General features: G+C 43.0%; 6 protein-coding genes and 1 long non-coding RNA gene across 22 annotated transcripts; 3 read left to right on the forward strand and 4 right to left on the reverse strand.

Moving 5' to 3' along the window:
- The first annotated feature begins 4,482 nt into the window (after nt 1-4,482).
- Nucleotides 4,483-21,533, forward strand: ANKRD35 (ankyrin repeat domain 35). The gene is made up of 14 exons (XM_072769421.1): nt 4,483-4,883; nt 10,109-10,239; nt 10,994-11,082; nt 11,435-11,499; nt 12,314-12,371; nt 12,563-12,633; nt 12,940-13,046; nt 13,866-14,053; nt 14,887-14,924; nt 15,090-17,081; nt 18,159-18,248; nt 19,793-19,858; nt 20,464-20,564; nt 21,329-21,533. Exons 1-13 carry the CDS (start codon nt 4,845-4,847, stop codon nt 20,524-20,526), a joined length of 2,997 nt encoding a protein of 998 aa, XP_072625522.1. The 5' UTR covers nt 4,483-4,844; the 3' UTR covers nt 20,527-20,564; nt 21,329-21,533.
- Nucleotides 21,534-23,841: 2,308 nt separating this feature from the next.
- On the reverse strand, nt 23,842-26,638 carry LOC140601025 (uncharacterized). The gene is made up of 2 exons (XR_012004085.1): nt 26,299-26,638; nt 23,842-25,454 (listed from the first exon to the last, which is right to left on the reverse strand). It is a non-coding gene; the product is annotated as an uncharacterized lncRNA (long non-coding RNA).
- Nucleotides 26,002-36,675, forward strand: PIAS3 (protein inhibitor of activated STAT 3). Of its 5 annotated transcripts, none has more exons than XM_072769423.1 (14): nt 26,002-26,149; nt 28,732-29,149; nt 29,298-29,382; nt 29,622-29,672; nt 29,923-30,013; nt 30,529-30,663; nt 30,889-30,994; nt 31,580-31,653; nt 31,787-31,947; nt 34,018-34,151; nt 34,232-34,400; nt 34,566-34,699; nt 34,886-34,923; nt 35,497-36,675. In XM_072769423.1, exons 2-14 carry the CDS (start codon nt 28,735-28,737, stop codon nt 35,761-35,763), a joined length of 1,860 nt encoding a protein of 619 aa, XP_072625524.1. In that variant the 5' UTR covers nt 26,002-26,149; nt 28,732-28,734; the 3' UTR covers nt 35,764-36,675. The 5 variants fall into 5 exon arrangements, with proteins under 5 accessions (XP_072625524.1, XP_072625528.1, XP_072625523.1 ...); XM_072769427.1 differs by having other exon boundaries at nt 36,167-36,675; XM_072769422.1 differs by lacking the exon at nt 26,002-26,149 and adding an exon at nt 26,721-26,837.
- On the reverse strand, nt 33,676-39,225 carry NUDT17 (nudix hydrolase 17). Of its 7 annotated transcripts, XM_072769463.1 has the most exons (8): nt 38,995-39,218; nt 38,670-38,853; nt 38,402-38,427; nt 38,177-38,269; nt 37,812-37,910; nt 37,448-37,584; nt 36,909-37,061; nt 33,676-34,387 (listed from the first exon to the last, which is right to left on the reverse strand). In XM_072769463.1, exons 1-8 carry the CDS (start codon nt 39,184-39,186, stop codon nt 34,384-34,386), a joined length of 888 nt encoding a protein of 295 aa, XP_072625564.1. In that variant the 5' UTR covers nt 39,187-39,218; the 3' UTR covers nt 33,676-34,383. The 7 variants fall into 7 exon arrangements, 3 of the variants coding, with proteins under 3 accessions (XP_072625564.1, XP_072625561.1, XP_072625562.1); XR_012004075.1 differs by having other exon boundaries at nt 36,909-37,056; nt 37,558-37,584; nt 38,670-39,225; XR_012004074.1 differs by having other exon boundaries at nt 37,558-37,584; nt 38,670-39,224.
- Nucleotides 39,226-41,411: 2,186 nt separating this feature from the next.
- POLR3C (RNA polymerase III subunit C) lies at nt 41,412-53,298 on the reverse strand. Of its 4 annotated transcripts, none has more exons than XM_072769429.1 (15): nt 53,179-53,298; nt 51,081-51,247; nt 49,909-50,164; nt 49,613-49,798; nt 48,479-48,567; nt 47,363-47,467; nt 47,137-47,229; nt 45,476-45,556; nt 45,141-45,192; nt 44,825-44,885; nt 44,246-44,396; nt 42,928-43,029; nt 42,753-42,802; nt 42,215-42,364; nt 41,412-41,771 (listed from the first exon to the last, which is right to left on the reverse strand). In XM_072769429.1, exons 2-15 carry the CDS (start codon nt 51,225-51,227, stop codon nt 41,690-41,692), a joined length of 1,605 nt encoding a protein of 534 aa, XP_072625530.1. In that variant the 5' UTR covers nt 51,228-51,247; nt 53,179-53,298; the 3' UTR covers nt 41,412-41,689. The 4 variants fall into 4 exon arrangements, with proteins under 4 accessions (XP_072625530.1, XP_072625529.1, XP_072625531.1 ...); XM_072769428.1 differs by lacking the exon at nt 53,179-53,298 and adding an exon at nt 52,278-52,441; XM_072769430.1 differs by lacking the exons at nt 47,137-47,229; nt 53,179-53,298 and adding an exon at nt 52,278-52,441.
- On the forward strand, nt 42,240-116,862 carry RNF115 (ring finger protein 115). 3 transcript variants are annotated; one of them, XM_072769466.1, is made up of 10 exons: nt 42,240-42,388; nt 77,971-78,029; nt 78,875-78,926; nt 81,637-81,694; nt 96,477-96,688; nt 109,512-109,583; nt 110,760-110,832; nt 111,775-111,868; nt 114,784-114,899; nt 115,572-116,862. In XM_072769466.1, the coding sequence occupies exons 2-10, from the start codon at nt 78,020-78,022 to the stop codon at nt 115,701-115,703; spliced, it is 819 nt and encodes a 272-aa protein (XP_072625567.1). In that variant the 5' UTR covers nt 42,240-42,388; nt 77,971-78,019; the 3' UTR covers nt 115,704-116,862. The 3 variants fall into 3 exon arrangements, with proteins under 3 accessions (XP_072625567.1, XP_072625566.1, XP_072625565.1); XM_072769465.1 differs by lacking the exon at nt 42,240-42,388 and adding an exon at nt 52,507-52,851; XM_072769464.1 differs by lacking the exons at nt 42,240-42,388; nt 78,875-78,926 and adding an exon at nt 52,507-52,851.
- LOC140601012 (small ribosomal subunit protein uS8-like) lies at nt 63,064-71,426 on the reverse strand. Its single transcript, XM_072769420.1, has one exon. The coding sequence runs from the start codon at nt 67,290-67,292 to the stop codon at nt 66,876-66,878; it is 417 nt and encodes a 138-aa protein (XP_072625521.1). The 5' UTR covers nt 67,293-71,426; the 3' UTR covers nt 63,064-66,875.
- Nucleotides 116,863-121,896: the final 5,034 nt, after the last annotated feature.

The raw sequence follows: 121,896 nt of genomic DNA on the forward strand, positions 1-121,896 counted from the left end.
AACAAGGAGTCTCATTTTAAGACAGAATTACCTTCTTTTTCCCCTCAACAAAATGTATTTCCATTCCTTATATATTTCCTATTTTCCCACCTACAGAGTTACTTCATTCCATCAGTCCTAATTACATTTAGCAGAATTTTAACTTTTAGAAACCTTAGTCTCCAGTGAAAATTAAGTAGTAACCAACTGTGAACTATTACACCAAAACTCTTTAGATCGGAAATCTATGAGTATATTTCATAATTTCTAAAAACATGTTTTCCCATAGAACAATATTTCAATAAAGCATAAAGTACATTTACCAAGAGACTTCACTATCCTCAGTTTCTCTGTGATAAGAAGGCAAAGCAGGTAAATCTATGTTCAATAATCAATGCTTTAATATTTTATCTCATTTGGAAAAGATTTAGATATCCAATGAATTCAATACAATTTATCATTTAACTGAGCAAAACGTCAAGGTTTCAGGTGGAAAGATTTTGAAAGCTGTTTTAACAATTACCCATGAGAACTTTTTGAGACAGACAAAATTTACTGTCATTTTAACCCATTTTTGGGGACAAATTGAAAGAGAACATGAGCTTATTTGACCATTAGCAATCATTGGTAGAATAAAAGTTTTCTATTTAATGCTGATAACTAAAGACATGTCTACATAACTAACAAACTTACATTAGCTTAAGTACTGAGTATGTTGCACATAGGTCAACTTAAAAGTCAGTCAATTTGTTTAAAAAGTCACTGTGACTTTTCACTTTTTTTCAACTCAAAAGTCAGTGTCAATTTTTAGCTGGGGCACCTGTGGGGAAATCTAAGTGGGCCATTTAAGTCCAAGGAGGGGTGCTGTCCTCTCCTTGATTGCAAGGGTAGGAGGAGCAGAAGCCAATGGTGAGCACTGGAGACGCAGAGAACACTAGAGAAGTCAGTTATGCAAGCCCTGCTCAGGCGGTGCAGAAACAGAAGAGGGAGGTGGAGATAGTGGAGATGAGGTGTGGCCATCAAGGCTGAAGGCGGGTAAAAGCCCAAAAGGCAGAGAAAGGGGACTCCTGGTTCTAGAGTTCAACAGCTCAGACAGATGAACAGACACATGTTTTCTTTACACCAAAAAAAGTGAAAATAAACGGCCCATGTGGGGCCAGAGAAGACAGGGAACCTTCTGGATACAAAAGGAGTTTTGGCAGTTGCTTGAGAATATTCCTCAAGGTCCCTGTCACAAGATAGACTAACCACAGACAACTGGCTCCAGTTATCATAGCCATTAACCCAGAAGTGAACGAGGGGGACCACTCCCCGCCCCATGCAACAAGAGTCAGGCAACATTCAACATTCATCCAGCAGTCTCAAGATATATTTCTTGGGAAAAAAAAAAAAAAAGATTTTATTTATTTATTTATTCATGAGAGGCATAGAGAGAGAGAGAGAGACAGAGGCAGAGACACAAGCAGAGGGAGAAGCAGGCTCCATGCTGGAACCCGCTGTGGGACTAGATCCCTGGTCTCAGGATGACACCCTGGGCTGAAGGCAGCACTAAACCGCTGAGCCGCCCGGGCTGCCCTCAAGATATATTTCTGTTACACAAAAGAGAAAGCAAACAGATGGGAAACAAGTGACTCAGGAAAAAGAGGGAGGCATGTACATGATCTTGGCAGCAACCTGTGTTTACGAGAGAGTCAAAGGGGAACACATAGAGAACGTGATAGAACACAGGCAAGTGGTGGATTAACAGGAGTCGGAGGGCTCCAGGCAGCTGTGCTGATGGTGGATTGAGGGCGAGGAGAGGGGTGTCCTGGGGCCCTCTAATGGTGTATGGAATAGATCAGGATTTTGGTACAGGGCCATAAAGGCCTGACTATGTGGGATTTCAGTCCGCTTTCCTTGACACTCACAAAAAAGGTCTAACTAATAAATAGTATTGAAGTTTAAGGACCCATAAATGGGCCATTTTTCATCATTCTCCAGAGAATATTGAGGACATGCATTATCATAGAAGAAGATAAGGTGGTTCTTTAAACCCTGTTGTCCAAATTGACTACAGTGTGTTAGGAGACAGGGCATAGGGGAATCTTTCAGGATTGAGGAAATTGAACCCATAGTCAATTCCTACAAAACAAATGAGGAGAGCACATGAACTAACTAGAAGTCCATTACCAAAATCCCCCTTGGCTTCCAAATGGCATCCTGTCAGGAATATTGATGGAGGTTCCTGGGGTTCAGAGTGGGGGGAGATGTTTTTTTTTCTTGACTGTTCTGACACTTTTGTATTACCTGAGAAGGGATGTCGACCTCCCCTCAGTTCCCCATTGCAGACTACAGCAGGTGCTGGTGAATGGACTCAAATGATGCAGACACTGGCGCTGCCTCTTTCCATTTTGGGGGAGCCTATATATTTGACCAATAATAGTACCAATTGGAAACCTCTAGATCCAGTATTAATGGATGGGTTAGAGGTCCAGGCCTTTGTTAAGAAAGGGCAGCTATTTTATATCATATTAAGCATCATATATCTAAGCTAGAAGTACGTTCAATCCGAGAGCAGGATGGAGAACACCAAACAACCTATGAGTGAGGACAAAATGATAGATATGAAAAAACAAAAGTATGGAACTCCTATCTAATCTGGGCAACTTTCTCTTTTCTTTTCCTGTTTTCTTTCTTTTTTTCTTTCTTTAAGTAGGCTCCATGCCCAACATGGAGCTTGAACTCATGACCTTGAGATGGAGAGCCACATGCTCTATCAATTGAGCCATCCAGATGCCCCTAGGCAATTTTGTTTGAGCTTTATCTATAAGCCAGTTCCAAGGAAGCAGTCCCCTGTTGGGTGAGTGCCCCAACTAGGTAATAGCTCCAACCAGTCGCTTTTGGGAAGCACATAGTCAGATGTATCTTGGATTTTTATGTTCATCAAGAGATCATGCCTTATTATTTAGGGGGAAACCTTACACTGGAGTCTTGAGATTGGCAGCTGTCCTAAAGACATATGTGGCTGTCCCATGCCTAACAAGAATATATGTCTTAACAGAACAGGAAAAATAAAGAGAATCTGATTTCTGAGCCCAATGTCTTTAGGACCAGGAAATAGTGTTCAGCCAGATAGCAAGAGTCTCTATCCCTCACTGTAGTATAGCCATGCTCAAGAGGTCCTCTCCTGAGCACTTGGCCAAGACACATTCTGAAGGGTCATACTATTTAGGACATCTCTGAAAAAGAAAAAGAACAGGTAAGAAACACACTGGGGGAGGGGAGAAGATTTACTAAGTTGCATGGGCACTCTTGTATTCACTTCATTGTCCCTAGACAGGTCACCAAAAATGTTGTGGGATCGTTGAGTGATAGTCAAGAAAGAACTCTTGAGATGATGTACAGTGCAACTTGGTAAGTTTATTTAAGTAGCACAGGGATAGGACCTGTGGGCAGAAGAGCTGCACTTTTGCTTCGAGAAGCTGATGGTTATATGCTTAGTGCTCAAGGGGGAATAGACAAGCAGGAAGTACTAGATCTTAAATGTCTTCTTTGAATCTCTGCTTTCACAAGATTCCCCTGGTGATTATCATTCATTTCTATATTAACTATTAATGAGATTTACAGGCACTTGTAAGACCCTTTGAGAATGCAGCTACCATGGGATGCCTGGGTAGCTCAGTTGGTTAAGTGTCTGTCTTCAGTTCCAGTCCTGATTCCAGGGTGGTGGGGTCGATCCCTGAGTTGGGAAAGTGCTTACCTCTCCCTCTGCTGCTCCTCCTGCTTGTGCTCTCTCTCTCTCAAACAAATAAAAATAAAATCTTTAAAAAAAATGTAGCAACCGTCACCTATCTGATCATAATCAAAACGATGCAGGCTATAGGTAAGCCTTCTGGGCTAAAGGTGAATATTTTTCTACTTTTGTCCCTCATCAAAAGGACGAGACAGGCAGACTAGTTAGGTGCAACTGGCTGTTCAAGCAAGAATTGCTGAGAATCTGAATTTAAAGGGCAGTGCAAATAGGGAAGACAGTTCTGTGGGGCTTATTTCAGCTAGGGGCTGCCTAAAATAAAGAGTTCTCTCCTCCCCCTCTGCTATTTTCCAACTTAGGGGTTGCATTACAATAGGAGGCCCGATCCCCCTTCCCTCAGGTTTTATTTCCCAGGTTGCGAAGGGTCATGCATCATTCGTGCTCAGCCCCCCCGCTCTGCACCACAATCTCCTCTGGTTTCCAAGCTTCCTTCTTCAAAGCCTCTTTGGTGCTTGGGTTTTTGGTTAGGGAATGGAGGAAGGAAGCAGAGGTAACTAAGCGGGCCAGAGAGCTCTTGATATAATAAAAATGTCGTCACCAGCGGTTAAATGTGACAGTTGGTAAGACCACAGCACACCCAGCGAATCCCGGACCTGGCCGCCCCCCACCCGCCCAGCAGCGGCGCCTGGAGGGGCGGCTGGCGGGGGCGGGGGCGGGGGCGCCTCAGCCCGCGGGGCGGGGCGGGGCGGGGCGGGGCGGGGCTGCGGGAGGAGTTTTCGCTTGAGCCCGAGCGGTACCTTCTCCCCCCGAGCGGGTCGGAGCTGCCGGCGGGTTTGGTTTGGAGGGCGAGGCTTGACACCTCGTCCAAAATCTCAGCCAAAGACTGCAGGTTTTTGGCTTCTGCAACGTCAGACTAGGGCAGGGCCAGGGGAGGAGTTTGAAGCCCAGTTCTCGGGTTCTTGCATCTGATTGAGCCCAGCGGGTCCTGGGGCGGGTCCTGGGGCGGGTCCTGGGGCGGGTCCCACTTTGCTTTTGACAGCTCCCTCGCGCGGAGCCGCAGCCGAGTCCCGGGGTTCGGGAACTTGTAGCCCCGCTCTCTGCGCGTCCCCTTCCCCCCGTGGCCCCGGCCCCGGCCATGAAGCGCTTCTTCTCCTGCTCCAGCTCACAGGTGGCGGTAGGTGCCAAAATGTCTGGGAGGATGGGGCTGGGCAAGCCCTGGTGACAGAAGTCCTGAGTCCCATCTTCACGCACCGTCGCCTTTTCTCTTTATGGGTCTTTCCAGCGCTTCCTCTCCCGCAGTGCAGCCTGCCAGCCCTGCCTTCCTCAAGACCCTGTCTCCTCGCCTCTGACTTGCCTTCCTAACCTCTGCTCTCCCCAAATTCCTTCCCCTTGGCCCTTTCTTGTCCTCCTAGCATGTACACCCCCAACTTCTGAGATGTTTCCTGCAGGCTCTGCCCCTCCCGGAAGGTCCTGTCTACTTCTGCTGTCTTCCAGGACTGAACACCTCCAAACGTCTGCTCTATCCCCAGCCCCTGCTCAGTCCCAGGTCCTGCTCTATCTCCCAAGTCCTGCCTCAAGGCCTCATTTTCAGCCCTGACCTGTCCTCACAATCCTGCCAGCCCGTAGGGCTCTGTCCTTACTATTTCCTCTTGGCCCAACAAACACCCAGGCCGGTGCCTTCCCCTAGTCCTGTTTCATAGAGTTCTCTCTGTCCTTGCCCCCTCACCCCTTCTACTCCTGTTCTCTCATCAGCACCACTGGCTCTCTGACATCACTCCAACCCTCTTTCCAATTGGTGCTCCCACACAGGTGCAGCCTCCTCCTGTTCCCCCTTCAACTGCTGCCCCTCTCTTTCCAGTGGTTGTTCAACACCACGTTTCCCCCTTTTGCCCCAACCTCCTTTTGCCTGCTCTCTGTGGATTAGTCTTGCACTCCGCCATCCTCCCAGGCACTGGCAGAGGAGGCATAGTTGTCTGGCTGCTCCCCAAGAAACTGGGTAAGTTGCCTGCAGAATCCACCCTAGCCAGCTCACTGCAGTGTCTGGTTATCAGACTGGTTCTTGGGCAAGTCAAAGGCCTTCTGCCTTCTTCTCCCCAGAATCTTCCTTCATTCTAAACCCTCCCAGTTGCTTAGGGCTTGTATTCTCCGCTTCTCTGGACTGAGTTGGGGAAAGGTGACAGTAGAAGAGGATAGAGTAGATGCACTCTGTGAGCTCCCAGTAGAAGTCCCTCTTCTCGCCACATTCTCCCAGAACACAACACGAGATAGATTACAGAAGGTGGGGCACAGAGAGGGTGTAGCTGTCTCTTCCCTGAAGATCTCTTAGAGAGAGACCTCCTATGTGGGGATGGCATTTTCTGGGGAGGTTGGGATGATGGCTCATTTAGAAGTGAGGTAGCCAATGACCCGTGGGAATATGATGTAGCTGAACCTGACTTAGGAGTGTCATTCATAAGCAAACATGAGAAACGCTCAGCTCACTCTTCACGGGCAGGCCGCAGAAGCCTGGAAGTGAGTGAGCTATGAGGCAAGAGTAGGGACTCTGTTGAGGCCTGTTCTTGTCCCACTTGGATTTTTTCTTCACCTGGTCTCCACGCACAGATCAACCAATCAAAATGCATTTACTGGATGACTAGGACAGGTACCAGAAACTCCATCTTAACTGTTAATGATTTTCTTATTCACACGGATTCTTCCTTAGTGGCTGAGAGTCCTCCGCATTGCCCTTCCCTTTCACGTCTGTGGAGTCTGCCTGCCCTTAGGAATGGGAGATTATTTCATTTATCCTATTCCCCAATCCTTGGGCTCCAGTCTTTCCAAGGTGGTGGAGTGAGCACTGGGCTGAATGTTGGAATTTGGAAATATCTCTCCCTCTGTTCTTCACCCCAGCTCTACAGAGTTTTGGCCATGAAGAATCTCCACTCATTCTAAACTCTCTTTAGTGTAACAAGCTTATAGGAAGTAAATTGGGTGGATTTAGAACTATCTGGCTGGAAAGAGCTGTTTTCTCAGTCGGGATAGGATCGCAAAAAGGTTAAAAATAGGCCAGTGTCAGCTGCAAATTGTTTCCTCCTGAAACTTCCTCACCCTTATGATAAATTTCTCCACTCCCTGGGTGGCTAACTACTCTGAACCCTTTGTCAAAGAAATAGGGCAACAGCCTTCCTGGCCACTCCCAAAGCCTGGCTTCCCAGTCATACCAGAGGATTGCCCCTGCCTGTCCTCACTCCCGCCCCTGGGTCCAGGGCCAGAGCCCTGCATCCTTTGATTGAGACCAGTACTGACAGATCAGTGATCATTTTCAAATTAATCTAAGTTATCCAAAATTTAGGAAGTCACACGCACACACACACACACACACACCAGCTCTTACAATCTCATTTTATTTTAGTCAAATAGAGGATGCCTTTGAGGATGTCTTATATATTAGCTTACCTGCCTATGTAGGAAGTGGACCAGAAAATAGCTTTGAACAGTTGGCCAGTGCTTACTGGAATCAACTTAGAGGAATGTCCATTGCATTTAAAAATATATATATTGAGAGTCAGTTCCTGGATCCTCTAGGGCAGCCTTTCTATATCCATTCACCTGTCCTACAATGGTAGCTACTCTTTCTCTTCTGTTGGTGGGTTCCATCTCAATAGGATGCTTATAGGCACCCAGCCAGAGATAAGGAGAGGCTGCAATTACTCCTACAAAAGCCCCCTAATCTTGGCTACATATATACAGAGCTTATCCTTGTTTTTGAGTCTGCTGATTAATGTGGTGATTCTTCTCTTGAGGCTGTGATGGTGATCCAGTGCCTCTCTTCCGAGGACTGGATCTTGGAATTTGGAAGCATCCCTCTATTCTCCATCTTAGCTCTGCAGAGGTTTGACCATGATGAATTTCCACCTATTCTAAAATCTTCTTAGTGTAACAAGATTATAGGAAATAAATCGGATAGATTTAGAGCTGTCTAGTTGGAAAGAAAAGTCTCTACATTGCTAAGAAGCACTTTTACCATCTCTATAGTCTGGCTGTTATACATTGGCTGATACAAGCAAGATCCCTTCCTCTCACTTCCCTGGGGGAAGAACTCTGAATTCAGAATTGCTGGTACATCCAAAATGTGTCCAGCAAAGCTAGGAAGGTTGACGATTGGACCCAGCATTTATTGTGCACCGACTCTGTGGCAGACAGTGCTAGGTGCTTTGTGGTGTGTTATATCACTAGGAAGCTGAAGTTCGGAGAAGTTGTTACATACTTAAATTCACCAGCATAGAAAGTGTTAGAATCAGGATTTAAACAGAGAACCTCAGATTAGAGGTCAACCGATGGCAGCATCCTGTGGTGGAGGTATAATTATAGCTTTCTGCTTTTTCTGAGGGTAACTGGTCCCTAAGGGACATTGGATAACATGTTCCTACATTCTAGAATCTGTTTGGTATGTGGACCAGTCATTTGGCTTATTTTGTCTTTTGAGAATTATCCTGTTCAGAGACTCTTCTCTGTGTAGGGAATAGCTTCGAGGGTGGGTGGCTTTGGCCTGGAGGCAGTCTTAGACTGTTTGCATGGTAATAAGTAAACCTTCTTCCAGGGCTCTGTCATAGTATATGTGGTCTGCTGGTGAGAACCAGGTCGGGCCCGTCAGGTGGCCTGGGTTCTAATTTCAATTTTACCCCTATTTTGTGATGTGAACCTGGACAATTATCCAACCTCAGCACACTTCAGTTTCTTCTGCTTTCAAATAGATCAAATAATATCAGCCCTAACTCCTTTCTGGGGATGTGGAGAGGCTAATGGAAACAGCACTTGAAATGACTATGAACAATTACAAGTGCTGGACCGGAGTATTACCTTATCATCCATCTAGCCCAAGATCATTTTATGGCTTGGGCATTTCAAATCTTCCCTGATTTTGCTACATAATTTGCCCTGGCTAGGTAGACAGTATTTGAAAATTAATTATTTGGCTTCCATAGAACCTATTTTTTCCCACCTCCTCCCAAAGCCTCTTTCTTGTTGAGATTATACCTCATAAAATGTGATGTGCCACCACCAATCCTTCACTGCTTCCTGTTTGGTTATAAGGATACCATGCACTAGTATGGTTTTTTACAGTTTATGAAGAGAATTTATATACCTCATATGAGGTTAGCTCATTTAATGCTCACAACATGATGAGGTAGTTATTATTTCCCACATGTTATAGATGAGGAAACGGAGGTGTTCAATCGCTTACTCTGGGTCACATAGCTGAGAAAGTAGGACTGCTGACAAAATATTCATCCAGGACCCTTTCCACCGTCCCACAGATTTTTGCATCCTGTCTTCCTTCCCCTTCCCCTCTCTGGATCCAATCAGGCTATTCTGTGCCTTCAGCCCTGGGTGTTTTTACACAGCTCTCTCTCTCTTTCACACCCTGTGATACCTCAATTATTGTAATTACCCTACCACCCTCAAAAGGCAAGCTGGAATGATAGAACAATGCATGCCCAGGTGTGGCTGTGGCCTGGGACAGCTGCTCCCTGCCAGAGAAAAGAGAAGAGAGGGTTGGGGAGGGAGGAGCAGGAGAGCTGCCTCTTGCTGCTTCCTCAACCCTAGCTAGAGACCTATTTTTGCCTTTGGGTGGTTGTGCCATGGAAGGGGAAGAGCAATCAACTAAAGGACATAGAAACGAGATGGGAAGAGAGAAACTCTGCTTTCCCTCCCAGTTTTGGGGCCCACAGCCAAAAGGCTGGATGGTATGGCTGGATATTTGGACTCCTAGCTGTAATGTGAAGCTAGATGCCTTGATCTCTCATAAATCTGAGGACAAGAAGCAGAGCAGCATGGGGAGGTGAGAGGTAATGTGAGCCCAAAAGGGAGTGGTCAGCGTGGCTCAGCTTGCTCCAGCAAGACCTAGAGAGCAGAAGGGAAAGGAGTCATGGCTAGGATTGCTCTGAGCTGGTGCACCTAACAACAATAATCACATGATGATTAAAAACAAAAACAAAAACAAAAAGGACATCTGAAAAACTCTGCCCTCAGTGCTAGAACATGACTTTTTAAAAAAGATTTTATTTATTTATTCATTCATAAGACACACAGAGAGACGCAGAGACACAGGCAGAGGGAGAAGCAGGCTCCTCAAGGGAAGCCCCCATGTGGGACTCGATCCCAGGACACTGGGATCACAACCTGAGCCAAAGGCAGACACTCAATCACTGAGCCATCCAGGCACCTGTAGAACACGATTTTTAATCCACTAGTCCAAGTACCTTTTGGTCCAGGGCAGGCAATACCCAGCAGTAGTTTCTCGGTGGCCTGCAGAGGTCTCTTTTCCCTGGCCAGACATCCTAACCATCTCCTTTCCTTTTTCTACCTCACCCCCACCCCCACCCCCCTGTGTTCATACAATCTGTGGCCCTGGACCAGGTGGAGAGATGGAACCGCCGTGATCAGAAGCTGCTGGAGGCGGTGCAGCGGGGGGATGTGGGACGCGTGGCTGCCCTGGCCTCAAGGAAGTCTGCCCGACCCACCAAGCTGAACTCCAACGGCCAGTCTCCGTAAGTAAGCCCTCCCGGGCCCCCCTTGATATGTGGCTCCCTTCGAAAGCCTCCAACCCTGATATGAGGTAGGACCAGGGAATGCCTAAAGCCCCAGAGCCTTTTTTGTTTTAATCAGCAAACATATCCATCATTGTTTGCTACGGATCAAGTGCTGCAAACAGGGAGGGGAGAGATAGCGTCTCTGAGTCCCATCCGTCTCATGGCCCAGATTGACAAACCTTGGTGGGGAAGCCCCCAAAACAAAAGGACATCAAGCCCATGAAACAAACAGAAAACTGATACATTCCCTAAATACAGTGTTTACTTATTGCACAAGTAGGAGGGTGTGTAGCTTGGGAAATTAGGAACAAAGTGGTTGTAGCCGTGAGCATCAGCTGGCCAGGTGGGATGGTGAGGCCAGGAGGGAGATTATCCCTCGTCCCTTCCACCCAGCCTTCTGTCTGCTCCAGCTGCCTCCTCCTATGACAGTCCAGGCTATTAAGGGTCCTGTGGTCAGAGCAACAGGAGTTCCATGTTCGCTGGACACCCCACGATTGTCTAGGTGGCTTGAGACCTGTAGCTCTTATTTCTGTTTTGGCTTCCAGCCTCCTCTGGCCTTTTCCTCAGGAAGTCAGGCTAGGGGAACTTCCCCGTCTGTTTTTGGGATTGGCTTTGGGGTGAAGAAGCATAGCAGGCAGTGTTTATGAAGGTTCTTGTATCCCTCATCCGCTGGTCCTTTCATCCTTCTGCCCCTTGGCCTTGATTCCAGCAGGTTCCATCTGGCAGCCTCCAAAGGCCTGACAGAATGTCTAACTATACTGCTTGCAAACGGGGCTGACATCAACAGCAAGAATGAGGACGGTGAGTTAGGTCTTGCGCTGGGCCGCACTGCTGGTCTCTCCCTTCATTGGAGCAGCGGTGAGGGCTGACTGCTGGAGGTTCCAACTGTGGTCTCCCACTCCTCTCCCCATCAGTTCTGGCCAGCATCCTTCCGGGGGCTCCTCTCCCTGCAAGCTGGTTTACCTCACCTCCACTCCCACCTCCAGCACAGGTTCCAGGCACTGGGGGAACAGGAATTTCAGGCCTGTGTGGCTGAGAGCTTCTCTCTCTAATCTCCCCCTGATTATCTGTGCGTCTCTTGCCTTCCCTCCCTGTGAGTCATCGGCATGCGTGGGGCCACCCACCTTCCATCTCCCCCTCTTTCTCTTTCCAGGAAGCACTGCCCTGCACCTGGCCACCATCTCCTGCCAGCCACAATGTGTCAAGGTCCTGCTGCAGGTAAGAGCACCCTTTTGATACTACTTTTGTGAAGGGAAGAAATGGGCCCAGAATCTTCTAAATCTTCTGTGTCTTCTGGTCACAAGCAATGTTTGGTCAACAGGACCCCTCTCATCCCAAGTAAGAGAGCTGATCATCATGTATTCATTAATTCACAGATATTTATGTAACACCTACTATGGGCAGACACCACACTTAATGCTGCCCTTGAGGGCAGGTTATAAAGCAGAGCTCCCGGGGACTGCCTGCCAGTCATCCACATGCCATTGGCAGAGCCCCTGCAGAGACTAACCACCCAGCAGGTGGGCAAGTGAGAGGAGGACAGGAGTGTTCAAATTAATCCAGTGTTCCACTGTCTGCTTTTAAGGAGCTTGCAATCTGGGAGCACTAAGAGAAATATATATGTGAAATGACACGCGGACAATCTGTAAGCCGGTCTCCAAAAGTCCAAGAGGCATAGCTCAACAGGTCACTGGGCGAATGGCTGTTCTGCTTTTGTTCTTTCCAGACCTTTCCAAGTTCCCCAATTATGATCCTAAGATACCGGTCATGGACTCAGAAGTCATTTTCCCTAATGTGCCTATTTGTCTATAATCTGATTTTTCTTAGGCCCTAGGTTTAAGAACTGGGGCTGAAATTCAAGGCTGCCTATCCTCTGCAAGGAGTAGACTGGGCTTGCCTAGTAGTTGGCCAGAGCCAAGGTCCTCCTTTCCCTCCCCATAGTACTATGGAAGTTGATGACTCAACAGGGTGGGTATGTGATAAGGATGGTACTACCATGCCCCATGCTGCCTCCCTTGGTGGCTCTTTGCAGCATGGTGCCAATGAAGATGCTGTGGATGCAGAAAACCGAAGTCCATTGCACTGGGCAGGTGTGTGCCAAGGGGCTGGTGGGAAACAGGGCTGTAGGAACCAGGGGGCTGGAAGGGAGGGGAGGACAACATTTGGAGAGCAGGGTAGGCCAGGGCTGACTGCTAAAATGGTTGGAGGGAATGCGGGGCTGTAGTCTGAGTAGGTGTCCTTCCTGCTTCTCCTTAACCCAATCATCCCTCAACCCTCCCAGCCTCCTCTGGCTGTGCGTCAAGTGTGCTCCTGCTGTGTGACCATGAAGCCTTCCTGGACGTCCTGGATAATGTGAGTGTCAGCTGGGCAGTGCCCTGCACAGGGAGGCTGTTGTTCTCTCTGAGCTTGACTAGCTAAGCTCTGTTGACCAGGGGTTATGCACATCTCCTCTTCCTTCTCCCTCCACTCCTCCTCCTTTCTCTCATGGAGAGGTTAGTCCTTATCTTCTGGAGAGCTTCTAACCTTTCAGAAAGGAGAATTTTGCCCCTGGATCTGGGCTTTTTTCTGGAGACGTGTCGGGAGAGGGCAGTTGGTAGAATTGTCAAGCCCCTGGCTCCCCTGGGCTCCTCTTGAACTTCCTTCCCACAATCTGTGCAGGATGGACGGACACCCCTGATGATTGCATCGCTGGGTGGTCACGCAGCTATCTGCTCACAGCTACTGCAGAGAGGTGCCCGAGTTAATGTCACAGACAAGGATGACAAGTGAGCCTTCTCTATCTCCCCATCCCAAATCCAGACATTGGCCACTCTAGAAAGGAGCCCCGGGGCAAATGTGTCTGCATGTGCATGTGTACGTGTATGTCTGTGTGTGTATGTGTGTGTTTGGGGGAAGAAAGAAGATTGGTCTCTGTTTTCTCAGGAACCTCCTTCATTCTGAGCAGTTGTTTGGAAGAGCTCTGGCTGCTGTTTTGCAGTTGAGAAAGTTTTCCTTAGACTTTCCTATTCAGTTGCTACCACCACCATTTTCCTGGCATAGATGACTGTGGAAGTAGAATCCATTCTTCTGGATCCATTAGTTCAATTTACTGGTTTTCAAACTATCCTCTAAGCAATGGAATCCTTTTTCCAATGAAGAATTTATGCAGAGGGATGCCTGGGTGACTCAGTGGTTGAGCGTCTGCCTTTGGCTCAGGGCATGATCCTGGGGTACTGGGATCTAGTCCTGCATCGGGCTCCCTGCAGGGAGCCTGCTTCTCCCTCTGCCTGTGTCTCTACCTCTCTCTGTGTCTCTCTTGGATACATAAACACAAAATCTTAAAAAAAAAAAAGGAATTTATGCAGAACCTCCATATATACAGTAGTTGAAAATAGAGCCCTCCTAATTGGCCCTGGGCTTTCTGATGCTGCAGCTCCAAGAAACAGCATTTGGAAAGTTCTGGTCTGGTCTAATGCTTTTTGTTGTTGGTTTGTGGTTCTCCTCACCACACTGAGTGAGATCTGACTCCAGGAGTGCAATTCCTGGAACCAGGACTCCTGGATTTCCTGGGGAAAGCCTATGCCTAGATTTGTCCCAACCCACAGATCGGCTCTGATCCTGGCCTGTGAGAAAGGCAGCGCTGAGGTGGCCGAACTGCTCCTGAGCCATGGAGCAGATGCAGGGGCAATGGACAGCATGGGGCACGGCGCTCTGCATTACGCTCTCTGCACACAAGACAAAGTGCTGTGCCAGCTGCTGCAGCAGGCTCTGAACCGCCGGGGGCAGCGGGGAGGTAAAGCTGAGTCCCTTTTGTAACTTCAAAATTCTTCTTAGGATCAAAGAAGCTTCTTAGAATGCCATTTGTTCCCATAGAAATAATCCCTCTGAAAAATAATTGTCACTTTAGGTGAGGGTTTACTTATTTATTGCTGCTACTGTGAAATGACCCCAATATCCCAAAAGTATGGTCACAAAATTCCTGAATGCAGCCTTGTCTCTCTGAAGGCAACTCTGGCTTATACTACTGCTAGCATTTATGAGTTGTTATTGTGTATTTGTTTGTGTGATTTGTGAGTCAATCTCCATCTTCCCTACTAGACCGGAACCCCCCCCCCCCCCCCAGATGACAGGCCATGGCTGTTCTGCTTACCAGAGGTCCTGGTGCCTATATCAGTGCCTGGCACAGCGTCCAATTAAATAAGTGAGCAAACAAAATGAATGAGCTAGCCTATCTCTGGGCTAAGGGAACCAGGAATGTTAGATACTTGGGGACCCATTCAACAGCAGTGGCTCCTGGAACCACAAAGATGTGTGTGGGAAGAGTCATCACATTGGGGGCTGTTCCTCTCAGAAAAAAACTGGAGATAGGGACACCTGGGTGGCTCAGCGGTTGAGCATCTGCCTTTGACTCAGGGCATGATCCTAGGGTCCTGGGATCAAGTCCCACATCGGGCTTCTTGCAGGGAGTCTGCTCGTCCCTCTGCCTATGTCTCTGCCTCTCTCTGTCTCTCATGAATAAATAAAATCTTAGAAAAGAAAAGAAAAACGGAAAGAAGTCTGGAGATAAAGCGTGGGCTAGAAGAAGACCTGTCTCCACTTTCATTTTCCCCATGCTTTTTCATATAGGTCAGGGGCTTGTTCAACATCCAGATCTTGCATCCCAGGTAAGACCCTATGTGTCTCTTGCTTCTGACCCACCCCAGGCTATCCCACTGGGGCATCTCCCAAATAGTGATCTTTGGGGACAACAAGACAGTCTAAGAGAGGAAAGGCCCTCCCGGGGCTAGACTAGCTGCTGCCTTTAACTCACTATTCCTTTTTCTATGTAGGCCTCTCCATCTGAGCCTCACGTGGGTTCTCCACCTAAGAGCCCATGCAGAGCAGAGCCCGAGGAGGAGCAGGAGGAAGAGGAGGAGGAAGACCCATGCTCAGATGAGTGGAGGTGGAAGTATGAAGAGGAGCAGAGGAAGGTTTCCCAGTTGGAGCAGGAGCTGGTGCAAAAGACTGAAGAGGCTAAGGTTCAAGCTGCAGCCTACCTGGGCCTGGAGAACCATATTCGAGAGCAGGTGCATGAGCTGGGGCTCCTCCTATCCCAAGAGCCTGGAGCTCCAGGAGGGCAGAGCTCTAGTCTCCGGCCTGGAGGAGATGGTATGGAGCATGGCTGTCCCTTGGGCCTGCTGGCTCAGCGCATTCAAGAGCTAAGGAAGCGGCAGCAGGCAGCAGCTGTAGCCCCAGCCAACTTGGTGTTAGCTTCTAAGAAGGCTGAGGATTCAACCACAGGGGAGATTCAGTATGAAGCCCCCAGAAGGTTCCCACCAGAAGAACAAGAGCCACCCCAGAGCCCAACTTGTGAGACCATTGGGAAAGCCACAGGACAGCAGCTGACCACCAACGGTGGACAGGCCCTTGGCCCTGATCATACTGACAAGCCATGTGGCGGCCAGAAAGAGAGGCCCTGGGCCCCAGGGGCTGAACCGACAGGCACAGTGGCTGAACCCCTGGGCACAACAGCCATGAATCAGCTCCTACTACAACTGAGGGAAGAGCTGGCTGCGGTGTGGCGAGAAAAGGATGCTGCGCGGGGGGCTCTGTCAAGACGGGTCCTGGAGGGAGCTCTGGGGACACCCCAGGCTGAGGCTGCAGCAGCTGCCTGGGAGAAGATGGAGGCCAGGCTGGAGCAGGTGCTGGTGAGGCTGGATCGGGCAAAGGCAGGATTACAGGTGAAACCTCAGGCTGCTGCCCAGGAGCCCAGCGAGGGAGCCCCAAAGGCAGAGCCAGCGACCATCACCAAAGAGAATGAAGGCGGGCAGAAGAGGGCTCCTGGGGCCCCGGGGGAGCCTGGAGGGGAGCAGATGCGAGGAGGAGGTCTGGCCCAGGGACAGCTGGAGAAGGAGGTAGCAGCACTGAGACTGAGCAATACTAACTTGCTGGAGGAGCTGGGGGAGCTGGGGCAGGAGAGGCGGCGGTTGCAGGGGGAGCTGCAGTCCCTGAGCCAGCGGCTGCAGCGGGATTTCGTTCCCAAGCCCGAGGCGCACGTCCAGCTCATGCAGTTGCGGCGGAGTGTGGGGCTGCTGACAGACGAACTGGCCCTGGAGAAGGAGGCCACCGAGAAACTGCGGAAGCGCCTGGCTTCCCAGACCAGTGGCCTCCAGGGGCTGTGGGACTCCCTGCCGCCCGACCTGGTGGGTGAGGGCAGCACCGGGCGCGCGGCGGCGGAGCCCCTGGAGGAGCTGCGGGCCCGCCTCCGCGCCCTGGTGCAGCGGCACCGCGAAGGCCAGAAGGCGCTGGCCCGCCTGGAGCACGAAAACCGGCAGCTGCGGGGGCCCCCCGGCCCGGCCGCCTCCTCCAAGGCCCCGGCGCCCCCCGAGGTGGCCGCTCTGGAGCAAGACCTGGGGAAGCTGGAGGAGGAGCTGCGGGCCGTCCAGGCCACGATGAGCGGGAAGAGTCAGGAGATCGGGAAGCTGAAGCAGCTGCTCTACCAAGCCACCGAGGAAGTGGCCGAGCTGAGGGCCCGGGAGGCCGCCAGCCTGAGGCAGCACGAGAAGACCCGGGGGTCGCTGGTGGCCCAGGCCCAGGCCTGGGGCCAGGAGCTGAAGGCTCTGCTGGAAAAGTACAACGCGGCGTGCCGGGAGGCGGGGGCGCTGCGCGAGGCCGTGGCCGAGGAGCGGCGCCGCAGCGGGGAGCTGGCGGCGCGGGCGGCCGAGCAGGAGCGCAGGGCCAGCGAGATGCGCGGCCGCTCCCAGCAGTTTGAGGAAACGGCCGAGCGGTTCAAAGACAAAGTGGAGCATCTCATCGGCGCTTGCCGGGACAAGGAGGCCAAGGTGAGCCGGCCGGGCAACCATCGGACAAGGGGTGCTTCGGGGTCCGCTAACGTGCATCCAGCTTGGTTTAGCCGGATGAACACCTTGAGCGCAACAGCAAGGCCTTCGCAAGGACCACCGTGTTCCCCCGGGTCTCGGGGTTTGGGGGTCGGGATCCGAGCGAGGTGAGGCTAAGGTATAACTAGCAGAGACAACGGGGCTTCCGTGTTAGTTTGGGATTCAGCATTCAGAAGCCGAGCCGTCGGCGCTAGCGAGCCCCTGCCCTGGAGTACTGCGGCTTATTAACGTGTTCGCTTCAAAAGATTAGCCCAGGAAGAGGCCTGATCATATGGTGGGTTGTTGTGGTTTTGCTAGGGTTCTGGGGAGGTCACTTGGGGGCCCATGGGTTTGGAAAAGTAGACTAGCCCCAAGCTCCTCTTCTCCCCTCCCACTTCAGTCAGAGTGAGTTCTACAAAAGATTTCCACTGGCAAAGAGAAAACCAAGGCAAATAAATAAATAAATAAATAAATAAATAAATAAATAAATAAATAAATAAGACATACATACATACACACCGCTGTTAGAAACCAGAGTTTTCCAATGATTCCTCCCAAAGTCAGTGTAATGCTTCTAGGAGACATGTCTAATGAATTCTAAAAAATCAATTTCCAAACGAATTTAGTAATTTTAGAACTACCTGTGAAATGAATGAAATCGATGAAATCGGATGTCTTAGTAAAAGTTGTGTACATGCTCAAATGTAGAATGATATAAAAAACATATAGGGAGTATATACTTCAGAGCATGGACCATGCATTCAAGGAGATCTTGGTTCAAATCATTATTTCATTACTTATTAGCTGTATAGTTTTGACAAGTCACTTAACTCAGTCTCCTTATCTACAAAATGTGAATACTAATACTTCCCTCAGAGAAGCATTGTTCTCCTCAGAACAGAAGAAGAGCTTTCTTGAGTGTTAAAAGTATCTGGCATATAGTACATATCCACTAAAAGGAAGTTGACCTTGACCCTGGGTGGTATGGAGTGGGGAATGACTTGGGCCTCCTCAGTTCCCTTTCTTTCTTGGTGGCTTCAGATCAAGGAGTTGTTGAAGAAGCTGGAGCAGCTTTCAGAGGAGGTCTTAGCAGTTCGGGGAGAAAATGCTCACCTTGCTCTGCAGCTGCAGGTATGTTCTGCCCTCAGGGAAATAGACGCTGCTAGAGAAAAGGGTGGCCAATGGAAGTGATGCACGTGTGGGAAAGATTCTGGGAATTATAGAGGCCTGGCCACGCAGTGGGCCAGGCTGGGCAGTGGTGGGCTAAGGGAGACTGAGCTGATCACTTCATTCTTCTTTTTTTTTATTTTTGTTTAATTATTTTAAATATTTTATTTATGTATTCATGAGAGACACGGGGCGGTGGGGGGAGGGGAGGCAGAGACACAGGCAGAGGGAGGAGCAGGCTCCATGCAGGAAGCCTGACATGACACTCGATCCCGGGTCTCCAGGATCACGCCCTGGGCTGAAGGCGGCGCTAAACCGCTGAGCCACCTGGGCTGCCCCCTAATTTTTATTTAAATTCATTTTAATTAACATATAGGGTATTATGAGTTTTAGGAATAGAATTCAGTGATTCATCCGTTGTATATAACATCCGATACTCATTCCATAAGTGCTCTCCTAATGCTCATCGTCCTGTTGCCCCATCCCCCCTCCACCTCCCCTCCAGCAACCGTTTGTTTCCTAGAGTTGAGTCTCTTATATTTTGCCTCCCTCTCTGTTTTTATTTTTCCTTCCCTTCCCCTATGTTCATCTCTCTCTCTTTTTTAAGATCTTATTTATTAAAAAATTAAAAAAATTTTTATTTATTCATGAGAGACACAGAGAGAGGGGCACAGACACAGGCAGAGGGAGAAGAAGCAGGCTCCACACAGGGAGCCCAATGTGGGACTCGATCTCGGGGTCTTCAGGATCATGCCCTGGGGGCGCTAAACCACCGAGCCAGAGCCACCCAGGCTGCCCTGTTCATCTCTTTTGTTTCTTAAATTCCATATATGAGGGCAGCCTGGGTGGCTCGGCAGTTTAGCGTCGCCTTCAGCCCAGGGCCTGATCCTGGAGACCCTGGATCGAGTCCCATGTCAGGCTCCCTACATGGAGCCTGTTTCTTTCTCTGCCTGTGTCTCTACCTCTCTTTCTCTCTCTCTGTTTCTCATGAATAAATAAAATCTTTTAAAAAATCCACATATGAGTGAAATCATGTGGTATTTGTCTTTCTCTGACTTGTTTTGATTAGCTTAATACCCTCCAGTTCCATCCATGTCATTGCAAAAGGCAAGATTTAATTCTTTTTGAGTAGTATTCTGAGTAGTATTCTATATTGTATACATATCACATCTTCTTTATCCATTCTTCTGTCAGTGGACATCTGGGTTCCTCCCATAGTTTGGCTATTGTGGATATTGCTGCCACACACATTGGGGGCAAGTGCCCTTCAGATCACTATGTTTGTATCCTTTGAATAAATACTTATTAGTGCAATTGCTGGGCCATAGGGATAGTTCTATTTTTAACTTTTTGAGGAACCTCTGTACTGTTTTCCAGAGTGGCTACACCAGTTTGCATTCCTACCAACAGCTCACCAGTTCATTCTATTGTTCCTCATGAGGGACTGTGTGTGTCAGGGTGGGTGTGCTAGGGTGGGCACATAATCTCTCATTGACGCTCACTCCCAGGATTCCCAGAAGAACCACGAAGAGATCATCTCCACCTACAGGAACCATCTGCTGAATGCCGCTCAGGTGAGCAAGGGAGGAAGTAGAGACAGAGTGCTGGGCAGGGGGTGTTACATTTGAGATCCTTCCTCTTACCTGCACATACCTGTCATTTCTTGGAAAGCTGGACTTTAGATGTTCCAGTGCCAGGTGTCTAGATCTCATTAGGTAGATCAAGAGATCAAGAGAGGATGTGCATGAATGTGAGGGGGAGAGAGTGTTTGCCCCTCCTTGCCAATTCCCTGATCCTTTGTGAACTCCCTGAAAGGCCTTTTCCTGTCCCTTATACCCTTTCTCAGTTTCATCCTGAGCTAAATATGTCTCACCAAGGAAGAAGAGCTGGGTGGCTTGCTCCTTTATTAGGAAGAATGGTAACTACAAAGAACAGAACATTTATCCTGTATCAGGTGCTCTGCTTCATAGTCATTGGCTTTTTAGCCCTCACAGCAGTCCCAGAAAGTAGACATTATTATCTTCCTTGTAAAGACCAGGAGACAGCCATAGAGAAGTCACACACTGTAAACCAGGGTGCGTAGTAAATAGCATTCCACTAAACCACAGAATGTTCCCTTGCCTGTCTCTCCCCATTTTCTCTTCTTTGCCCCCTTTTCTTTCCTTCCTGCCACTTACAGGGCTACATGGAACAAGATGTGTACAATATCTTGCTGCGAATCCTCAGCATCCAGGAAGAGTAAGGCAGCTGGTGCCCTGAGGGATGTGCTATTTGTCTGTGGTGAGTTGTGGATCAGGGTGACGAAGGACGAACCTGGAGAAAGGACTTGGGGAGAGAGACTTACGGATGGGATTTGGAGTCTTCTTTGGCTCCTTGTGGTGGTGGCTGACACTGGGGAGCCCTGTGGGGCATAGAGCATTTGAAGTGAGTCAGTTGAGAAGACACAATCTGGGGAATCACTGGGTAGAAGCAGGAATTAGGGAACAGGTACACTGCAGGGGACTAAAAAGACTTGCTGAGGGATCCCTGGGTGGCGCAGCGGTTTAGCGCCTGCCTTTGGCCCAGGGCGCGATCCTGGAGACCCGGGATCGAATCCCACGTCGGGCTCCCGGTGCATGGAGCCTGCTTCTCCCTCTGCCTGTGTCTCTGCGCCTCTCTCTCTCTCTCTCTCTCTCTCTCTCTCTCTCTCTGTGACTATCATAAATAAATAAAAAAAAAAAATTTAAAAAAAAAAAAAAAAAAAAAAAAAGACTTGCTGAATGGCTCTCCTAAGGCCCAGGCTAGAGATGCCAGTGAAAAGTAGCCATGGTGGCAGAGTGGCAGGGAGTTGTTTGCCAGGGTGGGACCTCATGAACTCCAGAATCTCTCCTTCGCTCACACACTACTCATTCAGAGAGCAGTCACCCCTGACTCTTCTTGCCACCCCTGTTCAGCTGGCAGTTTTTTCCAGTCCAGGTAGATGACATGCCCTTTAGCATCTTGGCGTGGGTGGGAGGGGACTGAGGAGATGTGTGTGCATTTCACCCTTGAATATCTTCTTTCAGGGAGTAGGAGCATCCCTGGTTGCCAGAGGCTCCACCAGGATGTGGAGAAGGGCAGGGGGCAGGCGGTGAGGATGGGTAGGTGGGGTTTCACCTGACAGTATGGAGCCCAGACCTGAGAACCTGAAGCCTGGAATCATCACGGATGAGACCAGAGAAGGTGCACATGGAGGCCAGCTCTGTGAAAATAAAGCAGGAGGCAGTGTGGTGTTGGGTGTCATGGTTTTCTCTGTTGGAAGGGGAGTGGGGGAAGGAGTCTTTTTCATTCTTATTCCTTTTTTTTTTTTTTTTAATCACAAATGGCCCCAAAAGTCAGCAGCTTTCAAACTTTATGAGCCACAGTAAGAAATACACTCTATATGGTGGTGCATATATCTGAAATAGTATTTACCCTTACTGTTTTCATTTTATAATATTCTCTGCTATTATATTCCATGGAAAAAAATATTTCTCAAAATACCCCTACTAATGGGTCAAGACCCACGTTTGAAAAACAGCTCTCTGTAGAAATGGAGATTGATATTCTCTTTCTCAAATTTGTCTCTTTCTTTTTTCTATATCTTGTGATTCCTGCGTCCACTATCTTTTTTAAGGAGGAGAGATTGAGAGACTTGGGTTTTCTTCATGCTGTACAGTCTAAAATATTTGTGTGTCAAATTATGCATCTAGATATGAGGCACAGGGGCTCACATGGTCTGTGTTCTTTGCCCAGGTACAAAGTGGGATGCAAAGTCTGATTCCCGGGAAAGGGGGGAAGGGATACTCAGAGCTAGCTTTTTCGCTCCCGTTCTGTTCTCAGACTAAAAAAAATATACCTCTCTTGGCCACTTCCCATGGGTCTCCTCTCCTTCCTGTCCCTCCACCAGCCAGACTGCTAGGTGAGACACCAGGCAGTGAATTCCTCCCCAATCTGGAACTGCGGTTTGGATCCCTCCCTGTTCCTTCTCCCAGCCCACCCCCTGCTGGGTTTTGCTGGGTCGGAGGAGGCCACAGTATGGCAGTAAAGAGCCTGACCGGGTGGAAAGAAGACTGGGGAGGGGCTGCAACGGAAGATAGGGGGCCCGCTCCAGGGTTTGGCCCAGAAGAGAGCAGCTGTGTAGATCACATCCTAGAGAAGATGACAGTCAGCTTTGGGATTTATGTGGTTGGGTACAGGACTGCTTTGAGGCAGGAAGAATGGGGACCGGAGGGGTTGGTGGGGAAAGAGGGTACAGCTGCCCGAAAAGAGCATCAGAAAGATCCGAGTCATTGCCATTAAGGGGAACAGAACCTCTTTTCCTTCCTGCTCTTTGAGTTACCAAAGAATATAAAAGGACTGTTAGAATCCTTATTATTTATGGATTGTGGGGTGGGAAGAATGAAAAAACTGAGAGGGTCCAGATGGGGGGTGGTGGTGGTGGTGGGGTGGTGGAGCTTATTTGGCTAAGTTCAAGTATGAGGCAGGAAGCAGCTTTGGTAAAGCTGATCCTAGGATGGCTGAGCTATGGGAATGGTCAGTGATGTTAATGCTAACACAGGATGGAACCTTCCCCATCCCCTGGGCTTCCCAAACAATATTCCTTTATACAACCCCATAAACTCTTACCCCAACAACCCCAAACCCTGAAATTTATCCTTGATTTCATAAACAAATCTTTATTTCCCAAAGTAACTCTAGTCCTACTGTGTGCGCCTCCCCCCCCATTCCTCCCAGGCTGTTGGTCTAACGGGACTTAAGTAGGGACTTCCTACTCCTGTTTCTCTCCCCCCTTGTCCCTCAGGCTTCACATGTAGGAGTATATGGGTAGGAGTAGGTAAAGCTTGGTCACCACAATGGGGTCAGACTATGTCTTTGAATGCCTTCAATCTGGAACTTGGTCCTGATTTGCAGTTTCCCTCCTTTGATAACATTAAATCATTAAACTGATATTTCATGAGTCTACTATGGGCCAGGCACTGGGGATAGAGAGTGAGCACCACAGAAAAGATTAAAAGATTCTTGTCCTTGCTGAGCTGGAATACAGGATCAAATTCAGGCACCCTAGTTCCTACTTTTCAGCGATCCTGTAGGGATGCTGGAACTCACAACTTCAAATTAACTATTAAAGGAGAGCCCTGGGACAGCCCTGGTGGTTCAGCGGTTTAGCGCCGCCTTCAGTCCAGGGTGTGATCCTGGAGACCCATGATCAAGTCCCATGTCGGGCCCCCTGCATGGAGCCTGCTTCTCCCTCTGCCTGTCTCTCTGCCTCTGTGTGTGTGTGTGTGTCTCATGAGTAAATGAATAAAAATCTTAAAAAAAAAAATAAAGGAGATCCCTTCTTGGGGTGCCTGGGTGGCTCAGTGGTTGAGTATCTGCCTTTGGCTAAGGTGGTGATCCTGGGGTCCTGGGATCGAGTTCCGCATTGGGCTTCCTGAGAGGAGCCTGCTTCTCCCTCTGCCTATGTCTCTGCCTCTCTCTCTGTGTGTGTCTCATGAATAAATAAATAAAATCTTAAAAAAAAAAGAGCCCTCCTTTACAAAACCATTAGGATTCAAGCTGAGGTTGACATTCTTTTTTTACTTTTACATTTTTACAGCTTTAATGAGTTAGAATAATTGACATTCAATAAATGCATGTATTTAAAAGTGTACAGTTTGGTAAGTTCTGACATATGTATATACCCATAAAACCATCACACAGCAAACATATCTGGGGCCCCTGGGTGGCTCAGTCAGCTAAGCATCCTCCTTCAGCTCAAGCCAAGATCCTGGGGTCCTGAGATTGAGCCCCACATGGACTCCCTGCTTAGCCGGGAGCCTGCTTCTCCCTCTCTCTCTCTGCCTCTGCTCCCTTCTCGTGCTCTCTCTCTCTCAAATAAGTAAATGAAATCTTTTTTTAATAAAAAGATAATGAACTTATCTATCACTCCCAAAGAATCCCCCCTTCTCTTTTTTTATCCTCTCAATCGTCCTTCTCTCCAAATCACTGAAATTTCTATGAGATATACAAACTAATTCATAGTAACTTTTGACCTAGAGGACTGAACACAACAACAACAACAACAACAACAACAAACAAGCTCTGGGCCTGATGAAAACTCAAGTGTTGGAAGGGGCAGTTGGTATTTTTTTTTTTTTTTTTTTTTAGATTTTGTTTATTTGACAGAGAGAACAAGTAGGGGGAGCAGCAGAAGCACACGCCCTGCTGAGCAGTGAGCCTACTGCAGGGCTTGATCCCAGGACCCTGACCTGAACCAAAGGCAGAGACTTAACCAACTATGCCACCTAGACACTCTGGCAGCTAAGACTTAGAATCAAATACTTGAGCTTGAGTTTAGCTTGGTCTTACCTGGGAGTAGGGAGTATAGCAACAGGGAAAGAACCTGAGTGTCAGGAGAGGGTACACATCTTCCCTATGGACAAAATCCACAAAGTAGTTGGTCATGGTCCAATTCAACAGGTATCTGAGGAGGTTGCTAGGCTGGTACCTTCATTCTTGTGGCTTGGGTAGGGTCTCATGGGAAGGATTATACTGAAGGTTTAAGCTATATGAGAGGGTTATTCATGTTATTTATTATTACTTTAATGCCAATTATAGGTTTAACTGTCTTGCTGCCACTGCTAGACCAAGAGCTCCTGAAAAGCTTTTTATCTCCTCAGCACCTAACAATCTCTGAACAGCATTCAAATGTTTGTTGAACAAATGACATAATGGCTTAGGTCCCAGCCAACTAACCTAAAATGCTGAGTTTTTCCAGTATGTAGTTTGGGTAAACTGCCCTAATTTTGGTGCTTGAATTGGTACCTGCATGTGAGTGATCAGCCTGGTTGAGAATGGCCTCTCTGGGGATGCCTGGGTGGCTCAGTGGTTGAACATCTGTCTTCAGTTCAGGTCGTGATCCTGCGACCCCGGGAATCGAGTCTAGTCTCGCATAAGGCTCCCGGCAGGAAGCCTGCTTTTCCCTCTGTGTCTGTCTTTCATGAATAAGTAAATATATATATTTTATTATTATCTTTTATTTATGATAGAGAGAGAGAGAGAGAGAGAGAGAGGCAGAGAGAGAAGCAGGCTCCATGCACCGGGATCCCGACGTGGGATTCGATCCTCGGTCTCCAGGATTGCGCCCCGGGCCAAAGGCAGGCGCCAAGCCGCTGCGCCACCGAGGGATCCCTATTTTAAAGAGAATGGGGTCTCTGGAAGGGCAAAGGAAGAAAAGTAGGCAATTCATAGACGGGCAGAAAGACGACTGTTTTGGGAAGAAAACCTCCCCTCTGTTCACCTTCAGCCCCACCAAAGGCGTGGGGTCTCCGGCGACGGTCTGAGTATTTGGGGTAGGGGGTGAGGGACCACAGGGAGACTTGGGGCTTAGGTCCACTTTAGATTCTAGCAGCCCAGGCTTTCCCCCAGGGAGAGGAGTCTCGTTCCAAGTAGGAACCTCTCCAGGCGGCCAGATCCCAGTCGGCCCGGCCTTCCTCGCAGCATGATCGCGCCGGGCGGGCAGAGCAGCGCAAGGGGCCGGAGCAACAGTGAGCAGGTTGAGTCCCCAGAACGTCCTCCCTTCCCACCCGTTCGCTCACGCACCCTTTCAAGGAGTTAAGCTCCGGGCGCGGGTCTCGGAGCCCCTCCCCTCCCCGCTTCCGACCCCGCCCCCGCCCCCGCCCCCGCCTCCGCGGTCCTGGCGGGCTCACCCGGAGGGGGCGGCCCCAGCCCCAGCGCCGGGCCGGGCGGAGCTCGCGTCCGGGCGGAGCTGCCGCTGCAGCGTCCAGCTGCCGGACCGACCGACCTCCAGCCTTGCAGCCCCCCCACCTCCCCGGCCCACCCTCCGAGCCTCCCGAGCCCCCTCCCCGCTCCCCGCAGCTGTGCTGGTAAGTCCCGCTCGTCGCACCAAACTTTTTTGCTGCGGAGTTTGAGTCCTGCCGCGGGACCCCAGGCAGCACTGTAGTTGGTTGGCCGGGAGGGGGGTGGGGGTGGGGGTGGGGGTGGGGGGCGAGGAATCGAGAGCAGCCGTCCTGACCGTCACCACTGCACAGCTTCTCCGAAGCGGGTCAGATCTCACCCGTTCCCCGAGTTGGTAGAACTCTTGACTTGAGCTGGTTAAACTCGTCGAGGAGGAGATGACGGTGTCTGCTCCAACTTCGCCACCCCTCCCCCATTTCTCTAAGATTGAGCAGTTCTCGCTACTTTCCCCCCGTATTTCAAGTGTCTCTGGCTCTCTAAAAGCTCACCCCCTCCCAGTCCCGGCGTGGCAGAGCCCTCCCTCGGGCGCTGCGGGCCCGCCTCCCCTTCCTCACCCCCGGGGACCCTCCGCTCTGGCACCCCAGCCGGAGCCGCGCAGGGGCTGGGTCGGGCGGAGGGAGGGGCCGAGGCCGGGGCCTGTCCGGAGCCGGGCGGGCGGGGCCGGGAGGGGAGGCGCAGGGGCCGGGCGGGGCGGAGCAGGCGGCCTTTGCGGCGGGCGCCGGGGTGGGGAGTTGCGCGCCGGTCCCTGGGCCTGGGCTCGGGCTCGGGCTCGGGCGCCGGCGATGTCTCAAGATGGCGGAGCTGGGCGAGTTAAAGGTACCGGCCCCCTCCCCCAGCCCCGTGTGGACTGCGCCCGCGGAACGCCGAGTCTGGGAGGCGACCGAGCCCGGGTGCCGAGGGCTCGGCGGGGGCGGGGGGCGCGGAGACGTGGCGGAGACCGGCTGCCCGAGCGGGAGCCGAGCGGCGGCGGGAGCGGACCGGGCTGCCACGGGCTCGGGGGCGGGGCCGCGGGGCAGATGCAGGGGTGGGGCCGAGGGGAATTGCCGCTGTCGGGGGCCGAGGCGCAGGGGGCGGGGACGCGGGGGTACGGGTCGGACTCGGTGGTCGGGGCGGGTGCCCGAGGAAGGCCGAGGTCCCAGCTGCCGCGGGGGCGCGGGGGGCGAGTCACCGAGGCCGCGAGACGCGACAGTAGGGGGCAGATGCGGGGCTGGGACGCGGGCAGAGGTGCGGAGGCGCCCGCGCGGTGCCGCCGAGGGGATGGCAGCTCTGGGGCTGCCGCGGGCTTCCGAGCCTCGGGAGCACCGCGGGCGGCGGAGATCCCGGGGGCGGGGCCGCGCGGGCTGCGGGTTCGAGGGCGGCGAGGAAGCCGCTGCCCTGGTGGATCGGTCTTTGGGCTTAGGTACAGGAGTGTGAGGCTGTGGGATGGAAAGGGGACGTTCTTGACAAAGCTAACGGAGAACTGAAAACCGGACAGAGGAAATGAGGGTGGGAGAAAGGTAGATGGGCCAGTTTTTCACCGCATTCCTCAAAAGGGGCCCGAAGCCAGGGAGGCTCCTGGGAGGGGGCGACTCGTGGACGGCTGGCAGAGCCCGCCCGTGACAGGGCTCCCGGGGAGTCACGGAGGGTGTCCTTTTGCGAGAGAGCGAGCGTGTGGTGCCCGCCTACTGCCACACAGGCTTGAGGGTACCCCTATCGGAGGACATCTCACAGAACCTTAAAAAAACCACTGGGTTCATCCCCCTGCCTCCTGGCTTTGTTCTGCCTTTTGAAATGGAGCCGTAGTCTTTGGCGGGCTAGTCCCTGGGTCCAGCTGCCCCAGGAGAACTTGCAGGTCTGCCCCCAGGCTGGGAAGGCGCCCCAGCCTTCTCATCTCCCCAGGGCCCCTGCTTACAGCTTAGCCCTCTCCTCTCCCACGGCTATGGGGGGGGGGGGGATTACTTATTTTCTCTATGTAGGAGAGAAACAGGATATTAGTTCCTGGCAGATGGAGTAAACAGGTAAACAAGAAAGTAACCCTGGACTGGGTGATTTACTATGAACCCCTTTGCCCCAAGTTTTGGTCGCTTATCTCCTAGAAGAATAGGACTGAGGGAAGGGTGTTGATGCTTACAAAGGATTTGGGGGGAAGTTACAAGCATTGAACCCTGACCTGAAAACCCTGGCCACAGACGCTTCAGAGGCTTGGGGAAAATAGCTGAGGTGGCTTGAAGTGTTGGGAGGGGTGTGCCATGGTGCACAATCCTCTGGCCACCTGCCCCCTTTCTTCCCTGTGGGGCTGTCTGGCCTGATTCCTCTTCTCCCCCTCCTTCTCCCTGTCTCCTACCCTCTTTCCAGGAGGCTGGGTTGGGTCTGAGAGTCTGAGAAAGGGCAGGAGAGGAGATAAGCTGCTTAAAGGAGCGTCTAGGCTCAAGGCAGGGTTGGAAGTAGGAGGCCACAGTGGACTCGGAGGTGTGCCTGTGGATGGCTTGCTGCCTGCACCCTGCCCCACCTGGCCAGCTTACAGGCATGGGGAGATAGGGTTACTCAGGCTCTGGGGGGGGGGCAGTGGTAAGGTTGACCTGAGGGCTGCTGAATGGGACTGAGATGTCCCTTTGGCCAGATTGGCTGTCCGGCTGTAATCACTGGCTGCAAAGCATATTTCTCTTGGGGAGGGGGGCGGGGGAGGCACTGCCTCTTTGGCAGTATTCTCAAATGTCTCTGTTCTCCGCAGCACATGGTGATGAGCTTCCGGGTGTCTGAGCTTCAGGTTCTGCTGGGCTTTGCTGGCCGGAACAAGAGTGGACGAAAGCACGAACTCCTGGCCAAGGCCCTGCACCTGCTCAAGTCCAGCTGTGCCCCCAGCGTCCAGATGAAGATCAAGGAGCTTTATCGCCGACGCTTTCCCCGGAAGACCCTGGGCCCCTCTGATCTCTCCCTCCTCTCTCTGCCCCCTGGCCCCCCTCCTGTCGGCTCCCCTGGCCCTCTTACTCCCATTCCCCCTGCCCTCTTGGCCCCTGGCACGCTGCTGGGCCCCAAGCGTGAGGTGGACATGCACCCTCCTCTGCCCCAGCCTGTGCACCCTGATGTTACCATGAAACCATTGCCCTTCTATGAAGTCTATGGGGAGCTCATCCGGCCCACCACCCTCGGTATGGCTCTGCCTCCTCCATCTTCCTGAATCTTACCTCTTGCCCAAGCCTTAGGCTTTAGTCCTGTGGGATCAGTGGCCTGGGATGGGGGCAGCGTCTGTGGCTGCCTGTCATGGGCTCAGGAGTAACTGCTCCTTTGTATCCTCAGCGTCCACTTCTAGCCAGCGGTTTGAAGAGGCACACTTTACGTTTGCCCTCACACCCCAGCAAGTGCAGCAGATTCTCACATCCAGGTACCTCTCTCCCCACCCTCCTACCTCTGACCTGGGGTGGTTATCCCGGGACTCTGCTCTCTGCCTTTCTTCTCGTCTGTCCTCGTCTCCTGCCTGTCCATCCTTCTGCACCTGTGTCATCTCTCATTCTCTTGTGCATCTCTTCTCTATCTCTGGGACATGTAACTGTTTCTCTGTCTATTCAGCCTGGCCCTCTGGGGGCCACATCCTGACATGTTTCCCTCTCCTCCCTGTCATAGAGAGGTTCTTCCAGGAGCTAAATGTGACTATACTATCCAGGTGCAGCTCAGGTGAGTTGATCCTCCCGCCTCCTTCCCTGCTGGGCTTCCACTGGGGGTGGGAATGAAATAAGGGTATGTCGGACACTGCTAGGAGATAGCCCTGCTGTGCTACGTCCACCCTGACCCTGGGACTCTTGTGGGTGCTGAGGGCTACAGATACAGAGATCTGTGACTGGCTGACTGAGGTTCCCTGCCTTTCTGTCAGCTTCAACTCAAGAGACTACCTCCCTCACCCTTTCATCTTTTCTTCTCTTACCAGATTCTGTCTCTGTGAGACCAGCTGCCCCCAGGAGGATTATTTTCCCCCCAACCTCTTTGTCAAGGTCAATGGGAAACTGTGCCCCCTGCCGGTAAATGCTCTTCCCTTCTTCTGGCAGTAACCCCTTCCCTCTTTCAGTTCTTAAATGTTAAATACAAACGTATTAATGAAGAGATGTGTGTAGCACAGTGCCTGGTACATAGTAGGTACTCAGCGTATTGAGTGATGGATACAATCTAGAGGATACTAAGATAGGGTTGATGCACAAGGGTTCTGTCAGAACCCAGAGGAAGCACATCAGTTCAACCCAAAGGTTCAGGGAAGATTTCTCTGAAGTGATGACCTCAGAGCTGAAAGTTAGAAGTAGTGGGGCAACCCTATTCTTCCTCCTCAGGAGCTCAGTGAGTGGGTTTCTATTTCCCTGGTCAATAAATAAGCTCTCCTTTCTCCCCAGGAATGAACCCCACACACAACCCTAGATAGTGCTTCAGTTTTGTGAGTCACTGAATGGGTCCCCATGTCCCTGGTCAGTGAGTGAGCTGGTCTTCCTTCCAGGAAGTGAGTAACCTGAGACAAGATGTCTTGACCAGCCCCTCCCTTCCCTAGGGTTACCTTCCTCCTACCAAGAATGGGGCTGAGCCCAAAAGGCCTAGCCGCCCCATCAACATCACACCTCTGGCTCGACTCTCAGCCACTGTTCCCAACACCATCGTGGTCAACTGGTCATCTGAGTTTGGACGGGTGAGCAGGGCTGGGGCAGGGAGCCTGGAGAAGCCTGCAGGGGGTGAGGGGCATCGTCCAGTGTCCTGGGTTGGGAAAACATCTTCCTCTTTATGGGTCTTTCTGCCTTAACCCGTTGTCTCTGATCCTCATGGGACAAAGGATTGGGGTGGTGGTGGTGGTGGTGGTGGTGGTGGCTGCGAGGAGCAGAGCAGAGGCTAACTGTCTCCCCCTACCTCCAAGTAGAACTATTCCTTGTCTGTGTACCTGGTGAGGCAGTTGACTGCAGGGACCCTTCTACAAAAACTGAGAGCAAAGGGTATCCGGAACCCAGACCACTCTCGGGCACTGAGTAAGTAACATCCTGCCCCTCTTTCCCGCTCTGATTTGGATCCAAGTCTTCCTGGTCCTCCAGCTTTTAAAACCAAACCCATTCCCCTCTTGTGACAAGTATCCCTCACGTCTCACCTGAACCCCAATCCTCCCCCTATCCCCTTACTAATCTTCATGGTTGAGAAGTTAGCGGACTCCCAGGCACTGAGTGATATCCTTGCATTCTCAGTTATACATCTGCTTTGCACCTCACAGACCCTGTCTCCAGCCCTGCTGGGATATGGCTTCTTTAGACTGGAAGAGTCTTAAAGATCATGTAATGTAACTCTCTTATGCCTCAGTTCCCTCTAAGTCATCTCTGCCAAAGTGTCACCCAGCTTTATTTAAGCATCTTCAGGGATGGAGAAATCTCTCCTTCACACCCAGTCTTCATGTGATATCCTACTGGCCTCAAAGACCACCCCCATATGACATCCCATTGGCCCCCAAAGGCACTCTGCCCAGCTGCTTCTCAGCCAGAGCCATCTGCTGCTGGCCTCACCACCTCCTAGGCTTCATCTCCAGCTCTGCTGACCCCATGGCTCTGGTCTCATTCTTGTTTCAGTCAAGGAGAAATTGACCGCTGACCCAGACAGTGAGGTGGCCACTACAAGTCTCCGGGTGTCACTCATGTGCCCGGTAGGTACAAGGGAGATGAGAAGGGGGAGGGAGGTTGGGTTTAACTCTGGACCCAGTTGAGGGTTCCTAGGGCTACCAGAGTGAGACTTCCGGGAATATAGGGACTCTGAGCAGAGAATTTGTCTCTTCTCAGCTAGGGAAGATGCGCCTGACAGTCCCTTGTCGTGCCCTCACCTGCGCCCACCTGCAGAGCTTCGATGCTGCCCTTTATCTACAAATGAATGAAAAGAAGCCAACATGGACATGTCCTGTGTGTGACAAGAAAGCTCCTTATGAATCTCTTATCATTGATGGGTAGGGTCGCTCTGCATTCTGCTTCCTTTTACCTAGGACATCCACTAGGAATCCCCATCTATGTATCAGGAGACCTTCTTTCCCTCCCCTCCCATGAACCCCAACGTTTTTTTTTTTTTTAAGATTTTATTTATTTATTCATGAGAGACAGAGAGAAAGGCAGAGACACAGGCAGAGAGAGAAGCAGGCCCCACACAGGGAGCCCAACATGGGACCCGATCCTGGGTCTCCAGGATCAGGCCCTGGGTGGAATGCAGCGCTAAACCGCTGAGCCACCTGGGCTGCCCTGAACCCCAACTCTTAACCTATCAGTCCTTTTATAATATACAGTTGACCCTTGAACATGGGTCCACTTATATACAGAGTTTTTTTTCAGTGCAGTATAGCAAATATAAATATATCTTCTTTATGATTTTCTTAATATTTTCTTTTGTCTAGCTTACTGTATTATAAGAATACAGTATGTAATACACATGACATATATTAATTGACTTGATATTATCAGTAAGGCTTCTGGTTAAAAAAAAAGTTTTGGGGGGAGTTAAAAGTTATTCACGGATTTTTTTTTTTTTTAAAGATTTATTTATTTATTTATTAGAGACACACAGAGAGAGAGAGAGGCAAAGGGAGAAGCAGGCCCCATGCAGGGAGCCCGACGTGGGACTCGATCCCAGGTCTCCAGGATCACGCCCTGGGCTGAAGGCGGCGCTAAACCGCTAAGCCACCCGGGCTGCCCGGAATTTTTTTTTTTTTAAGATTTTATTTATTCATGAGAAACAGAGAGAGGCAGAGACATAGAAAGAGGGAGAAACAGGCTCCCCACCGGGAGCCAGATATGGGACTTGATCCCTGGACCTGGGACCACACCTGGAGCTGAAGGCAGACACTCAACTTCTGAGCCTCCCAGGCGTCCCATGGATTTTTTTTTTTTTTTTTTTTTTTTAAGATGTAAAGACTTTCCTTAAAAAAAAAAATTTTTTTTTTCTTTCTTTCCTTTAGAGAGAGAGTGTGAATGGGCATGTGTATTTGGGGGGGGAAGGGGGGATGGGGCAGAGGGAGAAAGAATCCTAAGCAAGCTCCACACCTAGAGCAGATCCTGACATAGGGGCTCTCTCCTACGACCCTGAGATCATGACCTGAGCCGAAATCAAGAGTTGGATGCTCAACTGACTGCACAAGCTAGGTGCCCCTATCCATGGATTTTTGATTGCGTGTGGGATCAGTGCTCATACCCCCATGTTGTTCACGGTCAACTGTATATATTTCTAACAGTATGGATTTACTGCGTTAGGCATCGTGCTGCGCACTCTGCATGCCTCATCTCATGGAATCCTCATAATTAACATTGTGAGAGGAGTATGGTTATTACAGGTGAGGAAGCTGAGACTTAGATTATCTTGCTTAAAGTTCTGATTGTTAGTAAGTGGCAGAGTCAATGTATTGAACTGATACAATGTATCTCATAGAACCTGACCTCCCCACTGAGCCCAGCAGGAAAGTTCTTTTGAGGGTCTGGATGTACTGGTCTAGCTGGTCCTAACCCCCATCTAGAGCCTAAATTATGGTCCTCTCCTCATTCTCAGTGCCCTCTTTGAGACGGTTTATGGAGTTCTGCATCTCTGTCCCTTTTGTCTTGTCACAAGTACTATATGAAACGTGCTTAGAATGTATTTTTTGTAAAACTTAGCATTTAAAGTTAAAAGCCCTTTTATAAACCTTAGTTTACTCTTTTCCTTTAAAAAAAAAAAGATTTTATTTATTTATTCATGAGAGAGAGAGGCAGAGACACAGGTAGAGGGAGAAGCAGGCTCCATGTTGGGAGCCTGACACGGGACTCGATCCTAGGACTCCAGGATCATGCCCTGGGCCAAAGGCAGGCGCTAAACCGTGGAGCCACCCAGGAATCCCGTTTATTTATTTCCAACAACTCAAGAGAGTTGAATAGGGTGAATAATGTCTCTATTTTACAGATGAGGAAACAGGTTCAGGAAGGTGAGTCCCAGAACTCCCTGGCTACTGTTCCCAGCCATCTCCTAGCCCCATGAATTCTCATCTCTTCCCTTCCCCCAGCTTATTCATGGAGATACTTAATTCCTGTTCGGATTGTGATGAAATCCAGTTCATGGAAGATGGATCCTGGTGCCCCATGAAACCCAAGAAGGAGGCATCTGAGGTTTGCCCCCCGCCAGGGTATGGGCTGGATGGTGAGTGACCCCCTGTCCCCCATCTGAATTACATCTCTGATGGCCTCTTCTCTGAGACACAGTCCTCTTACCACCCACAGGCCTCCAGTACAGCCCAGTCCAAGAGGGCAATCCATCAGAGAATAAGAAGAAGGTTGAAGTTATTGACTTGACAATAGAGAGTTCATCAGATGAGGAGGACCTGCCCCCGACCAAAAAGCACTGTCCTGTCACTTCGGCTGCCATCCCGGCTCTACCTGGAAGCAAAGGGTAGGAGGAGATAGGCTGAGTCCACAGCAGAAGGGGCAGAAGAAGAAGTCGAATGCTTTCTGAGCCCCAGACAGACCCTGGGGCAGAGAGGGAACTCAGGAGGCTGAGCTGGGTGAGGGCATCTGTGGTTCGCTGGCTGCCCCAGCTCCTCCTCTCTCCTCACAGAGTCCTGACATCTGGTCACCAGCCATCTTCGGTGCTCCGGAGCCCTGCTATGGGCACTCTGGGTGGGGATTTCCTGTCCAGTCTCCCGCTACATGAGTACCCACCTGCTTTCCCACTGGGGGCCGATATCCAAGGTAGGACACCGATCACAAGGTGGGCTGTACCCTCCACATCTGCCCCCAAACCAGATCAGAACCCCTGCTCCTTTTCAAAGCCTTCTGGCTCTCTTGCAAGGGGCTTCTTTGTTTTTTGTTTTGTTTTGCTTTTGGCTGTGAAGGGGTCAGACAGGAGATTGATTCTGGTTTTTCTTTTCCTATCAGGTTTAGATTTATTCTCTTTCCTTCAGACCGAGAGTCAGGTAAGTGGTCCCTGCCCCCATGAAGGTGTCAGATCTCTGAAACGTCCTTTTTAGGCACTAAGGGGCCCCTCCCCACCTGTCATTGTCCCCTGAGACCTAAACCTGCTCTGTGAGGGAAGGCAGGGGCTGGAGGAGGAGGATGTGGGGTGGGAGGGTAGTTTATTTCCCTCCTAGGCCCTACTGGCGCTTCTTCAGATTCTCACCCATGTCTCTTGGATCCCCTATTACTCTTCTGTCTCCAGACTTTTTAGAATTCTGCCCGACTGCTCCCCCGCCCCCACGCACCCCTGTGCACTTGAGTGCCATGCCTGCCCCAGCCGGACATTCCATGCATTTCAGACGCCCACAAGGCCAAGAACCTAGCAAGCTGGAGGGGCTGTCTCAAGGCAGGGAGTCTGGGTAGGGTAGGGGTGGGGCAGGGAAGTAGGGGAAAGAGAGAGTCTTCTCCTGTTTCTCAGAGGATACCTGGGGATCCAGAGGGTTTGATTTATCCTGGGATATTTCTGAGATGAGTGATTGGGAGGCAGGTGAAGTCAGGGGAAAATCTGAAACTGTGCCCTTGCCTCCCCCCAGCACTATGGTCCCTCCGTCATCACCTCGCTAGATGAACAGGATGCCCTTGGCCACTTTTTCCAGTACCGAGGGACGCCCTCCCACTTCCTGGGCCCACTCACCCCCACATTGGGGAGCTCTCACCGCAGCGGCACTCCAGCACCCCCTTCTGGCCGCGTCAGTAGCATCGTGGCCCCTGGGGGGCCCTTGAGGGAGGGGCCTGGAGGAGCCTTGTCCGCGGGTCCCTCTTTAACTGGCTGCCGGTCAGATATCATTTCCCTGGACTAAGTCCCCCGGATGATGGAAACTTCACTGCCACCCAACACTGAGCACGTTCGCTGTGGGTCCGGACTCCTGGCCACTCTGACCTCCCAGGGGGCTTTGGCCAAAGGTCAGAAAGACCTTCATGGATACCTGTTTTTGGCCTTCCCTCAGCCTGACAAGGCCAGCACCCAAAGGGTTAATATTTAACCTCTTTTTAAGGACATTTGGGTTCTATTTTTGGAAATGTTCTTTAGATGGCTGGCACATTCCTCTGGGTACCTTAACCTAGGCAGTGGGAGGCACACAGGATGGGGTGTGAGGTGGGGGAAGGGCCGAATCTGCTAGAGCCTCGTGGAGCAAGGGCGTCTCTCTTGTCCCCTAGATGCCTTCTTTTCCCCAAACCTATGGTTCTGTTCCTTCCCCACAGCCATTGTCTCTTCGTGTCCATTCCGTTCTCTTTGGCCAAACAGACAAGTGGAGAAGCTGAGGCAGGCAGACACACGGACAGAGAACTCTATTTTGGGTTGCAGATTTTTTTTTTTTGTACATAAACGAGAAAAACCAAAATACTCCAAAGATGATTTCCCCTGCTCCTTACTTCCCAGTATGACTGAGGAGGAGATAAGGCCTTAGCCCTGATCCCCAGGGGGTTTGGGAGCAGGGCCTGGCCAATTACCCAGGTCTTTCTCTATTTATATATTTAAGTTCACAATGTTTCATATGCTGACCAGCTTGGGGCATGAGCTTGGAGAGGCCCACAGCCTCGTGGTTCGGTCTGGCTCATTCTGCACCTTTCCTGGGAGGTGGGAGGACCCTCATGCCCTCCCTATTCTCCTTTTTCAGGTTCCTCCAGGGCCTAGGACTTATGTTGTAATTTTACTTTTTATTCTCAAAGTTGTAGCAAAGTTATTACCCATAATAAAGGTTGTGAATGTCTGGGAGTGTCTTGGAGGTGGGCTGAGGAGGGGATTATGTACTTCGTTTTCCAGAGCCCTGGGTTGGGGGCAGGGGCCCCATGTTCTGTTCTTCCTTGCAGGCCCTGGGTCCATTTGCACATGGTAGGGGTGTCCCACTGGGGGTTTCCAGGAGCATTTGTCCCCCCCCCCCCCCATCTCCCTCCCAGACCATTCAACCCAATGCTGCAGAACCCTCAAGTCTTTTGCCCTTACCTGCCCAGATGCTGCAGCCAGAGCCGGAGGGCAAACTTGGTCCCAGTGCTGACCCTCTCTTTGCCTTCAGCTGTGGTTGGGGTTGTCCGCAGCAGCGTAGACATAGGCAAGGCCAGAGGTCGAGTTCCTCCATCTTCCTCTAGTTCCACTGCACTGCATAGTAACAGCTCCTGTCTGGATTGTGCCTTGTGGCCTAGCCCTCTTCATGGAACCCTCCCAACCACAGCAGAAGGGTGGGTGGATGTTCACCTCATTTCGCAGAAAGGAACAGGTTCAAGGAAGGTTAAATGATTTGCCCCTCTGGGAGAGTGGGACTCAAGCCCAGTTAGAACTAGCCAGTTGGAGCAGGAACCCTTGGAGTTGGATGGACAGTGTCTTTGATCTCATGTGCCCCTTTCATCATCAGCTGGCCAACACACTCCCACAACACAAAATCCGCCACACACACCCCCACAGCCCCTACCCCAAGGAGGAGTTAGAAATTGAACTTCTCAATGAGTATGTGTTGGTGTGCTGGAGGGTCAGGCAAAAGCTCTTACAGGACAGAGGGTGGTAGCTCCTGCGGCAGATGCCTGGGTGTCTCTGTGCCATCCTCTGTGGCAGCCACTGCAGCTGCTACATCTGGTCCCAGCCACATAAAGGCACTCACCTCACTTGGGTTTGGTTGGATCCGGGCCTGGGGAGACATGTAGACCCCTTAGCCATGGCCTCCCTATGAGGCCTGTTCTTGATCACAGCCTACGCATAGGTGGAATGGACATAGACTTGGGGCAGGGGCAAGGGGAGAGGCTATTGGATTTCTTGGTTATCTCTGATGCTACCCCCCCCCCCCCCCCACCTTAGTCACAGAACCCTTCTGCTTGGGTCTCAGCCGGCATTTCCTTCCTACACTGCCAGCCCTACCTGCAGCTGCTGTTGTGACTCCTGGGAGACCACGAGTAGATAGAGAATGATGTGATGGTATTTGGGGAGACCCCAGCTGAGCCTAGGAGGGTAGGCAGACTAAGAGAGAATACAGCAAAAATGAGAACTTCCTCTCTCTTTTTGAGACTTTGTAAAGACAGCTAAAGAAGTGGAGGGTAGAGATGGTGTGGGAGGGACACAGGTGGGGATTGTGGGCTTGGGGACGCCAAACCACCCACCCACACTCAGTCGTTTCCCCAGTGGCCAAGGCGTGTCTGGCTGGTCTATAGGCTTTGGTGGATTCCAGGTTGTTGAGGGCTCTTGGTCAAATAAAGGAAGGGACCTTTTACAGGTTCCTGTCTCACCTCCCATAACCCCAAAGGGACCCAAGAGAATTGGCCCTGGGGCAGCTGTAGTCCACTCTCCTCCCAAAGCTCTCGGAGACCTCCGTCCAACAGCTGTGAGAGAGAGAGAGGGCAGGTGGGAGAGGCTGATGCCTGACCCCTCCAGGTCCTTTGTTGCTCCTCTCAGTCCATACAGAGGCCTCTGCTTTCAGGGCAGGGGGAAGGTGGGGTTAGCAGATGGGTTACCTCTTCATCAAGTTCCACGTGACCACCTGCAACAACAGTGGGAGCGATGGTTAACTGGCGGTGTTCCTGGCCAGGAACCCCCGGGCACTGTTGGCGCTGCCCCTCCTCCGGTGGGCATAGAGGTCATGGAGGTCACCGGCACTCCTTGTGAAGAGGGGACCTACTGCATTTCTGGGCTTGCCTCTCTGCCCTCCTGAGACTGGGAATAGCACTGCTGGGTGAGGAGCCTCTTCCTTGGACTTGGGGATCTCGTTCTCAGGGCACTCACCTGGGGGTACCCAGAGGTTGGGAGAAACGCTGAGGGTGCTCGTCCTTCGGGTTAACAGGACAGTCTGGTCGCTGGACTGCAGAATGACGGCCACACCCAGGTCCACACCTCGATTCGTGGGCAGCTCGGCCGCCCGAGCCCCGAACTGCTGCTCCAGCGCCGCGAAAGGGCAGAACGGGGACCGCTGGCGGGGGTGGCCGTCTGAGTTAATACGGGCAGCACCGCGCGACGCGGGAGGAGGAGGTCGAGTCTGGGCGGCCCTTGCCCGCCCCCCGGCCTCTCGCGCCAGCTCCCGCCGACCTGCCCCGGGGCCCCGCTTCCCGACCTGCAGCGGAAGCCTGGTGGAAGCGCCCGGGAGTGGCCCGTCCGAAAGGACGAGTCGTCCTCGCTTCAAGCCGCAGTGCGTGCTCCACGGCCCAAGCCCTGGCCCGGCGCCCAGAAGGCGACACACACTGTGCGCGAAGCCGGGCGACTCCGCGCGCCCGGACAGGAGCAGCAGCACTCGCGTGGCGGCCATTGCGCAGCTCCGCCGCCCGCCCGGCGCCCCCTGCTGGCCGAGCGGCGCCGCCCCCCGGAGCGCTGGGCGGGGTCGGGGAAGCCGGGCGTTCGGTGCGCCCCGGGAGCCCGCAGAGCCGCGCGGGTCAGCCGTGGGGCCGTGCTAGTAAATGACAAAAAAAGCCTCTGGGTCCTCATCAGCCCCTTTTCTTCCCCTCTCCTCGGTTTAGGAGAGGGAAGCAGACTGGATGATTCTCAACTCCTATGTCACCTCCCACCAGCCCGGGGCTGAACCACTCTGCACACCTACCTGCTGTAGGAGGCATCACCTCGAATTCATCACATCTCCTTGCCAGACACCCGGGAAACCTTTTTGACCCCTTCTTTCTCACACAAATGGCAACCCAGTGCCCTAGATTCTACCTCCTTGAACTTTCTCAAATCCATGTCTTGCTCTTTAGCCTCCATGGTTCCTAGCCTTCCTCATATTCCGCCTGAGACAATATTGCCAGTCTCAAATAGTCCTTCTCTTACCAGTTCATTCTCTAGGGTACTTCCAGAGTGATCTTTCTCAAACACAAGGCTCATCATCTTGCTTCCCACTGCTCCGGAGAGAATAGGCTACTAAGCACGGTATAGCAAGGACCCCTCCAGCCCTTGCTCGTGCTCTCTCCAGCTTCAATGCTGGCAGGACTTAGGCCCTGTTTTCTAGTCACATCCTATATGCAGTTCTTCCTGGAACCAGGCTCTGCTTCATTCTGGGATCCCTTTCTGCTTCCACCTGACAAATCCTCATCTTTTAAAAGACAGATTGTCACTTTCTCTCCCTTTCCTGCCTCTCTGTATATAATACTTTTCTACAGAGCCCCCCAGTACTTCCTTGTACTTATCTCCTCCCACTAGGTTATATGAGCAAGGCTTATTCATCTTTGTATCCCTAAAGCCTAGCCCAGTCCAGGGCACATAATAGGTGCTTAGTAAAGAATGGTGAGTGGCTTGAAGGCAGAGACGGTATCTTTTTTTATCTTGTATTATATCCAGTATAATGGCTAGTAATTAGTTGGCATTTAATTGGTGAATTGGATTGGTTCATTAATCTTGACGAATTACAGAGAATGGACATTGCTAAGAGGAAACTGAAGAGATTAATTTTATGTTTTTTTTAAAGATTTTATTTATTTCTTCATGAGAGACAGAGAGAGAGAGGCAGAGATATAGGCAGAGGAGGCTCCCTGTGGGGAGCCTGATGCAGCACTTGAACCCAGGGGCCCTAGGATCATGACCTGAGCCAAAGGCAGATAGTCAACCACTGAGCCACCCAGGTGTCCCAAAATTGAAGAGATTTTAACAGCACCTACCTGTTTTAAGTGAGTGGAAGCTGCTGGGACAAATTACATCAACTATATTAATCATCTATCCATGGTACGGAGAGAGAAAACTTAGAATTGCAGCTTTTAAGAAACCATGGAGAAGAGGAAGGCAATGACTTCTTGAGGGCTTTACCATATGCCAGGCATTGTGCTAAGTGTCTTACATGTACAGTTCCAGATGTGCTAGGAAGCCTGGAGTTGGCAAATGTGGCTTCTATCCATAGATTCTAGTGTGAATGCTGGGGCCAGTCCACCTGCTAGCCCTGAAAATTGCTTTTATTCCCCTCTGTGTGGTTGTCTTTCCCTACACATTCCCTACACTGTTTGTGTGTGGCAGATTACAATTTAACAAATTAAAGAAAAGGTGTAGCCTTTTGAGAATAGAATGAACTGCTTAGGAAGAAGTTTCTTCCACTGCCAGGGATGTTCAAACACAGGCTTGGCTGACTTTTTTTTTTAATTTTTATTATTATTATTATTTTTTATTTATGATAGTCACAGAGAGAGAGAGAGAGGCAGAGACATAGGCAGAGGGAGAAGCAGGCTCCATGCACCGGGAGCCCGATGTGGGACTCGATCCTGGGTCTCCAGGATCGTGCCCTGGGCCAAAGGCAGGCGCCAAACCGCTGTGCCACCCAGGGATCCCTCCTTGGCTGACTTCTTGATGGGAAATGATGCATTTGATCGATTATTAATCTATTTGATTTAAAGTTCTTTCCCCTGCCAAGATCAGATGAGGGGAAAATACAGTGATGGGCCTAAGACAGGATCAGCAAACTTTAAAAAAACATATTAAACTCTTTCTGGTGTATTCTGGGCAGTAGGGATAGAGGGGCATTTCAGTAGAACAATCTGCAATGTATCCAACTGCAAAGAATGCATCAGGTACCTCTTTTATTTTTATTTGAGGTGGGGGAGAGAAAGAGAGAGAGGGAGAGAGAGAGAGAAAGGGCGAGCGCAGGAGCAGGGGGGGAAGGGCAGAGGGAGATGCAGATGCCCCGCCAGGCAGGGAGCCCAATACAGGGCTCAACCTCAGGACCCCGGGATCATGACCTGAGCCAAAGGCAGACGCTAAACCAACTGAGCCACCTAGGCACCTCCTTTATTTTTCCTTCCAATCTCCTCAGATTTTCTGAGAAAGGCTCTTCTTCTGGGTCATTGTCTCTTCATGGTGCTCTCAATATAGGACTCCAGCAGGAAGATGGTTTCATCCACCTGGATCTCACTGGCATCCAACCTGAGTGAAAAAGTGAAAGCATTTGCTCAGATTGAGCATTCATTAGCATATATAAGGTTAGAGGCCATAGAGAATGGCATTGAGAGCATTACTTGGTTTGAAATGGAGAGATGGTTTGAAAGGGGAGGTGATGGCAAAGGTCTGGGAAAGAAGTGATGAGGGCCTGCATGAGGACCAAGATAAAAGGCCAGATTTGAGACACATTATTGAAGTTAAATCCATAAACTTGGTGAATAAGAGTGTGTGAGCAGGCAGTAGAAGCTGAAATGCTTTCAGAGTTTTTAAGCTTAAGAAAATAGATGGATTAAATTCTGCCAATTGAGCCGGGAAAGAAGAGAGTGAGTTTAGGTTTGCTTGGGTGAACTTGGAGGGGTGGCTGGGTATGGAGGTGGACTTGTCTGGAAGGTGTTTTGAAACATAGGTTTGAGATTCATGATGCTGACTTGTTGACGTTGCGCTTCAGGGTTTCTAGCTGCTGGCGTTCGGGGACTGTGATCATCTCCTCTATTTCTTGGAGCTGTGCATCCTCTGCACCTGTAGCCTGCATAGATGCAATGATGGCTTCTACCCTCTGAGACTTTTCTAGTAGACGCCTGTCAGACAAACACAACTCTGAGGTATGTCCCCTAGCTCTGGAGATTCTTGTACCCATCAGCCCTAAGGCATAACTCCCTCTTCTTCCACATTCCTGATCAAAGTGGATATTGCCACCATCCAAGAACAGTCTTTACAAGTTTAACTAGAAATACGACTTCACTCCAGAAACTTTTACTGCCTTTTTAAATAAATTTAACTGCAAAATTATTTCACTGGGGGTACATCAGAACAGTTTAGACTAATGTACAATTTAGGTCAACCTAAGCCAATAATTCAATGCAACTAGACTGGTTATTGTCTCTATTGTTTTCTATTTCCATATGAAATTTCCCTTAAGACTTTGACCTTGAAAAATGTAATTACTCAACTGAAAATGCTACTCACTTGTTCTCTTTGGTTTCAAATTGTCTCCTTTCTATCAAGTTGGCTATGCTCTGAGGGAAGAGAAGACAAGAAATGCACATGGTTCTATTTAAGTAGCTCTTGTACCGGCTAACTGCGTCATTAGAGTTAGACTCTTCTGTGTGGAGGAAATGGGGAGAAGGTCCAAAGAAATTACCTTGTAGCACCTGTGCAGCAACATTCGGGCAGCTGATAGGATGTTCACAGTATATAAATAGAAGGTCCTGGATGGGGCATGGTCTGGGGTTTTGGGAATTTCCTATTTGTCCACAGAAAGAAAAAGAGAAATCACACTGTTCTTCAAAAAATGGCAAGGTAAACACTTGTTCCATCCAGAGCAACTCAACCTTTCCTCTTCCCCAGTCATTCAGCATCTGTGTTTATAGCAAAATCAGCCACATGCAGAGCTTTTTCTACTTGACTGTCAGCATCCTCAGTGGGGAGGAAAGAGAAGGCAATTAACATTTACTGAGCAACCTTTTTTTTTTTTTTAAGATTTTATTTGTTTATTCATGAGAAACACACACACACACACATACACACACACACACAGAGAGAGAGAGATAGAGAGAGAGAGGCAGAGACACAGGCAGGGGGAGAAGCAGGCTCCATGCTTTGAAGCCCGACATGGGACTCAATCCTGGGTCTCCAGGATCATGCCCTGGGCCGAAGGAAGCGCTAAACCGCTGAGCCACCCAGGCTGCTCTTACTGAGCAACTCTTATGTGCCATGTAGATTGTATTTGATCTTTAGGACAAACTATTATTTTTATTACCACCACCCATCACCATTGTATTGATAAGAAAAAATGACGGTAGATAATTTGCTCAGTGTAACTGGGTCAGCAGCAGAACTGTGATTCTGTCTCCCAAATCCATTCTGTCTATTTCCTCATAGGGCATACTACCTGGCTTTGCGGACCCAATAGATGATGTTGGCAGATTTAATCTATATAATAGATTTAACACCTGGGGAAAGGACAAATCACAAGGAGTAGGAGCTAAGGAAAAAGGGAATTCTGGGGTGATTTCTTGAGGTGCCTCTATTTAACTAAGGCCACTTAAAGCTTCCCTATTCTAGGGGGATCCCTGGGTGGCACAGCGGTTTGGCGCCTGCCTTTGGCCCAGGGCGCGATCCTGGAGACCTGGGATCGAATCCCACATCGGGCTTCCGGTGCATGGAGCCTGCTTCTCCCTCTGCCTATGTCTCTGCCTCTCTCTCTCTCTCTCTCTCTCTGTGACTATCATAAATAAATAAAAATTAAAAAAAAAAAAAAAAGCTTCCCTATTCTAAAAAAAAAAAAAAAAAAAAAAAGCTTCCCTATTCTCTTCAAGTGCTTGCTAGGTCTCTGTTAATCTTTTTTTCTGTCTTAGAGCTGAAGTGAGAGTTTGTTTGAGGTTCAGGAGGTTTGCCTCAGAAGTTTCTTTCACCCTTGACCAGCTCCACTGGTTGGTGATTGTTATGCTACTGGTTACCTGGAGTGATATGAAATTTCCTGAGAGCATCTTATAAAGCATATCCTTTGCCTCCTTTGCTGGAATCATTGCAAAGTCTTCTACCTGCTTCTGCTCCAGGTGTTTCTTTTGCAAAACTAGACGGAATATTCTGGCACAACGAGACCCAAACCTGGAAAGGAATAAAGAAAGCAAATGGCATGACATAGATTAGTTTTAGCTCCTAGTCACAGATGGCAGTTGCTCTGTTTCCATGTATGGAGCCAGGACCAGAGAGAAGAACAGTGGTCAGAGATTTCTTTCACAACTCCACAGATTAATGATGGTACTGCTAATCATAAAAGAGTCACCAACTGCTGACTCATTTGAGTACCCGAGTTCCTGCATTTATAAGTAAAGGCTTTAGGAAGGCTGGTTAATTGGCACCATTGGGAGTTAAGTAGTAGAGCAGTAGTGGATGGGATCTGTAGCAGTCCAGTGGAAAAACGGGCAAGATGCACCAAGATGTATCTACATGGGGTGCTTACATAATGATTAAATTGCTTATCCAAATGAAGTGTGGAAAAATGGCCCCAACCCTGAGCAGGGTGACACTCTTACCTCTCCTGCACGACAGACTCCAGAGTGGCTGTGGCTAGGGATCCTAGAGCTTTATGCAGGTCTTCATGTAGAGGGTTAAGGTCAGTAATGTTTTGGTTTGGTCACTGTGATCTTAGTTTTATTCCTAAAACAGGGTTTTGCTTAACTAAAATTCGGTTAATTCAAAGTCCTTTTTACTTCTTTATCATCAATGTATGAGTTCAATTTTCTGACTTACTTAGTATACTAAATATTATCCAATCTTTTATTTCATAAGTCACCATTCTTCTTCTTAGTTCAGGCTGCCTGACTATAAGGAAATAACTGGTAAGGATACTGATGACATACATTCCTCCACCACTGTCGCCAGACTTTCCAACAAACTCTAGCTATTGGAAAAAACACAGAGAGAGAGAAAGAGAGAGAGTTAACTGGATGGCAAGTCCAGTGATTCTGTTTCCAAAGGAGCAAATATGGCCAAAAGTCTGTAGCAGATAGCCTTCCTATCAGCTGATGGTAGAGAAACTGTCTGAGCTGGGCTAGGTAGAAAATGAGGCTACAGAAGGATACCAGGTTTCAGTGGCAGAAATAAATTGTAAACACAGCAGGAAAAAAAGGAATACAAAACAAAACAAAAAAAACAAAACCCCAAAAAGGAAGCAAAACACTTACTGGATCATCTGCCAGTAGAGTGAGATACTGATCAAGAACTTGTTTAGAGATGTTATAGCCAACAGGCAGAGATCTGAAGATCTATGGAGCAAAAAGAGAAGGTAAAAATGGGCTTGGGAACTTAGAATTGCTGACTTTGTTGAAATATAGATGTTTAATACATAAATACATAGTAGCATTGTTTGTAAGAGTAAAAAAACTAGAAACAATCCAAATGTACAATAATAAGGAATTGATTAAAATAAAGTACAACATGGCTACTAAGTGGAACATGATGCTGTCATAAAAAATAAGATCTATATATGCTGACATGAAAAAGGTGGCTTAGATACACTGTTGTATGAAAAAGGCAATTTTAGGGGTGCCTGGGTGGCTCAGTGGTTGAGCATCTGCCTTCAGCTCAGGTCATGATCCCAGGGTTCTGAGAGCAAGTCCTGCACTGGGCTCCCAGTGGGAAGCATGCTTCTCCCTCTGCCTATGTCTCTGCCTCTCTCATGAATAAATAAATAAAATCTCTCTCTTAAAAAACAAAAAAAAACCACACACACACAAAAAAAACAACTTTAGAACAGTATGTAGAATATAATTCTTTTTTTTTTTTTTTTTTTTTGCTGAAAAAAATACATATATCTATTTAAATGTGAGACTATACATAAAAAAAAGGTCTGAATAAAGTTAGGTATCAAACTATTAACAAGAATCCCTGTGGCTGGGATCACATGAAACTATATACATATTTATTTATTAAACTTTTTTTTTAAGATTTTATTTATTTATTCATGAGAGACACAGAGAGATAGAGAGGCAGAGACACAGGCAGAGGGAGAAGCAGGCTCCATGTAGGGAGCCCGATGTGGGACTCGATCCCGGGACTCCAGGATCACGCCCTGAGCAGAAGGCAGATGCTTAACCGCTAAGCCACCCAGGTGTCCTAACTATATATATATATATTTAAACTGAGGTATGTTACATATAATAACAAGCCCAGATTTTAGAGGTTCAGTTTGATGAGTGTTGACAATTATGTATATCCCTGTAACTACCACCCACAATAAGATATAGAACTTGAACGCCATTTCTAAAAATATAGGGGGCTACAACTTGAAAAAATTATACATTTCTATTGTTTGAATAGAAGTCACATAATTACTGTATTGAAAGAAAAAAAACCTGAAATTTTTGTTATAAGTTTAAAATTTTAAAAATAATATGAACTGAAAATATAACTATAATATGGATAAATATAATTATGAAATAGAATATAAATAAAATGTATTTGGTACATTAAATATTTATATTTTAAGAAACAGATATACTAAAAACAAATTTAAGATACATAAAACTAGTATACTGAACAAAAGCAATACAAGAAGCCAAATGATGTTCTGAGTACCAACAAAGGTTCTCAGATTCCAGATAGTGGATTCTTAGAACAACTGGGAATAGCTGTACTTTGGCTAGGAGAATGGTTTAGGTTTTTTAAGGATGGATCCCCAGAGACCAATATTTCAGTACCTAACACTTGAAGAGAATCCCTGTCCCACCTCAAACAATAAAAACTCTTTCAAAGGCTCAGATCTCAACCTAATCCCAGGCTCTGTGTATAAGAATCATCACATCCGCAGTCTGCTAGAAAAGTAGTACAAGAACATGAAGATCACCTCATTGGAAGACAACGGCTGGGTGAAGGGGGCAGTAGAGGGAGTAGTAATCTCACTCATCCGAAGCATAGTCCGCACGATCTCACTGCTGGTCTGGGTTTGAAAAGTGAACTACAATTCAGAATTCACTCCACTGTGCTGACTCTGGCTATATGCCAATGGCTACATCTGGCAAATAAGTGAATGCTCCTGATTTGGGACACCGTCCCACCCACTTAGATACCACCTGGTCCATCCTGTTGGCAACTGCACTGACAATGGCTTGGTCACGGAAGTGCTGATGGAATCTGTCAAGGTTGGCCTGCCAATAAATCCCATCATCTGGAATGGGCTGAGGAGGAGAAAAGGATTAGAGAGAAACATTTAGATACCGTGAATATGGGGAAGAGTTTTCTGGCGAGGAGCTTGGATTTAACTGTTCACTATTTTTTTTCCTATTCAGTAGCAACCACGTGGGGTGGAAAAAAAAAATCATTCAATCATGTGGATCAGGGCCTTGATGAGACAAATTTACAATACCCAATTCAGATTCTCTAAACTCACCTCTATTTATTTATTTATTTATTTATTTATTCATTCATTCATTCATTCATGAGAGACACAGAGAGAGAGGCAGAGATGTAGACAGAGGGAGAAGCAGGCTCCATGCAGGGAGCCTGATGCAGGACTCAATCCCAGAACTCCAGAATCATGCCCTGAGCCAAAGGCAGCCGCTCAACCACTGAGCCACCCAGGCATCCCTTAAACTCACCTCTGAATTTACCTAATCTTTCTCTATCTGAACTCTTCTCCAGTATCCTTAAATTTTCTATTTACCCCTCTCTTCCCACTCTCAGCACATGACCTTGCCTCTTATTTCAGAGAGAAAACAGAAGGCCCTTTTTTGGCATAAGATCTGACCTCTGTTTAATGATGAAGCCTCAGAAAGGAGAAAGTAATGGAGTTTACACTTTGTTAGTTCATTCTTGGTCAATATTGAATGAAGTTCATAATCCTACTAATCCTACTACGTTTTTTTTTTTTATAAATCTTTTTTTTTAAATGTTTATTTATTTATTTATGATAGTCACACACACACAGAGAGAGAGAGAGAAAGAGAGAGAGAGGCAGAGACATAGGCAGAGGGAAAAGCAGGCTCCATGCACCCGGAGCCCGACGTGGGATTGGATCCTGGGTCTCCAGGATCACGCCGTGGGCCAAAGGCAGGCGCTAAACCGCTGCGCCACCCAGGGATCCCTAATCCTACTACTTCTCAATCAAGGACCTTGTAAATCTCTTGGGGCCTGTTACCTTTGTTATCTTTCTGCCTTGCCTTAGGGTGAGGACCCCTAAGCCCCATTACCTCTTTGTTATCTGTGTTGTGTTTTGGTCTCTTGGCCTTGGGCTCCCCAGCAGCATCTTCATCAGATGATCTTCTCCTTTTACCTTTCCCTGATAAATAAAACAGGCAAACAGTTATGCTACATCTCATATGAAGACAGGAAATCACTGAATCTGAGAGCAGGTTTCCCTCTATCCCAAGACATCTCCAGCTGCCTCTAGGTTAAAGTGGCTGGGGAGGCTGAGGAGCTCCAAGAAATTCGAAGTAATGATGAAGTCATTTGAAGCTCAACATATTCAAAAAAGAAAGTTCTAATCTTTCTACCTCAAACTGTTCCTGTTCCAAACGCTTCCTTTCAGTGAGTAGGACCATTCATCCTCCCCCCACATGCAAGTCAGACACACAAATGTCATTTAGTACCTCTGTCTCCTTTACCCTTTCTGTATCTAATTTTTCACTGGGTTTGTCTACATTTTACCTTTGCCCTATCCTATCTACAAGCAGGAAAATCTTTTAAAAATGCAAATTAGATCATGTCACTTCCTTTAAATCCTTTAGTAGTTTTCCTTTGCTCTTAGGATAAAGAACAGATGCTGTCTGTATAACGTCTTGCATGATCTAGCCCCTATCTTTCTATCCTCATCTCATGGCTCTCTTTGCTCACCATGCCTTAATTACACTGACCCATCTTTTACTTCCTCAAATATCCTATTTTTTTCTCATTGTACACTATTCCTTTTGTAAAAATATTTATCCTCTGTACTCCTTCATACATTACCTCACTGGTTAGTTCCTGCTTCTGTTTCAAATCTTAGCTCAACTGCTACTTTCTCAGAGAAGCATGTGCTCTAAACCCTGAAAAATTTGGTTCCCTGTTACATATTTTCATAACATCTCATACTTTTCATTCATAGTACTAATCAGTTTCTTAGTTATACATCTATCTGATTATTTGAGTAATGTAACTCAAGTCTTTTTTACATTAGTCTTAAGCCCCAAAAGGTCAGGGACTTGTTTTTTCATTTTACACCACAGTATCTGGCATAGAGTAAATATTTGGTAACTGCTTGATCGATTCATTCACTAATTTAACAATCTTTGAAGAAGAATCCACAACCAGGGCAAATCATAGTTTCAGGGGTCAAAATTCCTTACCGATCAAGCTCAGTTTTGGAACCAGGTACATGTCCTTTTCACTGATCACAAGAATGGGGGCAGGTTGCAGTGGCCCTGGGTCTGAATTCTCAGTGGCAGGCACCCAGGGGCAACGCTGTACAAAGTGTGTGTCTGCTAGTCGCACAAATGTGTTTGATACCTCAGCATAGTCCATGGTCTTGCCATCTGTACAACAGGATGAAAGTGGCAGATGAGATTGCCTAAGTTAGCTGAAGTTCCAGTCCTGCAGCCAGCCAATCTATGCTTTTGCTAACAGCTATGAGTACAGTACTAACCCTCCATAGTCTCTGTGAGCCGGTCTGCCACTTTCTTCACAACAGCTGACATTGTCATTTTGCCATTCAATAGCAGCTCCTCAACAATGAGTTCTCCGGTGTCACTGTACAGTGTTTTGGCAGTATAGATGTACCGGGGATACCTAAGCATTCGCAATACGCGGCTGCACTGGGCTTCATACTCCACTACACCACGTTTGTGCACTTGATATATCACCAGGTTATGTTGGATAAGCACACAGAGGGCTTTTTTTACCTAGATAGGACGCAAAAGAAAGAAAGAAAAGATCTGAAGTCATAGCTCATTTTTGTTGCCAATTTTTGTCTAATAATTTACTAAGAGCTGGCTAAGGATCTCTGTGCTTCTTCCCTCCCTCCATTTGGATAAGCTATTGAGAATCACATGTCAAGGGGCACCTGGTGGCTCAGAGATTGAGCGTCTGCCTTTGGCTGGGTTGTGATCCCTGGGTCTTGGTATTGAGTCCCTTATGGGGCCCCCTGCTCAGCGGGGAGCCTGCTTCTCCGTCTCCCACTCCCCCTGCTTGTGCTTTCTGTCAAATAAATAAAATCTTAAAAAAAAAAAAAAAGAATCACATGTGAATGGAAGAAAACAGTAAGATTCCTCCCTCTGACACTCATTTCCTCTGATCATTCAAAGTATAATGTGGGGCACCTGGGTGGTTCAGTTGGTTAAGCATCTGACTCTTGATTTCAGCTCAGGTCATGATCTCAGGGTTTTGACATAGAGCCCCTACATCAAGACAAAGGCTGAGGGTGGAGCCTGCTTCAGATTCTTTCTCACCCTAGCCGGAATATGTGTGTGTGTGCACAGCTTCTCTCTAAAAACAAAACAAAAAAACCTTTCGAAGTACAATGTACTTCCCCTCCGTTATTCTTATTCCTTAAAGGTAGCACTGAGATTAATAGACTTATTATGAATAAGCAAGGTGTAGCATATTAGGAGCAAAGATTTGCCTAAGAAGCCATGATGAACCAGGAATACCTTGAGAGCAGAACCTTGAGGCCTACATCTTATCCCCCCCTCATTCCCCAAATAACACTGTTCTGATCCTAGGGCAGACTTTCTCTCTTTTTTTGTTTTGTGGGGTGGGGAGGAATAATATTTAAAGGTAGATAAAGAATGAAAGCAAATTAATGCCGTCCACACATACCTGATCCAGTGATGTTCCTGTGTCATGGGCAATTACTCTTAGTGGCTGGCTGCCAGTCCTGATTAGGTGGACTCCAATTTTTTCTACAATCTCTCCAAAATGCTCTTGTAGCAACAAAGAGCAAAGTTTAATTTCTGCTTGAGTCATTGTACTGAGAAGTCTCAGAGCTAGAGGGAAAAAGGCCATATGATGGATAGTTTTCCTCTTTTGTTGGAAGTAGAGCTGCTGAGTGCAAATTCGTGTACTTTCTAGATGGCAATTTTAACAGTATATCTTTAAAAATTTTCATTTTAGATACTGTCTCAAGAAAATAAAAGTCACTGTAATTTCCCTTATTATACTGATATGCTGGAAACAACTGAATGTCTAACAATAGGAATTAACTCAATAAATGATGGCATACCCATACAATGGAATACTAGCCACCATTTAAAACAAAGTATAATACATATGAACATAGAAAATTGTTCCTTAAGTGAAAGAAGCAGGTCACAAAGCAAAACGTAGAGGACAATTAAATCATAATGAAAAACAAACAAACAAAACCGCAAGAAAAATGCATAGAAAAAAAGACTGGAGGACTATATGTCAAATTTACTTTAATGGGATTATGAGTGATTCTAATTTTCTTTAAAAGTTGGGTGTAGATGATTTTGCGATGTCACGGACTTTAGATTCAATACTCCATTGCTTGGAAGAATTAAGGCCACTGTTCACGGCCGTTGGGAATGAACAGGTAGTGTCACCTCAGTCCATAAAGGAAATGACAACTTAGAAGAAGAAAAGGAGGCAAAGGAAAGCTTCTCAACTGGGTGTTTCAAACAGGAGATGAAGTATGTTGTCTGAAAGGCAGTATTTAATTCTGAAATTTCTACTCCTTGAGAAAGTAAACATACACAGAAACAGACACAGCTGACCCTAAAGTATAATTACTTATTATCCCAAGGGCTACCAAGCATCGAGTTGTTCAGTTAGTCTCCCAAATCCCCAGAGGCCAAGTCTCCGCCTCTCAGCTCTATATTCCCATCCGCATGTGCTTGGGGAAGCATCCCGGACCCTGTCCCATCCTGCAACAGGACTTCCAGGGAGCCTACTTAGCTCCCGGCTCTTCACTCCCTTCACGCAGGTCCCCGTTCCAGACTCGGTCCCCTGGTCCACAGACAGGGCCGCTTCGTCAGGGGAGCATTTCCCACTAACCTCGGGGTCAACGCAATCTAACAATGCGGCTTCTTGCGGGTCCCACCGGCCGCCGGGGCAGAGGGGGAGCCCACGGCCCTCCCTCGCAGGCGGACGGGCAGCCAGGAGGAGGGAAAGGGGAACCACGCGTGCCGCTCTACCCCGGAGTTTCGGTGGTTTCCGGTGACGCTCTTTCTTTCCTCTCGCTGGAAAGCTGGAGGACCGGCGAGCCGCTGTCTGAGGAGCCGGCGGGCAGGCTGCGGCGGGCGGACTCTCCTTCCTGCGCCTCTTTGGTGCCGGGAGGCGGGCCGCGGGGTCGCCGTCCGCGCCGCCGGCTCGCTGGGCCCGGCCGACTCACGTGACCGACGCGGCCTCCGGCGGCCCGCCGCACTTAGGAAGCGGCGGCGGCCGAGGCGACGACCGCAGCCCGGAGGTAGCGGCCTGGCGGGGGACGGGCCGCTGCCCTCTCGGACGGCCGCGGCGGAAGAGAAAGATGGCGGAGGCCTCCGCGGCTGGCGCGGGCGCAGGCGCCGCTGTCGCCGCGCACCGGTTTTTCTGCCACTTTTGCAAGGGCGAGGTCAGCCCCAAACTACCGGTAAGAGCCCCGTGGCCCCTGCGCTTGGGCATCCGCGGGGATCCTTCGCCCCGCAGTCCCCGAAGGGGTCTTCAACGCCCCGCACAGCCCGGATTTTTCTGACACCAGCCTTCCAAATGCCCGCTGCCCGCTGTTTTCTGGTCTCCGGCCCCAAATCCTGGGCGTCCCGGCCCTGGCTCCAGAGCTCCCGCCCAGCCCTTTTCCCCTTCGGATGTTCCACCTGCCCCTCGCTCCCACCCGGCCCTTCACCTGCGTCGCTTCATCTTTTTTTCCTCTCGCAGCAAGTTCTGACAACTCTCCCCTTAGTTTTCTTTCACTCCTTCTTACCTTGTCTCTATCCCACAATGACCTCTCTTTCCCCCCTCTCGATATCTTCTGCACTTCTCACCTTCCTCTACGGCCTTTTTCACTTTTAATCGGACACCCCCGCCCCCCAATCCCCAGGGGAGCCAAATAGCGGATTGCTGAGGGTTGTCCCTGTTCGCTTGTCTCTAGGGAAGGAAGGAAGAAAGCGCGGAGAGAGAGAGGGTTGGAAGGTAACTGTGGGGAGGTGAGGATTTTGCTCCTCAGTGGTTTCCAGGGTTCTTGTGAAAGTGAAAACAAGTGTGCTAATGACTTGCAGACTGCCTTGTCCGTCCTATCACTATTGAAGGAAATGGCTTTAGGAAGAAGTCAGGACATGTTGTCCTGCTGCCCGTGTTTTAGCATCACCTCCCTTCCCCGCCCCGTTCCCCGATTCTGTCTCTTCACTTAATAAAAAGACCCATGATAGAATGCTGGGGACTGGCTCCTCTGACATAAGATTGGTTTTCACCAGTTTCTGCCAGATTGTCTGTTAGCCCCTGGAGAGTGGTGCAATCGTTGTGAAGAATGTGCTTCTACAGCAGGCTAGCCAGCTACAACCCTCCAAACCCAGCTCTTGTGTGTTGGGTTATAAGCTACTACAGGGAGACCCACAAGAGTGAATGTAGACTCTACCCTTGGCCAGCCATCTTTAGAATTAGTTATGGTTGTTCTTTTTCTTGGAACTATCCAGCCTCAGCCTTAAGACAGGGGGGCTATATAACAACCCACCTCTGTATTTACTGTGTCTCAGATACAGCCTGTGAGAAATCCTACTAAATGTGTCTGCATGCATGTCTTAGTTTTTTTTTTTTTTAATTTTTATTTATTTATGATAGTCACAGAGAGAGAGAGAGAGAGAGAGGCAGAGACATAGGCAGAGGGAGAAGCAGGCTCCATGCACCGGGAGCCCGACGTGGGACTCGATCCTGGGTCTCCAGGATCGCGCCCTGGGCCAAAGGCAGGCGCCAAACCGCTGCGCCACCCAGGGATCCCTGTCTTAGTTTCTAGAAACACAAATGGAGTCTAGTGAATACATGCCTCAATGGTATTTTAGCTTCTTCACCAAAAGTTGTGCTTTTTCATGCTTTTAGGGCATTTTCTTTCCATTTGCCCCACCCCATCCAGGGTAGTTTCATCTATGTGCTATGTTACTTTTGCCTGCTGGTTCAGCTCTGTGTGTGTGCAGGTTTTTTTGCCATGTTTCAGTGCTAAGAAGAGCAGGTGCCTTGGTGTCTTGTTTTTTGTTTTTTTGTTTGTTTGTTTTTGTTTTTTCTTTTGCTAGTGGACAGTAGAGCCTCCAGAACTCTCTTTAACCACAGAGAGGAGGGTCTTGAATTCAGCCAGTACTTGTGTAACTAGTGACATGCTGAATGTGATGCCCTGTTGAACATTGCAGTCTTCTGATCTTTAAGTGCTATTCACTTTGCCTTTAAAAATAAGTCTAACTTTTCACAACTTATTATATCTTCTTAACATCTCAAGTCCCCACTTCGTGCTCTTGAAAAGGGATAGTTTGAAAGATGTGGTAGGAGTTTTTTATAAGCCTTAGTTTAATGCCCAGAGAAGTTCTTTTTTTTTTTTAAAGATTTTATTTATTTATTCATGAGAGACACAGAGAGAGGCAGAGACATAGGCAGAGGGAGAAGCAGGCTCCATGCAGGGATCCCAATGTGGACTCCATCCCCTGCCTTGGGATCACACCCTGAGCCGAAGGCAGACGCTTAACCACTGAGCCACCCAGGCATCCCAAGAGAAGTTCTTGATCTTTTTAGTATTGTTTATTATCTGTCATACCTGATGTCTAAGTTGAATACTGCATACATACAAGGTTCTCATCTGAAGGTCCTGGAGACAATACCAAGGAATATATGGTTTCTGCCCTCAAGGACCTCATAATTATGTCGGAAAGACAAGACAAACATGGAAAAAGAAACAATATACATGAATAGGGTGGATATAGTATGTGGTTAAGAGTTTAGTGAGAGAGGGATACGGTAGCATTGGTGATGTGCAGGGAAGAAGTTACAGTTCAGATAGGATTTAAATTGAGTTTTGAAGGATAGGTAGAATTCAAATTGAGAATAGCACAGACTGCTGTAGAAAAGAGTAAATTGAGGGAGAAGGAGGAAATATTTAGTAAAATCATTGTTGTCATGCATTTTTAGGAAAAGGTGCAATGAGGTCAAGATTATAATTTTGATTCATATATGAGCCAGTGAGTTTCATGTTTCATGGCCATTTCTAGATCCTTAAGCCTAAGCTGTCACCTTGAACATGTTCGTTGTAAGAATGATCAGGTCAGTAAGTATCTGGTTCAGGACAAATCTGACTGCTATTGAAAAACCAACTCAAACCCTGGAAAGTCAGTAATATGATTTTCATACATATAGGAAAATGTTGAAAGTTTTATGAAAGTAATTTATGTGAACTTGAGATTCCTTCACTATAAGTTCTCAGTGTACAGTAGGCATTCATTGTTTCTTGAATTGGACAAATGTTATGGGAAACCAGATGTCTTTTTGAGGGTAGCCAACCCAGGTTATCTGGAATTAATTTTTCTTTGTTTTGATTTAATTTGCATCTCAAAAGGGTGCTTACTCTTGTGCTAGTTGGATCACAAGAACTCTGAACACCAGAGGTGGAGTATTGAGTTTTACTGTCAGCTTTTAATGAGCTTTTGCTAGGTGGGTTTCTTGACTCCGTCAGTGGAAAGGACTGCTTCCTTCAGAGCCATCTCATCTTTTACCAGTTTATTCCCCCATAGAATCATAGTGCTGTTCACTGGGATTAAGATGCAAGGTTTTGGAACTCTTATTTCTTCCTCAATTCTAGTGTATAGCCCTTCTTGATATGTTTGGAAGTGTGTGCAGGCAATAGCAATAGCTTACCCAGTGGTTCAGCCCTGAAACTCTCCTTAGGTTGCTGTTTATTGTTTTTCTTGTCAGTACTACTCTGAAAGATTTACAGGCCCAACTAACCTTAATGTCTGTATTAAAAAAAATAATTTTGGTTATAACTTCTGAGAGAGAGTACACCTAATGCTATGTAGATTAAGCCAAATTCAGTTGAATTAATTTGGTGAAGTAACACGTCTTACTGCTAAATCCTGATCCATCCATTTTAACTTTGTGTGTCTTTGGTTTGGATCCTCCTAGATAAGAGAACAAGAGAGTCATTAGAATAAAGATACAAAGAAATGAGAAATCAAGCAAGAAGAGAATTTTAGAATGAAAATATATTTAGTGGTACTGTTACCATTACTGTTATCATTAGACCTCAAAAAAGAATCTGTTGGGCACATGGGTGGCTTAGTTGGTTAATCATCTACCTTTGGCTCAGGCCATGATCCTAGGGGTCCTGGGATGGAGTCCTGTGTTGGGCTCCCTACTCAGCCAGGGAGTCTACCTCTCCCCTGCCTCCAATTAAAAAAAAAAGAAAAAGAAAAAAAAAAAAGACTCTCTATTCTAGAAGTAACTATTGATTAGGAATTTCTTTCTCTTATTGAAAAGTATTTTCCTATTTACAGTGAAAATAATTTTAGTAAAGAGAATTTGACTTATTACATGCTTTATTTTATTTTATTTTTTTTAAGATTTTATTTATTTATTCATGAGAGACACAGAGAGAGAGAGAGGCAGATACACAGGCAGAGGGAGAAGCAGGCTCCATGCAGGGAGCCTGATGTGGGACTTGATCCCGGGACTCCAGGATCACGCCCTGGACTGAAGGTGGCGCTTAAACCGCTGAGCCACCGGGGCTGCCCTATTACATGCTTTAAAACCCTTAGGATTTCAGTTTACATATGATTGGGTAAATGGCATTGTGTATTTTTGGGTAACTTAAAATTATTTTCAAAACACAGCAGAATCTTCTACCTCACTTGACTGTCCTATTGTGAGATAATGTGAAGCCCAAACTGATGGAGATACTATGCTATGTATTAAGGGATGACCATAGAAGGTTGTGTCATGGAATGTAAAGGTGTCATTCCATCCCCACACTACCCTGCCCCCCTTTTAAATCAAGGACAGAGAATATTACCTGAGATTGTATCTGGTAGAGTATTCATTAAATGGGTGAGAAAATCATGTGCAGAGTAAACTACTTTTGATATTGATGAGACTAGGGTGATTCCTAAGTATTTTATGGAGATCAGAGTATCCAGATCCAGACCAGAGACAAGTCTAATTAAGGACTGCCAGGGTGTTAACTCTGAGACTCTGCCCAAAGGAACTAATAAGCTTCTCTCACATCTCCTTATTCTATCACCTTTGATTTAATAAAATGTCATCCTTGTCAGTGAGTAACGTCATTGGCTTTGGTTCTTTACCAGGTGCGGTGCTGTACAAGTGATGATCATTGTGTTCTGCTTGTAATGACTAATACAGGAAGACTTCCTCTTTTTAAAAAGATATTTTATTTGTTTATTTATTTTAAAGAGAGAGAAAGTGTTTGTGTGCTTGCAAATGGGTGGAGGGGCAGAGGGAGAGACAGAGAATCTCAATGAGGAGCCTGAGGAGGAGCTGGATCTTAAGACCCTGAGATTATGACCTGAGCCAAACCCAAGAGTCAGATGCTTAACCAGCTGAGCCATGCAGGTACCCCAAATCTGGGAAAACTCTCTACCTCATAATAAGAGTAGCTAAAAATTACATTTTTTAAATTAAACTTTTTTTTTTTTGAAGTACTTAAAAAATATTTATTTATTCATGAGAGACAGAGAAAAAGGGGCAGAGACCTAGGCAGAGGGAGAAGCAGGCTCCTTACAGGGAGCCTGGCATGTGGGACTCAATCCTGGGACTCCAGGATCATACCCTGGGCCAAAGGCAGACGCTTAACTGCTGAGCCACCCAGACTTCCCTTGAAGTACATTTCTTAAAGACTTTGTGACTCTTAAAACTGTAAGCTCACTGACCTCACTTTTTAATTGCATGATTCATAGAAAGATCACAGAGCAGTGTCCAACTAATGTTAGTAGTGTTATTGAACTTGGGGGGAGGAATTTAGTGATTTGAGCTGGACGGGAGAAGTTTTAATTATTCGATATCTTATATTCTGCTATTTGTGACTCCCCAGCTAAAAAGTCTGCTTGATTATCTAGCATCTCTCTGGTACTGTGTAGCAGTTGCTTATTAAATATTGCTTGAATGATATGACAAGTTGGATATCCAGTAGTTATATTTAAAAGTAGTGGCTTTTTAGTGTTGTGAGATCTTTATCAAATTGGTTCCAGTGGCACAAAATATAGATACTACCATGTGAAGTTTGAGTATATAGTGTTGGGCAGCCCCGGTGGCGCCGTGGTTTAGCGCCACCTGCCGCCTGGGGTGTGATCGTGGAGACCTGGGATCGAGTCCCACGTAGGGCTTCCGGTATGGAGCCTGCTTCTCCCTCTGCCTGTGTCTCTGCCCGCCCCCCTCTCTGTCTCTATGAGTGAGTAACTTGACAAGATAAAAGCCATATTTAAAAAAAAAAAAAAAAGAATATGTAGTGTCGGTAAATATATTCCCTGCCAGGATCTAGAAATAAGAAGTATATATTCTTTTTTAAAAACTATTATTATTTTTTTAAGATTTTATTTATTTATTCATGAGAGACACAGAGAGAGAGAGGCAGAGACACAGGCAGAGGGAGAAGCAGGCTCCATGCAGGGAGCCTGATGTGGGACTCGATCTCGGGACTCCAGGATCACACCCTGGGCTGAAGGTGGCGCTAAACTGCCGAGCCACCCGGGCTGCCCAGAAGTATATATTCTTATAAGTAGAAGAGTGAAGTGATTCTGGCCTTGAAATTCTGAGCAGCCTGGGTGGCTCGGCGGTTTAGCGCCGCCTTCGGCCCAGGGCGTGGTCCTGGAGATCCAGAATCGAGTCCCACGTCGGGCTCCCTGCATGGAGCCTGCTTCTCCCTCTGCCTGTGTCTCTGCCTCTCTCTCTCTCTCTCTCTCTCTCTCTCTCTCTCTCTCTCTCTCTCTGTGTCTCTCATGAATAAATAAATAAAATCTTAAAAAATATTACTGATATATAAATATGTATATATTGGGGAAATCTGGGATTTTTTCAGTATGAGGAAGAACAAAAATTTTAAACTCACTACAGATAAAACCCCTTGTACTTTTTTTGGGAAGTACCAACTGGAATCTAACACTTTGTGTTTCTTTATGTTTACTTGGCTTTTTATGACCTTTACGTACATTCAGGGAGAAAATGCTAAGGTCTTTCAGACAGTCATCTTATTAGGAGAGGAAAGAAGATGCGGATTGCTTCTCATTCTCTATAGTCAAATTAGAAGAGGTCTAAGAATAAGCCTGTGGATGCTGACTTCTTTTTCATCTTTTCACAGCTTATTAATGAGCAATGAAGGAGATAGCATAAAGCAGTGGTTCTCAACTGGAATCAATTTTCTCCCCAGGAGAACTTTTGGTAATGTCTGTAGTCATTTTTGGTTGTCACAATTGCAAGGAAGGGGAGAGTTGTCCTGGCATTTAGTAGATAGGGGCCAGGGATGCTGCTCACATGCTACATTGCACAGGACACCCCCCTACAGCAAAGAATTATTGGGCCCCAAACAGTAATAGGGGTGAGGTTGAAGAACCCTGGTATAGCAGGATAAAGAGATTGTCCTCTTGTGTCCATGGTGTGTAAAGCTTTGTTCTAATGTAGCTTTGATTTCTAATTTTGGGATCCTAGGATAATTTTCAGTTAAGATAATTGAGACCATATAATTTTAGCCAAAGCCCTGATGGGAGGGATTATTTAGAACAGTAGTTAGTGGCTGCTGTTCCATTATAGCTGTATCTTTTAGGGTCACTTTCTCCCCTTGTGGTTACTGAGCCCAGAGGAATTGGATCACTCCTCTCAAGTTACACATTGTAGGGCAACTTCTAAAAGAAAAGTATCCAAATTTTTTGTCAGTTGAGAATTAATTGAGGTAATAACACCGCTTGTAACTTAGTAAGGCTTCTGGAAGTTCCAGTTTGAAAACAAAGCAAAAAGCAGACACATGCTAACTTTTAGTTTCTTTATAGTTCATCTTAGCATTAATCAGATTTTATTTCTCTTATAGCTCTTTTGGAAGTTTCATGAGCTCAGGAGATTTTGTGTTTAAACTTTTAGTTTCTTTAAACTCTTAGGCTGAGAGGGTGAATCGAATTATCAATTCTTTTTTTTAATTTTTAATTTTTATTGTTTTTTATTTATGATAGTCACACAGAGAGAGAGAGAGAGAGAGAGAGGGTGGGGGGCAAAGACATAGGCAGAGGGAGAAGCAGGCTCCATGCACCGGGAGCCCGACATGGGATTCAATCCCGGGTCTCTAGGATCGCGCCCTGGGCCAAAGGCAGGCGCCAAACCACTGTGCCACCCAGGGATCCCGAATTATCAATTCTTGTTCTGATATTTCAGGTGACTAGAGCTGAGTCACCCGACCCTCTGTTTACCTTAGTATGTACTACTGTAAAATAATATTGAGGTGCACCTCTTGGAAGCCTGAATGAGCATTCAGAGAAATGGAGCTGTGTAATCTTTTTTTTTTTTTTTATTTTTTAAAGATTTTATTTATTTATTCATAGAGACACACATTTTATCATTTATTCTTTCTTTCTCTCTCTCTTTTTTTTTTTAAATGTATTTATTTATTTTATGATAGTCACACACAGAGAGAGAGAGAGGCAGAGACATAGGCAGAGGGAGAAGCAGGCTCCATGCACTGGGAGCCCGACGTGGGATTCGATCCCGGGTCTCCAGGATCGCGCCCTGGGCCAAAGGCAGGCGCCAAACCGCTGCGCCACCCAGGGATCCCTCTTTCTCTTATTATTTCCTATGTTAGTACAATACTTTCCACATGTTGCAAGATTCAGAGTTTGTCCTTTAGATTTGGTCTACTTTTCTTTAGACAATTTCTCCTGTATACCTTTAAATTTCTCATTTCCTTACCACTCTTACTATTACTACTTCCTTTTTCATCAGGAGTTAGAAAAGTGCCTGGTGCATAGTACGCATTAAAGTATTTGTTGAATGAAGGAATTTTAAATGTAGGTTTTTCTTACCACTTTCTGCTTTTATACATGTTGAAAATCATGGAGGTACTAGTGTTCATAAAACATCCTAAAACAAAACACAAACCTGTAGACTACTGAATTAAAGTTTGGCTCAAAGCAGTGGTCTGATGGACCACTTACCATTAGTTAGGGGCTGGACAAAATGGAACCTCTTGTGTTTTTGGAATGTAGCTTTGTTTCTATATCTGACAGTTTATAAGTAGAGGAGCTTCCCATAGTTACTTGCTCTCCTTATGAGCAGCTGAGTGTCTTTATTTATTTATTTGAGAGAGAGAGAGCTAGCCTGATAGCCTGAGCAGGCGGAGGGACAGAGGGACAAACAGACTTCCTGCTGAGCGAGGAGTACCCTGAAATCACGACCTGAGACCTGAGCCAAAGTCAGGCCCTTAAGTGACTGAGTCACTGGGTGCCCCACACCTGATTGACTTTTTAAGCAAAGTAATCATTTGTAACTGAATTTGTTGGATGGAACTTATTAGCTGCTCCTGGGAAGCTTCTGTAATTTAAGTGGTTAGTGTGAGGTATTTTATTCTCAGACAAACTTAATTAATCTGTTAGGTTCTGATCTTGTAATTTGGTCACTATTGAATGTTTAGAGGCATTAGTTAGGTTGAGGAAAGGAAGTTTTATACCTTAAGCCTATTGGTTGGAAAAAATTGCTGTTAATTTCCATTGCTGATGTAGTGTGAAAAGTATTGATAATGATACAATTACTTTTTGTTAAATAACAACAAAAAAAAATCAGCAAATTATTTTTCACTGCTAGGCTTAATTTATATGTTTTAGATTAAAAAGTGGTTGGAATGGGAGATCCCTGGGTGGCTTAGTGGTTTAGTGCCTGCCTTTGGCCCAGGGCGTGATCCTGGAGTCCCGAGATCGAGTCCCACATCGGGTTCCCTGCGTGGAGCCTGCTTTTCCCTCTGCCTGTGTCTCTGTGTCTCTCTCTTTCTCTGTGTCTCTCATGAATAAATAAATAAAATCTTGAAAAAAAGATAAGTGGTTGGATGTAATATTGACAAGTGAGAATCATAAAAGTGTTTAATTCCCTAAAATTTTCAGCCTTATCAATCACTAAAATTACTGGTTTATTTTTCTGTGCCACGTGTAGGTGCTGATTCAGTAAGGGAGATTTGGTATTCTTTTTAACATACAGTCAGCTTTAGATGAGCAGATTGAGTTCTCAAGGTTTTTAATCAATTCATTAGGTAGATCTATCTCATCCTGCAACATTATTGCTATAAAATAAAAAGGTTCCAGAAGTATGTCTGTTTCTCTTCCTGAGTATAATTGAGTCTGGATATTTTCTTTGAAAATATACAGTTACACATGTATACTGTATTTGTGAAGTATAGCGCTTAGAAATCGGTTTGTGTTTGATAATAATATCAAAATATATAGGCACTAGATCGTGTAGTAGTAACAGTACTGTATTTGCATTTATTCAGGAACTGTTGGTGCCTACTATATGTTAGGGGCTGTACTAGGAAGACTATGTCGAGAAGTAAGGAGATTCATAAAATGTTGGGATAAATGAGTAGTGGATTGAGGTTTTAAATATTTCCTCCTCCTTTTGACTTTCTGTTTAAAAATTAAAATAATGATTATCTTGGGACGCCTGGGTGGCTCAGCAGCTGAGCAGACGGCTGCCTTTGGTTCAGGGCATTATCCTGGGTCCAGGGATGGAGTACCACATCGGGCTCCTCACAGGGAGCCTACTATATAGTATGTGTGTGTGTGTGTATAGCCTCTGCCTATGTCTCTGCTTTCTCTGTGTCTCTCATGAATAAATAAATAAAAATCTTAAGTGATTATCTTAATATTAGAGCGAATGCATTTTTGCCCATTTTAGGTCTGAGATCTGTTTAAAAGGATAGGACTTTCAGAATAAACAAACTGGCCTGCAAGCTATAGAACTAACCATTAGCCCTCCTTTTGCAACTGTTATCAGACCTTTCTATAAGTGGGTTTTATTTATTATATGTAAATAATATAGCATTGTGAGAAAAAAAGTTTCATTTTAACTTTTAAACAGATTATTCAGTCTTTCAAGTGCCTTAGTTTTCCTCTTCTGTAAAATGAGGCAGTTGTGTTTATTCCTCTCTGTTGGTTAGTGATTTGACCTGGTATTTTTGGATTTTGTGTGAAGGAATTTTTTTTTTAAAGGTTTTGTTTATTTTATTAGAGAGTGAAACAGAGCATAAATGGGTGGCTGGGAAAGGGAGAAGCAGGCTCTCTGCTGAGCAGGGAGCCCCACGTGGGCCTGATCCCAGGATCCTGGGATCATGACCTGAGCAGAAGGCAAACACTTCACTGACTGAACCACCTCTGTGTGAAGGAATTTTGTTCTATAGTTTTCCCACAAAGATCATGTGATACCCATTGAAGTATTATTTATTATTATTTTTTTCACTGAATTATTCTTACTGGGATATAGATTTTACTTCTGAAATGAATCTCTTTGTAAGTTATAAACTCTGTTCTTGTTTTATGATAATGAACAGTTTTGAAAATGTTAGGATTGGGGACATCATAATATAAGGCAATGCTGAAATTTGCCTTTGTTAAATGAAACAAAACAGTACACTCTTAATGCTGATAATTAATGTTGATTGAATAAAGTAAAACCTCATTTTTTAAGACTTGGGATTCTGTGACAGGTAAATTTGACTTGGGAGAATTTCTTTCTCAGTGCTATTTTTATAAAATCTTTTATTTTTTATGTATTTTTAATCTTTTATTATTTTATTTTATTTATTTATATTTTTAAAGATTTTATTTATTTATTCATGACAGGCACAGAGAGGCAGAGAGACACAGGCAGAGGGAGAAGCAGGCTCCATGCAGGGAGCCTGACGTGGGACTCCATTCCGGGTCTCCAGGATCACACCCTGGGCCGAAGGCGGCACTAAACCGCTGGGCCACCGGGGCTGCCCACTAATCTTTTATTTTTTAAAGTTCTTTAGTTAACTCATTATTTTCTTACTTTGTAAAGGTCCAATGATTGCTTTTATCAGCCTGTATGTGATCTCTACTGACCAAGTAAATACATCAAAAGTCCCTGATGTGAATTAGATCATATTTGTAAAGTTCTCTTATCTCTTATCTCATTGATGGACTGTTTGTACTATTGTATTTTGATGAAGAGGTATACATAAGAGGTTCAGGGATTGCTTGATGGGCACATGGTAGAATGGAAGACAGTGCTGAATTATTTTGTTTAGAAGTCTGTCATTTAACGTAATCTAAAAGTCTTCTTTATTCCTATCTTTGGTTTTAAAATGACACTTTTAAAATGAAGTGATGGTGATATTATCTGGTGATTTTTTTTGATTTTTTTTTTAATGTATTTACTTGGTAAAACAAAAGTTGACAATCTTGTGTACTTAATTTTTAAATTTTATTTTATTTTATTTTATTTATTTATTTATTTTTATTTATGATAGTCACACACACAGAGAGAGAGAGAGAGAGGCAGAGACACAGGCAGAGGGAGAAGCAGGCTCCATGCACTAGGAGCCCGATGTGGGATTCGATCCCGGGTCTCCAGGATCGCACCCTGGGCCAAAGGCAGGCGCCAAACCGCTGCGCCAACCAGGGATCTCTATTTTATTTTATTTATTTTTTAATTTTTATTTATTTAGGATAGTCACAGAGAGAGAGAGAGAGGCAGAGACACAGGCAGAGGGAGAAGCAGGCTCCATGCACTGGGAGCCCGACGTGGGATTCGATCCCGGGTCTCCAGGATCGCGCCCTGGGCCAAAGGCAGGCGCTAAACTGCTGCGCCACCCAGGGATCCCTAATTTTTAAATTTTAAAATTGAACTGCTTTGGCATGCCTGGCTGGCTCAGTCGGAAGATGATCATTGGGTCATGAGCTTGAGCGCTACGTTGGGTGTAGAGATTACCTAAATAAATAAAAGCTGTAAAATTGAACTGCTTTATGGAATCTAAAAATCTGGAGATCAGTCTAAGTCAGTTTTTCTCAAAACTGTGTGCTAGGAGACTTAACTATGAATTCAGAATCATGGTAGAATGTTAAATGCTAAATCTTCTGTCTCCATTCCTCCATTTCCCCTTTTACCAACCAGAATGGCATATCAGTGCTTCTGAAAAATCATTCAGTAAGGCAACACACTTAATAATATTGTTTAACCCAGCCTTTTCCAGATTTAATTTTTCTTTTTCTGAAGAGATTGATTAGTCTTAAGATACTGATTAGTATCTTGGAACATGGTTTGAGAAATGCTCCACATTAAAATTGCTCAGAGGAGTTTATTACAATCTATAATTTGTTGAAAAATTTATGTTCCAGGTACTAATTCTCATGAAGTGTGACTTGCCCAACATCATACAGTTGGTTTGTTTCTCTATGCTTCCAGTTCAGTTTTGTTTAAACTTGAGATTCATTACTTTTTTTTTTTTTTAAGATTTTATTTATTTATTCATGAGAGACAGAGAGAGAGAGAGAGAGGCAGAGACACAGGCAAAGGGAGAAGCAGGCTCCATGCAGGGAGCCCGACGTGGACTCTATCCGGATCCGGGGTCTCCAAGATCAGGCCCTGGGCTGAAGGTGGCAAACCGCTGAGCCACCTGCACTGCCCCGAGATTCATTACTTTTAACCACTTAGGGTCTTCTGAAATACTGTTCAGTTCTTATTTCAAGGCTAAGTACCTAAGATTAGGATACTCAGAGAAGTTCGTTTTATTGGCCTTTACTTCCCTAAGTATGATTTCATTAGAACATACACTTTGTACATGATTTCAGTTAATTTTTAAATCCCAAATTAATTTTTCTTTCCCTACCAAGCACGCTTTTCTTTCTCCACAATGCTTGGAATGTAGAGCTTCAAATGTTTTCTGGGAGAATGAATGTTGTCAATTTACGTAAGAAGATTCTGTTAGCCTAAGCTGAATGCAAGAAGATAAAAGTTATCCTCTAAACTGGTGGGACACATCAGAACTAAAGACACTTTTTGGATCATTTACCATTTTAAATCTATGCCCTTGGGTTGTTCTCCTTCTTGCTGCCTCTGGTGGGAGAAAGCACAGAACATTTTAACAAAATCTATTCTGACTGTATTGTGTCATATGAAGTTAACTTTTTCTCTGATAATTTTTCTAGTTTAGTCTGTTTTTTTCTTAGAAAATTTGGCATCTTGTTCATCTCATCAAGCTTGTATCAAGTGATGTTTTGTCCTGTGTGACCTGATTTTCTTTCTTGTTACAAAGTGTGCTGAAGAAGGTTGGTTGATTATACACTTCTGTTTAGAGCCCCTGATAATTATCAGTGTTCAGCCATGGCCTGGAATGAAGGAACAAAATGATGAAGGTTGTATATGTTACTATTCTTAGGGAGTGAGACCATAAACCAGAGCAGTTTTATTGGCCTGGAACTGAATCACAGCTTTTCAAACAGTACTTAAATTTGTATAGATATCTTTGTATAACACTAAAACTGTAGCCTGATGTTTTCTTTTTTTTTGTAAACTGATTTTCTTTCTGATAAATAACCAAGGGAACAATTGCTTAAGATTTTTGGAATTCCAGTTTAGGAAACTTTCATCTTCTTTTTATTTTTTTTATTGTATTTTTATTTTATTTTTTATTTTTTCCATTGAGGCATTTTATTTGCACGTATGAATTACATCCCTAGAAAAGAATCCCAGGATTTTCCCTCCTGTGTGTTTTCGTCTTGCTTCTTCGTGGTCCATGATGCCAGCTGAGGTTGTCAGTATAATGAAACCGAACTGGCGGGATGGGAGCAGGTTATTCTGCCATTTTTCTAGATCTTTCAGTTGTACATCAAATCTGGGGCTGATCACTCCACACTTGTTTAACCTGCCTGTGAGATTCACAACAATTTTCCCAGCTCTGTGATCATCGATGATTTCAAAATCACCAATGTAACCATGCTTCATCATCACAGTGAGAAATCGGATGATGACTTTGGAGCATGGCCTGATAAGAACCTGGCGCTTGCCTCTCTTTTCAGCGTTGTTGACGCTCTTGAGAGCATCTGCCAGGACGTTCATGCGCACCATTGTGGCGCTTTGGAGAGATGGCGGAAAGAGCTCATCTTCTTCTTCTTTTTTTTTTTTTAAACATTTTTTAAAGATTTTATTTATCTATTCATGAGAGACACAAAGAGAGAGAGAGAGAGAGATGCAGAGACACAGGCAGAGGGAGAAGTAGGCTCCACGCAGGAAGCCCGTCGTGGGACTCGATCCGGGGTGTCCAGGATCAGGCCCCGGGCTGAAGGTGGCGCCAAACCGCTGAGCCACCGGGCTGCCCCGCTCATCTTCTTTTTAAATGAGTAGTTGGCCACATGAATGAGACTTTCTTGTTTTCCTGAAGGAGAGTTGTGGGAGACAAGTAAATGAGGACAACATTTGTGCTCTAGTTTTACAGATGAAGAAATAGGTCTTTATAAAGACCATGAAGATAATGATGGAACTGGAAACAGAACTCTAGAATTCTGTTGTTTGTTTTGGGGTTCACTTGATGCTTTTGAAAAGAGAAGAAGTGGGATCCCTGGGTGGGGTGGCCCAGCGGTTTAGCACCTGCCTTCAGCCCAGGGCATGATCCTGGAGCCCCAGGATCGAGTCCCACATCAGGCTCCCTGCATGGAGCCTGTTTCTTCCTCTGCCTGTGTCTCTGTCTCTCTCTTCTTCTCTCTGTGTGTCTCTCATGAATAAATAAATAAAATCTTAAAAAAAAAAAAAAGGGAAGAAGTGTATTTTGGTTTGAAAAGAAATAATCATAGAGGTTTTATGGAAAAGGTCTCTAGACAAAAGCAGTGTCTTTGACCTACAGATATGAGCTGGCATGAAATTCAGCATGTGGTGGGTTCTGGTCTAGGAGATATGATGTATTTTAAGCAGAGTGTGTTCCTAATTTTTCCAGGAAGGAGTTTCTGAACAGGTGATACTCAAAAAGAGAATATGAAGGAGAGGATTATAAACATTGTGATCTTAGTTTTTGACTGTCAGACAAGACATAAAATAGGCCTTTGTTTTATTTTTTAGTTTAAATTTAATTAGCATAGTGTATTATTAGTTTCAGAGGTAGAGTTCAGTGATTCATCAGTCTTATATAATACCCAGTGCTCATTATATCATATGCCCTCCTTAATTTCATCTTGTTTTATTTTTCCCTCTCTTCTCCTATGGTCTTCTGTTTTGTTTCTTAAATTCCACATATGAGTGATATAATATGGTAGTTGTCTTTCTCTGGTTAACTTATTTTGCTTAGCATAATACTCTCTAGTTCTATCCACGTTGTTGCAAATGACAAGATTTCATTTTTTTGATGGCTGAGTAGTATTCCATTGCATATGTATACCGTATCTTATCCATTCATCTGTCAATGTACATCTGGGCTCTTTCCATAGTTTGGCTATTCTGTACATTGCTGCTGTAAACACTGGGATGCAGGTGCCCCTTTGGATCACTACATTTGTGTCTTTGGGGTAAATAATTAGGCTTCTGTTTTAGATAAAAGAAAAAAAATACTTAGATACTGATAGTGAACTTGTAGAGAAGCAAAGCTGTGAAAATTAGCAAATAAGTAGAAAGTCTATTCACAGAAAAAAAAATTTGTTATGAATAAATATTGGATACAAATTTGCATAAAGTTCAAGAGTATGCACATTTCAGTGCGGGACTTGATATAAATAAGTCTTGGCTTGTAGCTTGTTGTCCTGCCAAAACCTCACATTTTTTGCTAGTTGATCCCTTGAACAGTAGGAAGGAAAAGAAAATAATGCATTAAAACTACCCTTTTGGGACTCCTGTGTGCCTCAGTGGTTGAACATCTGCCTTCGGCTCTGGGAGTGATCCTGGGATCGAGCCCCACATCGGGCTCCCTGTAAGGATCCAGCTTCTCCCTCTGCTTATGTCTCTGTCTCTCTCTCATGAATGAATAAATAAAATCTTAAAAAAAAATATAACTACCCTTTCATGTTGTCTTCAGTATTCCAAATGCACCTTTTTAAAAAAGATTTTATTTATTTATTTGAGAAAGTGAGCAGGCACAAGTTGGAGGGAGGGGCAGAGAAAGAGAGGGAGAAGCAGACTCCTTGCTCAGCAGGGAGTCCCATGCTGGGCTTGATCCCAGGACCCTGAGATCATGACCTGAGCCGAAAGCAGATACTTAACCAACTGAGCCATCCAAGTGCCTCCCAGGTGCAATGTTGTGCTGTTCTTCTAAGTGGGTAAGTAAGCATCAGGGCTAGGCTATACTTAAGGAGTTGTTCCTGATTCAGACTATTAACAGTGAAAAATATTTCTGCTTGTGGGTATTTTTAGATGGAACAGGCAGTGGAACTTCTGAAGCAGTTCATTCAAGTGTACCTGCTACTAAATATCTTCACTAAAGTTTTATACAATAAACTTTTAGACCCTAGGGGGAAAGCAGTTTAGTTTGGTGCAAATAACTAGGTTCCTATTTGCAATGATTCTGAGTAATTAACTCAGGTTTGTTATACTTCTCTTTTACAGATGAAATGATAGAAATGACTTAATGAATTTTTTTTTATAAGACTTTGTGACTATGGGAACTATATATATTGGCAGTATTTTGGTGTGGGGAGGTTGGTGTGATGATTTGATGTGTTAATGTTAAAACAGAGGAGAGAGATTTCCATAGTGCCAGACATAGATGGGTGCTTAATGTTATCCTTGATTTATCCCTCCTCCTTTCTTCTAACACAAACACGTTATACTTAAAATTCAAAACTCTGTATCTAAATATCTGAATATATTAGGATGATTCTAAGGCTAAGGCCTGGTTGTGAGAGGAGTGTAGAGGTAGAGACTGTGTTTGCTTCCTTTTTGACCCTTCTACAAATTTACCTTAATTCACGGACGTTCCCCCAAATTAAAGTTAAGTTTACCTCTGGAAAAAATTTGGGAAAATTAAAATGTAAAAAGTAGCTGTCCTTAGAAGTGACTTGAAGTAAGCACTGAAAATCCAATCTGGCTGTATCTCATTATAGGCCTCAACTAAACTGATTTTAACTAAAAAAACATAGCCAAGTAATTTATTATATTCTATGAGGAGAAACAGCATGTCTCTTAGAAGAAGGTGTGGGAATTTTGGGTCAACAGTGAAAGAGTGGAAAGTCAGAGGCATACATTAGCTGTGCTCTTCTCAGTACTGCCCAGGGGGAGAGGAATCCCAGGACCTTGATTTTGAGGATTTGGTTTATGCTCATGGTGGGGATGGGTATATTAGGCTATTTATTGTAGCGTGATGACACAAGCTATATATCCACATGTTTTATTGTGGATATAAGATTCTCTTCTTATGTAGCAAGTGATTATAATCTGTAATAACTATAATAGCTGTATTTATTAAATATCTGCTATGTAATGTGCCAGTTACTGAATTAGGTATTTTGCAAACATCTTAATCTTTACAGTATACAACAGTGAAGCAAGCATCTCCATTTTACACATGAGGAAATTGAGTCTCAGAAAGTTGATGTGAGTTTCCCTCATATCTAATATGAGAATTTAGAATCTGATTTTAAAACATTTTCTCTATGCTATAATGCTTTTCAGGTAGATTTGTTTATTGAGAAATATTGTGTTGAAAGTAAAAGTAAATGGGCCACTTGATAATTATTTTTTCATTGAAATTAAGTAAATCAGCATTTCAGATTTTATATACGTGGCCTCTGAATTTTTCTTTTTCAGATTTTATTTATTTATTTATTTATTTATTTATTTATTTTTTGAGAGGTAGAGACATAGATGGGAAGAAGCAGGACTGGATCCCAGGATGCCGGGATCACCACATGCAGGTGCCCTCTGAATTTGGTTTTTATGTCAATCTTTTTCTGAGAGACAGATCTTCTCTTGGTCTGCTAAATTAGATTTCTGAGTTTGTTAGATTGAAAGTTTCCAACCTTGAGTTGTATGTTTATCAGGATTATGCTCCCCTATAAGAGAGGGAGGAGGCTGAATGGCTGCTGAATTCTCCAAGGCCTCATTTGGCCTCACCATAAATTTTTCTTCTTGTCCTCAGGAAATTATAGTTTCTTTTACTTTCTCTAAAAGCATAGTTATTTTTTAATCAATGTGGTGTAGTGAAAAGAATATGAGAGAAAGACCAAAATTCAAAGCTCTTTTCCAATAGTTGGGCAATGTTCTCGCTTTCTGTTACTGCCTAACAAATCACCCAAAATTTAACATCTTAAAAATAATTAATTGGGGCACCTGGTTGGCTCATTCTGTTGAGTGGCAGACTCTTTTTTTTTTTAATTTTTATTTATTTATGATAGTCACACACAGAGAGAGAGAATAAGAGAGAGAGAGGCAGAGATATAGGCAGAGGGAGAAGCAGGCTCCATGCACCGGGAGCCTGACGTGGGATTCGATCCTGGGTCTCCAGGATCGCGCCCTGGGCCAAAGGCAGGCGCTAAACCGCTGCGCCACCCAGGGATCCCGAGTGGCAGACTCTTTAAATTTTTTTTTTTATTTTTTTAATTTATGATAGTCACACAGAGAGAGAGAGAGAGAGAGGCAGAGACACAGGCAGAGGGAGAAGCAGGCTCCATGCACCGGGAGCCCGACATGGGATTCGATCCAGGGTCTCCCGGATCGCGCCCTGGGCCAAAGGCAGGCGCCAAACCGCTGCGCCACCCAGGGATCCCTCGAGTGGCAGACTCTTAATTGATTTTTGGCTCTAGTCATAATCTCAGGGTCCTGGGATTGAGCCACATTGGGCTCTGTGCTCAGTGGAGAGTCAGCTTGAGGATGGTCTTTCCTTCTCCCTCTGCCCTGCCCCCTGCATTCTCTTTCTAAAAACATAAATCTATAAAAAGAAGAAAACCACAGTAATTTATTATCTCTTATGTGTCTGGATTTACAGAATTCAATTAGTCAGCTCTCACTTGGGATCTTTCATGCAGTTATGGTCAGATAGTGCTTGGAGATGGAGCCATCTGAAGGCTCTACTGGACTGGACCTCCAAGCTGATATATTCCTCTTCAGTCCAATCCTTGTCTGATGTCTCAGTATGGCCTCTCTGTCCAGCAGAGTAGCCCAGACTTAAGTGGCTGCTCAGGGTGTTAAGAGTCAGGAGGCAGGGATCCCTGGGTGGCGCAGCGGTTTGGCGCCTGCCTTTGGCCCAGGGCGCGATCCTGGAGACCCGGGATCGAATCCCACGTCGGGCTCCCAGTGCATGGAGCCTGTTTCTCCCTCTGCCTGTGTCTCTGCCTCTGTCTCTCTCTCTGTGATTATCATGAATAAATAAAAAATTTAAGAAAAAAAAAAAAGAGTCAAGAGGCAGAAGCTGTCAGGCAGTTAGTTAATGGGTTCCTCTGGAACTGGCCCAGTATTCTTTCAGCCAGAGAAGTCCTAGAGACCCTAGATTCAAATGGGGTAGAGTAGAAAGTCATATTGCAGAAGAGCATATGGGGGTGCCTGCGTGGCACATTCGGTTAAGTGTCCAACTCTTGGTTTTGGCTCAGGTTGTGGGATCAAGTCCCGAGTCAGGTTCCACGTTGAGTGTGGAGTCTGTTTGGGATTCTCTCTCCCTCTTGCTCTGTTGCCCAATCCCATCTCTCTCTCTCTCTCTCTCTTTTAAAGATTTCATCCATTTATTCATGAGAGACACACAGAGAGAGAGGTAGAGACACAGGCAGAGGGAGAAGCAGACTCCATGCAGGGATCCTGATGTGGGACTTGATCTTGGGACTCCAGGATTATGCCCTGGGCCAAAGGCAGGCGCCAAACCGCTGAGCCACCCAGGGATCCCGAGAAATCCACATATTATCATATCATATTATTAAACCACAGCTTTAATAATTATGAATTCAAGCCAATCTTATTTCATTCATCTCCACCCTAAATCAACATCATGTCTCCAGGTTAGTTTGAAGCAATTCTTACAAACCTTTTATTAAGAATAATTTACAATGCGTTTAGAAAGAATTGTGGTTCTCTTCCCTGTAGTTAAAATAGAATTATATAGGAAGATTTGATTGTGGAAGGAGTACCTAGGGATAGGTGGAACTCTGTGGTACTTCCACAATTTGGTTTATACTTCTAAAGTGTCCTGTTCTGTTGAAGCAGCTGTGGTAGCTGACAGCCTGGTTCTTATAACCATGCCTGGGATCACTATGAGAAGACTTGTACATTTCTCCACTCTAAGTCACCATGATTCTTGCTTCAGAACCTTTTTTTTTGTCTTTCTAATTGTGGTATCTGCCTTTTGAAATTATTTTCTCTCCACCACATCTCTTAACATCATTTTGGAAGTTCAGTATCAGTGTAGATGACTGTTTAACTCTAAAGACCTTCATCCCTACTCCATTTTAGTTACCTCCTCCTACAGCTATATCTTGAAGTTTGTTATCATCCAGAACAGTTCTTCCTCTGAAACCTCTCAGGCTCCACTATCTTATGATCCAGTCATAATTTCATTTTATTTCTTTATTTCCACTCCACCTATTTTCTGATTGTATCAGGTTCTGGGTTCTGGTACTTTGACTCTTATTTGTGACGTGTATGACAAGTAATTTCATGTTCACGTAGCCAGTAAATACCAAACACCTGTCTCTTATAGGCATATAGTGGTAAACAAAATGAATCTGCACCCTGCTGTTATGAAATGTTAAGCTTACTGGAGACAGACATTAAAAAAAATATGTGTGTGTGTGTGTGTGTGTATATATATATATATATATATATTTACATATTGTGATAAGTGCTATAAAGTAATGAACAAGGTGCCGTCGAAGAAAATAATAGGGGATCAGAAGGGCAAAATAAGTAAAAGGGATTAGGAGGTACAATTTTAGAGTTACAACATAAGTCACAGGGATAAAAAGTACAACATAGGAATATAGTCAATAATGGTAACAACTTTGTATGGTGACTACACTTATAATAATTTCATAATGTATACAAATATGAATCACTATGTTGTATACCTGAAACTAATATCTTATATCAATTATTCTTCAATAAAAAAAGAAAAGACTAAGAGGAGATCACTTTAGATTCAGTGATGAAAGAAGGACTCTCTGACATGGTATTAAAATGGCGGCTAGAGGATTAGAAATTCCTTGCCTTAATAAAGTTGGGAAATAGTGTTTCAGTTATAGAAGCAGTATACATAGAAACTTAGAGGCACGAGGAGCTTGACCAGTCAGAAAAATTGAAAGAAGGCCCATGTAGTTGGACTATACTGAGGGAGGGAGAATAGCTTGAAGTGATGTGGGCCAGTTGAATAGAGACTAGCCGAAACTGGGCTTTGTAAGTCATGTTTAAGAGTTTGATTTTATACAAAGTGTTTGGGGAAAGAGGTGGAAAGTTTTAAGCTGGGAATGACATGGTCCATTTTTATGTTTTATTTTATCATTTTTTTTAAAGATTTTATTTATTCATGAGAGACATAGAGGGGGTGGGGGCAGAGACACAGGCAGAGGGAGAAGCAGGCTCCATGCAGGGAGCCCGACATGGGACTTGATCCCGGGTCTCCAGGATCATGCTCTGAGCCGAAGACGGCACTAAACCGCTGAGCCACCTGGGCTGCCCCATTTTTATGTTTTAAAAAAGATCATTCTAAAAAAATAAAAAATAAAAAAGATCATTTTGACTTCAGTATGCAGAAAAGATAGGAAAATGCTGGAAGAGAAGTTGGATGACACTTAGGGAAGATAATGTATTTCAGTGTTTACGGTCGGTGCTGGCTTAGGTTAAGAGTGTGGCAGTAGACAAGGAGTAGATTTGAGAAATGTGTTTGAGCTACAAGTGCCAGATTTGATGGTTGGATGTTGGAAGATAGTGGAGAGGGAGGTGTCAGGAATGACTCCCAAGTTTCCTGTATGAGTGAACTGGTATGCCATATCTTGAGGGTATGTGTGTGTGTTTGTGTGTAAGTAAGAGAGAGAAAAAACATTCAGAAACGTGGTCTGGGTTGGAGATACACATTTGGGAGTTGTTCCACGTAGGGAATATTTAAAGTTTTGTGAATGAGCAAGAGGGAGAGGGAGGAAATCATAGGGCGCAGCCTGTGATTGGGACAAATTACAACACTTTGTAATTGATTCCTTTTTTTCTTAACATTAGACATTAGAAAAGGTTTAACGTTAGCCTTCTAAAATCAGTCTCATTTGCACTCAGATAAACTTTCTTAGCAGGAGAGAAAGGGATAGAGTTACTGCTACCTGGGAGGGTGGGGGATGAAAGAGGAGAGGGAGGGGCTCAGGGATTTATGTGGTCTCCAGATTATTTTATTTCTAGAGCATATAGTATGCCTGTTATGAGTGTTTCTCAGCCTTCATGTGTATACCAGAGAAAAAAGTTTGATAGCTTCTGATTCATAGGTTAAAGTTTACGGTAAATCTGAAATTTTCCACAGTCTGGGCCCTGCCTGCCTATTGACACTCACACCACTCCCCTCCAACCTCCATGCATGTTATATTCTATTGTTATGATCATTAGCCCATAATTTCCTTTTTTCATGGAGCAAACAGACTAATAATTTAAGTCACTGTTTCAGAGAAAGCCTTCCCTGGCCTTTCCTTATATTCTCAGTATGCATTAATTATAGCAATTATTTTATGAAGTTTTACTCTTTCTTGGCTTGACTATATCCTCACCAAACTAATCTCTTTGATGGAAAGGATTGTTTTTTTTTTTCTTTATATCTCTCTCTCTTTTTTTTTTAAAGATTTTATTATTTATTTGAGAGAGAGATACAGCGAGAGAGAGCACAAGCAGGGGGCAGAAGGAGAAACAGACTCCCCATTGAGCAGGGAGCCTGACATGGGGCTTGATCCTAGCACCCTGGGATCATGATCTGAGCCAAAGGCATCTGTTTAACTCACTGAGCCACCCAGGTGCCCCTCTTTTTTTTTTTTTTTTAAGATTTATTTATTTCATTTTTTAGAGAAAGAGAATGCAGGGGAGGGGCAAAGAGAATTTTTAAAGATTTTATTTATTCATAGATATGAAGATGTCTTTCTAGATCTATGTTATTTTATTTAAAATTTTTTAAAAAGATATTATTTATTCATGAGAGACACAGAAAGAGAGGCAGAGACACAGGCAGAGGGAGAAACAGGCTCCATGCAGGGAGCCAAACGTGGGACTTGATCCTAGGTCTCCGGGATCACACCCTGGTCTGAAGGCAGCGCTAAACTGCTGAGACACCTGGGCTGCCCTAGATCTATTTTAATAGGTAGTTAAAATATATTTTTTAGAAGTATGATAAGTGGATGATAAAAAATACTTTAGGATGGTAAAAAAATAAAAGTATGATAAGACAGTCTCTAAAGTATATATATATATATATTTTTTTTTTTAAGATTTATTTGTTGGAGAAAGAGCACATGAGTGAGTACACAAACTGAGCTGGGGGAAGGGCAGAGGGAGAGAAACTCTAGCAGACTACTGGGGGCTTGATCTCACCACCGTGAGATCATGACCTGACCTAAAGATGCTTAATGACTGAGCCCCCCAGGAGCCCTTAAAGTGTATTCTTTCTTATCAGTGCCAATGCTTGATATTTATTTAAAAGAAAGATTCAGCCTTTTGGCCAGAACCGCCATCTTTCAGTAATTCGCCAAAATGACTAACACAAAGGAAAAGAGGAGAGGTACCCGCTATATGTTCTCTAGGCCTTTTAGAAAACATGGAGTTGTTCCTTTGGCCACATACATGGGAATCTATAAGAAAGGTGATATTGTGGACATCAAGGGAATGGGCACGGTTAAAAAATGAATGCCCCACAAATGTTACCATGGCAAAACTGGAAGAGTCTACAGTGTTACTCAGCATGCTGTTGGCATTGCTGTAAACAAACAAGGGCAAGATTTTTGCCAAGAGAATTAATGTCTGCATTGAACATATTAAACACTCAAAGAGCCAAGATGGCTTCCTGAAGTGTGTGAAGGAAAATGATCAGAAAAAGAAGGAAGCCAAAGAGAAAGGTACTTGGGTTCAACTGAAGCGCCAGCCTGCCCCACTCAAAGAAGCACACTTTGTGAGAACCAATGGAAAGGAGCCTGAACTGCTGGAACTCATTCCCTATGAATTCATGGCATGGTAAACATAAAGAAAATAAAAGACCTCAGGATTGTAAAAAAAGAAAAGGAAAGAGTCATGGTACTGAAGGAGTTAGAAGCTGATTTAATGGAATTGTTCCAGTTATTTGAATTAATATTTCTGTTAAATACCTGAGAATACTGTTTTATTTGGAACTGTTGGTAGTCAAAAAATGGATTAGAGATATTGTGAAACTTCACTGTAAATTCCTAGTCTACCAATTGATTTATACTGTGATTCAGTTTGTATTTCCTACATGCAAAATAGTAAAAAATAGCAGTTTTTGTATCTGTCAATTTTATAATCGTTTACTGCTCTGATAATGAGTGGAGATTTTTCATTTGATTTGAAGAGAAAATTAGATCATGAATTTATTCCAGTTTTTAAAAAATCAACCCAAATTAAAAAACAAAAATCTGACATTCTCCCTCTCAGTGGAAACTCTTGTGGGGGAGGGGAAACCTCTTATGAAGCTATTCTGCAAACTTCTTAGGGAATTTATTTGCCAGAGTGTGATAAAAAAACAAAAAACAAAAAACAGAACTATCCTTGGCGCATTGACATTTCATCGCATCAGCTTGTATACTGCATATTACTTAGAAACTGCATGCTTAGCTTTCTAATGAAAGACTTTTATTTCTTTTTTTTTTTTTTATAGGAATATATTTGTCCCAGATGTGAATCAGGCTTTATTGAAGAAGTGACAGATGATTCCAGGTATTGTACAAGCTTGTGAATAAATCTGGCATTCTTTTATCAAAGTTATTTTCTATCAGCATTGACTGAATGAATAGAAAAAAATGTGTTTTATAACTTATGCTCTCTGCTGAGAGAGAGAGAGATGGAGGAAGGGAATGAAGAAGGGTAATAAAAATGGGAAAATTTGGGATAAGATGTGATAATGGGTGTGATGAGATCCACTGCTTCTGATTGTGGCATTCCTTTGAAAATTTTATATCCATATCAAAGTAACTCTTCGTAAGTTTTCACTTATTTTCTGAATCTTTGGTGTTCTTTTAGATTATTGCGTGGTTTTAATGACCACTCTGTTGCCTAAAGGTAAATCTCTGTTATACCTCATTGGTTGGCTGGGGAGAGACTTCTGACAAAGATATCTAATAAGGTTAGTCTAGCCAGGGAAACTGCTTTGAGGAAGCCTCAGGGTCCTAATTCATACTAAAATTACGGTAGTCAAACTTATGCCATCTTATCGCTATAATATTCATTGGGTTCATAATGCTTGAAATTATGATGTACTACTTACTAAAGATGTAAAACTTATAAAAGGGGGAACTATTTCTGAAAGTGATAGTATTTTGTATTCTTGGTTAATACAAATAAGACTATAAAACTTAATGAAAAGTAGAATAGCATTGGTAGGATGGCTTTTTTTGGCTGAACATAATGGCACATTTGTTCTTTTGTGGATATATGGTTAGGCAGTGGTTGGACAATTGAAGAAATATGACTGGATAGAAAGAATCTGAAGCTTCTTTTAATCTTGGAGTGACTTTGGAGATTTTAATGGCGGTAAATAATTCCTTTACTATTGCTGTTGGCAGACTCTAAAGTTGAAGGTCCCTTCCACAACCAGGAAAAACTACACATTTTACAGTATGTACTATTAGTTTAACTTTATTAATGATTGGTAATTATACATATAAATGAACTGGAGCTTCTGGGGCAGTATATGGCATGGGATCAAGTTCGGTACAAATACATGGTGATCTAATAATCTTGGTTTTAAATAACGCAATACCAGCTCTAAAACTATAGGATTAGCATGACAGCAAAATGAGCAATTTTGTATGAATGGCGTGCTAATTTGGGGGCAGCTTTTTATTTGTGCTGTCATAATGGCATCAAATACTTCAAACACTTATGCTCTGCATGTGTTATTATTATTATTTTTTAAGATTTTATTTATTCATGAGAGAGAGAGAACGAGGCAGAAATGAGAAGCAGGCTCCATGCAGGGAGCCTGATGTGGGACTTGATCCTAGGACCCCAGGATCATGCCCTGGGCTAAAGGCAGGCACTAAACCGCTGAGCCACCCAGGGATCCCTCTGCATGTGTTAAATAAAGAGCGTATTGGTTGTTGGGAGGCAGTTAATGTGCTTATTATTTTTTTCTAACTTTTTAAGTGGTAATATTGGCTTCTTTAGCCCTGTATGCAGTATGGTTATAAATGTAGATAGTAATTAACTGCAGGATGAGTCTCTTTATGGAAGGGAACTATGAATTTTATGGATCCTGCTTTCACTGGAGTTAATTCTTTTATTTGTGCCTTTGTAGGTCAGAGGTTGTCCTGTTTGCTATTGGTAGCAAATACTCAAATGTACAGATTATATTTTTTGAAAGATCAGTGTTTTAAATGGTTGAAGAAATCTTTTTCTTAGAATCAGTAGCTTAGAGTTAGCATGGTATTCCCTTTCTATAAAGTTCATAAACATTTGCTGATTTGAATACGTAGAGATTACAGTGGTGAGAAGTTAGTGGTAAAAATTAATGAGAGGCGGTCCTTACATGTAAATATTGGAAAATGGGCTTCATATGCTGCTAGACTTTGATCAGAGGAGCATCTTGTAAGTTTTCTTAAGCTTTGTAATGTGGTAGTATTTATTATCCCTTCTCTATGATTAGCCCTTTCTTTAACTTTTAAAATATGGAAGAATTTTAAGGAAAGGGAATACTGAGGAAGTTTTAGGGGGAGCAGAACTGTAAAAGATAGAGTTGATAGCTTTAATTACCAAGGATATATGAATTCCTGAAATGATGTAGTAAAAAGCAGGAAGGAGCCCGGAAGCCTGTCTGGTTAGGCTTGAGCGATAAAATGGATACACAGTGGTAGTTAAATTATTTACTTGTTTAGCATAAATGTGCCAGTACTTCTGGGCTTGTTCTACATTTGAAGTGTTTTTAACTTCTGAAACAAATGCAAGTGTTAAATGGTTTCTAATTAGTGAAAAAGGCCTGAGCATGACTGCATAGAGAATGGCATTAGCTTTGCTTTTTCACTTTTGGTTCCAGACTAACCAAAGTGTGTTTGTTTCCTCAATGAGCTGGTGCCTGCACTGGTGTTCTGAAAATAAAAGCTATCTGTAGTAGTTTGTAGACTTGTATTTGGGGTGAGTGTGTGTACATGTTCATAGACTTTCTCTTGAAGTAAAAGTGATATCTATTCTTTCCATTCCTTTCTCCACAAAATGTTAGCCATTTTCCTCTCTTTTTTTTTTGCAGATTTCATGGGACAACGGGACCTAATATTTCTCCCCAGTCTCCAAGAATAGTTCTTATTGTTATTTATTGTTTACACATCTTTTTTTTTTTTTTTTTTTTTTTTTTTTATGTAATCTCTACACCCAGTGTAGGGCTGAAACTTAGAACCCTGAGATCAAGAGTCACATACTCTTCGAAATGAGTCAGCCAGGTGCCCCTGTTGATGCATTCAACATTAACTCAACAACCTTTATTTTCAATTTATCATTACAGGATATGACATTTTAGGGTTTTCAAAAGTGATGAGTGCTCTGTACAATATCTGACACACAGTAAACACTTCATATATATTTGTGGTATTAATACAGTCCTTACTCTCTGGATTTATATTTATGAAAGGAGGGAGAGCATTAGAAGTGGATGAGACAAATTCTAGATATTTATAATAAGGTAGAATTTAGAATCAGAGTCAGTGCAGAGGGGTGTGAATCCTTATTTGGTTGATGAGTTCAGAAAAGACTTAGTGAATGGAGGAGGTAGCATTTGAGATGGGCCTTGAAGGATGGGTAGGATAATAAAAAAATAGGATAAACTATCAGAAGAAAAAATATTTATTGAGATCTTTTATAATGTGCTAATAACTATAGTACTAGACCCCTTGTAGTACTATATTTAATCATTCCCAAGTAGGCATGGGATCAAGTAGGCTCAAATGCTGTGTTCCTCTGATGGTTGAATGATTTTTTTAGTGAAACGTTATTTTGAGAATCTTGTTTCATTTCTTTGCCTCCTGGAGAATAAATGTTTATCTTCTCTGCTAGGTCAAATTTAAATGGCATACTGGCTTTGGTTCCTTCTTCCTACTCTATGGTGGCCCCACTTTCCAATTTTTCACTTGATTTATACTTGATTTTGTAGTTTGTTATATTTTTCATAGATTAATCTACATGCCAGTTCTTCATAATTTCCTTCATAGGTGTCACATTGGGATGAGTTATTTTTCCTTATTGGGCTTTGTTCTCATTGTACCATTCTATATATAGCTTCTGGGAGGGAAGCTTGTTCCTAGGAATAGAATCAGTACTCATTCCTTTTTCTCTTCAGTTTTTTAGGTGGTGGTGGCAGCCGGATAGACAATAGCACATCAACACATTTTGCAGAGGTAAGTTTTCTTTTGACTGTAGGGATTCTGTAGGTCATGGGTGGATGGATGTTAAAATCATGACGATTTTCACCTCCCAGTGCAGTAAAACATCAGAATGTATAAGAAAAATGTGAACAAGAGTAGCTCTTAGAAAGATTTTGTGTTTTTAGTAGTTGGGCCTTTGGTATGTTACTTTTGGTAAACCCTTGATTAAGAGAGGACCTCCTTGATCTATGCTGTTGTAAACCTGGTGGTGTATTCAACTTCCTTAATTGTGTGTGTGTTATGAAAAAAGTTTGTGTTATTTGTGAAATACAGTGCTATACACTGTGCTTTGGTGATGTGACAGCCAAGTAAAGAGCAGAAGAGAATTGAGTTGTAAGTGAAGTCACATTCAGCTTTACACAGAGGTACTGGATTTTGGAGATTGCCTCTAACAAACATGGTGGTTTGGTATGACTGGAATTGAGGGCTAGATTAAGGATATGGTATTTATTTGCCTTCCAGATCTCAAGGTGAGACCTGTAATTAATTTCTAACTCTATATGTAATGTAGTGTCTTTATTTTTTGGGGAAAAAATTTTTAACTATGATTTGAAAATAAGGTATTAGTTTGCATCTTGGAATCCTTTTACATTAAATTCAGAGTAATTTTCTTTTTTGTTTTAGTCATTGACTTAAAATCTCTAGTTTTTGTTGTGTGGTTTTTTTTTTTCTTTAACCATTTTTAATTGTACAAGTAAGTGGCATTAAATGCTCTGTTTTTAATCATTTAGAGACCATACCCCATAAAGGACAGACCATCTATTTCACCCTACAGGAAACACTGGTTTGATTTTGCTTCTGTTGCCACACAACTTGGTTGGCTTTAGAAAGCTAATAGATACTAAAAGAAAAAAAATTAAATCCCATAATCATGATTTTGTGTGTGTGTGTTTCAGAATCATATTAGTCTTTTCTAGAGATATCTCAGCTAAGAGCTAGCAGAATTTTTTGATATTTATTTGTGTGTAAATTAAAACTATTAGCAGTGCATTAGACAATTGGTATTCACTAAGGAGCTCATAAAACCCTAAGCTGCTCTCCTTTATCCTCTGAAAATTATCTTAAGACCTATGGCCCCCCAGATTTATATGTTATTAGAATTATAGCCAGGAAGCATGACAAAATGTTTGAGTATTTTCTTTTACTTATGTCTGTGTACTTCTTAATATCCAGTATTAAGTTTTTTTTTTTTATTAACTCTGAGGTGCCTTAATACATGAGCCAATTAGAGTGTGCTTTACAAAACATTTCATGTCTTTGAACTCCCATTTTTATTTTCTCATTTTGATGGATTGAAAAACATTATTTAAAATTTACTATGCTTCCCAGGCCTGGAAGCCTTTCTGATTTTATTATGTATTTCCCCGTGTGTGCTATTCCTGATAACACAGATTGTCACTTATTGATTATACATATGCTGAAGAAACTTCATTTGATTTTCTGTAAATGTTAGTTCTCTTAAGAAATGGAAAAAACATTGGTCTGTCAGTTTTATAGATATGACTCACCAGGGGAGATGCATTAAGAAGAAAAATAAATGCAGGTAGTCATTTTCCTAACTTTAGTAATGCTAAGTCTGTCACTGATGGCATTAGTTATCCTTCAGGTGTTAAAGTAATTTTGCTGAGTCATAGCCTGTGGTTTCTTGTCCCTTAGAGTTTATAGCAAGGGCAAGATTATGCCCAGTTTTCCCTCTGTGGAATTCCCTTGTCATCATGCCTGTGTATGTCATTTTTTCCTTTTTAAATTATATTTTGCATTTAAAAAAAATAGAAAAGAATCTTTGTTTTTAATTTCATTTATTTATTCATGAGAGACAGAGAGAGAGGCAGAGACACAGGCAGAGGGAGAAAGCAGGCTCCATGTGGGGAGCCCAATGTGGGACTCGATCCTGGGACCCCAGGGTCACTACCTGAGCCAAAGGCAGACGCTCAACTGCTGAGCCACCCAGGAGTCCCAAGAATTTGTCTTTATGGTATTATAGAAATTGTCAGGGATTTAAATCAATCAGCTTCTTAGCTGAATGTTTTATATACAGCATTCTGCTGGAAGTAGGGGCAAGAAGCAAATGTTATGGTTGCCTTGCCTGCAAGGAACTTAAAAATGTACTTGTGGAACAAGTGCCAACACATGAAACAAATAAGAAAACAACAAAGATTATAGAGTGTGATAAGCTTATTATGTATGTATGTAAGAAGTACAGTAGAAGGGAGAGATTGGTGGGCTCCAGTCTCTGGAAAGGCTAAAGTGTTTAGGAGGAGAGGTCCAATGACATAGTAGTATGCCTGGGGCAGGATTGCCTGCATTCAATCCTGGGCCCACCACTTAACTGGCTATGTAACTGGGCAGAATTACTGAGAATCTGTTTCTTTGTAAATTGGGGAAAGTAATATCTACCTCATAGGGGTGTGAGGATTAAATGAATTAATACATGCTAGGTATGTAGGTCAATGTGCCTTCCATGCAGTGAGTTTTAACATATTTTAGCCATTACTAAAACTTCATGGAAAAGGTAAAACCCTGGGGCACCTGGGTGGCTCATTCGTTAAGTGTCTGCCTTCAGGTCAGGTCATGATCATGGGGTCCTGGGATTGAACCCTTTATCGGGCTCATTACTCCACAGGGAGTCTGCTTCTCCCTCTCCCTGCCGCTCTCCCTGCTTGTGCGCTCTCTCTTTCTGTGTAAAATAAATAAAATCTTTAAAAAATAAAGAAAGGAAAAAAAAAAAAAACTCCTTCATGGGGAAATTAAAACAAGACATTGGGTATTGGAACCTGACAGCAAAGATTGAATTTAGATATAGAATGAGGTGAGAAAAACTACCTCAAAATAATATTCATAAGCTATAAGGTTTTATACTCATGTCCCTGGATAAAACACTTACAAAACTATGAATAGAAACTAAAGCTATTTTCCTTTTCCACATTTTAGTTTGTAATTTCAGCAAAAGCTTATACTCAATTTTGTTCTGTTTTCCTTCAGCCAGGGTTGCTTGTACAAAGAAGAGCTTATTTTCTGAATTCTTAAAATACTAGATATGTTAGAAGAGCCTTAGTCCAAGCAAAACTTTTAACAAAATCAGTATTGATTTAAAACAATTTTTTTATAAGTGGATCTGGGGTGGGGAGATAGAGTGGGTGAAGTTGGAGTGAGGATGGGAGAAGGGTTACCAGTTAAATGGGAACTTTGAGTATCATGTGAGGGTCATTGGAGAATGAATCTAAAAATATTGCTAGCAGTTTATAGAAAGGAAGGCTATTGCTGTATAGAGGTTCCTGATGGTAACCTGGGGAATTGAGCCCATGTCTACCTGAGGGTTTCATTGATTACTGGAAAGCTTCTGACTGTGACCTTGTACCTGTGAGACATCTGATCCTAGAGTCTCAGCTTACCTAAATGGATCACTTCAGTGCAAGAGTGGCTGTGGCTGCTGCCTCCAATTAGCAGAATATAGATAGATGGCTTCCTAGAAACAGAACTCCCAGGTATACCACAAGAGGGTAGGGTGCTCTGAGCAGTCTGGTTTATGTTTATTTAAATAAAATTTCTTTCTTTTTTTTTTTTTTTTTTAGATTTTATTTATTTATTTGAGGGAATGCAGGGCAATTGAGAAAGAGAGCACGAGCTGAGGGGAGAGGGAGAAGCAGACTCCCACTGAGCAGGTAGCCTGATTTGGGGCTATATCCCAGGACCCTGGGATCATGACCTGAGCTGAAGGCAGATGCTTAACTGACTGAGCCACCCAGGCGCCCCTAAATAAAATTTGTTTTGGTACACGATGTAGCATTATAATGACAATAAAAAGGTATTAAAAACATCTGAAGTCCCACTATTCCAAGCGTTCCTTTTCTCCACACATTTCCTTTCAGGTTTTATCTTGAGTCATTGGTACCAAAAGATTCTATAACAATAGTAAGATTTTTTAAAAATGAAAAATTTGTGTCCTCATTATCTTATTTTAGCTTTATGTTTTTGCATGTATTTTACATTTTTTGCATGCATGATTACATAACGGTTTTCAGAGGCATTCACAGAGTATACCATATTGTGTCTCTGCTTTTTAACATTTAATAGGATTATGTCAAACATCTTTTTTGTCTCTTTGTAGTTAAAAGAATTATAAATTTTATGAGTTCATATTGTTTTATGTTTGTACTGTACTTATTAAACTGTTATCTTAAACATGTCTGGTTATATGTTATAGTTGATTGTTGATTGTATCTCTTCTCTCCACCTCTGAATCTATAGAAGCCAGACAGATGGATATAAAAATTTAGCTTTATTCAATCTAGTAAAAAGAAGTTAAAGATTATAAATCATTCTTCTCCAGGCTAACCATCCTTTATATGTTTTGCTATTGTCAGTCTCAACCAGAGAGCTTGCACTCAGATCCCTGGTAGAGTTTGGGTTCTTTGAGCAGTTGCAACCTGGCTTGAATGTTAGAGTTTGAATTAATTCAACCAAATCTTTCATATGTTTCATTTTTTAGTATGAAGACTTAAACAGGCTCATTTCACGGTACATGCTTCATATCCAGTCAGTTTGGAAATGTCAAGTAAAACTTCTGAGCTTTTCACAGTTGTTCAAAAAATAACTCTGTTTCCATAATTGAGTGCATACTAAGTTCACACCAATAATGCTGTTGTCAAGCAAGGACCACAAACTTAATGATAACTAAAGGAAGAAGGGTAAAAAAATATTCTTGGTGTCAGCTTTGCCAGTTTTCTGGTCAGTGAGTGCCAGTTGCCCAGAGTTCATGGCTTGTAAATTTAAACTCATTTGGGAAAAGGTACCTTTCAAGAAATTGTTTGTGGCGCAGTGTTTATATTACTGGAGGAATAGGGGATTGTATATCATATTTCTCTTTGTGAATGGCATTTGAGCTCTGTATTTTGGTAAAATTTAGGAATTTGCCATGGTTGCAACCATAGTTTTGAGATTTCTTTTTGAGGGCCCTTTCTTGCCTAGGCAGTATATTATAAAACTTCTGAATTTCCATTTACTTTTAAGTCTTATATTCCAAGCACCCCTGAGTTGATTTGAGGATGAGTTTCTTACTTTCAGTTATCCTCTCTGCTTCTTATAATCATTTACTGTTTTATTATTCTTTTTAAAAAAAAACTCTTCCAGTTTTTCCTTAATTTATTAAACAAATCTATTTCTGGGAGACCTTTTAAAGTTTTAGGTCTTTTATTTTTTATTATTTTTAAGTTTATTTAGTCATGAGAGACACACAGAGAGAGGCAGAGGCATAGGCAGAAGGAGAAGCAGGCTCCCTATGGGAAGCCCAATGCTGGACTTGGGACTTGAATTACAGGACCCCAGGATCACGACCTGAGCCAAAGGCAGACACTCAACCACTGAGCCACCCAGGCATCCATTTTTAATTTTTTTTTCATTTTTAATTTTTTTAAAAAGAATTTACTTATTTGAGAGAGAATAGGGAAAGAGGGAGAAGCAGGTTCCCTTTTGAGCAGAGGACTTCCCCCACCCCCCAACATGGGGCTTGATTCTCAGAACCTTGGGATCATGACCTGAGCTGAAGGCAGATGCTTCATTGACTGAGCCACCCAGGCACTCAGTATAGGTCTTTTAAATTGTCCTCTTAGCTTTTAGGTTTACAATAATTTTATTCAACCTTCCACTTACCTCTAAGTAGAAGCTTTGTTTCTGTGGTACATGGGATCCCCATACTTCTTTGCCTGTTTGTTAATAAAAACTATCTCAAGATGAAGATATAGTTTTGGTGTTCAGTATCTAAAAACCAAGCATCAAGAATGAGCCTCTCTAAAAAGTTCTTTTGGGTTCATACACACTTCAAAATAAGATAAAGAGGTGTTTGGAGCTGCTAATCTAATTCCATTTAACTCTGCTGCCGATAACAGATTAAAGGTAGAATGCATCTACAGCCGTTATAATCATATAATAACCATATAATTATCTTCCAAAATGGGATACTTGTGAAAAGTTATACTAAAAATAATAAAAACTTTATAATTTTGTGGAAATTTATTTATTGGCCCAAAGATCAGTTTTGTTATGTTGGTGGATTTGTTAAACAATTGTGTTCAAACACTTTTTGAAAATAAAATTCTAGCAGGGGCATCTGGCTGGCTCAGTCAGAAGAGCATGTGAGTCTTGATCTCAGGGTTGTGAGTTTGAGCCCCATATTGGGTATAGAGATTACTTAAACAAACTTAACCCCCCCAATTCTAAAAAATAAAAGCAACTTAGTCCTTAAAACCCGACAGAGATATTACAAGAACAGAAAACTATGGACCAGTATCTTCTCATGAACATAGATGTGAAAGCCCTAAACAAAATTTTAGCAAACAGAACACAACAGTATATAAGAAGAGTTAGATATGCTCAAATGGGATTTAGTTCAGAAGTGAAATTTATTTCAGAATGTTAGTTCAACATTTGAAAAATCGAATAACATAATTCACCATGGTACACCATAAAAACCATACAGTCATCTCACTGGATGCCCATAAAGCATTTGACAAAAATCTAATATCAGCTTTTTTTTTTTTTTTTTTTTTGAGAGAGAGAGCGAGAGAGCGTGCACTTACAGGGGGGTGGTCAGAGGGAGAGAGAGAGAATCTTAAGCAGGCTCCACGGCCAGCACAGAACCCAACATGGGGCTTGATCTCATAACCCTGAGATCAAGACCTGAGCTGAAATCCAGAGTTGGATGCTTAACTGACTGAGCCACCCAGGTGCACCAACATCATTTTTTGATAAAAACTCTCAGCAAACTAAAATAGATGAGAACAGCCTTAATCATCTAAAATCCTACAACTGACATCATAATTGATGGTGAAACACAGTGTTTTTTAGCAAATCAGGAACAAGACCAGAATGTCTTTTCTTATCACTTGTATTTGACATTCTTTTGGAGGTTCTAGCCGGTGTATGAGGTAAGAGATAGGTAGAGACAGATATAAGTGGTATCCAGATTGGAAAGGAAGACATAAAACTGTCTAGTCACAGTTGGCATATTATGTTGAAAACCTGATGGAATCTATAAGGTTTAACAAGGTTACAGGATATAACAAAAACATACAAAATCATTTTTACATATTGGCAACAGTTGAAAAAATACTCAACTTTTAAATTGAAGTTAAAAAAATTTACAACAGTATACAGATATGAAATACTTCAAATTTCAGAAAAGATGTATAAGATCTGAACAGGAGAACTACAAAATGTTACTTAGAGAAATTGAAGAACAGCTAAATAAATAGAGAAATATGCCCCACTCAGGATCAACTTAATATTGTTGGGATGTCATTTATAATTCAATGTAATTCCAGTAAAACTCCCAGGCAGCTTTTTTTATAGAAATTGACAAGCAGATTCTAAAATACACTTGAAAATGCAAAGTATGTAGAATAGCTAAAGCTTCTTTGAAAAAAAAAAAAGAAAAAAGTTAGAGGACTAATACTACTGATTTCAGAGCTTATTATAAAGCTACAGTAATCAAGACTGTGATGATTGCCACAAAGATCAAAAGACTAGAATACTCAGAGTCCAGAAACACACACATTATGGACAACTGATTTTGACAAAGGTACAAAGGCAATCCAGTAGTAAAAGAATGGCCTCTTAAATGTGCTGAAAGAGGGGCACCTTGGTGGCTCAGTGGTTGAGTGTCTGCCTTTAGCTCAGGGCATGATCCTGGGGTCCTGGGATCAAGTCCTGCATCAGGCTCTCCACAGGGAACCTGCTTCTCCCTCTACCTGTGTCTCTGCCTCTCTCTCTGTATCTCTCATGAATACATAAATAGAATCTTTAAAATAAAATAATAATCTTTAAAATAAATATTTAAAATAAAAATCTAAAAATAAAATCTTTAAAATAAATAAATGCTGAAACATTTGTGTATTAACAGTACAATATGAGCTTAGATACATAACTTTAAACCGTATATAGAAATTAGCTCAAGAGATGGATAGTAGACCTAAATGTAAAACTTTATATAACTTGAAGAAGAAAACACAGGAGAAAATCTTTATAACCTTGGGTTAGGCAAAGATTTCTCAGATATGACACCAAAAGCATGATCCATAAAAGAAAAATTAATAAATTGGATATCATCTAAATTTAAAACTTCTACTCTTCTAAGTAAGAATGAAAGGACAAGCCACAGTCTGGGAGAAAATATTTTCAGATCATTTATCTTATAAAGAACTTGTATCCAGGCTATGTAAAGAACTCTTCAAATAGAATAATAAGAAAACAACCCATTTTTTGAAAATGAGAAAAGACTTGAACAATTCGCTTCACCAAAAAAGATACATAGATGGCAAATAAGCGCGCAAAAAATTTTCAACATCAAAAAAAAAAGAAAGAAAGAAAGAAAGAAATGCTCGACATCATTAATCATTAGGAAAATGTAAGTTAAAACCACAACGAAATACCACTGTACAACTATCTTGGATGGCTAAAATTTGAAAGACTGACCCTTACTAATGGCTGTTGGAACAACTGAAATGGACTGTAAAAATGGTACAATCACTTTAAAAAACACACTAGCTGTTTTTTTAAAAAAAGTGCACCTATAATTATGTATGCAAATGTTCACAGCAACTTTACTTCTAATAGCTAAAAATTAGAAACATCCCAAATATCCATCCATCAAAGGTAGGTGGATAGACAAATTGTGGTATAGTCATATTATGGAATACTACTTAGCAATATAAAGTGTATGGAATACTACTCACTATAAACCATTGATACATGTAAAAATATGGATGAATGTCAAAATAATTGAGTAAAAGAAGCCAGAGTACGTACAATGTGATCTTTTTTTACATGCAATTCTAGAAAATACAAAATTCTAGAAAATGCAAACCAGAGAAATACCAGTGAATGCTTAGGGTCAGGCGAGGCAGGAGGAAGGGATTACCTAGGGACACTAGAAAACTTTTAGAAGTGATGAGTGTTCCGTATCTTGATTTAATGTTTTCATCAAGTTGCTTGTGAACCTTTTCAAAATGGTACTCTCAATTCATTGATCTCTGATCTCTCTGAGACTATAATGTTTTTTAAGATATAATTCATATACCTTGTAATTTAACCTTTTAAAGTGTACAAGTCAGTGGTTTTAGTATATTCACAGTGTACAACCATCCCCACTAATTCTAGAACTTCTTTATCACCCTCAAAAGTAACCCTGTATCTATTAGTAGTCACTCCTTTTTTCTCCCCAGTTTCCCAGTGCTAGGCAACTACTAAAATTCTCTGTGAATTTGCCTATTTGGGACATTTTGTATAAGTCATACATTATGTGACCTTTGTGACCGTTTTCTGTCACTTACCATATTCTTTGCAAGGTTCGTCCATGTTGTAGCATGTATTAGTACTTTATTCTTCTTTTATGGCTACATAATATTTTAGTTGTATGGATATAGTATTGCATTTTGTTTATTCACTCATCAGTTGGTGGGCATTTGGTTGTTTACACTATTTAGCTGTTATGAATAAGGAATATTTGTGTATAAATGTTAGTGTGAACATATGTTTTCTTAAATAACTAGGTGTGAAGTTGCTGGGTCTTATGGTAACTCTGTTTAGCTTTTGAAGAATAGACCATAATATTTTAAGAGAGGCTAGTGTGATCATGGTTAGCTAATAGCAAATTCTGCTAAATGGAAAGTATTGTCCATCCTGTTTTTAATATTGAAATCTATAAATAATTCACATGTATTTTCAGAAGCATTGTCTTTTTACCTCCCATCAGAGTAACATTTCAGTTTTTCAAGCAAAACTTGTCAAATAAACAGTCTCTCTGAAACATTTGGATGTTTACCAAAACTTTGTAATAGTATTCTCTGATTTTACTTATGTAAGCCATGTTCTAAATACCCAGTTTTATATATGAACTATTTTTTTTCTGATACTTTCTAAGTCTTCTTAGAGGGAAATGACGTGAAGCTGTTCATATACTTAGTGATGATTTGATATAAATTTATGTAGTGTGCTTTTTATCCTGTGTTCTGTGACCAGGCAGTACTATTATTTTGGGACAAATACATTGATTGCTATTATTTGTCTGTGGTTATTACATTTGCGGCTTCCAAACAAGTAGCAAAATGCCTCATGCTGATGTTGAAGTTGCTTTTATTTTTATTTATTTTTTAAAGGATTTTATTTATTCATGAGAGACACAGAGAGAGAGGCAGAGACATAGACAGAGGGAAAGGTGGAGACATAGACAGACGGAGAAGCAGGCTTCTCATAGGGAGCCCGATGTGGGACTCCATTCCCCAACCCAGGATCACACCCTGAGCTGAAGACAGACGTTCAACCACTGAGTCACCCAGGTGTTCCTGAAGCTGATTTTAAACTTGGGTTCCTTCAGAATTTCACATGTATTAGGTGTGATAACAATTTGCATAATTATCAATACAGATTATTGATATTATGATCTTGGTGCTTGATTTTTCTTCTAGTCAAAAATTTTGAATACATAGTTTTTACGTTAATGATTGCTTTGAAGAGTTCTGTAAGCAAGCTTTGTGGAACTTTATTCACATAGTCAGGGAATTGTACATTTCCTATAGTTATGTAAATGAGATGGATGATGGAAAACATGGAGGGGATCATAATTTTTCACTTATTAAAGGCAAGTATAGTTTTGGATATTTAAATGTTGCATTTACTTTGGAATTTGGGGTCAAGAAAAACTTTGTGTTATAGACCACTTTTCAGACCATGATCTTTACTAGAGGGGGGCTGTCGCCAGAAAAGAAAGGAAAATAAGTCTGATATGATAAGTACGAATGGCAGTTAAAATGAAAAGGTGCTTTATCTCATTAGCATTTAGAGAAGTCTTATTGATGTTTTTTTTTTTTTTTTTAGTGTGCATATTTTTCTGTCATCCAATTGAATGTTAGAAGTTTTAAGTTATTTAAAAACAGTGTTGGCAAGAGTACAAGACGATGTAAGCTCTTATACTCTGATAGGAGTATAAATTGTTATATATATGCCCTTTGGAGGGTAGCTTGATATTATCTAACAAAATTTAAAATGCTTATACTGAGGTGCCTGGATGGCTCATTGGTTAAACATTTGCCTTTGGCTCAGGTCATAATCTCCGCGACCTAGGATTGCTCAGCAGGGAGTCTGCTTCTCCCCCACCTTTTCCTCCCCCCACTCCCACTTGTGTGTGTGCTCACTGTCTAATAAATAAAAATAAAAAAATAAAGTGCTTATACCCAGTAATTCTATTTCTGTGCTACAGGATGTCCCTATGAAAAAGAATGCTTCCTCTGATATATTTCATGGGGCTAGGATAACCTTATAGCAAAACCAGACAAGGATAGTACACAAACGGAAATTAGAGGCCAATTCATTCATAAACATAGATGCAGAAATTCACCCAAACCCCAGAAAATAATGCAACAATGTATTATAAACCAACTTGTATTCATTCTAAGAATTCAAGGTCGGATTAATATTAAAAACTAGAAGTCAGTGATGACATTTTGAAGTGCTGAAAGAATAAACTGCCAACCAGGAATTCAAAATCTGGCAAAAGTATCTTTTAAGAATGAAAGAGAAATTAAGACATTCCCAGATAAACAGCATTTTAGGGATTTCATTGCTGATAGACCTTCCATACAAGAAATGCTCAAGGGAATCTTTCAGACTGACTGCAGACCTATTGAATTTACTTTCTGGAGTAGGGCTAAAGAATATGCATTTTAAATAAACCCTCCTAGTTATTCTTATACACCAGAAACAAAAACCTTACAATGAGATACCATTTTCTGGCTAGCAGATTGGTAAAAACTAAAAGCAAAAACAAAAGCCCTGTAACATCTAGCGCTTGCCAGGATTTGGTACAATGGCAACTCTTGGTGGATGTGTGAATTGATAATTACTTTGCAAAACAATTTGGCATTACCTAGTAAAGTTGAAGATACATAAACCATATAAAGTTGTACAGACCGCTAAATGGAGAGACTCTTCTATCTTTACAGCAGAATGACACATATATGAATGTTCATACTGGCTGTGATAGCAAAAACCTGGGAACAATCTAGATATTTATTTATTTATTTATTTATTTTTCAATCTAGATATTTATTGAGAGAAGAAAATATTTTAAAAAGTGCAGTATAAAAATGCATGTGAAAATGAATGCACCAGTACGTGCAACCAAAAAAGAAAGTGCTTTCAAAAGGCACTTCCGTAATTCACAAGTCACATCTTATTAGGGATATATACATTTCTAATAAAACTATAAAGGAAAGCAAGGGGATGATGAAAAATTGTGAGTAGTGGTTAACTTTGGAGGTTGGGGCACAGAGGGACACACAGTGTTTCAGTGGCTTTAATGATGTGAACTAAGAGATGGTTACATGGGTATATGTTTTTTTTTTTTTTTTAAGATTTTATTTGTTTATTCATTTGAGATACAGAAAGAGACTGGCAGAGGGGAGAAGCAGGCTCCATGCAGGGAACCTGATATGGGACTCGATCCTGGAATATCCAGATCACACCCCAAGTTGAAGGCAGACACTCAACCGCTGAGCCACCCAGACATCCCTATATTTTATTTTCTTATGCCTCAATTATTATGTTTTACATGTATCAAATACTAGATATAATAAAGATGTTGAAGACAACATAGAATATAAAACATCCATATTATGCTGCTATTGAAAAGAATGATAGGATTTTGTGTGTTCTGAGTCAGTGCAAGCCTTTTTTCCTGTATGGCTTTTATCCCTAATATCTACAGTTTCCTTTGCCTTCCCTTTGAGGGAAGGGATAGTATCTTTTCCCACTTAAAAATGAAATCCTTTGGGGCAAAGTTTGTTTCTTGTTTTTGGTAACATCTTATTCACTGTTATATCTTAAACAGTTCCCAGAAAGTGATTGGAACACAGTACATGCTAAATAAGCATGTGTTGAATGAAAGAATGTATGTGTGTGTGTTAAAGATTGGAATTCTACACACCAAATTAACCCCTGGATAGGAGGGTAGATTAGGGGTAGAGATTGGTCATGGCTGAATGAATCGAGACTGTATTGCATTTCCTATTTTATATTGTGTTCACATTTTTGTAATATGTTTACTGTGTATTTTTTAGTTAAAAAGGGAGGAAACATCCTTGAAAATCAAAAATCAAAATGTAAACTGGAAAAAACAACGTTATTGACAAAACTAAACAAAGTTCTTAATTTCAAGAATTCTATTTGACAAATTATTGGATGTTAGAGTTGAGACCATAGTGGGCTCAACTTTAACATGTAGCTAGCAACTGACCCCTTCCCTGCGTGTTTCTAGAGGAGACTGTTGTTAGTTTGGGTCTCTGGAAGAAACGATCAGTTTGGAGCAGAGAGGCTATGAGGATTTTAAGACCTAAGATAATATGCTGAGCAGTTTTGTGTCCCTGTTATTATATACACATAAAACCTTTTTCTGTTTGACTTAAAACTTTGAAATGAAACAAAACAAAAAGACCAGGATGTGACCAGGATTATGTTCTTGGTTGGACCAAGTGAAATAAGTAGTGTTCTATGGAACTCTTAAAATACCTGGTGTACTGATAAATAAAATTTAAATTATTTTAGTGGTGGTTGGTTTTTTTCCATTCATCCTTTGTTAAATAATTCCTTTTTAAAAAAAATTTTTTTAAAGATTTTATTGATTTATTTGAGACAGAGAAAGAGAGCACAAGTAGGGAGGAGGATCAGAGGATCAGAGGATCCCGCTAAGCAGGGAGCCCAATGTGGGGCTCGATCCCAGAGCCCTGGGACCATGACCTGAGCCAAAGGCAGATGTTTAACCGACTGAGCCACCCAGGTGCCCCTGTTAAATAATTCCAAACACACAAATCCCCATTCTTCTCCCCACATCCCTAACAACACCCTTTTTAAAATTAATTAATTAATTAATTCATTCATTCATTCAATGAGAGACACAGGCAGAGGGAGAAGCAGGCTCCATGCAGGGAGCCCAATGCAGGACTCGATCCCAGATCCCAGGATCATGACTTGAGCCAAAGGCAGATGCTCAAAGTGCTGAGCCACCCAGGTGTCCCCCCAACAACACCCTTTTAATGATAAAATAAAATACATACAACTGAATAATCTTACCAGACATTCCTGTACTGCTTTGGCAGCACTTTGACAGTGCCCCTTTCTGATGCAGCTTCTAGGTCGATAGAAGTATTTTGTAGATCTCTGTCTCCACTTTGTGGTAATTATGCTTTTTAAAAAGTGTGTAAATACATCCATTTTACTTAAATCTTAGATTTTATATAGTAAAAATGTGGATGTTATTTGTGACAAAGCACAAGAATATGAAGATCCAAATGATTGTGCTTAGGACAGAAATCCGTGATCATGTCTGGCTCACATTTTTACTTCAGAAGGGGAAACTGCTCAGAAGCATGTGGATATGAGCTCAGTGTTAAGGAAAGGATCCAGCTGTTGGCTTGTTTCTGTATGAAGGAAATTAAGTTTCTCAGTATGTAAGTGCCCCTCCTCCACATGTGTACACACACACACACACACACACACACACACGATGCCTGCACTTGAAAGACCTCTATTTTCTCCTCCATGAAATTGGGGAAATGTATACTTCTTAAGTTTGGAGCTTCTGAATTTCAAAGTGTTAAAAATTGTTCCAGAAATTTTTCCTCTCTTTTTTCAGTATTTATTCTTACCATTTCCTCTTTCTTCTGATCTTTAAACCAGTAACATGTTGTTTATTTCTGGTTTTTACTAGCTCTGGGAGCATTTGGACCACACGATGTTTTTTCCAGATTTTAGACCATTTCTAAGTAGCAATCCACTGGACCAAGATAATAGAACCAATGAGAGGGGTCACCAAACTCACACTGACTTCTGGGGACCAAGTCGGCCTCCACGGCTGCCAATGACTCGAAGATACAGATCGCGAGGAAGTACTCGTCCCGATAGATCCCCAGCTATTGAAGGGTGAGTTTTTTCTTTAAGTTCTCTTTAAGGGTAGTGTCAGCAAAGGACATATTGGCATGATGTAATCTCTATAAGGTTCTCATACTTGTTACCTTTATGGACAAGATAGAGATACATATAAACAGAATGAAGGTGAAGTTAAACTGAATGTTTCTTAACTGCGACTAGTTAAGAATTGATAAATTAAAGGATGCTAAAACTAATGATACAGGTCTCTGGTTAATTTTATTGTCTCAGATTAATATATAGGTTATACATTTGTTTTTCAATATTTCAGAAGATACTAAAAGGGAAATCCAATATATGGGATGTCATTAGGATTCAAAAAGACCTCAGCAGATTGGAGCAATGGAGTTAGTACAAAATTTAATAGGAATAAATACAGAGTCGTGTGACTGTAAAAACATTCATGCAACAAATGTTTATTCAGTGTCTTTTATGCTGGAAGACTTGTATTAGACATTAGGGATACAGTGGTGGGCAAAATAGATGCTGGCTTTTGATCTCATAGAGCCCATTTTGTAGGAATAATAAACATTAATTTTTTTTAATTTATTTTTTATTGGTGTTCAATTTACTAACATACAGAATAACCCCCAGTGCCCGTCACCCATTCACTCCCACCCCCCGTAAACATTAATTTTTAAAAATGTTTGCCATAAGCATAGGATGGTACTTCATTCTTTATCAGCTTATCTTATTTAATACATATAAATTAGTAGTTGCTATTTTTTTTTTTTGCTATTGCTATCCTTTTTTTTTTTTAAGATTTTATTTATTTGAATTGCTTCTTGGCCTCTTGGCTAAGATCAAGTGAAGATTTTATTTATTTGAGAGAAAGAGAGAGAGAGAGGCGCGTGCACAAGCAGGGGAAGGGCAGATGGAGAGGGAGAAGCAGGCTTCCCATTGAGGAGCCTGATATGGGTCCCCTGGAACCTGGGATCATGACCTGAGCCAAAGATAGATGCTTCACTGACTGAGCCACCGAGGTGCCCCTGCTATTCTCATTTTATATAAGAATAAACTGAGAGAGAAATAAAATAACTTGGATCAGTGGTAGATCCAGGATTTGTTTGAATCCAGGGATATATGAATCTAGTGCTATAGGGCAGTCACTAGCCACGGGATTATATCAATTTAAATTAATTAAAAGTTAATAAAACTCAAAATTCTTTAATCACAGTAGCCACATTTCAAAGGTTCAGTAACCACAGATAGCTGGTAGTTACCATATTTTATAGCACAGATTATAGAACATTTCCATTATCTTAGCAGGGCCTATTGAACAGTACTGTTCTAGAGCCTACACTCCTTCACATACATAAAGCTTCTAGATTTTACTGTTAATAGCTTACTGTACTTGCTTTATCACATATCTGTCGATCTATTTGTCCATTAGTTCATATCATGTCTTATGAATTTCAAAAGTAGTTGTAAACATTTCTTCTTAGGACAATAATAGGATATAGGAAATATGATTTAATAGGATTGTCCAGGACAAAAGCCAAAAAATCTTAGACAATTATAACAATATCTGATGCTCAGAGGCAAACCTCTGCCAGTTAAACTGCATGAAAATTACTTTCCTTTCTCTATCTGACATGGACCCCATTGTTGAACTCCTCAGCTACAGTTCATCTAAAATTTTACCTTTTGTGCACTTGTTTTCTCCCACTCACTAAACTACCAATTTTGGATCAGTGCTGTGGTCTGCTTTTCCTTGCTCCTCCCCTAAGGGATGGCTGAGTACTGCTGGAGGAAAATCATTAAATATGCTTATTGATGCCCATGGAGCTGGCAAAGTGTATTTAATCTCCATTAGACTGTCAATGCGTTTGATTAGTCTTTTAATTTGCAATTCCCCTCAGGACATATTTTGAACTTCTGCCAAAATTCACTCCAAATTTCCAATCTGGTAGCTAATTCTCGGCAGCTGACTTGTATTCTTCATTTTGAAAATTGGGGCCTCAGGGGATCCCTGGGTGGCGCAGTGGTTTGGCGCCTGCCTTTGGCCCAGGGTGCGATCCTGGAGACTCGGGATCGAATCCCACATCAGGCCCCCGGTTCATGGAGCCTGCTTCTCCCTCTGCCTGTGTCTCTGCCTCTCTCTCTCTCTCTGTGACTATCATAAATAAATAAAAATTAAAAAAAAAAAAAAAGAAGAAATAAAAATAGGGCAGCCCCGGTGGCGCAGCGGTTTAGCGCTGCTTGCAGCCCAGGGTGTGATCCTGGAGATCCGGGATCGAGTCTCGCATTGGGCTCCTTGCGTGGAGCCTGCTTTTCCCTTTGCCTGTGTCTCTGCCCCTCTCTGTGTGTGTGTGTCTCATGAATAAATAAATAAAATCTTAAAAAAAAATCTTTAAAAGAAATAAAAATAAAAACACATTGTCAAGAAGCATTAAACTTAATATATTCTTGGCATTGATTTGTTCCCAATCTTTTTTTTTTCACATCTGTTCATAAGGGTAATTTTTTTTATGTTGCCTTTTTTTTTTTTTTTTTTAATTATTCATAGAGACACACACAGAGAGAGGCAGAGACACAGGCAGAGGGAGAAGCAGGCTCCACACAGGAAGCCCGATGTGGGACTCGATCCCGAGTTTCCAGGATCACACCCCAGGCTGCAGGCGGCGTTAAACCGCCGCGCCACCGGGGCTGAGCTATGTTGTCTTTATCACATTTTAGTATCAGGATTATGTTAGTTTGATAAAACGAACTGGGAAATTTTGCTGTTTTGGGGTTTTTTGTTTGTTTGTTTTGTTTTTTACACTTAACAGTTTCAGTAACACAGGAATTATCTATTCCTTAAAGATTTGATAAAAATTACATGTCTGGGGGCAGCCCCGGTGGTTTAGCGGTTTAGCGCCACCTTCAGCCGAGGGCGTGATCTTGGACACCCGGGATCAGGTCCCACGTCGGACTCCCTGCATGGAGCCAGCTTCTAACCCTCTGCCTCTCTCTCTCTCTCTCTGTGTATCTCTAATAAATAAATAAAATCTTAAAAAAAATTACATGTCTGGGCCTGCCATCTTTTGATGGACCAGATCACTTACAACCTTTAAAGTTACTTCTGGGGTTAATGGTCTGGAGTGCTGTTGTATTCATTTCTATTCCCAGCTTCTGGTAGTGTCTGTTTTAGTGGATACTGAATATATTTGTGTTGAATGAATGGATAATTGTAATCATGTTTCTAAGTGGTATATGGAATATATGTATTAGTGGTAATTATAGCTAAGAGTTTGTGCCAGGCCCTACTCTGAGTGTATTACAGATGTTAATTTGTTTAATCTCACTATAACCCTATGGAGAAGTTACTGTGAATCTCCATTTTACAGTAGAAACTGAGGTATAGAATCGTTAGGTATTTTGTTTGAGATTATAAAGCCAGTTAAATATTGGAGCCAGTTAAATATAGGATGTCACACTAATGATATTTTTATTTGGTAGGATTATATATGTTTCAAATATTTTAAATCAGTCTAACAGTATCATATAATCTTCCCAATTAAAAAAAAAAAGAACTAAACATTTCCCTAATTTTCTCAAAAACTTTCCTTCCAAAGCACATTATGTCAGGAAGTAGTACTTACAAGTTTTTAGTTCACTTTCCTTTCCCTTTCCCTCATGTAATGGAGCACAACATCTCTTTGTTAGTCATATTCTCTATGGATCATATTATTCTGCCTGCTTTAGTAGGTCTACCCTGATTCTTCCATGTGATACTTACTCCCTTACAGTAGTTGTCATTATGTGTCACCCAGTGTTTTGAAAGCACATTACAAGTTCTATTTTATAGATTTCTTTTTTTTTTTTTTTTTAATTTATTTATTCATGAGAGACAGAGACATAGTTAGAGGGAGAAGCAGGCTTTCTGTGGTGAGCCTGCTGCAGGACTCCATCCCAGGATCCCGGGATCATGACCTGAGCCAAAGGCAGACACTCAACCACTGAGCCACCCCGATGCCCTATAGATTGCTTTTTGATTAGATTTTATCTTGTTTTCTTCCTAATGATAGTTTGTCCTATTGATTTGAGGAGTGTAGCTTTTTATTTTGCTCATCAGGCTTTCAACTGGTGGTTTCCCTGGGCTACATCTCAGGCTCCTGTTCATTCCACTGATTCCACTATAAACAGAGTACTTTGTCATTTAAAAAAATCAGATGTCAGAGATTAATTACCTTTGTGGGATTATTAATGTGTCCTCACACCAATTTAGGGAGTTACCCTGAAATGAGATCTATTTTCTTTGGCTTTTTTAATGACATGAATGAAACCTCTTTGCAAATGTAAAGAAAGGTAAGCCTCACATTGTTCATTCATTCTGCAAATACTTGTAGGCATGCCTAAAGTGTGCACTCTGTCCTCTAATCTGCAGCTTTCAAATGATAGTTTCTCCAGATGTAATCAGGTCCTGAATAGACTAGCTCATCTTATCTAACCTTAAATGAATCTGACCTGTGCCAGAAGACTAATTTATTAATTTGCAACTGGGGGTATTCTGTTTTAGTGACTGGAAAGCTCATTTCTGCTTGTTACATAATGCTATCTTTGAATTTCCCAGATAACAAGAAATTAAAAGCAATCCGATGGTTGCTTGGTATGTATAGAATAAACAGATTGTATAGTCTTTAGGAGCAATTTCAGTAGAATTGTGACAAGTCTAAGGAATTATTCATATTTCACCTTAAACAATGTTTTTTTTAGGATGGCAAAATATTTATATTTGTCAGTTGTCTATATTGGATGAACACCAACACAATCATACTTTCCAGACTTCATAGAGGTTATTACCCATTACTTTGCACTTATTACATTAAGACCTGCCTTTATTTTAGTGTGTTTAACTCCTTTAACATTTGTTTTTTATTATTTATGTTTTAGCCTGGTGTTTTGATTAGCTGTCTCTGAATCACTTTTGTAGGACAGGGTACATCTGAGGTTCGCTTCCTAAAATATGTTCCCCTGAAGGAGATTCTGAGACCATAGTTTTCTGACCACTGATCACTACTCACATTTTGAGAATTGACTTCTTTGATTATTTAAAAATATTAGTTTTTTTCTTTAAATTAAAAAGGCAACAAGAAAAGCCAGTTAAACTTTAATGTATAATTTTGTGAAACTTTTAACATACGATTCCTTCATATATATAATTGAAATGGAATCATACTTATTTTGTCATCCCCCTTTTTTATCTTAATAGATTATATACCTTTCAGTGTATTTCTGGGCCCTGTCTTGGGGTCTTTTAATTAATTCAACAGACATTTGTATATTACTTTGCCAGGTGTTATTCCAGGTATTGACTGTATGGTAGGGAACAAAATAGTTAAAAGTTGATTACCCTTGTGAAGCTTAATAAGGGGGGGACAAACTAAAAAAAAATAAGGGGGGGACATCAGATAAGCAAAATAAGTTAAATCAATAAACTATTAAGCAGTAGTAAATGCTATGGGGAAAAAAGGTAGAGAAGGAAGATTGGGGAGTGTGGGAGAAGTGAACTTTCAAAAAGTGTCATCAGCAAAGGCTTGATTGAATAGGCATAAATGAAGTGAGGGAATGAGCCAGGAATGTGCCAACAAGGAGAGGCCAGTTAGAGCAGAGTAAGAGAGGGGGAATAATAGGAGATAAGGTCACTGAGAAGTTGGCAGGGTGTGGGGATGGGGAGGAGAATATCAGATTGGGTAGAACCTGGTAGATTACTGTAAGGGCTTTAAATTCTGAATGCAGATAGAAACCCAGTGGAAAGTTTAGGGCAGAGAAATGACATGGTCTAATTTCAGTTTTCAAATGATCATTCTAGGGCAGCCCAGGTGGCTCAGTGGTTTAGTGCTGCCTTCAGCCTAGGGTGTAATCCTGGAGACCTGGGATCAAGTCCCACGTCGGGCTCCCTGCATGGAGTCTGCTTCTCCCTCTACCTGTGTCTCTGCCTCTCTCTCTCTCTCTCTCTCTCTCTCTGTGTCTCTCATGCATAAATAAATAAAATCTTAAAAAAAAAAAAGATCATTCTATTTGCTATGTTGAGAATAGAATGGGGGGCTGCAAGGAGTACAGGGGCAAGGGCAGAAACAGAGAAACTATTTAAGAGGCTGTTGCATTAATCTAAACTAGAGATGCCAGTGGCTTGGACGAGGTAGGGAAAAATGGGTGGATTCTAGATACAGTTTGACAGTGGGCATAATTGGATTTGCTGACAGATTGGATATGAGATATAACAGAAAGAAAAGCTATGGATGAAAAAAAAAAGTTAAGAATGCACTAAGGTTTTTGGTTTGAGCGGCTTGAAAAATGGAGTCACCATCAGCTGAAATGAACACTAGAAGGAACAGATATGGGGGAGACAATACAAGAGTTCAGTTTGGGACATAATAAGTTTGAGCTGCTTATTATACATTCAAGTGGTGGTATTGAGTAGGCAGAGATCTTGGGTGAGATAAAATTTGGAAATGTGGCTTTGTATATGGATTTAAAATTATAAAACTGGGTGAAATTGCTAGAAGAGTCAATATAGAAAGTAGAAGAGATCAGAGAATTGAGCCATAGGCCCTGATTATTAGAAGTTTGGAAGATAAAGATGAATAAACAGAGGAGACAGAAAGGACAACCAAGGAACAAGGAAGAAAACCTAGAGAGAGAACATCTCTGGAAACTCATAAAGTCTTTTATCTCATCTTAACTTGTATTTTCCCCTCTAGACTGTATGGATTGGTTTTTCTCTCCTGTGGGTTAAATACACACATCACCCTCCCACCCACTCCCATTTTAGCTACCTATTGCTTTGACAAGACAATATTTTATGTTTTTAACAACAAGAAAATTCATTGTAAGTACTGCATTTATCAGCTGAAGACAGTCTCCTCACAACATCTCTTACACTTACTGAGTCCACCCTGAGCAGCCTCTCTTTGTTTCTGCTGCAGAGGTATGGAACCAGCATCTGACTTCCAGGAAGTAAGCAGCCAAGAGAGGGGAATCAGCAGCTCATTAGCCAAGGTGTCCCTGGCAACTCCCTAAGCATTTATTTATGTAGGGTCAGCTACAGAGTCAGGAACTAGGCTCTCTCTCAAAGTTGTTTATTACCATTTACTTATTGGTTAGTTCAAGCATGTGGTAATTTTGCTTTTCCAGTTATTAGCAAGCAAGAAGGTATATTATTTATTGCTGTGTAACAGATTACCCCAAAATTAAGCAGCATAAAGCAACAGACATTTATTACAGTTTCTAAGGGTCAGAAATTTGGGAGCAGCTTAGGTAGGTGGTTCTGGTAAAGAGTTTGTTGTAATCAAAATGTCAGCTGTGGTTGCAGGCACCTGAACATTGGACTGGGGCTAGAGGATCTATTTCCGAGATAAGTCACTCACATAGCTGTTGGCAGGAGGCCTTAGTTCCTTACCATGTGGATCTCTGCATAGGGTTCCTTCAGTGTCCCTGTGACTTGACCACTGTCTTCCCCAGAATAAAGTGATCTAAGAGAGAAAGGAAAAGGAAAGAAACCATAATGCCTTTTATATCCTGATCTTGGAAGCCAAACACTGTCATTTCGGCCATATTTTGTCAGTAAGAAGTGAGACACTAGGTCCAGTCCACAGTCAAGGGGAGAAGAATTAAACTCCACTCCTTGAAGGGAGAAGTATTAAAAAAATTTGTAGACATGTTTTAAACTACCTTATTTCACCCTCTGGCCACAAATTACTTACAGTTCTCTCATGTGCAAAATATACTCACATCTTCCCAACACCCACCTAAAGCCTTGTCCCTTTATAGCATCAACTTGAAATCCAGTTGTTAGGTCCAAGTGTTGATGAGGCTCCTTGGGTATAGTTCCTCAAGTACTACTTCTTTTGATATGAATACTTACAAATTAAAGAAACAAGTTTTCAGCCCCTCACTCACCCAACATAGAGTGATGGGACAAGTGTATACTAAATAGGTATAGAAATTCCTATTTAAAAAGGGAGAAGATGGGAGACACAAAGAAGTCACTGATTCATAGCAATTCTGATGTTATCTGGATAAATAGTGGAAGTTTCTTGATTAGGACTTTGTTTTCTTTTGGCACGGAAATGTTGCTCTGTGGCTCTTGTTTCCTCATTCTAGGCTCTTGGTTTCACCCTGTGAGTTATCTTTTTTTTTTTTTTCTTTCCATGAAAAGTAGTCCAGATTTGCAGCTGCGCAGTTTCCTTTGCTTCTTGCCAGTAGAATTTTGAGGGCCAAGAGACTTCTTTTCATTTTGTTTTACCTCTGTACCTTTCAGTTTAATCTGGCAGTGTTTCTTTTTAAAATTCAGAGTCTCATGGATGTTACTGAGATTCATACCATAAGCAAAAGCCGCACCCACAAATCTCTTCCAGATAATCTCCTTTCTCCCTTGGGCTTCTGCTGGGATTGCTGAGGGGCAGTACTTGCAATGGGTAGAACTGTATCCTTCAAAAAGTTATGTTTAGGTCCTAACCCCCACTACCTGTGAGTGTGACCTTATTTGTCATAAGGTCTTTACAGATGTAATCAAGTTAAGGTGCGATCCTGTTGGGTTAGAGTGGGCCCAATTGCAATGGCTAGTATTCTTAGAATAGAGAAATTTGGACACAGTAGACACAAGAAATAAAGTCACATGAAGACCAAGGCAGAGGTTAATGTGTCCACAAGCCAAAAAACACAAATATTGCTGGGAAGCTAGAAGAGGGGCATGGAACAGATTTTCCCTCAGAGCCTCCAGAAGGAACTAACCCTAACAATATCTTGATTTCAGACTCTGGCTTCCAAAACAATAGAAGAATAAATTCCTTTCTTTTTAAACTATATGGTTTGTGGGAATTTGTTACGGCAGCCCATGGGGACTAAGACAACACCCTTAAGCTTCTTGGAAGCCCAGTTGTTTAACTCAGTAGTTCTTTAGGCTATACAGATCTTTCTGAAGTCTTAACAAATAATTTTTAAGCTGTATTCCAGGTTCCTCATTAACCACTTTCTTTCGTGAGTGCCCTGGATTTGTTTAATCTTTCCTTGGAACCCATTTCTTAATTTTAGTATCGTTTACCATCTTGAGAAGCTGAGAATTTTCAGAATTATTTCGTCTTAACTCCCCTTTTGTTTATCCTTCCCTTTTGGGGCACCTGCCTGGCTCACTTGGAAGAGTTACGTGACCCTTAATCTTGGTATTGTGAGTTTGAGCCCTGTGTTGGGTGTAGAGATTACTTTAAAAAAAATTGAAAAAAAAATAAAATTTAACTATCCTTTAATTTATTCCTCTTTCCTTCCATTTTAATGTAAGCAGCAAGAAGAAGCCTAGAGGTACCTTTAGCATTCTTGTCTGTACATCTTGTTAGCTAGACTATCACCCAGTTCATGAGCCACACCTTCTACTTTACATATTATGGCAGGCAGCAGCTTTTGCAATTACATAACAAGGATCCCTTTCCCTCTGGTTTCCAAGAAGATTTTTCTCACTTAAGCTCTCACCCATAAATTCCTCAAAGGCCTTCATGCGTCTATTTCGTCAAAGCTCCCAGACTTCCGCTGATATTTTCCTCAAAGTCCCTCCAACTCTATTGGGTTCTAAATCTACTCCCACATTTTAGGTTTTTGTTAGAACACACCTCCAGGTATCAAACACACCTCCATTGCTATGTAACAATTACACTAGAGCTTAGTAGCTGAAAATAACAAACATTAATCATCTCATAAGTTCATTGGGTCAGGAATTTGGGGGCAGTTCAGCTGGATGGTTCTGGCCCAGTGTCTTATTAGCTTATAGTCAATACATTGGTTATTACTGCAGTAACATGAAGGATCAGCTGAGATTTACTCATATTCTGGCAAGTTTGTTCTGTTGGGAGGAAGCTTCAGTACCCTATCATATGGAACTTTGCAGAATTGCGTGCCATGCCACTTTTCCAAAAAATGATTGGAGAGAGAGTGCAAGGAGTAAGCCATAGTGCTCTTTATGACTTAATCTTGGAAGTCACAGGTTATCGTGCCATATTCCATTGTTAAGAAGTAAGTCACAGTATGGTATTGGCATAAAAACAGACACCTAAATCAATGGAACAGAATAGAGAACTTAGAAATAAACTCAAAGGAGTCAAGAATATACAATGGGGAAAGGGCAATTTCTTTAAGTGACATTGGGAAAACTGGACCACTTTCTTACACCATACATAAAAATTAACTCAGAATGGACTGAATGTAAGACCTGAAACCATAAACCTTTTAGAGGGAAACATAAGCAGTAAGCTCTTTGACTGTCTGGTAATGATTTTTTGGATCTGACTTCAAAGGCAACAAAAGCAAAAATAGACAAGTTAACAAACTAAAGAGCTTCTGCACAACAAAGGAAGCCATCAACAGAATGAAAAGGCAACCTGCTGAATAGGAGAGTTTGCAGATCTGATAAGGGGTTAGTAGCCAAAATATAGAAAGGACTCATATAATGTGATACCAAAAAAAGAAAACCTTTTTTTTTTTTAAGAAAACTGTTTTGATTAAAAAATGAATCAGAAGATCTGAATAGCTATTTTTCTGAAGAAAACAAACAGATGGCCAAAATGTACACGAAAATGTGCTTAACATCACTAAGCAGGGAAATACAAATCAAAACCACAGTGAAATGTCACCTCACACCTGTTAGAATGGCTCTTGTCAAAGAGACAAGAAATAATAAGTGTTAGCGAGGATGTGAAGAAAAGGAAACCCTTGTGAACTGCTGATGGGAATGTAAGTTGGTACACCCACTGTGGAAAACAGTATGGAGATTCCTCAAGAAATTAAAAATAAAACTATGATCCAACAATTCCACTTCTGGGTATTTATCTAAAGAAATTGAAAACCTTAATTCAAAAAGATATATACACCCCTATGTTAATACAGTATTATTTATAATAATGGAGACAGCCTAAGTGTCCATTGATGGATAATGAATAAAGAAAATGTGATTTGTATGAATATACACCAGATACACGCACACACATATATTACTTGGCCAAAAGAAATGAAATCTTGCCATTTGCAACAACATGGATGGACCTTGAGGCGTTGTAATACGTGAAGTATGTCAGATGGAGAAAGACAAGTACCATGTGATCTCACTTATATGTGGAATCTTAAAAAAAAAAAAAAAAAAAAGCTCATTGATAAAGAGAATAGATTGTGGTTGCCAGAGGTAGGGAGTAGGGTGTAGGCAAAATAGTGAAGGGGTCCAAAAGGTACAGACTTGTAGTTATAAATAAATAGTGGAGATGTAATGTGCAGCATGGTGACCACAGCATCAGAGAAATGCAAACTATAACTGCAAAGATATTATAGTTCATTACAGTTAATTATAGGTAACTACAGTATTATAGTTAATGTTACATATTGGCAAGTTGCTAAGACAGTAGATCTTAAAAGAGTTAAAATCACAAGAAAATAAAATTTTATAAGCATGTAGGATGAATGTTAACTGGTCTTATTGTGGTGGTATTTACAATTATATATGAATGTCAAATCATGTTGTACACCTGAAACTAATCTAATGTTCATGTGAATTATACCTCAATTAAAAAAAAAAAGTCATTAAGGCCAGCCTATACTCAAAGGAGGATCATAAAATAATTTGTGGACATATTTTTTTAAATTTTTTTTTAAAGATTTTATTTATTTATTCATGAGAGACACACAGAGAGGCAGAGACACAGGCAGAGAGAGAAGCAGGCTCCATGCAGGGAGCCCGATGTGGGACTCAATCCCAGGTCTCCAGGATCAGGCCCCAGACCAAAGGCAGACGCTTAACCTCTGAGCCACCCAGGCATCCCTGTGGACATATTTTAAAACACACAGTCTAGTTAGCTACTGTTGAATTTTAGGAATAGAGAGAGTCTAATATTGGCTACTGCCACTATTCTATTGCTTGGCCTGATAAGTGGGAACCAGGGGGTTAAAAGTATGTATCATGTCAATTATATCTCAATAAAGCTGGAGAAAATGCCTATCATTCACAAAACAAAGAGATCTAGGAGAAACATTTTTTGTCTTTTTTTTTTCTTTTTTACAAAGAGTCCTTTTTAAAATTTTTTTTTTTTTTTACTTGAGAAAGTGAGTATGAACAAGAGAGAGAGGCAGAGGGAGAGGGAGAAGCAGACTTCCCACTGAGCAGGGCTCAATCCCAGGACCCTGGGATCATAACCTAAGCCAAAGGCAGAAGCTTAACCAACCAAGCCACCCAGGCACCCTCTTCAGTCTTTTTCTTTTGCCCATTATCTCTTTGGGTAACAAAGATCAACTTCCTAATATAAAGGACTGGGTAGATGTGCCATCCTAAGTGTTCAGAGTGACAAGTGTCAGGTGTGTATGTGTTTGAATGAGTTTGTGTTATAGGCATTTGAAACATCTTTTGAGGGCCAATAGAGCACGTTGATGAATGTGAGTAAAATGGAATTATTCTCAAAAAATATTTTTTAAAGGGCTCTTTGAATAGTATCTTACACAGAAACCCAATGTGTAAAACACATGAAAATGGAACTACTGTTGTTACAGGATGGGCTCAGATCGCAGCCTCATGTTGCTGCCAGAGATCCAAGGAACATAGTTTGAAAACTACACCATGTAATCAGGTCCCTTTCAAGCCAAAAAATCTATTAATACATAAGATCACAGAGCTCAGAAGATAGCCATAATAGCAAAATAGCACTTTACCAGGTAGCTGACTGATTTCTGGTGTTATCTACTGTATAATGGTCATTGAAAACCCATGGATGGTTTGGAGAAGGAGTTGGTGATTGGCCAGCTGTATATATCTGTAGAATACTGTCATTGGTCTGTTGTCTTACCTAATTGTTTTTTCCTCCAACAGAATAATTCAACAGATCTTTGCAGGATTCTTTGCAAATTCTGCAATTCCTGGATCCTCACATCCTTTTTCCTGGTAAGTAACTAATTACCCTCTGTCTTACTTTGCTGGAGTAGCAGCATTTTAGGTATCTGTACCATTGCAAGAAAGAACAAGAGCTACATAGGTGAGTATAACAGTTTGATTGGCAGAGTGTTAGATTGTCTTTATTTGCTGAGCCCAAACTTAATCAGAACTTATCTTTTATTGTTCAGTCTCCTGAGGGCCATCCTAGTCCCACAGGATGTCTCGGCACTGGATGTGTTGGTTTTGGTTCATATTCTGGTCTGAGAGTTGTGTTGAGAGGGGAATGAGATGGTCCCCACCACGCCTGGTATCTGGACTTGCAGGTTTCTTCTGTAGATCATATGGGAAGATTGTATTCCTTAAGAATTTCTGAAATTAAAAACATATTGCTTAACTTCCTTTTCTCAAAGTAAGAAGGTTTGTCAGAAGAAACAAAGGCTGTAATTCAGTATCAGAGTGACACTTAAGTAGGGAAGGGGTTAAGATGGAATTTCCTCTTGTCTGAACAATTACATGCCACTTCTGACTCTGCCCCAGAAGTCTCCTTTGCTCACAGGGACCTCAGTCCTCCCACACAGTTACCCTATTTTCCAGCCTCTTGTTTCTTTTTAACATATTCCAGCCAAAGAGTCTGGACATCTGTCATCCAGGGTAGTGCACCGGCAGCTCCAGAAAGTGACATTGCCAAGTCCCTTTTGTAATTGCTCTAAGTTGCTATCAGAGAGACTTCTGTGGCTATTTCTCTACTTGAAAGCTCCTCATTGTCCAGGACTATGGGCAGCCTCTTAGAATGAGGGAAGTCTGCTGTAGATTTTGGCCAGTCACAAAGGGAAAACTCTCCTTAAAAAGCAGCTCCATCTATGTTTACTGTAAGTGGGCACAGAGAAGACAAACTTTTCTTAGCCAATAGGCAATGAGTCACTCTTTTTGCTCTGGTGTGTCATGTGGTATTTTAGGTAGCTTCACATTTTATGTTCTATTCGATTAAGTAAAAATTCCTTACTTAAGAGAATAAGAGACTGCTTCTGGATAAGAGACTGTTTGACCTTAATTCTTTGCTACTTGGTTTTAGGGAACTAGTGACTTTCCAGCTCTGAGAGAGAACAGGATCTGCCAGTTTTTTCTGTGGTGTAAGGCAGAGCCTGATCACTCTATCTAATGCTGTCTGTCTCATCTCATGTATAGGAGCGGGATGCTGCACTCCAACCCTGGGGACTATGCCTGGGGTCAGACAGGGCTTGATGCCATTGTAACCCAGGTGAGGAGCTGCCTTTTGAGGGTGTCTGTTCAGTGTGTCTCATGGCTCCACAGGCTTCCTGCTTTCCTTCTGCTACTTTCTAAAATGGCAGTCACTCTGCTTTCTCTAATATTTTGAGCTTGTGGGTTTCGATTTTACTGAGGGGATAAACGGTTTATGGGGTTTAGTTCAGCATCCGTGTACCTTTTAGGTCCTAGGGACTTTCTAGGAGACGGCTTCACCTCCAGAGAAGGGAAGACTTCTCCTATAACAAACAGTATTTTGTATTTTTGACCTCTTGTTCAGTCCTATGAGGATCCTATTAATAGATGCTACACAAAAAAGGAGGGTCTCCTCACATGTTGAAGCAGGGATTTCTGCTAGATGGAGCAAAGTAGGGGAAGGAAGCAGAGAAAAAGGTATTCCCATGCCATATATAATTGCTTCCACATATTTATGTTTATTTTAATTTAATTGGTTTTTCATTTCCCTTGTGGAATGCTGAGAATAGAAAGCATGTCATTTATATCCAAATCTTCTCGTAGGCAGTAATTTACCTATTTCTTGGCTTACTTTATGCTACTTTCCATACTTCCACCTTTTTTTTTCTTCTAGCAGAATGAAGTTTTTAGACCAATTAAGTATTACCTTTTGTTCGGTTGTAGTTTTATTCCTGACATCACAACCTTTTTGCTGCCTCTGAAGTTGCTTTATGCCTGGAGGTGGGCCTTGCAATGATAGGTTTGTCTGTAGACTTTTACGAATGTCACTCTGAAATTGTAAAGGAATTATGAGAGTTGTGGCAGCAGGAAAGGGGAAACCCAAGCCTCTCAGAGCTTTGCAGAAGTAAGAGCAACTAGCATTTTCTAATATATGCATTGTTTGTTCTCAGCTGGAGCAGCTCCCTCCCCAGGGATAGTGGGATATCTGCCACTTCTTCTTTTTCTGTTTCCTTTTTTGTAGCTTTTAGGACAACTGGAAAACACAGGGCCTCCCCCAGCTGACAAGGAAAAGATCACATCTCTTCCAACAGTGACAGTAACTCAGGAACAAGTTGGTAAGTTCATTTCTATTCTTACTCTGTTAACTTCTGATCTCTATTCAAAAATTCCAGCACCTTCCTATACTGCAGATCTTCAAGTGAAGCTTTAGCACTCCTAAAATTCTACCTAGATGTCATATATGGAAGGTGTCTACCTTTTCATTAGGGTTAGTCATGTTGATGCAAAGTGGATAAACCTTTTTTTAAATTGCAAAGAGAAAGGAAGAGAGTTTTATTCAAGCCTAAGTTAAGACAGTTGCCAGGTTGCACAATCTTCATAAAGAAGAAAGAGCTCCAGGGAAAGACCATTTGGTGAAGGGTTATATATGTTTTGTTTGTTGGTTTTAAAATAGGCTGCATGCCCAACATAGGGCTTGAATTTATGATCCTGATATTAGGAGTTGCATGTTGTACTGACTTAGCCAGCCAGACACCCCTGTTTTTTAAATATAGCAAAGGACAGTTCAGAAAGTTACATACTTTATCTCTATATGACTTGAAGCTTACGGGAACAAGGGAATTTTTTTTCCTTATCCTTATGTTTGGGATGCTCCTTTTTGGTTATTATTATTATTATTATTATTATTATTATTATTATTTTTAACAAAGCAGATGTACAGTATATGCTCAGAGCAGAAATAGAGCTCATGCTTTGAGGTTTTGTGGTCATTTTGATCTTGGTAAATGTTAAAGTATATAGATTCCCTGGGGGTCTAGGGGCCTGCAGATGTTAAAAGCTGAGAATTTCTTTTATCAGCAAGTAAGTTATTTCCTCAACAGCCACCATGTCCTTTTTCTAGGTGCCATGCAGGAAACAAAGAGGTACAAGATAAGACTTGATTTCTTGAAGATCTTACCAGGGGAAGCAAAACTCAACTAGATAATTAGAGAAAACAGTATTTAAAAAAGTATTGAGCAGGTGATACAGAGAAAGAGAAAAAGTAGGAGGCTGGGAATTTGTCTCATATTTACTCTGTCAGATACAGTTAGGTACTTTAGATATAGATATTATCTTATTTTTAAGCATTGAAGGAATTTAATAACAAGGAACATTATTTTGAACTAAGAGTTTCTTCCCCCACAAATTCCAGTTTAAGTTAGAGAAGATTTTAAAGACAAGATAAGCCATCTTAGGTCATTCTATTCAAGGGTAAGTATGAACCAATGTGAGCTGACATGCTCACCCTTTGGAGCTGGTATTATGGTATACCAGCATGGACATGGTATCTGAATCAGGTATAAGGAGAGTGACTTTATTAGCCCTGAAATAGAATCTGGTTTAGGAGTAGTGGGAGGTATGACTGGTTAGGAAGGGTTGGGCCTTGTCTGAGTGGACCTTGAAATTGGCACAGTAGTTAGGGCTGGATATTTTAGATAGGAGGCAAGTTTCATAGCTCCCCAAGTGGAGGATTGAGGGAATTTAGGTGGTCTTTAGGGAACATTAGTTTGGAGGTAGTGCCTGAAATGGATTGGAAGGCAAAAAAAGCCGAAACAGAGATTTAAGGGGCTGCTACAGTATCCAGGTGGGGCGCAGGTGATGGTGGCAGTGCTAACAGGGAAGTGTAGGCTCAATATCGCTTTGAAGAAAGGCTTTTGTCATTGATTGCATAATAGGATAAAGGAGGGAAAAGGGTCAAAGAGGACTCTAAGGTTTCACAGTTGGGAATTACAGCGCTTGTGCTGCCATCTATCAGGGGTTGGGGAATTGTGAGTGGGCCCTGGTTTGTGTACAGAAGTGATGTGTTATTTTAAATTTGAACTTTTGATTTTGAGGTACCAGCTGGGAATCCAAGTAAAGATGAGCTGAGGATTTCTGTAAAGCCAATATTAGGGAGAATTAGCTGGTTTCAAAGCTTAGGTAAATTTGGAGGGCTGAAGGCTAAGGTCAAGAATACTACCTAGAAGGCTATTCCAGTAGACCAGACATAAGAAATAAAAGCTAGAATTTAGGTAAAGGTGTCAGGGAAAAGTGGAGAGGAAGGAGTAAATCTATTAAGTATAGCCCTACTCCAAGTCCTTGACTGCTGTGGGTACATAGCATGTCCTGGCCACTGGAGACAGACACTAGCTGGTATTAGCCAGATTTGGGAAACCAGACTTTGCTGCCTCATACTCCCAATTTAATTTGTAGCCATTTCCTCACAGAGTGTTTCTTGTCTCTGGACTTGGAGCCTAAGCTATCCTTGAGCTTGCAGTTCTATAGCACCACCTCCTGGTACAGCTTTTTGTTTTTTTTTTAATGATAGTCACAGAGAGAGAGAGAGAGAGAGAGAGAGAGAGAGGGGCAGAGACACAGGCAGAGGGAGAAGCAGGCTCCATGCACCGGGAGCCCGACGTGGGATTCGATCCCAGGTCTCCAGGATCGCACCCTGGGCCAAAGGCAGGCGCTAAACCGCTGCACCACCCAGGGATCCCCCTGGTACAGCTTTTAATTAACTTGTACAGAGGGCTTTAGGATAACCACACTGAAAGAGGAGGTGAAATGGGGAAAATAGCAGGGTAAAAGTGGCTTGAGACGCTGATTAGGAACTGCTAAGATTGCCATGAAGTGTCCCTTGGTTGTGGTGGATGGATTGCCTGTATTTACTATGTAGAAACTGCCAAAAGGCTATCACATGTCTGAGAAGATGTTTTTCCTGTTTTACTTAATAGATATCTAAGCCCCAATTTATTTTTTTTTCCAAGTCTTGACATTGAAAAGTAGGCCTTACGTAGTTTCTGTGTAGGCCTTAATGAATTAAAGCCCATTCATGTCCCTGTCTGCTATCACCTCCTCCCCCATTTTGAAATAAAATTTGTGCTTTCTACCTCTTCCACCTAGGATGCGCTTTCTGTTTTTTCTTTACATGTTACTTAAGTTAAAGACACTGGACTGGTTTTTTCTTCCTTTTTTGCTCACTCACTTTAGAAGGCATTTCCTCCTCCAACAGATATGGGTTTAGAGTGTCCAGTGTGCAAAGAAGATTACACAGTTGAAGAGGAAGTCCGGCAGTTACCCTGCAACCACTTCTTCCACAGCAGTTGTATCGTACCATGGTTAGAACTGGTGAGTATAGACAGCTGTCATGTGTGATAGGCCATCTCTGCCAGTCACAGCTTCGGCAGTGTGGGGATGGTTTGGGGTTAATAGAGACAAGCAGAGCAGATTTTAGTTCCTGGCTAATTCCTACTGGCACCATTAACAGTTTTTAGATCATCACTGTATGTTTGGAACTTCTCTAACAAGAGGTTACAAAAGCATAGCCTACAGGTCTTGGGCCTGCCGCTTGTTTTTGTAAATGAAGTTTTCTTGGAACGCAGCTATGGTCATTTGTTTACAGTTGTTTGTGGCAACTTTTGTGCTGTGTCATCAGAGTTGAGTGGTTGCAACACAGGTGGTATGGCCTGTGAAGTCTAAAATATTTATTACCAGTCTCTTCATAGAAAGTTTGCTGACCACTACTATAGACCATCTCAGGTCACTGTTTCTGATTAGTTCTATTTGGTGATGTGTGGTAGCTGTTGTTAAGTTGCTGGCCTAGAATTCTTTCTGTCATTTCTGTTTAAAGTTCTGTTTGGAAGATGTCCTAATGTTACACCTTTGAGCCCAGTGTGCACTGTGTGAGAATATGTGCCCTTTTTGTTTTTCCACCTGCCAGCTCTCAGAGTTTCTTAAGTGTTTAGCTCCTACAGGTCTCAGGTCAGGCTAATTATATAGACTGATATCTTTCTGTTTCAGCATGACACATGTCCTGTATGTAGGAAGAGCTTAAATGGTGAGGACTCTACTCGGCAAACCCAGAGCTCTGAGGCCTCTGCAAGCAACAGATATAGCAGTGACAGCCAGCTACATGACCGATGGACTTTCTGAAGCTAAAGCCTGCATCTGAGCCAGGGCTGTGGTAGTCTTATCACAGCTGTCAATTGTTTCAAAACAAAAAAATAGTAGGTGGATTTAGGAATTGCATAAGAAACCCCAACCCATAATATTAATGCAGTGAGTGTTTTTCTTCTCTAAATTTAAAGTTAGTATCTGCAGATGGAATTGTATCTACAACCAAATGCCTCTTATTCCTGAATTCAGAGTGATACTTTTATAAGTGTGAAACTTGATTATGTGGGTTTCCCCTGCCAGAATAGAATCACTTTACCTTAAAGTCTAGCTAGGGTCCCACTATCTGTCATGTTCTCTTGTAGTGGATGTTTCCACCTCCTTCTCTAACCTCCAGCCTACCATTTGTGTATTTTATAGTAGATGCAGTGGAACCACAGCCCTAAAGTCCTGCTGTTTAAAGTCTTTCTGTTTTAATTGTACAAAAGCATCTACTCTTGGCCACATTAGCCACAAAGCAAGATCAGATTAATTCAGAAATCCGAAACTAATGATTTTGTTTTGTTTGAATCCTCAGAAAATCAAAGAAAAATTACAATGGGGAGGAGAAAGTGGCTGATCATTGTACTCTTTGGTTTTCTCATTTTAATTTTTAAAGACTACTTCACAAGGTGCATTTTCTGCAGAAGCTAACATGACACATCTTAGGAATCTTATGTTGGTGGGAATCTGATTCTGGTTCCTTTTTAGAAATGAGTTGGGGAGCATACAGGCACAGAAGGATAGATATTTGAAATCTTTGGTTCTGAAGTTTTTTTAATGACCCCCGACTCATTGTTTACTGCCTTTTGTCATGGAGACCTTAAAATAATTTCCCTTAGAAATAGAATTACTTCATTACTGCTTCTACAGCCAATTTAGTTTACTGTTTTTAGTAATTCATTCATCTTCGGGAATTGAGATTTCACATTGTCTCATTTTAATTTTTTAAGCCCTTTTATCATCTCTGAAATCTTTCTGTTCTGCTTGGTTCTGGTTGTACTTGGAATCAAATTGATTATTTGTGATCATGCCTGAAACAGCTTGGCCTTGGAGAGGTGGGCCTTCTATTTTCAGCCTAACAGTGTCTCATTGCACATGCACATGCTCTTTGAAGCATTTAAGTGTTTAAAGTTGAATAAATGAAGAAGATCAAGAATGTTGTTGGAACTTCAAAGTCTCAAAAGGAAATGATGGGGACACATAACCACTGTCAGCGCACCATAGAGGGTAACAGGGGACACCATTTTTCTGGTCACATCAGCCCTTCATAGTTTGGAATGATTAGAACAAAAAGGCCACTCTTTGGTGAGTCTCTTTCTTGACTAGGAGTCTTTCCTCAGTTTTTGTTGACTATCATACAGGTTTTGGGGGTGAGGAAAGGGGTTAGAGATATCTTTGTATTTTGGTAGAGGATAAAGGAATAGGGGAGGGAAGAAAGAAAGGGGAGAGTGGCTTGCTGAATTAACAGCCTGCCTCTAAAGTTGTGACCATAAGGTGTGATTCATGTTGGCACCAGAGGGAATAAAGGATGTTTTCTCCTCTGCCTCTCATGTTATACCTCCACAGAGATTGTTTCTTAGGAGAAGGTGAGCTATTTACTATGGGTATTGATGTGTAGCCCAAAACTACACATTGGTTTTTAGTGGGAGTGGGGGTGGGGTGAGATCAAGAAGCTTGGGAAGAGTGAGAGGTATATTCTGAATATTTAGTGGCCACTACATAAATGGCGAAAGGCCGTGCTGAAGTTGGAGCACATTATAGTTTTCAAGTAGAAGGGTGTCTACTGTCTCAGAAAATTACGACAGCTGGAAATTATTCCCTTCCTGTTAGAGTCTGGAGATGTCAGGACAAACGGTTGTATTTTTACTACAACTAGAAAGCTAGAGAACTAGAACAGATCTGAATAGCTTCACAAAAGGTCAGAAGCAAAGTACTAGATAGGGAGTTACCTTTTCAATACACAGAATGGCAAATAGTGTCAGTCTCAGTTATTTGAAATTTTCTTCACTTTTTTGTGCTCTAATAGAGGACATGAGGCTCCTTTTGCTGTTTCCTGTACCCTTTCCACATAATGATTCTATAGTGTTTCTTCCTAGGAGGCATCTTGGGAGTTCCAGGTTTTAATTTAAGTTAAAGAATATAGTAGGGTTCTCCAGAGAAACAGAATCCATAAGGCAATAAGGTGAGAGAGAGAGAGAGAGTGTGTGTGTGTGTGTGTGTGTGTGTGTGTGTCTGTGTAAAGAGACTTACTATAAGGAATTAACTTGTGTTATTATGGAGGCTAAGAAGTTTCAAGATTTTTCAGTCAACCAGCCAGTAGAGCTTTATGGTGTAGTTCTAGTCTGATTCCAAAGGCCTGAGCACTAGGAGAGCCAGTGGTATAAATTCCAATCCAAAAACTGGTAGAAGTTTTGAGACCCAAGAAAAACCAGTATTTTAAAAATACATATTTTATTTATTTGAGTGAGAAAGAGAGCATTAGAGAGCAGGAGAAGCAGACTCCCCACTGAGCAGGAGGCCAGATGCAAGGCTTGATCCCAGGACCCTGGGACCATGACCTCAGCCAAAGGCAGATGCTTAACTGACTGAGACACTCAGGTGCCCTGAAAAGCCAGTGTTTTAGTTTGAGTCCAAAGGCAAGAAAAGACTAATGTCCTAACTCAACCAGGCAAAAGGAGTTCTCCCTTGGTAGCTGGAGTGTCATATTTTTTCCTAGTTGGGCCTTTACCTGATTGGATGAGGCCCACTGACATTGCAGAGAGCAATCTGCTCTAATTTGTCTACCTATTCAGATGTTAATCTTATCAAACATATCCTCATATCACAGACATCTAAAATAATCTGTGACCAAATATTTAGGTGCTCCTTAGTCCAGCCAAGTTGACACATAAAATTAATCAATACAGGAGAAGAAATAGAAATGCATACAGCAGAGTGATACCCATTCCACTTAAGTTTTGCCAAATAAACAGTGTGTCTCTATGAGAAATGTCTGCTCTGCTTAGAGACCTTAGTACTAGGGTTAAAAGGTTGGAGAAATGTATACGGGAACGAGGTCCAATTTGCTGTGTGGAATATACCTATATTTCTTCTTTAATTAACCTATATTAACCTGGAAGTCTGAGATGCCTCCCATTCTAGGAGGAAACATTGCAGATTCATTGACCTAACATCAGAACATGGCTGAGTTTATTTCTAGGAATGTCTTGCTTTTAAATGTTTCAAAGTTTTAGATATAGCGCTCAAGGCAAAGGTCTGCATAGCCTGGATTTTTTCAGGTGTTCATTCCTTTAGAGTTGGAAGGTTTACAGACTCAGGAATCTGGAGCCTTAACAGGATTCAAAAGAGAGATGATTTAACTCTCCCTGATTGTCAAAGAGGATAAGAAACAATTGCAATTTCAGATCTTGAGCCCTTATACTTGAGGCCTTTACATTCAAAATAAAAGGCCTTTGGGTATGCAGAGCTAAACAGATTGCTTTCTTTTTTTTTCTTTCTTTCTTTCTTTTTTTTTTTTTTTTTACAGAAAGAGCACACACATAGGAGCAGGGGTAGGGGCAGAGGGAGAGGGAGATAGAGACCTCTCAAGCAGGCATGCAGCATGGAGCCCAATGTGGGGCTCAATCTCATGACCCTGAGATCACAACCTGAGCTGAAATCAAGAGTTGGGCGCTTAACTGAATGAACAACCCGGATTCCCCAACAGATTGTTTTCTTATTCATGAATGTCTTGTCTTATCTTCCCTTTGTCCACTATAATTTGAAATTAGAGGGAAGAAAACTATTTTGTTAGCACATAACTAGGAGAAACCTCCTAGAGATTGGTAAATTTAGAAGTTGGGGAAAGTGATATAGGGCAACTTGTTGCTGGCTTCCAAGTGACCATTGCTTCTCAGGTAGTTTCAGATTAGTCTAACTCAGGTTCATATGGGTAATCCAGCTGGACAGACTGGGGTATTAGGTGGAAAGAACAGAGTGGTGAAGCTGAGATTTCCAACATCTTTAAAATTTCTAAGCTACTGAATCGGGAGCAGAGAGAAAGAATAATTCTGGCCTTAAAAATTCATTTTCCCTCAAAGTTCCTACTGCCAGTTCTCTGAAAAGCTGGGAAACATGGAAAATCCAAAATGGCATTTTGTCCCTGTTGCTGTAGCTCCTGGACTTTTCCTTACAATGTTCTAATTTGTAAGAAAAAGGAATTACTCTAGATAGGAGATGTAGGGATGGCTGTAAATTAAATAGTTTCCTTAGCTTACTATAAATATTAGTTGTCAACATTTTCAACAGTTGAGCAAGTGCTTATTAGTTGTTTTCTTTGAACAGTACTCTCACTGGTCCAATAATTAATTTTCAAGTTAGAAGAAAGTTTTCTGGGGAAGAAATTGTTTCTTTTTCCTAACAGCTCTCACTTTGGTTTAATAGCTAATAGGAGAAAAAAATTCCCGTTTGTGTCTTTGTATTCCACATTCATGTGTGTGAATATGTATGTGTCCAGGGACACAACACATATGCATATTTCACAGTAGAGGAAGAAAGATATAGTAGCCACTGAGATGAAGTTAGTAGGTACAGCAGAGGGCTGGAGTCTCAGTCTGAGTCTCTTACTGTATATACCTCAGACCCTTATGTTTCCATAATTGTCTGCTATGAGGCATTGTTGGCTTTGCTGCCAACTAGACACCCTGCTATATGGTGTGTGGCTAAGGGATTCACTGGAGGTAAAAGCCTAGTCATTTCTAAGTGTTGAGAAAAAAAATGGTTTTGAGGATAACCATCATCCTCTGCTTTTGTAGTATAATTAGTTGAACATAAATACAACTATGTATTGCTTTTTAATTTTTTTTATAAATTATTGTTATCAAATTAACTTCTCTCTTGACCTGCATGTTTCATTTTCTTTCACTCTAGTGTCTACATGCTCTTTCCTCAAGGAATACAAACTAAATATGTCAGTCTTAAAAACGAATGAGGAGGGAATCCTAATTTGTATCTGTTTTAAACAACAGCAGAACAGCCTTTGGGGCTTTTGGAAAGGAGGAGCTCTTCAGAGTTGGTTTTTAGAGCTGATCTAGGCAGGCCACTGACATTTGTGAAGGAAGACAGATTTTAGGAGAAGGAGGAGCAGGGGTGATGCTACTCTTGATCTCGGGGTCATGAGTTTGAGATTACTTAAAAAAAGAAAAACTTACTTAAAAAAAAAAGCATTCCTGAAATCACAGCAGCTTTTTGTTACGCATTTTTTTATCCAAAGGTACCAAAAATACAACTATCATGTTGTGAGAGGTCTAATAATTATATATAAATATATATGTATATAATCAAATATTATGTGTATATAATCTAAGAGTGGAATGCCTATAATTCCACTTATCTAGAAAATATGTAAATAGATAATTGTATTTATGGTCAACTAATTATACCACAGAAGCAGATAGTAGCATGAGAGGGAAAGCCCTCTTTAGTCTCTGAGATGGGGAGATTGGAGGATAAAAGTGCTGTTCATCAGAATAAACCAACAGAGATTTGGGAGTTTGGTGAGTGTACTATTAATGAGAGTTTCCAGAATGAGTCTCACATAAGTTCTGAGGCAGGAAGTTAAGAGAACATATCCCAAGTGGCCATCCTGTGGGCTGAAATTGTAGGAAACAGTAATGTCAGCATCTTAGCACCCAGGCTGGGAACCACAGGACTGCTCCAGGGGTTTAAAGTACAATGTATAGAATACAATGTGTACAACTGGAGATATTATCTAGGATCCAGGTAGATCCCTTGTTTTAACCAAAGGACATAAGGTTTTGATCTCTCATACCTGCCAGATATATGGAATTATAGGCATTCAACTGTAAGATTATATGCATATAAACTTTATGAAGTTTTGCCAAATTGCACTTAGTTGGTGTCCACAGAAGTAGAATCTGCGTTTATTGTCTTTCTTCTTTCAGCTGGATATCTGTGACTCATGGGATGTAGGCGTGTGGTCCTTTACTTTTTCTAATAAGGTGTACTGTTTTCAAGGTCCAAAAATTACTAGACTCCTCACAATAGGATGATAGGTATATTTTTAGTATCTTTTGATGAAAAAATACACAACAGAAAGCTGCTGTGATTTCAGGAATTTATTTTTTTTAAGTGATCTCTACACCCCACCTGGAGCCCAAGAACTCATGATCCCAAGATCAAGAGTCGCATG

This window comes from Canis lupus, chromosome 12 (assembly GCF_048164855.1).
Source record: "Canis lupus baileyi chromosome 12, mCanLup2.hap1, whole genome shotgun sequence".
NCBI classification, from domain to species: Eukaryota; Metazoa; Chordata; class Mammalia; order Carnivora; family Canidae; genus Canis; species Canis lupus.

Excerpts from the sequence above, each read along its gene's own strand:
- ANKRD35 (XM_072769421.1), top strand. The coding sequence starts at position 4,845 with ATGAAGCGCTTCTTCTCCTGCTCCAGCTCACAGGTGGCG. Across the intron at positions 12,634-12,939 it reads TCCTGGACGTCCTGGATAAT|GATGGACGGACACCCCTGAT; the intron begins GTGAGTGTCAGC and ends CAATCTGTGCAG. Across the intron at positions 13,047-13,865 it reads GTCACAGACAAGGATGACAA|ATCGGCTCTGATCCTGGCCT; the intron begins GTGAGCCTTCTC and ends CCCAACCCACAG.
- PIAS3 (XM_072769422.1), top strand. The coding sequence starts at position 26,814 with ATGGCGGAGCTGGGCGAGTTAAAG. Across the intron at positions 26,838-28,731 it reads CGGAGCTGGGCGAGTTAAAG|CACATGGTGATGAGCTTCCG; the intron begins GTACCGGCCCCC and ends TGTTCTCCGCAG. Across the intron at positions 29,383-29,621 it reads CAGCAGATTCTCACATCCAG|AGAGGTTCTTCCAGGAGCTA; the intron begins GTACCTCTCTCC and ends TCCCTGTCATAG.
- NUDT17 (XM_072769460.1), bottom strand. The coding sequence starts at position 39,186 with ATGGCCGCCACGCGAGTGCTGCTGCTCCTGTCCGGGCGCGCGGAGTCG. Across the intron at positions 38,428-38,669 it reads CAACCTCTGGGTACCCCCAG|GTGGTCACGTGGAACTTGAT; the intron begins GTGAGTGCCCTG and ends CTGTTGTTGCAG. Across the intron at positions 37,911-38,176 it reads TCCCTTTGGGGTTATGGGAG|TCTGCCTACCCTCCTAGGCT; the intron begins GTGAGACAGGAA and ends ATTCTCTCTTAG.
- POLR3C (XM_072769429.1), bottom strand. The coding sequence starts at position 51,227 with ATGACTCAAGCAGAAATTAAACTTTGCTCTTTGTTGCTACAAGAGCAT. Across the intron at positions 49,799-49,908 it reads GCTCACAGAGACTATGGAGG|ATGGCAAGACCATGGACTAT; the intron begins GTTAGTACTGTA and ends CCTGTTGTACAG. Across the intron at positions 43,030-44,245 it reads GAAATTTCATATCACTCCAG|GAAATTCCCAAAACCCCAGA; the intron begins GTAACCAGTAGC and ends GTGGACAAATAG.
- RNF115 (XM_072769464.1), top strand. The coding sequence starts at position 52,750 with ATGGCGGAGGCCTCCGCGGCTGGCGCGGGCGCAGGCGCCGCTGTCGCC. Across the intron at positions 81,695-96,476 it reads CATCAACACATTTTGCAGAG|CTCTGGGAGCATTTGGACCA; the intron begins GTAAGTTTTCTT and ends GGTTTTTACTAG. Across the intron at positions 114,900-115,571 it reads TCGTACCATGGTTAGAACTG|CATGACACATGTCCTGTATG; the intron begins GTGAGTATAGAC and ends TTTCTGTTTCAG.
- LOC140601012 (XM_072769420.1), bottom strand. The coding sequence starts at position 67,292 with ATGGTGCGCATGAACGTCCTGGCAGATGCTCTCAAGAGCGTCAACAAC.